We start from the raw sequence: 117,061 nt of genomic DNA on the forward strand, positions 1-117,061 counted from the left end.
ACTCACTTACTCGCGAATAAGTAGCTGGGGGTTGGTTACCCTCCGCTGAAAGACGAAGAGAGACTGCGCCCGCGGTCTCACTCTCAGGTCGGGGTTTCTGAATTGTAGAGACGGGTGCTACGCCATCTTCCATTCCTCCTCACTCCTTTCCCAGACAGAGAGCCTGGGAGGGCGCTGTGCCCGTGGGAGACCAGCCAAGGGGAAGGACTCAGACATCTTACCAATATACTTTTAGTTTTATTTCGTTTACTCTTTACTCATATGGATACTAAGTTTTGTTATTTCGCTTATTGCTTTTTCTTTTTCCTTTTTGAGATCTTTGACGTGATCTGTAACATGGACAGTGCAGCTACTGCTACTGCTACTCCTACGGTCATAATTTGATCGGAGCTTTTTCCTCCCACCCGAGGCTGGTCAGATTAAGATCACTTTTAAGATGAATGACAGGATACCGAAGGATACTCGGATTTTAATCTCCCGAGAGTTTATAATACTACTCGGCAGGACATGGGTTCTTCAGTTGTCAATATCTTAAATATATATTTTATGACTGATATAAATTTATAGCTCTCGTTTCTCAAAGCTTACACTTACACTTACAAAATGTTTAATATATATACGGTGAAGTGGAAAGAGTTTTCTTGGGTAAACATCATCATGGAAGATTCACTACGGATCCTTTAAATTATTACTTTCTCAAACTCTGTTAGCGAGTACCGACGTTCTGAAAATTTAAGTATAACGAGTGAGAATCTTAAAACTCGTTATAACAAAGAAACGTCTGCTTTAGGCCTTCGGGTGATGGTTTAATTTAATTCGAAGCATTTATTATAAATGGAATGATTAAGCTTATTAATATTTTACTGATAAATTTAATGATTCAAATAAATGACGGTTTTTTTTTTTTTTTTTTTTTTTTTTTAAGAAATTTAGTTAAACTTGTCCACTAAAAACAAAAGTTTTTTTCCACCCAGAATACAAAATATTTTTAAGTATTTTAGTCATATGATAAAATCGGTTTTGTTATTGAAATTTAGTCTCATTGCAAAGGTCTTGACTTGAATTTGTGCCTCTTCAAGGTTTCATTTTATTTTCACCGATAGTCAATTTATTATTATAAGTATTTAGGCTACATTCGAAAATATCTCTATAGAGACATAATTAGGAAATAACCTTGTATCCTGTGAAATATTGACATTTTTAAAGGTATAAGCTCATCCCGATGTTACACTCATTAAGACCTTTCATTTGAGTACCCACATGCATTTTTTCATATATTTTTCATATATACATATATATAATATATATAAATATATGAAAAATTGATGTGGGTACTTAAATGAAAGCTCTTGATGAGTGTAACATCTGGATGTGCTCATATCTTTGCTGGAGTGAAAAAAATTTTCACTAAACTTTTTTTTCAAAAAAATTTTTTTCAGTATATTTATTACAATAAAATATTATAATAATTATTATAAATTCAATATAAAAACGAGTCCTTACAATTAATAAATATTTGTTAATAATAAATATAGCTTCTTAAATGTTTACAAATTCTTCTATAGCTTAACTGGAAAAGCTCTTAGCATGTAACTAAAATATCTGGGTTCGATTCCCGGTCTAGGCCAATTATTAATTTTTAAAAATTAATAAATGAGTAATAAGTTTTATAAAATTAATAATCTATTCCATGTTTTAATTTGACTTGCCAAAAATTCCAAGGAAAAATATTAATAATAATAAATCTAATATAAATTGAATATAATAAAAAATTTTTTAAAGTTCTAAATTCTTAACCCCGTTTAAAAATTAAAAAACCCAACTCATAACAAGATTGACGCGTTAATAATAAATAAAGTTATTTAGTTGATATTTTTAAGTGAACCTCTAGGGGAGTTCTGAGTGATGGGTTCGGCGACGTGTGTACTAAGACAAAAGCTCAAGAGCTTTAAAAGAGTCTAAAGTCTAAAGATCAACGCTCGTGCTTGAGTCTTCAATACACTATTGTTTCCAGAATAAACAAAAATTTTTTCAAAGCCCTTCTAAATATTAACAATTACAACCTTTTTATCAAAACAAAGGGTAAAGCACACCAAAGCAAGACTGGTTTTCGTTATACTTATTGGCAGTTGAGCGCCTCAAATTTTTCATTTTCGTATTAAAATACAATAACGTCCGAAAAAAAAAAAAAAAAAATGAAGTTACCAAAAGAAACACAAAGGGAGCTTGGAAGTTAATAAAAACGATAACGATCCTATAATTAGATTCTGCGGTATGGAGTTTGATCGAATCGGGGGTGCAGAGAAGAGCCAATAAGCTCATAATGATAATGATTGATAATGATAATGATAACTTTGAGTGAATTGAGGAGAGAAGAGAGTAATAAGTAACAAGTAACAAGAACGAAAGCTCGAAAGTAAGCGCGTGTGAATTTTGGGGATGCTTCTGATTGGATGAATTGGATGTTGCTTGGATGGTTGTGTTCGTGTTCGAAAAAGAGACCAGTGCGTATCTGACGAGACAGATGGAGCCATAACGAACAGACAATGTGATGCAAATTGGTTGGACTGAGCTTCAGCTCGACCGGTCAATCGGTTGGTAGGTCTACGTCTACGACTGCACCAGCACACAGACCAGGAATATGTGGTTATGTTAGCGATGATATTACTAACATCGGTATTCTATTATAACATCACCAGACTCACACACATGCACACCGGTGGTGTGTGCTCCTGTGTTGTGTTGTGCTGTGTGCACGGATAGGATATATACCCATTACTCGGTTCCATGGTTCTACCTCTGCTATTGCTATTATACACTCAGCTATACGATATACGATATACTCCGTTAAATCTACTTCACACTAACTCGCTCCCTGTAGGCAACCAATCAACTAACTCGGTAACTACCTGCCACCCATATGATACGAGAGAGACAATGACGCCGAGAATTGCCTTAGGCCACTCGGTTATACAGATGAATAGATATATATCTCAGTATGTATCCTGTCAAATCATTTGCTGGGTGGTTTAATTCTATTCGAGGTAATTTATTACTTGGAAAATTACTTATTTCGAGTTACAAAATGCTATTTACAAAGCTGAGTAGTCTCGAAGACTTTGCATCAAGATTGCTTCGCGAAGAAATTTTCATTTTCTGCACAAGGGTTAATAAGTGATTCCTGATTGGTGATTAGTGAATATTTCGTCATCGGAAGTTTTTTTCGACGGTACTGCGACATCTCTTGGCAAAGTCCTCGGTAAAAAAGAATGCTAGCTTGTTGATGGTCAGCTAATTGATAATGTATATCTCTGATGGTATACTAATACGCATTTTTTATGTTTTTAATTTTCAACTAGAATTCAAATTTGCGCGCGCCTTACTATAGCGTTTGCATATATTTTCATGCTCATGATATATTCGACCAATCACGTTACGAATAGTTTGATGCCACATACATTTCATCTCAATTTTATATAAGGATCTAACACTTTTGGTTCAATAAGGCTATTAATTATACTTTAAAATGTTTTATATTTTAATGATATCTATTTAGGTAAAGAATGAGTTAAAAAAAAAAATTTAACTACTTCTTAGAGCTAAGTTAAATCTGGACGAACTTTAAGTATGTACGTTGAGCCTTTGTGAAGTTTATTAGGCAGATAATCTTGAAATGAGCTTGTTAGGAGTATGAAGGATTTAATTAGATATAATATGAATAAACTTTTCTTAATTCTTAATAAATTTTTTTCAAGAATATTTGTATGCTTGTTTATTTTATAATTTTACTTGTTCAGTTTTTCATGCTATTGGAAGAAAAAAATTTTATAAATCGATGTTTGAAAAATATACGTAAAAATCTAGACAAGAAAATATATTTTTTTTAATTTTTTAAAGTGAAAAAAATTAAAAATATACTTAGAAAATAAAATTTATTTGAACGAAGAGAAAAATTCTTGTACCAATAAAATAATTCTGAAAAGTTTCAGTGTCTTGAATAAAGATGAAAAATTATTGAATCAAGTATGCATAGAAATGATGAAAAATTTTTTCTTTCAAATTTGATCACTTTATTTGTGATTGAAAGTGATCATTTTGAATAAAAGTAAGTTTTTTAATTTTTAAAACGAGTTTTAACAAATATTGTCTCAAATAATTCTTTATTAACTTCAAAATTAGAGAAATTATTTTTTTTAAATTAAAAAAACTATTTTTCATCGTAATGAATAAAGAAATTATCACAAATTTCAAATACCAAAAAATTTTGATCAAAGTTAATTTCAAATTTGAAAAAAAAAAAAAAAACATTTTTATCATTTTTATGCATTAAAAAAAATTTTTTCGTACGCCCTTATACCTTTTCAAGGGTAGTTTTTTTTAGGATACGCCCTTATGGGATCAGTAACGCGATATCACTGATTTTAGTTATAAATAATTAAAATCCGCGTTGTTTGCATCAAAATCTGTTTTTCCATCCGCGATAAAGTCAAAACTTACCATAAAATCCGATAAATTTCTTGTGTACCCTAAGCGACAAACATGGTGACCAACTGCTTGATCCATCCAGTAGGTGTCGCAGCAGTAAAGGATTTACTGCGCATGTGCAGTGTAAAATAAGCGCCTCTTTCGGCGGGAAAAAAACGTGGGTAAAAATGTGATTTTCTGGAGTGAGAGGGGAAGCTGAGAAAAATGTAAGGAGTGAGGGTAGAGTGAACACCCCACCTCGTGGAGGCATGAATCCAGGCTACCGTCGTCCCGGTCTCTAAAATGACGCGGCAGACACTTTTAAGTGACGCCCGTGGTCACGGTAGACGGAGAACGCTAGTTAGTACGCGAACAATAGCGTAAAAAAATAAAATAAAATTAAAATAATAATTAATTATAATAAATTAATAAAAAGTAAAAATCTGATCGCAAAACTGTGCGACGTAACTCGGGATCGATCTGTGATTGTTAATCGCTGACCGCTGATTGTCGGAGCCTCGGCTGGAGGGCGTATCCATTTAAATGTTTACTTCAAACCACCCGGTGCAATTTAGGCGTAATTAGCATTTATAATAATAATAATAAAAATAAAAATAAAAATAAACAAAAAAAGATAGCGTTGAATGAACGGAAACGAGTGTGGCATAATAAACGACGCCTGCGTGTCTATGCGCGTGTGCTTTGACAGTTTGTGCTTCTCGTCGACGCAGCACAGGCTCGCCGACGAGGAAGACGCATTTCAGCTCCAGTCTAACGGCACGGCAATCGTTGTCTCGTCGAGCTCCACCACCTCGCCGTCGAGCTCCTCGACGGCTGTTCCCGTTCCGAATCTGACGGCAATCACGGCGACCACTTGCAGCGAGGGACTGGGTCAAGTTTTGGCCCGGGCCGCTACTCCTCCCAGCAACTCAACCTTGACTCCCGCGATGGAGAAGCTTAGGGAACTCCAGGAACTCCTCAGGACCAAGGACGAACGGATCTCACTGCTCGAGGCTACCCTCACCAAGAAGGACAACGAGATCCAGGACCTCAGGAGTCATCTTGATAAATTCATCAGCATCATGTCCATCAAGTCCCCTCTTACGCCCACTAAGTCCAGGCCCAGGAAACAGCGGGCCCAGGGTATTTCTGCGGAGCCGCCTCTTCATCAGCTGACTCCGCTCAAGTTTTATGACAAGAGCGACAGGTTAGTTTTCTTGTTGATACTCTGCTTGCGCAGTTTATTGCTGTTTTTATTTTTTATTCTCCATCAGTTTTATTTTTCCATTGATAATACTCTTGTTAGCCGACGTTTAAAATTTTTATTATTAATTAAAAATATTTTCAGAAAATTTTTGCAATAAAAAAATTTTTAGTTGTCGGCTAACTTTATTTTCAGTTTTTGATTTTTTAGAAATTTTAAAAGTGTTTTTTTTGCGGGAATTATTTTGTGATATGACAAAAGTATTGGAGTAGGTTTCAAAAAATTTTTTTTTATTTCAGGATAATTTTTCGAAAATATTTTTAGATATTTTTTAATTTATTTATTATAGCAAGAAAAATTTAGAGAAAAATTTCATCTTTAGATACTCGATAAAATTTTAAATGCAATTTTTTACGGCGTAAAAAATTTTGCTATTGCGATTTTGTAATTTTAAAAAACCTTTTTATAGTTTAACTATTTTACAATATTGATATAAATTTATACGACGTAGTTAAAAAATTTTATTGCAATTTTAAAAAATAATTTTTCTAACCGGTACAAAAATTTAACGATCGTGATTTAATAATTTTAACACAATTATTCTAAAAAAAAAATTTAATTTCTAATTTTTAAATTTTACAATAGTGATATTGTATTTTTAAAAAAATTAGTTTTAATTTTTTACAATAATAGTTTAACAATATTCAACTGACTAACAAAATAAAATTATTTTCAAAAGTTTATGATAATATTTTTATAAAACATTTTTTTTTTTATTTAAAAAATTTTGCAATAATAAAAAATTTTTAGTATTCTACAATAATAAATTTTAAGAAAACTTTTTGACAATTATTTAAAAAATTTAAACGTTTTAATTTTACAAAATACGGTTATTTAAAAATTTTACAATCATAAAATTTTAATTTAAAAAATAATTCAAATTCAAATTTTCCCGGGCTAAATTTAAATATTCTGAAATTTTATATAAATACAATACAATAATTTTTATAAAATGTTAAATATAATTTTCATAAATGATTAAAAAAAATTTTATTAAAAATTTTTACTAAAAAAATTTATTAAAAATTTTTACTTAAAAAATTTATTAAAAATTTTTTTTTACTTAAAAAATTGATTAAAAATTTTTACTTAAAAAATTTACTTAAAATTTATTAAAATTGTTAATTAATTTAAATAGTGATAAAATATTTTTCATCATTGAAAATTTCTTCAGACCTCAATAATGTGTTCATACAATTGAAACCTTCCAAATAAAAACTGATTGAGTATATAATAAAAATATAATAGTAAATTAAGTGGAACTAGAACCGCTTTTGTTTGTTTGGGCAACTAGTGTAATACAAACGTGATTTTCCACTCTAGGTCACTTGAATGACACGGCATTGATAAAACGTGTACGCACAAGTAAATACAAAACCCCTATACTTATATTAAACTGATATGATATGATATTGAGTTTTTAGTTTGTTATTAAAAAGTAATAATTACCACGTTGATTGATATGGCTGTAAATATAGATTAGATCCACAATCTAAGCATTCTTAAGCTAAAAGCTTGAAGTTTTCTAGAAATAATTTTTATTAGACTTGATAATAAAGCTAGCTCCGAGCTCCGATAAGGTATCAGCATGAAAATGAAAGTGGAAAAAATTTTTCTTGTAGCTAAGTTGGAAAACATCTAATCGGTTTATTATGTTGTGTACGTTAGATTACTACTTGGCTATGTAAATTGTCATTGTATGTATTGTATATTCTACATTGCAGAGTTTAAATAAGTAGATTGCTAGTGTAGGTTTTAGCTGACATGCTATCGCGCACACTAGGTATGTATTTACATTCCACGCTTTAAGTGACGGTTCATCGTTGACTTAATAATACAGACGATAGTTGCTGATGTGTGTCTGTGATTACAATACACAATTGTGCAGTCACTAGATCTTTTATTCTACTATTATATTTATATATAGAGACTTTTACAGAATATCAGATAGATATCTATGTACTTATACGCCCGACTATCTCAATAAATTGATAAACAATTGTTAAATCTTACTTTTAATGCAATCTTATGATTTTTGTTATTGTTGTTTTCAATCGACTTTTTTTTTTCAGATTTTTACGAGACAAAAAAATATTTTTTTATTTAATTTATTTTTTTTTACCTCAATTTTTATTTGTTGCATTTTACACTGAAAAAATAAAAAAAAAAAAAAAAATTAGTAATTTTGGGCAAAAATTTGGTAAATACTTACAAGTGTAAACTATTTTAATTTTCAATTTTTTGAACAAAATTTTTATTTGATTTTATTGATATATTTTTTTAACAAAAAAAAAAAAAAAAAACAGATTTTACAAATTTAAAAAAAAATTTATAAATTTTTTTGAAAATTGTGATATTCAATTTTTTTTTTTTTAATTTTTAAAAAAAAAAAAAGATGAAATAAAAATTTCATCCAAGAATATGAAAGCCAAATTTTTTTCCAACTTTTGAAGGCAAAAAAGCAATTGAAATCTTTATTTTTTTTCTTTCACGAAATTTTTCATTATAAATGCTTCGTAAAAACAAGCAACAAAAAAAAATTGGAAAATATTAATTTTTCACCTATTTATGGTGCAAAATGGAGTTGACCCCACTAATAAATAAAAATCTATTATCAATGTACAGAACTTGATTTTTAAAAAATCAACGGAAGAAATTCTGAATCCCAAACTCGTTGAAAAAATTCTGGAATAACAAAAAAAAAAAGCATCTAAAAATGTAGCGGAATCTCTGGATAAAGATAGCGAGCATCTTAGTTGTCAACAGGCGGCGGCGTCCGTCGATTGACGTCATCCTGGTTGTCGCAGAACGGCGATTGGTTTCATTAAATCACGCATGGCAGCCATATCACGTGGTCATCATCATCATTATGATCATAATATAGAATATAGAATATAGAATATAGCCAAAGTCCCAAAGCCAAAGTAAAGCTAAGAGAGTACAATATAAACTGAACTGGATGTTATTGTAAGAAGAAATCTTCCTCGTTTATTCTATTCCCTTTAATCTCGATCAAATCATTCAAATAGATCATCTTCATTGTCATTATTCTCCACTAACCGTGGAGAATCCTTCAGTAAATCGTTTACACTGGGATTCATAGACACATTGGGATGAAAGTAATATTGGGATGAGCTTATATTTTTAAAAACTTCAATATTTAAAAAATTACAGTGCAATTTAACAAGTATCTTGTGAACTATTGACATTTTTGAAGATATAAGCTCATCCTGATGTTACACTCATCGAGACCTTTCATTTGAGTACCCACATCAATTTTTCATATATTTATATATATTATATATATATGTATATATGAAAAATATAGAAAAATGCATGTGGGTACTCAAATGAAAGCTCTTGATGAGTGTAACATCGGGATGAGCTTATATATTTAAAAACGTCAATATTTAAGAAAGTACAGTGCAATTTAACAAAAGTCATTATTTAATATAGCAAAATTTTAATTTTTTATAGTTGACTAGGATTTTTTAGAATTTACTTAAAGTGTATCCCTTACACAGAAAGAAAAATTTCTTGACTAGAGAACGAAATTCTAGGCTCAAGAAAATTTTCAGGTTCCTGAAGGGAGACCGAAGTTGTGTTGGCCGAAGTAAAAATTTTTCTTGAAATTCAATTCCTGGTGGAAGTAATTTTTTTTTAATTCAAATTATCATAAATACTTGATACAATAAATTTTTATATTTGATCAAGATTTTTAGATACTTTAGGGAAGCAGCACCAGCTACTTCAGCTGAGAAAAAAATTTTCTCACCTTGAGAAAATTTTTCTCTTGAATATTTGACACCCATTTTATATTATTTTAGCGTGCAATTATACATATTCAGTAAAAAAAAAAAAAAAATGATTCAGTATTATTTAACATGTTAATCAATAAAAGTATTAATGAAAATTTATTTCTATCTTTATATTTAATTTTTTGAAGCAAGAGAGAAATTTTCTCAAGACAAGAAAATTTACTTCTATCAAGAATTAATTTTTTTTGGAGCAAGAGGCTGAATTTTCTTAAAACAACAAAATTTTCTTGAATCAAGAAACGTATTTCTTAAAGCAAGAGAATTAATTTTGTTGGAATAAGTGAAATTTCTTGTGAAAAAAAATTTTTTTTTCGCTCAAGAAAATAATTAGGAAGAAAAATATTTTCTTGGCTTTTTTTCTGTGAAAAAAATGAGTTTTCTGGTAATAATTAAAAGGACCCGTTATTTTTAAAGTAAAAGTGAAAGATTTTTTAAAGTACGTGTTGACCAAGATCGTAGCTGTTATTTTTCGAGGGTTTTAATAACTGCGGGGCGTCGAAAGGCGCCATTGACCGGTTGTGTCTCACCACGGGCCCCTCGACACTTAAAAATGGTATTTTGGTCCTTTTAAATTCCCCACATGAATATATATCAGGCGAAACCGCATTCTTCTTGTACGGTCTTGTTATTCTTTTTTTATTGTGTTTATTTGTTCGCTGAATGATGTCCGATCAGATGTGTGAATTCTAGCGTCAAGATCGGTAATATAATATAATATATAATACAGCTTCGAAGACATGGGTCACCTCCAATTCCAATCCCACTCTCAGTGACTCTCATATCAATATTATTACATACTTGATACTTATTTTTATATCTCATCTGTATATAAACACATACAGTAAGTGCAAATGGAATAGATGGTGAGTATCTGTTAAAAGTCAAGTGAAAAAGAAGAGGCAGGCGCCACCGACCGGTCTTTCCACTCGTGCGCAAGCAATATATCCCTCTTGGACTTATTTATGTCCAGTCGTTAAATCACGCCTACTTAGAGAACTACTCTTTGAGAATTTGCCACGAGCAGTTTTACTTTGCCAATTTTATTTTATTTATTTTATTCCGAGTTATCAAAACAATTGTTTTTCGGGATCCCATACTTTCAAACCAATTCAATTACATGCTACGCTGACTCTATTCCGCTTTATTTCAAATTTAAGGCTCTGGAAAGAAAGAAATTTTTTATAATACTTTAAATAACTCAAAAAAAAAAAATATTCTTATTTTAATTAAAATAAGGAATTTTAATAATTTTTCATCGGGTTTTATAGAATGTCTTTCAAAAAATTAAACACTCAATTTTAATTTATTTGCTGAAAAAATCGGCATTGAATCAGCATCATTTTATTAATATTCAACCTCCAAATTTATTTATGACTGACATTTATTAATTTATGCTCAGAATTTCTTTGAATTTCACAAGGTACATTATCACTTACTTTCTGGAAAAAAAAAAAAAAAAAAAAAAAAAAAAAAGTCATAATTAAAAATGAATAACACTTGAGTTGTAATAAATTAATAAAGTTGATTGATTCAAGAGAAATATTATTCCCAAGAAAAAAAAAAATATTTTTAATCCGGTTGTCTTGGTTGAGGAATTTCTTTCCTTGAAATCTGAGTCTTGACTCAAGAGATCTGTATCTTTTGTCGATAACTATAGCTTGATACGAGATAAATTATCTACAGTCGGTACATGGAATTTGAACTCAATAAATGTTAAATTTACACATAAAAGTGTTAAATATTTAACACAAAATTTTTTACATATTAACACAAACTTCTTTAAATATTGACTATTGTTAAATTGCACTGTATTTTCTTAATTATTGACGTTTCTAAAAATATAAGCTCATCCCGATGTTACACTCATCAAGAGCTTTCATTTGAGTACCCACATGCATTTTGATATATTTTTCATATATACATATATATAATATATATAAATATATGAAAAATTGATGTGGGTATTCAAATGAAAGGTCTTGATGAGTGTAACATCGGGATGCGCTTATATCTTTAAAAATGTCAATATTTCACAAGATACAAGGTTATTTCTTAATTATGTATCTAGAGATTTTTTGAATGCAGCCTAAATACTTATCATAATAAATTGACTATCTGTGAGAATGATATGAAACCTTGAAAAGGTATAAATTCAAGTCAATACCTTTGAAATCATACTAAATTTTACTAATAAAACCGATTTTATCATGTGACTAACCTGGAAACAAAATTTTTCTTATTCTTTTAATGATATAGATAAACCAAAAATTTAAAAAAAAAATTCTTTTTAATATATTTGAATTATAATTAAAATTTATAAAATATATACAAAAATCGACCGAAATTTTAACATTAAAATATATTTTTTTTAGTGCTATAAATTAGCCATACATTTTTTTATATATTTTTTTCAGCTTTTGGGTTAATATTGTTTTCAATTTATATAAAATATCAATTAATTAATTAAAAAAATTTTATAAAACCTTTATAAGCAATGAATACTAATCGCAAGCATTTCAATAATAGTAATTAGATAAAAAACATTTTTTAAAGATGTTTTTTTACCAAAAAAAAATTTAGAATAGTCTTTGAAATAAAAATTCTAATTACAACCTGTCACTTTCTTACTCCGTATTGGCTGCATAAAAATATTTCAGCAAACAAAATTCATATTCAAACATAAATTTTGCTTATTCTCTCAATAATATAGATAATTGACAATTCAATTAAAATAATTTCATATTTTCTGGTAAATTATAATTTTTACAGTTACAAAAAATATATTTTTTTTTAAGGCAGAAAATTTTTATTATTAAAGTGCAATATTTTTATTTTTTACCAAGTTTAATTAAAATTTTCAAAATTTAGCAAATTAGTACTTTTATAAAATAAAAAAATTCCTTTTTTTTCTTGAAGTATTTTTTCAATCTATCAATAACTTGCAAAGAGAATAGAGACAGCATCGGACAAACATTAATTCCCTAAAATTACAAAGTAATAATAACAAGTAAAGGCAATGAACGAATTGAAGAACAAAATGAACTAGCTCATAAAATCAGACTGATGATTCAGCAATTGGGCATCGGCGGTATCAGCCCGTAAATCCCTCAACGACTCTCCAGTGAAACAAGACTCAGCAGGATGAATCGTAATGGTTTAGTTTCAAATAAAGTTTCATTAATTAAATGATCCAACAAATTAGCGACAAAGCCTGAAGATCTAAGCCCGGTGGCTTGAATTCAAATAATCTATCCATCCCACACGAAAAAATTCATTGCCATGCGGAAGTACTTGATAAACAGCTAGCAATCATGATTTAATTCATTCAAATATACTTTAGTCTTGACTCTCAAGTACTGTATCTATTTTAAAAGCGGCTGACGATCTTACCAGCTTACTTAATAGCTACCTATAGATGTTGACGACCTACGCACGTCAAATTACTCCTTTTTTCCCGCTTCCGGTGTACTGTGTGCTGTAGTGGATATTTTATCAAGAGAATTAAGGATCATTTTGTGGAATCATGCAATACTCGTAATAGCCATACACATTCTCGTGGTAACTTTTGCTGATGCTGCTGTGTGCTATATAAGCGATATGTGATGATATAAATGCGCTAAGAAATACCGACACAAACACTACACCTGCTAGGTGTCTGCGACTGCTGTCTTATTTTACTCACTTGAAAGCTATGCAAACCGGTATATGTCCGTCCTTCTTACCCAAACTTGTTTCCAGCTATTTTATGGCCTCGTTACCAGTTTCTGCCACCTTTTTTAGAGTTCGACACGCTTTTCGCTGGCTCAAATTTTCCGTTTTACAACCAGGATTACACTAATTTTATTTTCATTAGAAATTTTTACCATAGTTCTATTCTTACACGGAAAAAAAGGAAAAATTAAATTATAAGTGTCCTTTCAAAATGATTTTCCTTAATTTATCAATTGTAATCAAATTAAGGAAAATCAAATCAATTATCACTAGCAGCCTTGCAGTCACTATGTGACTTCCGTGACTTGTGAAATATAAAAATTAAAATTTTGATTTATTAAATAATTACTTTTGTTGAATAGCACTGCACTTTCTTTAAATATTGACATTTTTAAAGATATAAGCTCATCATGGTGTAGCACTCATGAAGACCTTTCATTTAAGTACCCACATCAATTTTTCATATATTTTATATATTTATATACACTAGTCACAAAAAAGGGATATAAAAAAATTTTTTAATTTTTGGGTGATTTTCAACGAGCTGTAACTCCGAGAAAATCATCGTACAAAAAAATAAAAAGAAAATTGTAGCTCCAAGTGTCTAGTTTTCAGATATGACTATGAAAATTTTTTATCATGTTCGGGTCTGGAGAAATCCTAAGAAAACTACAAAAAAAAATTTCCAAATTTTTTCTCGTCTTAAAAAGGTCTACGGGCTTCAAAAAAATTTTTTCCATTGTTTTGCTGAAAAGATGTTTTTAGAAAATTTAATGCCCTTCAATTTGACGTAATCAAAAGTCCTGTACGACGATTTGCCGGAGAGTTATCGTCAGTCAAAGCAAAAAGTACTTTTTCACTTTGATAATCAATAACTCTGGAAATAATGATCGTATAGGAAATCGAAGGACGGTTTTGAAAACTACAAGATATTCTCTATAAGATACCGTGAATAGCTTTTGTCAAAAAAATTTTTTTTGAATTGAAAACTTTAATTGAAAAAACAACAAAAATTCGCATAATTAAGGATATTTGGATAACTTGGTATAACTTTGGATAAAATGGATGAACAAAGGATATCGTCGGTAATTTTTCAACCTCTAAGTGTCTCCTAAAATCCCTGAAAAATTCAAAGCGCTGCGATTTTTTTTTTTCATAGTGCCCCGAAGCTTCAAATTCTTTGTTTTTGCAAAAATCACCTTTATGAGCGATTTTTCGATTTTTATTCATTTCTTCAATGAAAAAAATTTTTTTTCTCAAAAATCTTCATTTTTTCAATCAAAGAGATTAATTTTTCTTGAAATTTGAAAAAAAAAAAAAAATTTTTTTATTTTGATTAAAAAAACTTTTTTTTTTTATTAGTGCACCTTCTCAACACAGACCAAGATCAAATTTTGATACTAGGTCAACGATCGTGAATCCTTATCACAACATTTCAAATCAGTAAATATTATTATTGAATTTTTGTGTCAATGTCAATCGATATCTGATCTCAGAACTAGTTGACATCTTGCCGTAAAGTTTAACTTAATGCTACCATCACCATCAACATTGCCATTAACATTAACGTTAACGTTTACGTTAATGATGAACCGACACTCCTAGAATCTTGTAATCCCATGACCTGTTACTTTCTAAATCAGAAACTAAAAAAACGCGACTCCCATAACATTACTGTGTACCTGAACCAGAAAAAAATAAAAATTAACTGTTTATCCATATCGCTTTCTGTTAACACATATCTTACTCTGAATTTGACGACATGTTTTATCACCGCGATAATTTATAAAATTATGTATAAATAACTCGAGATATTGTGTAATTTATCAATGGCTGGCAACTTTCACCAGGTTAGTTACTTATGGTTTATTTAAGTATCAGCGCTCATGTTTTATTAAATACATCTACTAAAAATTTAAAAGCAAAAGGTCTTTGCTGAATATTTCCACCGACTGTACACTAGCCTTGATCCCTTCTTCTCTTATTTATATCTATAAATATAAACACACACAAATAAGTATATAAATAACAATAATAATAATGATCATAATATTACAATCAGGCGTTTCTCATTACCATAAAGACTCGCGTTGTTGGGCTTAGGCTCAGTGATCTAATGAAAATCAACGGGTAATTAAATTAGTTATGCATTTGCTATTATCATTATCTATAATGCAAATTGAAATGTTTACTGTAATTATAATTTAGTAATTGGAATTAATGATAGAGCATGGGATTGATGGTTAATATGATGACTCTTGGTACTTGGAAAAAATTGCAAGATAAATATTTTTTTTTTTTTTTGTGGGAATTTATATTTTTAAAGAAGAAATTATAAAATATTTCCCAAAATAAAAATATTTTAACATTTATAAAAAATTATATCAAGTTATCCAAATATCCTTAACCATATGATTTCTTACTATTTTTTTCAGTCACAGTTGGCACTTTAAAAAAAATTTTTTTCTATCAAAAGCTAACTAATCGTCTTTTATAAAAAAATTCTTGCAGTTTTTAGAAATATATCTATTGTAGCCGGTCTCACATTGTAATTTTAAGAAAATTTTGTCATAATATGTTTCATTTCATCGAGTAATGACGAAAAATGGGCATTGGCTCAAAAGTTTATATCTCTATTTATGTATGTAAATATATATGTGATATAACGCGCCATGTCAGCAGGATTGCGTCGACAGTTCTCAACCGATCTATATGAAATTTTGTGGGCTCATTCTGTGGATCAATACCAAGATCAAGTTCGAAGATGAGCAAAATCGGCCGGTTAGTTTACAAGTTGTAGGTGTTTGAAAATTTTTTTCATTTTAAAAAAATTTTGAATTTCGTACATTTTATGAAAATAATTTTCCAGATGTAACAGACAGATAAAATCTATCAAATTTATCTTAAACTTCATCTAATTACCTTCAATTTAAACTATCATTTGTCTGGTTTTGATGATTTTTTTAATTAATTCCGTGATTTTGAAAATTTGAAAACATTTTACATTAACGTTTTTCGGCCCTTTTTCTTTAAATAATTTTTAAGCCGTAAAAGATAATTTAAATCTATCAAATTTATGTTAAAATGCACATAATTATCTTCAATTTGAGCTATTTTTCCTCGCCTTTTGATACTTTTTTCAATTTATTTCGCAGTTGGGAAAATTAAAAAAAATACAAGAACACATTGATTTTTAGTTTTTATCATCAAATGACTTTCATCTGTTACAAATTCTATTTTTTAGGTAGATGTTTCTAAATATCTATTTGTTGTAGTCGGTCTCATATCGTTATTTGCAAAAATATAATAAAAAACATTTCTTAATTTTTCTAGCTTGTAACTAAATTAGTAAAGTTTTATTCAATTTTTATTCACAAAAGTAAAATATTTTTATAAAAATTAAAAAAATTTTCTATTTGCATAAAATTTACCAACTATAAAAAAAGAAATGTTAAAGATGTAATAATAATAATAAAAATTTAAAGATTGTGAATTGTGGTGAATAAAAACGAGTTGAATGACGTCATGGATAATTAGTTATTCAATTCGTTTTATATTATCTTTTTCTAACTGCAATTTCAATGTTATTATTATAAATATAATAATAATAGTAATTATGATGATGATGATGATTATTATTATTATTATTATTATTATTATGTATTAATTTTTTGAGTTTTATTTAACAGGAATAAAAATCGTAAAGTGGGGTCTTAAGTCTTAATATTTATTTAGCTTTTTTTCTTTATCTGAGTAGAGCTTGAGGCCCAGGGATTCTCTTCACGTCTCACCGCGTCATTCTCTCGGCCTCGCTTATCTCACCGTAGTCTAAAAATAACCGTTGTCACGGCCACCGGCGACATTTAAAAAAAAACCTTACCACACTTATACGTATATATTTAGCTGCATACGTACAAAGAGAGGGAGCAAGAGAGATGAATACTTATTTACTTTTACACTTACAAGTGTGTGTACGTGTTTTATTTTTCGCTCTTCACAACAAATAATTCAATTTAAAGAGGTGGTACTGCCATCTCGCGGTGGCTTTTTTCCAACGGAATAGTAGGTCTCAACCAGTGGCGCCGCGGTGGTGAGTCTTAAGATTAAAATTGTAAACATTGCCATCGATAATGTTGTGAATAAAGTTAATTTTTTCAATTAAAGAGATTGATTTTTGGCGAAATTAAAAAAATAACTAGAACTCAAATTTGCGCGCGCAAGCGCGCGCCTGATTTTTAGGTTTGCATATATTTTCATGCTTATGATATATTTGACCAATGTCGTTACGAATATTTTGCTTACATGATATATTTTCATATTTTTCATCGAAATTATAAGAATGGATTGAAAAAATTAAACTTTTCGAAAAAAAAAATAAAAAAAATTTTTTTTTTCAAATTTTTGGAAAAATTAATCTCTTTGATTGAAAAAATGAAGATTTTTGAGAAAAAAAATTTTTTTCATTGAAAAAATGAATAAAAATCGAAAATTCGCTCATAATGGTGATTTTTGTAAAAACAAAGAATTTGAAGCTTCGGGGCACTATGAAAAAAAATCGCAGCGCTTTGAATTTTTCAGGGATTTTAGGGGAAACTTGGAGGTTGAAAAATTACCGACGATATCCTTTGTTCATCCATTTTATCCAAAGTTATACCAAGTTATCCAAATATCCTTAATTATGCGAATTTTTGTCGTTTTTTCAGTTAAAGTTTTCAATTCAAAAAAATTTTTTTGACAAAAGCTATTCACGGTATCTCATAGAGAATGTTGTGTAGTTTTTAAAACCGTTCTTCGATTTCCTATACGATCATTATTTCCAGAGTTATTGATTATCAAAGTGAAAAAGTACTTTTTGCTTTGACTGACGATAACTCCGCGGCAAATCATCGTACAGGCTTTTTGATTACGTCAAATTGAAGGGCATTAAATTTTCTAAAAACATCTTTTCAGCGAAACAATGGAAAAAATTTTTTTGAAGCCCGTAGACCTTTTTTAAGACGAGAAAAAATTTGGAAAATTTTTTTTTTGTAGTTTTCTTAGGATTTCTCCAGACCCGAACATGATAAAAAATTTTCATGGTCATATCTGAAAACTAGACACTTGGAGCTACAATTTTCTTTTTATTTTTTTGTACGATGATTTTTCTCGGAGTTACAGCTCGTTGAAAATCACCTAAAAATTTGGAATTTTTTTTATATCCCTTAATTATTAAAAAATTCAAAGAATTTTTTACCAAAAAGTATAATCATTTAGTCTTTTGCCTCGTTAATTTTTGTTTTTCTTATCAAGTCTTAGTATAATCGATTGATTCTTCAATAATCACTCTTATTTTTGTGCTAAAAATAGTAAACATCTGATAATTCTAGTGTTTATAAAAAAAATTAACATTTTAAAATATAATTTACCTTTTAAATAATTTCGTACTAATTTATAACAATTCTTTTGAGCAAAAAAAAAAAAGAAAAGCTTCTTTCGATAACTCAAAACTTAAATAAAAATTTGCATTATAATAATTATAAAATTTGCTTACAATAAATCACTCAATAAATTCCAAATAAATAATCAAAAATCAACCATGGATTCATTCGATTTCTCGATATTATGCGCAATGAATAATTCATAGCAAAACCCAACATCTAAAAAAATAATCAGCAGAATTCCGTCAGCAGACATCTAGTCCTTGATTAAAAAAAAAAAAAAAAAACCGAATTCCATCGAAAATAAAAAACGATATTTACCAAATCAATATCAGTATCATCAATTGTATAACAAATTGATTGGCTATCTTATCTTAGATAAAGACCTTGATGTGTATCAATGTGTAATTAGACCTACAGATTTAAAGCAATTAAAGAATAATAATTCTCAGTTGCTACAAAATTGAATGAAAATTTTTTTTGGTGAGCAATAAAATAAAAAATGAACACAATATAGTGCCAGTAAAAATTGCGCAACTCTTTCTAAACACAACTATTAGTTGCCCAACAGATAATTATTAAATAACAATAACAACAATAATAAAATTGAATGGATAACGATGGTGTGACTTAAATAATTCAAAACCCAAGTACGAGTCAGTAACATTAAATTGTGACGCTAAATGCCGACTTGCCATGTTGGGCCGCTAAGTGAGGCAAGGTCTCCTTCGTTTAAGAACAAAAAATCTTGTATTGTGAAATAATATTGTGTGTTGTATAAATGAGCGTCAAAAACAATACAACTAAATGAATTTCATATTGAGCAACATATGTACCATCCACTTGGGTCTCAACTGTTAATGGGATATTTTATTGCCCTCCGGCAGTGTCTAGCTTAACAATCCAGGGCATTAATTTCGAGTCCTTGTTCCTGTCTAACAATAAAAAAGTCTGAATACTGAGAATATTAAGTGGCACTTACATTACCTGGAGAACTGATCAACAGACAGTAAACACAAACTGTATAATAGTATAATAGTATATATGCCTTTGGGCTGATTGGAGAACGTGACCGAACTCTGGATATGTTCATCATCGCTCTGCGGTAATCAGAATCGGAATAATGCTCAGTCGCTTGCCATTTGTGATTCGTGAAACACGTTGCTGATAAATTTATAAATTTACAAGTTTGAATTTTAAGTTTAAGTTGTTGGAAAAATATTTTATAGTTTTTAATTTTCTGTGTATTTAATTTATTTAACATTTACTGTTTTTTAATAGAACTTTAGTCTGATTAAATAGTATACTGAGAGAAAAGTGAAATAGTTAGCTGAATTATAACGTCACAAGTATTAAAATATTTTTAAACGTTGTTTTTTGTTGTTACTCGACTTCTAACTAAAATTCTCAATCTGTAAAAAATTTTTTTTACCTTTTCTAATTTTTTAAAAATACTCCAAATTGAAATTTTTTTAAATCCAAGACAGACGCGGTAGAGAGATATATAAAGATAATTTTCACCAAATTTCAAAGGAATCGGTTGGGTTGAACTTGAGATATCATGTCAACCACTTCAAAAAAAGTAGTCTCGAAAAAATCGCGTGTTCTTTCTGATAATTGAGCTGTTCTGCCTTCTTTTAAAGAAGCAGAAGCAGCTGCGTCAAAAAATCCAGTAGATCTCCGGAAATAATTCGAATTTTGAAAAATTAATTCAAGGACATATTTTTAAGGGTCTAAACTTTAAAAATATGCAAAAAAAATTGATTTTTTTTTTATTTCTAGACCAGAATACCCCCTTAAATCATTTCAAATTAGATTTCTTAATCAGGGTATGAACTATATTTTAATAAATATTTTGCTATCGTGTTAAACAATAGATTATTAGGTTATGTCGATGTCTCAGATAGCTTAACTGGAAGAGCCCGTAGTGCGTAACCTCATGGCATTGCAGAACCAAAAGGGCGTATAAAAAATTTTTTTTTGCTCCAATCAATATAAAAATAGTAAAAACATGAAAATCTATGAAGAAAACGAAAACAAAATTTTTTTTAATATACGGCCTTATGTTTTCAAGAAAAATTTTTTTTAAAGTCATAAGGGCGTACCTATTTTTTCGATTCATTATTAATTATAGATCAGAGTAAATAATAAATGTTACGGGCGATGAAAAATATCACACCACAACTTAATTTATCTGAAAAAATATTTATTTTAGTAAAAAAGAAAAATTTTGAATTGATTTTTGATCTACTCTTAAGTTTCTTATAATTTTAATAATTCCAAAATTTATCATTAAAAATATAAATAATTCATAAATAAAAAAAATACGATTTTTTTCTTACTCTGACATATAATTGATAATAAACCGAAAAAATAGGATACTCCCTTATGACTTTAAAAAAAAACTTTCTTAAAACCATATTAAAAAAATTTTTTTTTCGTTTTTTCCATAGATTTTAATTTTTTTACTATTTTTACATCGATTGGAGCAACAAAAATTCTTTTTATACGCCCTTTCGGTTCTGCAATGCCATAAGGGCGTATATTTTGAGATACGCCCTTATGGTTTTAGTAACGTGATATGTATGATTTTTTTTTAAGTTATAAAAAAAAATCGTTCAAGTAACTATATATTGGGGTTCAATTTACTAAATAATTTTAGTTATTAAAACTTTAATTAAATAGTGATGCTATTTAACTAAATTTTTTTAATTCAGAGAACGAAGTTTTTCTCTCAGTCTACTTGAACTTGCTGTTTTGTTTTTAAACTTAAATAATAATTTCTACTTTGTTTTTTATCGAAAATTTATCAAAATAGTATTATCACTGTAAGATAAGATTTATTTAGGTGCTTGGAAAGATTTAAACGTCTAAATGATAAAAGTAGACTAAAGTTGGCCTGGATGCAATAAAAAAACAGTTTAATAAAGTATTAAAGTGTTTAAATTTTTATTCCTAAAAAATCAAATGTTTTAACAATTTTAAAAGTACTTTTGGTGATTAGTGCGTCAAAACTTGGTTGTTTGTGAAATTTTATAAATAGACCGGCGAAACTGAGAAAACGAACGGATTAACTACTTTAAAATCCATAAAATAAGTTAAGATCACGTGCTGGAGAGTTGATTCTTGATATGTAGCAAGATGCGCTAAGTGGAGACCGCACGCGATTGATTTTTCTAATAATAATTCCTTGCAATTGGGGATTTTAAGTCCGTCATTTTGTGAAGCTCAGTCTTGGAAAATCGGTTAAATGTTTTGCAGCTGTGCGCGGTTTCTTAAAAAGTTCGATGACATGGATTCGGTGCAGGACTTGAAGAGGCTGCTGTACGAGCGAGCGGAAGTGCTGAAAAAAAGAGAGGAAAAAATTGAAGCCCTGGAAAAACTTGTTGAAGAACGGGAAAATACTATCTGCTATTTGCAGAATGAAATTGACAAATTTAGGCAGATTGTCGAGCTGTCAATTAACACTGTTGCGCTTAATCCAAGGTTGAGGGCCAAAAGGCAGGCCATTTCCGCAGAACCTTCCAGTTATGATACGGAACCTTTAGTTAAGTTTACAAAACCTGGGAGGTGAGATTTAAGTTAGTTTTTATTTATTTTTTTCTAAGCTTCAGGTTTTGCAATTAGATTATTTTCTTCACTTGATTTTTTCGCGGTGTTATTGTATTGAAAGTGAAACTGGGTGCAATCATGATCATCGGGGTTCACTTTCGCTTACTGGCTGACGGTGACCTACTATTTTTAAAAAAAAATTAGTAATTGTCTGCTTAATGTATTGCGCAAGAGTTTTTTTGCCTGTCAGGAAGGTTTATTTATTATTTCTTGATTTTAAGTGACCTTGAAAGCGGAGAAACTCTGGAAAAGTTTGTGTTAGAAATTTTTAGTAGCGAAGCTGAAGAATTTTTTTTGCTATTGAATTTTTTAAGACTATTGGTTAAAATAGTATATTATGCAACACGTGCGACAAGTTGTCGATTGCCCACGGAAACTCAGTTGAATGCACGAGCGAAGCGAATCCCAGACCCTAAAAACAAATAAAAAGTTAAGGTAGAATCCTCGCAACTTCCGTATTCAAAAGTTTATGTTAGAGTGTACGGTATATATATTTGAGAGTCATTATTGACAAGCCTAAAACTTTTTGCTATTTATGTACTTATTTTAGCCAATCACCAACGAGAAACTGATCGTTTGAAAAGTCTGGCAACACTGCATGAGCGTTAAGATATTTTATAGCGGTTACACTGTAGTTTTTTGGACCAGCTGTAGACTAACCTCTGTTTTGATACATGCGTTTATTTATTTATTTACATACATTTATTCGGAAATATAATTACAATGTCTGAAAAAAAAAAATAATTGACAGTATTGTTTTGTTTTTTCAGAAAAATCAGTAATTAAATTTTTTGTGTTGATGTATTAACTGATTTTAAATTTTACTATTTTTTATTATTTCATCTGACTATTATTTTTATAACTTAGCAAAGATTAATATATATTATTATATTAAAATTGTTAACTTTTTTGAATTTTTAATAAATATAGAAAAATATTTATTTTCATAAAATAATCATTGTTATTTTTTTTTTAAATAAATAAAATTAATAACTATAATATTACATCTAACGTACATTAAACTTTTCAAATTTTTCAGCGCTAGCGCGTCTCATACTTTTTTCGCGGCTCACAAAACTTGCGTTGTTGCCATAGCTTTATTAACGTATCCCTTCCTCGGCTAAAGTCTGGTAAATTTTTCATTACTTATTAATAAATATCTCTGAAACTGTGTGGTAATTATCAATGAAATTATTTTTAAAAAATTGTTTAGTTGTTAGTTAACGTTACTCTAGTTTTTTAAAAAGTTTCTGAGATATAAAAATGTTTGTAGGTAAACTTTTGGATATCCCGTATACCGTAATGTATAAGAGCGTTCAAAACTCAAACTTTGAAATTAAATATCTCTGAAACTAGATGGTCAAAAATTTTCAAATTGCGCCAATCGATGCAGAATTATATGAACATTAATCTGCCAAAATTTAAAAAAAATCTTAAGAAAATGACTCTGGCGAGGGTACTACCTTAATCAATGCAAAGTAATAAATATTAATTAACAAGAAATAAATTTACACATTGAAACAATCAACACATAAAATTAAATTTAACTGTCACTACAATTTTTTAATTTTGTTTTACAAACAAATTTTTTCCAAAAAATTATTCATAAAAAATTGCATAAAATTCCTACATGTCAATTTAAAAAAAAAAATTATTTTATTAAATTGTTTATTAAAATTAATTAAAAAATTAATTTCATCATTTAAGGTAAAAGCCCGAATTATTGACAGGGGTCTAAATATTGATTTATTGACACCCTAAATTATTTTTAAATATATTTAATCATCTGTAATAAAAATAACTATCATATAAATTTTTATTAAATTCTAATTAATTAAAAAATTGAAAAAAATTGCTGTCAGTTCAAGATATTAAATATTAACTATTAAAAAAAAAAAAGTAGATTTCATAGAATTAAATAAATAAAATCTTTAATAATTTTAATCTTCTTCTAAAAAAAAAAAAAAAAAAAAAAAAAAAAAAAAAAAAAGGCAAAAAACTGAAAGACTATTTCCAAACTGTCGTTACACTTTAATCTGCCTTAATTTACCCAAAGTGTCTACAATAACGGCGATAATACGAAGTAACGTTTCATTAAAAATAAACTAAGTAAGTATACAGTACATGTCTTAAGTAGTAAGTGGCATTACAGGCATTGTATACTCTAAGTAAAAACTTAAACCTGTAAGTAAGTACGCATGTTGCCGGTGCTCGGCTAAAACGTGACGAGAGCCCTAAATTTACCTTACATCCGTCAGTTCTTCCTGTGCTTTCTGTCTGCAAGGACTGAGGAACCATCTTACCCATGTAATCGCCGTTCTAGTACTTTCTTTACTGTATTTAACGTAACTAATAAGTTTCCCGTGATAAAAAAAAAAATATGTTACTCGGAATAAAAAAAAAAATGTTTGAAAAAACTCGAAGGATTTGCTTTAAGGTCATCCGCATTTTAAGAAGGCGGTTGCGCAAAAAAAGGTACTTAGTTTTTCAAAAATTAAGAGGAAATTTTATAAATTATTTATTCAATTTTAAATTATTTAAATTTAATTAGAATACTTGCCAGAAAAAATGAAAAAATTGTTTAAAATAATTTGTATATTTTTATTAATTAATTTAATTTTTTTTTTTTTTTAGATCGCGGGAACTTATAAAAGCGGCTATTTTGGACAATGATTTTATGAAAAATCTGGAGTTGACCCAAATAAGAGAAATCGTTGATTGTATGTACCCAGTGAGTTTTCCTGCTGGAGCTATTATTATTCAGGAAGGCGATGTCGGGTCTACTGTTTATGTTATGGAAGGTGAGTTTTATTTTTAATATTTATTTATCTTACTATTATATCTATTGTAGAATTTTGTGCTCTGTTGGATATATTTTTAAAGTCCGGCTGAGTTTGTTTGCATTGGTCTTATGGAATTAGAATTTTTTAATTGTAATTCTTAAATTATTTATACAAAAATTTGAAAAAAATTTTACATGCAAAAATTTTAAAATTTAAGAGAGAATTATTGTAAAAATTTTTTTTTTTTTTTAATCATTTATTTGATCTAAAAAGTCTTAAAAAATGTCACAAATATAAAAGATTGATTAAAAATTTTTTATTAAAATAAAACAGAAATATTTGGAAATTTTAAATCACAAATTTGAACACAGGAAAAAATAATTAAAGTTAATTTCCGTTTCTAAACCTAGTTATAATTTTAACCGGCGTAAAATTTAATTTTGTTTTGGTGTTTTCTACCGAAAAAGTCACTAGAGAGCGTAATAATAGTTTCTATACACTTTTAATAGATAATAACTTTGAAAACACAAGTCAAGGCTTTTAAGCAGCGTTGAAAATTACATATTAGGCGTAGAAGAAATTGTAAAAGCCGGGAAAATTTCAATGTCATAATTACAAGGACAAAAAATAGTATTTTATTTAAAAAAACATTTTTCAGTTGAAAAATTTTGTATTTAAGAATTTTTTACGTACATTAAAATTCTAACACAAAATTTGTAAATTAAAAAAGAAAAATTTGAAAATTAAAATTTTTGAAAAAATTATATAATCTAAAATTCTACTGAGTATAGTTCAAATTATACGTGATATTTTTTCGGATTATATCCAGTTTAAAATTACTTGGTTAAATCGGAGATTACACTGAGTATAATACAAAAAAATATCCCGTATAATTTGAATTATACTCAGTAGAATCTTGGATTATATAATTTTTTCAAAAATTGTGATATTCAACTTTTTTCTTTTTTAATTTATAAATTTTTATGAAAATTTGTGATAATTAATTTTTTTTTTTAAATTGTTCATTTTTTTATGTATTTTTCAAAAATGCAATGCAATGCATGGATAGAAAATATTTAAACACAATTTTTCTGATAATTTGGCGTTCAAAAATTTTTGGTAAATATTTTTAAGTAGGGTCATCATTTTAATTTTTATTTTTTTGAACGAAATTTTTATTTGATTTTATTGTTATATTAAAAAAAAAAATGCACAATTAAAAAAAAAAATTACCACATTTTTTCTAAATTTTAAAAAAAATTTATAAATTAAAAAAGAAAAAAGTTGAATATCACAATTTTTGAATAAATTATATAATCCAAGATTCTACTGAGTATAATTCAAATTATACAGGATATTTTTTAGGATTATATCCAGTGTATTCTGGGGCGGTATAACCAGAAAAATTACCTGGTCAAATCGGAGATTACACTGAGTATAATACAAAAATAATTTAGTATAATCTGCATTATATTTGATATTATCTGAAATTTTTTTTCACCACAGATTACACTGAGTATAATCTGGGATGATAACCAGTGTAATTTTGTTCTTTTCGTGTAATGTTGGTAAAAAAAATAAAATAATGATAATAATAATAATAATAATAATAAATATTAACAAAAAAAAAAGTAAAATAAAATAAAACAAAGGCTTGTAATAACTTGAAACTTGAGCACCACTGCTCCTTTCTCTCACGTTTAAAGTCAAGCCTCAGTGGGGATTTGCGTGACTGTTTAACAAGTAAAGGTTCAAAGAGGGGGCCTCTGTACATACGTTTCTGTGACGGCTTTTAAGAACAGAGCCAGAGCCATGTATTATTTCCTTCCATGCCCAGTATGCTCCAAGACTTTGGTCCCGGCATCAGTCTCCTTCGCGGGTTCTCTTCAAACTATCTCTCAGTTATTGTCAATTTATTTAGAATTTCCTCGAAACCGGGCCCATGATTCCGCGAACAAAATTTCGGGCCCAGACCCGTGCAATGGGCCCGATAATTTTAGTGATTGGTTGAAGTACAATAAATAAAAAGTTTTAAGATGAAAGTGAGAAGTTATCCAGGCAGAGCGGTCCTGGAGGACTCTGAGTTGATCCTGGACCCGGAAGCGACTCGCGGCCGAGCTATGGAGCTGCTCTATGAGGCAAGTTGGCGCGAGTGTGACATTAACTGGGCCAATGGATCGAGGAACAAGTCTATAGGAACTTTGCCCGCTGCCGAGTCCAGCTCCAGAGAAATTGATCGCGTTCTCAGTCAGCTGGAGAATGTTCTTGATAGGGAACGAGATGATGATGATGATGATGATGAGGATGAGGATGAGGATGACGAGGGAGGAGTAGGAAGTGGTGAAAATGGGGAGTTTGACCGAGGGAGCAAAAGCTCTAAGTGCAGCTCCGACAGTGAACTTGACGGTGATAGGGATAAGGATAAGGATATGGATAGGGACAAAGGTTCTAGTGGAAGTTTTTTGATTCCTAGGCCCAGGCTCATTGTTCCGGTCCACACGTACGCGAGGAAGAGGAGGACCGGCGCGCCTCTACCTGGAAAGAGACAGTATAGAGGTAGATCTTTTTATCCGCCAAGGTTTATCTAGATCACTTTTTTCGTTCGCTTTCACTAACCTACTTTTCTTGAAGAGTTCACGATTCTTTTTATTTTTATGGGGGTGAACTCATCGTTGATTCTTTTTATTTTTTTTGATTATTGTTATTATCGTTGGATATTATTTTAATTTAAAGAAAGAAAGGATTTATAGGCTAAATGTATTTTATATTTTTTTTTGGAAATTATATTATTATTATTATTATTATTATTATTAATCGGCTTTTTTGAATGAAATTGAGTGTCATTGCAAAGGTCTTGAATAAATTTGCACCTTTTCAAGGTTTCATATCATTCTCACCAATAGTCAATTCATTATGATACATATTGAGGCTGCATTCAAAAATGATCTATCTCTAGATACATAATTAAGAAATAACCTTGTATCTTGTGAAATATTGACATTTTTAAAGATATAAGCTCATTTTGATGTTACACTTATCGAGACCTTTCATTTAAGTACCCACATCAATTTTTCATATATTTATATATATTATATATATATGTATATATGAAAAATATATGAAAATTCATGTGGGTACTCAAATGAAAGCTCTTGATAAGAGTAACATCAGGAAGAGCTTATATCTTTAAAAATGCCAATTATTAAGAAAATACTATCAATTTTTCATATATTTGTATACACTAGTCAAAAAAAAGGGATATAAAAAAATTTTTAATTTTTTGGTGATTTTCAACGAGCTGTAACTCCGAGAAAAATCATCGTACAAAAAAATAAAAAGAAAATTGTAGCTCCAAGTGTCTAGTTTTCAGATATGACCATGAAAATTTTTTATCATGTTCGGGCCTGGAGAAATCCTAAGAAAACTACAAAAAAAAAATTTTCCAAATTTTTTCTCGTCTTAAAAAAGGTCTACGGGCTTCAAAAAAATTTTTTCCATTGTTTCGCTGAAAAAATGTTTTTAGAAAATTTAATGCCCTTCAATTTGACGTAATCAAAAGCCTGTACGATGATTTGCCGCGGAGTTATCGTCAGTCAAAGCAAAAAGTACTTTTTCACTTTGACAATCAATAACTCTGGAAATAATGATCGTATAGGAAATCGAAGGACGGTTTTAAAAATTACACGATATTCTCTATAAGATACCGTGAATAGCTTTTGTCAAAAAAATTTTTTTGAATTGAAAACTTTAACTGAAAAAACGACAAAAATTCGCATAATTAAGGATGTTTGGATAACTTGGTATAACTTTGGATAAAATGGATGAACAAAGGATATCGTTGGTAATTTTTAACCTCAAAGTGTCCCCTAAAATCCCTGAAAATTCAAAGCGCTGGGATTTTTTTTCATAGTGCCCCTGTATAAAACTACTCGATATTCTCTATAAGATACCGTGAACTTTTTTAACTATTTAATTTCACTTAAATTTCAAATATTCTTGAAAAATATTACGCTAATAGACATATATTCCGCAAAATGAGTAACAAAAAATAACAATACCAATTGTATAGTAATTCTCAATTTAGTTCAACAAAAAAGTTATATAATTTTATAACAAAAGACTTAATTCTCATAATTATTTTTTAGACAATCGTTCGTTCTCTGTAATTAGCAAAATTTCAAAGTTTCAGTAAATATTTTTAATGACAAACCATTAAAGTAATATTATTTGGTTCTTTTAACACAATTTTAAATTTATAATTTAATTTTTAAACAACAAAAAAGACAAAAATTGTTTTATAAAATTCAAGTTGTTTTTAAAACAATTTATAAATAACATTAAAATTAATTCTTTATTTTCTTTATTTGAAAACTGATAAAATAACGAGAATATTTTCATATCTTTACATACTAATCACATATTATTATACTAAATTATCAGAATAATTTCACTTACAGATATTTTGACATTCTTTGAATTCATTTCTTTCTTTGAATATATATTTTTGATTTAATAATTAATAATAAATTCTTTATTAATAACTTGAAAATTTTCTCACGGATATCTTCTTCTTAATTTTTATAAATTCTTAATTTATTTGTCTTAAAATAAATGTATGTGCATATATGAAGAGGTCATGCAAGAATTGAACTGTTAAAACGGGTGTTTTCCGATTTACAAATAGCAAAAAGGGTAAAATAAAAAAAAAAAAGGCTTGCAAGCCTCTGGGAGAAACTGATACGATGAGAAACAATTTATTCAGTGACTGAACACTGATGCTAATCATTATTCAACGGACTAGGCTTCCGGGATTTAGTTGATTGCCTCATAAGAATCCGGAAAAATATTTTTATTTTATTTTATTTGGTTATATAAATATTCATTGTTACTGACCTAGTGGAATAGTCGAGCGGTTGTATCGAGATTCATTTTCCCTTTACTTATTTTAGCCTCACATCGTTACTTATATTATATTATGTCTGGAGTCTATAAATAAAACCATATAAATGTATATATGGCGTGTGAAAGTTTATTGTGAGGATCAGTTAAACTATTTCCATACTTTATTCTAATTGTTTGAGAAATTTTATTAATAAATATTTATTTTACCTGGAAAGTTTTTTATTAATTGCTTTTTTTGTTAAATTGCATTCAAATTAATTGAAAGAAAATTTTTTTAATTTATTAGAAGTAAAAAGAACTTTTATTAATAATTTATCAAATTTATAATTTAATTAATTTTTTTATTTATTGAAAAAAATTTTAATTAAAATTATGAAAAAAAATTAATTTTTGATATTTTATTTTTGTATCCAGAAAAAAAAAAGTTTTAATCGAAGTAAAATGTTTTTTTTTTATTCAAAATTATTTTTTTATACAAACTGGGTAGCTCAACTTGCAGAGTAGCCAACACGTCTTCAGAAGGTTCTGGGTTCGAATCCCAGTTCAAGTTGTTCAAAATTTTCTTCATAAATAATTAAAAAAAAAAAAAAGAAATCATTTTTTTTTAATTAAAAATTTAATATATTTTAATGATTAATTAAAATACATTAAGAATGTATTTTAGATAAGAAAAAAAAGACACTAGCAATCTTGCTGTTACGATGTGATTGCCCAGACTTGTAAACTATAAATATATAAAATTTTACTTTATTAAATAATGACTTTTGTTTTTAATAAAAGTCATTATTTATTAAAAATTTTTAATAATTTATTTTGGCAAATTTAAAGTCAAAATTTTTTATGTAACTTTATAAATTTATAAATTTTTGATTTTTAAAAATTCTAAAATTTTTTTTCTGGTTTAAAAATTTAAAACTAATTTTTTTTTATTTTTTTGCAATGCAAAAAAGAATTTAATGTAACATTTAAAATTAATCGTGGACCTAGAATAAAAGTTACTAGCAACCTTGCAATCACTATGTGACTGCCGTGACTTGAAAAATATAAAAAAATAAAATTTTGCTTCTTTAAATATTGATTATTGTCAAATTGCACTGTATTTTCTTAATTATTGACGTTTCTAAAAATATAAGCTCATCCCGATGTTACACTCATCAAGAGCTTTCATTTGAGTACCCACATGCATTTTGATATATTTTTCATATATACATATATATAATATATATAAATATATGAAAAATTGATGTGGGTACTCAAATGAAAGGTCTTGATAAGTGTAACATCGGGATACGCTTATATCTTTAAAAATGGCAATATTTCACAAGATACAAGGTTATTTCTTAATTATGTATCTAGAGATTTTTTGAATGCAGCCTAAATACTTATCATAATAAATTTACTATCTGTGAGAATGATATGAAACCTTGAAAAGGTATAAATTCAAGTCAAGACCTTTGAAATGACACTAAATTTTACTAATAAAACCGATTTTATCATGTGACTAACCTGGAAACAAAATTTTTCTTATTCTTTTAATGATATAGATTAACCAAAAATTAAAAAAAAATTTTTTTTAATATATTTGAATTATAATTAAAATTTATAAAATATATACAAAAATCAACCGAAATTTTAACATTAAAATATATTTTTTTTTAGTGCTATAAATTAGTCATACATTTTTTTATATATTTTTTTTCAGTTTTTGGGTTAATATTGTTTTCAATTTATGTAAAATATCAATTAATTAATTGAACAAATTATATAAAACCTTTATAAGCAATTAATACTAATCGCAAGCATTTCATTAATAGTAATTAGATAAAAAAAAATTTTTTAAAGATGTTTTTTTACCAAAAAAAAATTTAGAATATTCTTTGAAATAAAAATTGTAATTACAACCTGTCACTTCCTTACTCCGTATTGGCTGCATAAAAATATTTCAGCAAACAAAATTTATGTTCAAACAATAAATATAGAATACGCATCGTATGCGAAGCATGAATTTTCTTTGTCCTGTTATGTCGTCATGCTAAAAAAATAAATATATAACTGCAAAAGTACTTCAAGCGTGTTTAAATGTCTTGCGTTCTGTATTCTGTACAGCAATTTTTACTGAAATAACAGGCTCTTACACTTGATTTGACGTATGGGAAGTAAAAAAATTTACGACCAAATCCTGAAGATTCAAAATAAAAAAGTTTTGTTCAATAACAAAGTAGGTGGTCGCTTTGTTCTCGTTAAGAAAGAGCCAGGTGTTTGGTTTTGAGAAAAGGTAATTTGAGTATGAAGAATTTTTAGAGTAGGACACTTACACTGCAGAAAATGCGCTGTCATATATCTGGTAGCTGGAATTAAAAGTTCAGTTATAAATCATTAGAAAGGTATAAAGCAAAATAAAATTTTTTATTTAAAGAATTATTGTTGATTCATAAATTTTATAATTCATTTTCTTTTCTTCAATTTTTTTTATAATTTTTATAAAATTAAATTTTTCTTTGTCATATTCACTTTAATTTCATTGTTAGATGTATTTTTACAAAATACCCAATAGATGGCGCCAATTTTATACACTTACTAAAACATACTTGAAAATGGCGTTTTATCTGTCAAAAGCGCGCGTTTTTAAAAATAAAATTTGAATCATCAAAAAAACATGAAATTTATTTACTATTCATGTATTTCTACCATTTTTATCCTTAAATATACAATTATAATATGTTAATCATTAAATTTAATACTTTTTGATCCTCTAAATTTCGCAAAATTCATAATTATTATACAATATCACTACCACAGTAAATTATTCAAGCAAAAAGGATTTAATAATGACTAACAAATGTTCCCGGATCTATTTGGCCTATTGAAATTTTTCTGAGGAAAAACTGGAAGGTGAAACTAGTCGAGCAGAGTGATATTGCTGTTATATTTGTTGTGCAGCATTCAAACGCTGAGTTTTATCGATTATCTCTTATTGTATTGAGTAATCCGAGGTTTATTTTGTTATGTTTCATTTTATTAAGTTAAATACTGATGTACTAATACTTGTAAATCGTAATCGTGTGTGTCATGCGGTTATGAAATAAAATATCAGGTGGGAAATATGTATTGTGGTATACCGTAATCGTAAACTACAAATCATTGTCTAGGAATTTTTTAAATTTGGCTCCAGGAATTTAGATAATAAATTTTGGAATTGTAATGCGTAAATGATAACGTTAAAAATTTTTAGACTTGATATCTATTTAATTAATTAGTGTACTAAGTGTTACTCATTATTGAAGCTCATAAGATATTCTAATGAGCAATTAATTTATAAATTTTTATCGCAAATGACGAAATTAGTGGAATAAAAATAAATTAAGACGTGTTTCATCAAAAAAAAAAACGATGGAAACTAAAAATATCTTGTGATTTCACTCAGTTCTCATGATAGCATGTAATTTAACAATTTCCACATATCGTTACATTATTACAATTTCAAGTGGCTATATCAAACCCGTAGGTGTTATGTTAGTTATAAAAATAAAAGGCCGAGCCTTTCACCAAGGTTACATGTCCCAGTTACTACTGCCCGTTCTCATCTCCTGCGTATACCATATAATACAACATATAACATACAATAGTACCTTGTATCAGTAATATAATTCAATGATAACTTGACATTTTATTCACATCCAAATCATATAAAAATAAAAATTATCTTACACTGAAGAAAAATTATTGACCAACCCGCGTAAAAAAATTAACAAAACAGTTAAACATCCTTGCAATTTCCTGCTAATTCCATACTCAAGCGCTCAAAATGGTGCTTATTATGTTTTTGAGCTCTCCGAGTTCAAAAATCTGATAAAGGTTCAATAAGACACTATTTTTTTAATTTTCAAACCGCAATAACTTTTGAATTAATGAACCGATTTTTACGCAATTGGCGGTATTCGACGCAGTTTTTGAAGCCCTATGAATAACTTTAAGTTTAAATTGATCGCACGAGTAATTTTGGATTAATTCAAAAATAACACTTTTTTCGGTTTTTTTTTGACAATAATAACTCACGAACAAATCAACCGATTTAAACCGGGCTGACGGCAATCGACGTAGTTTCTTGATGGTTAGAGCTAATTAATTTTTGGAATCGATCGGTCAAGCCGTTTAAAAGTTATTCAAAAAAAACCACATTTGAAAAAAATTGTTTTTTTAGTTTTTTTGAGATTTCTCAAAATCTGTCCGTGCAAATCGGTCCAAATTGTATTCAAAATCTGAGTTTGGTCAAGCCTTTACTCAATTACTTACAATCATTTTCATAAACAATGATAATAATAAGTAAATATAAATAGAAAATCGGCCAGAAACTGTTAACAGTTAGAATTATAATAAAAAAAAATTTGATTAAAAATCTAACAAGTAGCATAATTAGAATGACCAGAAAAATAAACGTGATTGATGGTTTACTGATCCCTGACTTCTTACACGCTTATCAACTTTTGTGTTTCATCTCTCGCCTCTATCCATCTATTACCTATTATATCTTTATGTATAATATGTAAAATGCATATAAATTTTAATCAATGTAAAGGATTAGAAAACTTGTGATTAATATGTTTATTACAAACTTTCTAAGGTCAACACTGTGGTTTATTTATTGCTTATTAAAGTTTATAAGTGTCTTTATGTAATTATTAGTCATTCTATATTTTTATTCGCCGAATAACGGAACCAAGCTTTTACGAGAGCGAAAGTTTTGAGCTGACGTACAAGACTTGGGTTCGATTCCCGCTAATTCATTAATTCAAAGATTTTTTGTGAAAATTCATAAATAGTAGTTGAAAAAAAGACATTTTTTGTTGAAATTAGCCGTTGAAAAAATTCAACGCGACGGTTCCGGTTCGATTCCCAGCGTTGGAAAATTGAAACAAAATATTGAAAGCTATTTTTTTTTTTAATTTTTATTAAAAACTATGTGACTGCCGTGACTTGTGAATTATAAATAAATAAATTTTTGGTCACAAAATTTTGCTTACTCTCTTTATAATATAAATTTTCTTTAAAACAAATTTATTAAAATAAAATAAAAGGGAAAGTTAAATAAATTTTAGTAAAGGCGTGTCACATAAAAGTAGGAATTTTTATTTTTAAAAGAAAGTATTTGTCGGCGATGCGATGCAATGAATGTTAAGTACAGTAAATTAAACCAGACAAGTCGGATGTTTAATAAACCGTGAATTAATGATAATAATGATAATAAACAAGATCTAATGACCGGAGATGGACTTTATAAATATAACTTACGAGTCCTACGCACATTTACTTCTCGTGTACAATATTTATCAATATATACGAGTGAAATGGAAGACAAAGGCTTAAAAGTGTGTATTGCGAAATTTCCTGTATGTTTTTATGGCTTCGACGCGTCATCAGGAAATGTATAATAAGAATTGTTTGCTTTGGATCTGAATAAGTGGAATTTAATGCTTTAGAGGTTTATGAATTGCGATGATGATTAAGTTGAATTAAATGTGACTAATTGATTGCGGTTCTTTTGTTGCAGAGGGAAAAGTTGAGGTTTCTAGAGATGGAAAGTATCTTAGCACACTGGCTCCCGTTAAAGTGTTGGGTGAATTGGCTATTCTTTATAATTGCAAGAGGACGGCAACTATTACTGCTGCTACTGACTGTCAATTATGGGCCATTGATCGACAATGCTTCCAGACTATTATGATGAGAACTGGATTGTCGAGACAGGCTGAATATACTGATTTCTTAAAAGGTATTTTTTTTTAATTACAAAATACTTGAGATAGTAATTTTTCATATTAATAACAATTTTGTGTATTAAATTAAGCATCATAAAATTTAACATTCAATTTTTTACAAATAATTAATTAATTTTTTTTTCAGTAACTAAAAAAATGTAGAATTCGCAAAACTTAAAAAAAAAAAAAAAAATTACTATTTTAAATTAAAAAAAAATTTTTTTTTATTTTTTTTTTTTTGATAATAAATAACATCCTTGAAGCAATAATTATTAAAATAATGTTTTTTTTATTAAGAAAAAATAATTTTTTTTTCTCATTTAAAATTCATAATTTAATTAAAAATTAAAAACAAAAATTAAATTATCATAAAAATATAATTTTGATAATTAAAATGAATGATTAATAAAATAAAAAAATTTTTTTTTGTTCCAGTGTACCTATCTTCAAAAACTTACCCGAAGAAACATTAATCAAAATCTCCGACGTTCTAGAAGAGGTAAAAATTAAAACTTTCTTATAAATTTATGTATATAGTTGACTAGCTATCTTGACATTGAATTTAAAAATAAAACTATTAAGACTACTAATTAATATGAATTTCCAGACATTTTATAATAACGGTGATTACATAATACGGCAAGGAGCTCGAGGCGACACTTTCTTCATAATAAGTCGCGGTCAGGTTCGCGTGACAATAAAACAACCGGATACAACTAATGAAAAGTACATCAGAACACTTGGCAAAGGCGATTTCTTCGGAGAGAAGGCATTACAAGGGTACTTACTACAATTAATTACTAGGCATAAGATTTTTCCCGAAAATATTGGTCTTGTAAAAAAAATTTAATTTTTTACAAGAAATTAATGATTCAAATTTTTGCTAATTATAAAATTTTGTAAATAGTTTAAAAAAAAAATTAAGACATTTTTTTTATAAAATTAAATTTTGAATAACTTTTATCTAAATAATTTTTTACACGACCAATATTCCCGCCGCAATATCAAATTATTAATTGTCAAAATTAATATTAATTTATTAGCTTACAATTTAATAATTAATATAAACATAAAATTAATTACAGGGATGATTTGAGAACAGCCAACATAGTAGCTGATGATCCAGACGGTGTCAGCTGTCTCGTAATAGACCGAGAAACGTTCAATCAATTAATATCCTCGCTGGATGAAATTAGAACGCGCTACAAAGATGAATTAGTTGAGCGCAGAAGGTAAACTTCTTTTCTCTTTTTTTTTATTATAATTACAAATAATTATAATCAATAGATACAATGTTTAACATTAAAGTATAGATTAATATAATAATATAATAAACAATGAAACTATTCTTTCACGCTTACAAAAATAGAAGGTTCGGAGAGTAATTCTTCTTAAAGTAAGTCACGATCTATGTTGTAATATCAAGATAAATAGATTCAATGAAATATCATCAAGTGAATCTTCACTTTATTATTTTCTTTTTTTTTTACACTGACATTATAAGCAAGAATTGTTTCGACCTAATTTTTATCGTTTGATTAAAATGATTTTTATTAATTTTATGGCCCGTTAAAATTTTTATTTATTGATGTTTTGTCTTGTGGAATTTTTTTAGTTTAAAGCTTATTAAAATTTATTATTATTATTATTATTATTATTATTATTATTATTATTATTATTATTATTATTATTATTATTATTATTATTATTATTATTAACAAAATATAAAGCAATAATAATAATAATAATAATAATAATAATAATAATAATAATAATTTTTTATTTTATTTTTTTTAATTAAAAATCAATATTTTTTGTTTAGAATAAACGAAGAATTCCGTGATTTACGTCTGGGAGATCTCCATTCACTAGCAACCTTAGGAGTTGGTGGATTCGGTCGAGTAGAATTAGTCCAAATAAAAGGTGACGGTAGCCGTTCGTTCGCCCTAAAGCAAATGAAGAAATCACAAATTGTAGAGACTCGTCAGCAGCAGCACATAATGTCCGAAAAACGAATCATGGGTGAAGCCGATTCGGACTTTATCGTAAAACTGTTCAAGACATTTAAAGATCGCAAGTATCTGTACATGCTGATGGAAGCCTGTCTTGGTGGAGAATTGTGGACCATCTTACGTGACAAAGGTCACTTTGATGACGGTACCACCAGGTTCTACACCGGATGTGTTGTTGAAGCTTTTGATTACTTGCACTCCCGAAATATCATCTATCGCGATTTAAAGCCGGAAAACTTATTGCTAGATAGTCATGGGTAATTTTCTTTTATTTTTTTTATTTATTACAATTTAAGATATTATGATATTTTTTTTTTATAATTAATTTTAACTTTTTTTATTTTCTTGTAATAATTTTTTTTAATGAAAATTTTTTAACCTCAGCTAACGGAATTTTTATTTTTTCTTTTGCAGTTATGTTAAATTAGTAGATTTTGGTTTCGCAAAACGTCTGGACCACGGAAAAAAAACTTGGACATTCTGCGGCACGCCGGAGTACGTTGCGCCAGAAGTTATTTTAAACAGAGGTCACGATATTAGTGCCGATTATTGGTCACTGGGTGTTCTAATGTTTGAATTGTTGACTGGTACACCTCCGTTTACTGGTGCAGACCCCATGAAAACTTACAATATTATTCTCAAGGGAATTGACGCTATAGGATTTCCAAGAACTATCACCAGAAATGCTACTAATTTAATTAAAAAACTCTGCCGCGATAATCCTGCGGAACGCTTGGGATATCAAAAAGGCGGAATTAGTGAAATTCAAAAACACAAGTAAGTTTTATTAATTCTTTTTTTTTTTTTTTTTTTTTTTTTTTTTTTTTTTTTTTCATTTGATTAGCATGTCAAAAAAATTTATAATAATTTTTTTGGCAGACTTGAAGTCAAAATTTTTATGTAACTTCAATTTATAAATTTCAAAATTTTTCACTTTTAAAAATTCAAAGATTTAATTTTTTTCAAACAATCACAAGTACATTATTTTTGATATTATTGAAATTATAACAATTTTAAAAATTCTAAAATTTTTTTCTGGTTTAAAAATTTAAAACTATTTTTTTTTATTTTTTTGCAATGCAAAAAAATTTAATGTAATATTTAAAATTAATCGTGGACCTAGAATAAAAGTTACTAGCAACCTTGCAGTCACTATGTGACTGCCGTGACTTGTGAACTATAAAAAAATAAAATTTTGCTTTTTTAAATAATTACTTCTGTTAAATTGTACAGTATTTTCTTAATAATTGACATTTTTAAAGATATAAGCTCTTTCTGATGTTACTCTTATCAAGAGCTTTCATTTGAGTATCCACATGCATTTTGATATATTTTTCATATATACATATATATATATATATATATATATATATATATATATATATATATATATATATATATATATATATATATATATATATATATATATATATATATATATATATATATATAAATATATGAAAAATTGATGTGGGTACTCAAATGAAAGGTCTCGATGAGTGTAACATCGGGATGAGCTTATATCTTTAAAAATGTCAATATTTCACAAGATACAAGGTAATTTCCTAATTATATATCCAGAAATAGAGTATTTTAGATTATTTTTTGTATTCCTAAATTTAAAATAATTAATAAAAAATAATTAACTAAAAAATTATTTACTTAGATGGTTCGATGGTTTTAACTGGGAAGGTCTGAGAGCAAGGACACTGGAGCCTCCAATAATGCCCCGGGTACAAAACGCCACTGACACCGCTAACTTCGACGAATACCCTCCAGACTCAGACCCTCCACCTCCAGATGACGTCTCTGGCTGGGACAATGATTTTTAATTGTTATCGTTTTATTTTAATTAATTAATAACTAATAATTATTATCAGAGCGGCGAAAAACCAACATCAAAAATATTTTTTTCTTACATTCAAGAAATTAAAAAAAATTTTTATCAATTACATTAAAAAAATTTTTAAACAGTTGGTCTCCAGTCGCTCTATTGTTATTTTTATTATAATTATTATTATTGTCAGTAATTGCAAGTCTTCCAAATCAAAATAATTATTCCAATTGTTTTAATTGTTTTTCCTGAATTTTTTTTATTAAAATTTAATGATAATAATAATTATAAATAATAATTTGTATAGTTACCAGTAAATTTTTAAAAATTGAAAAAATTTAATAGGAAACTTAAAAAAAAACTAGATAATTATAAAATAGATAGAAAAAAAAAATAAAATAAGGGCCTGTGATAATTAAAAATGAAATTAGGCCGCTAGGGATTTATTATTGTGCATATTAAATTTTTATTAATCGATTAATTAGATGAATTTATTTAATTAATTAATAAATGAATGTCTGAGGAGTGAATGGAATAAATTTTTTTTTTTTTTTTTCAATTAAAATTTTAATTGTTTTCAATTCTGTTTAACTAATTGTGCCAGTGTGTCACGTGCCATTGTAATTAAATCAAAATCGAGTGTCAATTTTATCAAACAATTTTTGTTTCTGGTGAATAAATTCTTGCCGATAATATTTCATGAAATACACTCGCTTAAAAAAAGAAGTTATAAATTTTAAAAGCAAATATTATTTAATTTAATTAAATTTATTATATATATTTTTTTTATTATATAAAGTATATGTATTTTTCATTGATTTATTGTAAAGAATATAGTAACTTTTTAAATATTGTAAATAAATATATAAAATTGTATTTAATGAGTGTAATGCTCTGATTCTTTAATAAAAATCAATAAAATATAAAATAAGCATTGATTTTTGACTTCTATATATATTCTAAGTCCAAAAAAAGTGAAATATCTTAAAAAATACAAATAGTTAGATTTTAAGTTTTCAATTGCTTATTTTTCTACTTAGAAAAACAATATTTAGAGAGTGCAATCTATAAAGATAACATTTCAAAAAATACTACATGTTTTTATGAGTGAAATATTTTAATCTCTTACTTGGATTATAATCTTAATCCTCAAATTTATGTTTATGGTACTCTGTGCCTCTCTGATGCCAGGGCAATATTTGAACAAATATAAATACTTTCACTTTAACAACCTTTTAAAATTTCTCTCAGATTTTTTCTTCTTCTACTTGCTTACAGAGCATACTACCGTGTGAAAAAGTATAGATCCTTTTTTTTATGAACGGGAGAAACTTATTTTTTTTTTTAATGCTATTGAAATGTGGCATATACAGATCGATGAGTTAAAGTTTCTTTTTTTTCTATACAAAATTGCAAATTTATAAAAAATTTTTTACAAGAATTATAAACTTTAGAAAAACGAAAAAAAATTTTTTTTTGGGTTTAAAAATAAGCATTAATTTCTTCCAATAAAAATTTGTTTCAAATTAGAATTTATAAAGGATGAAATTCATTTTTATAAAATTCTAAAAAAATTTGTAATGTCTGTCAACTTCAGTGTCATCCATTAATTTGCCAAAATTTCAAGAAAATTTTATTAAGAAAACGACTCTAGCGAGAGTACTACTTTAATTTTTTTTTAAAAACCAAAAAAATTAAGTTAGCCGACATTTAAAAATTAAAAAATTTTTTTTTAGTGAAAAATTAACTACAAAAAAAAAAAATTGTCATTTGTTAAAAATTTTAAAAACTGTAAGTTCAATTTTTAAAAAATATTTTTTTTTGTTCTAATTTAATTGTTAAAAAAAAATCAAAAAATTAAAAACGTCGGTTAACTTCAGTATCATAAAAATTGTCAGCTGATTTCATTCATCATATCATATATTAAATTAAATTTTCATGAAACTGAAGTTAGCATGACATTAAATTTAGCTGTCACTTCACAATTGTTTTAATATTTTTTAACAAATAAATTATAGCAAAAAAAAAATATTAAAAAAATGGGCTTGTAAAAATTTTAATAAATAAAAAATGTAATTTTTTAAAAATCATTTTTTTGTTAAAGAAAATTAAAAAATTATCAAGTGACAGCTAACTTTAATGTCATGAAGTTAGCAGACGTCTAAAAATTTTTGATTTTTTTTTGTTAATTAAATTACAACTAAAAAGATATTTATAAAAAATTGTACTTACAGTTTTTCAAGTTTTTTACATGTGACATTTTTTTTTTAATTGTTTAATCAAAATTTTTTTAACAAAAAATTTCTAAAAATTTTGAAATGTCAGCTAACTTCATTTTCATAATTTTCATGAAACTGAAATTAGCAGACATCTAAAAATTTTTGATTTTTTTAATTATTTAAATTACAACTGAAAAGATATTTATAAAAAAGTGTACTTACAGTTTTTCAAGTTTTTTACACGTGACATTTTTTTTTAATTGTTTAATCAAAATTTTTTCAATAAAAGCTTTCTAAAAATTTTGAAAAATTTTTTTAAAAATCGGCTAACTTAATTTTCATTAAATTTCAAACTTAAGAAAAAATAGAAAATTGAAAACTATTACCGCACCGGAACTGCAAGGTCAAGACAATAACTCTTTTAAAAATTTTCTTTGTTTCTGCAGCAGTTACCAAACTGTCAGCCCCTCTCCTAGCACCGCGCGATTCTTAGTACTGACACCCGAAGCGCAGCATCGCAGTATCAGCCACCGGCGACAAAAACCAGCGTTCGCACGCCTGCTTGTTGTTAGGTTATTTTCTCTCTCCTCTGTTCCAGTGGCGGCATTCCACTTGTTGCCGCCGTGCATTTTGTCACTAAAAAGCCGGTAATTAATAAACAAAAATAAATAAATAAATAAATAATAATTGATAAAATATAAAATATTTATTATTTATTTCAGTATTTTTTGTACGTGATCCAGTGACAACAGTGCTAGTGCTTAAATATCCAGTCTCAGGATCCATGTAAGTTTTTTGCCTCGTGGTCTACGTGCCGATTTTCTTTTTTTTCTTCTAAGTGTGGACATTTATGTAAAGTGATCAGAAAAATATTTCATGTATTCTAGAAGCTTCACTTTAGTCTGTATTTATTAATTTTTAAATAATTATTATTTTTATTTTAATAGTGCTGTGTAATATAAGTATAAGAAAAAGAAATTTAAGACTGCGTCATTGTTGAGTTTTTAGAGATTAAGTTTCTCTAGTGGGAGAGGAAGAAAAAAATTCTTTGTTTTTTAATTTAGCATGATTTATCGCAATCTACCATTTTGTTCTTTTTAACTGGCGTTCAATTTTTAACACTAAAGTAAGCCGATGTTTTTAATTTTTTTAATTATTAAATTTGAAAAAAAAATTTTTTTTAGTGCACTTTAAGTTTTTTACAATAGAAATTTTTTTTGTAATAATTTATTGTTTAGAGAAATTCATCAAAATTTTTAAAGGTCGGCTAATTTAATTTTCATGTTCAATTTTATTTGAATTATTAAATTAGAACGAAAAAATATTTTTTTTTAATTTCACGAATTATTTTTCAAGTTTTTTACAATTGAAAATTTTTTTTTATCATTTTTTTTAGTAAAAAAAAATTATCAAAATTTTTGAATATCAGCTAATAAAATAATAAAATAAAAAATATGAAATAAAATAAAATTGCACGTATATTAAAAAGAAAAAAAGTATACAAACTTTAAACTGTTAGCTAATTTAATTTTTATGTAGATTTTTCAGAAATTAGTATACATTGTTTTTTTTTTTTTTTTTTTATTTTTAATTTAAAGTTTGAATGTTATAGTTTTTTAATTTTCTCAGATCTAAGGCAAAGTACCCAGTAGTTGAACAGGTTTCTAAGTAAAAGGTATTCAGCTTTACTTTTTATTAAATAAAAATATATTCTTAATTTCAAAGAGGTAATCCTCGTGAAAATATATTAATACGGTATGATATGGGAGGATATGTAGTGTAATTTTATTCTTTCCGGGTCGTGTTAAAAATTTAATAATTTTTTTTGGAAAAAATTTAATTCTTTTTTTTTGTAAAAAATTTCTAATTACAATTTTTAGAAAAAAAAATGGCTGATCCAGGACGTGGAAGAGGCGGAGCAGGCCGAGGAGCAGCCTTGCTGGCCTTGTTAAAAAAAGCACCCGAACCCGAAGTAGGTGAATCATCATCAACTCCTCCAGCGGCTGAACCTGAGCCTCAACCTGAGCCTCGAGCCGCAGAACCATCAAAAGGCCGAGGCCGTGCTTCTCTGATGGACATCGCGCGTCAAATGTCAACCCCTGGAGAAGCTCCATCGACTTCTCTTTCGACACCTCTCTCAGTGTCAACATCAGCGCCTCTGGCAGGTCGTGGTGCTGGTCGCGCTACTTTGCTGAGTCTGGCTCAAAAGTTGAGCCCACCTGGAGAACCCAGCAAACCTCCGCCAGCTGCTGCTCGTTCTGGACCTAGGTCAGTTGGACCTGGTGGAGATGCACAAATCGAAGCCTCTGTTGCTGGTCTTAGTTTGGATTCCAGCAGCTCTCGTGGACCTATTATCCGCCAAGGATCCGATGGAACGCCGTAAGATTTTTATTTTAAATTAAATTAAAATAAAAATTTACTTGTAGTTTCTATTTTTTTTTTTTACTTTTTATAGTATTGACATCATGTCTAATTACATCAACATTAAAATTGACCCCAGCAAGGGTATTCATCGATATGAGTGTAAATTTCAGCCAGAAACCGATTCTCCTCGTCTGCGTAATGCTATGTTGAACCAACATTTGAGCTTTTTGGGAAATACTAAAGTTTTTGATGGCGTTATTTTGTTTTTACCTCACAAGCTTCAACAAGAAGTAAGTTTATATTATCTATCTTGGCTTTTCTTTAAAAAAAAAAAAAAAAAAAAAAAAAAACATTCATTTATGATCAACCAAACCCATCAGCTGTGGCCATTAACAGGATTAATAATTTTTACAAAGTAATTATTCTTAAAATTATTTTCGTCGTGACAAAGTAACAAAAAAAAAAAAATTAAATAACTTTAAAATTAAATAAAATTAAAACTACTCGAGTAAGTAAACATCAAAAAATAAAAGTAACAAAAGAAAATGTAACAAATTTTTGAAAAGAAAAATTTAAGCAGTTGTAGACATAATTTTACGCCATTTCGCAATTAAATTAGCTAGCGATGCAGTTATATACCCAGTAGGGCAGCCTAGGAGGTCAAGGGATTATTAAAGTAAAAAACCCAGTTGTTGACACTTGGAATTTTATTTTAATTAAAAAGAATAATATAATTTTTTAATTATAAATTTTAAGATAGTTAATTTTAATTTTTTAATTAGAATAAAAGTGCAAGTGTCGAACAATTTAGATCAGTATCAATAACTGGATCTTTTACCTTATGTTTACACAGAAAAAAATAAACTGTCATAAATATTAGTCGATTTATAATAAGTAATGATCAACTGCTGAAAATTACCATTTCAAACAGTAAAATTGTGATTTTAATAATCACTATGTAATATTTATCATTTAAATGCTACAATTTATTTTTTACATGAAAGAAAATACTATTTCTAGCAGTAATTAAAATACAAACACGAATCTATTGGTAATTAAAAAAAAAAAATTTTTTTTTTCAGAGAACAGTACTGGAATCAGTTCGCAGAGACGGTACAAAAGTAACCGTGACAATAATCTACCAACGCCAGCAACGTGCAGATTGTGTAGAGAGCATCCAATTCTTCAACATCCTTCTGAACAGAATCCTGCGAATGTTGAACATGATCTGCATAAACCGTAACTACTTCAACCCCCGAGCAGCTCACAAAATCGAGCAGCATCGAATGGAGCTTTGGCCAGGATACGTGACCGCGATCGAAGAAATGGAAGGGGGATTAAAACTGAACATCGACGCATCGCACCGAGTAATGAGAACCGACACAGTCCGCGACTTCATCCAGGACATCTACAAAACGACTCAAGACCGTGGGAATTTCAAAGAAACCATCTTCAAGGAGATCTGCGGGATGACAATCCTCACGCGCTACAACAACGCAACTTACCGCATCGACGACATCCTCTGGGACAAGAACCCCACTCTGCAGTTCGACTACAAGGGAACGCCCACGACCATCGCGGACTACTTCAAGTCCCACTGGAATATTGAGATCAAGGATCTCCAGCAGCCGCTGATTCTCCATCGTGCTAAGAAGAAGGTCTCCCAGGGTGGAACTCGTGAAGAAGAGGTTCTCTTGGTTCCAGAAATTTGCTACCTCACTGGGCTGACTGACAAAGTCAGGAGCAACTTCAGGATCATGAAGGACCTGGCCCAGGTCACTCAGGTTCAGCCGACTGAACGTCGCGAAGTTATTCGCAAGTTCATCCAGACTGTCAATGACGAGCCTGCTGCCAAGCAGCTGCTTCTCGACTGGGGACTCTGTTTGTCCGATGATATCGTGAGGCTCAAGGGACGTGTCTTGCCTCCTGAGAAAATCTACTTTGGAAACTCCAAGGAGTTCACTGTCAGCGAGAAAGCCGACTGGAGCTCTATGGCCACTCGCAATCAGGTTCTCTCTCCAGCGAGTCTTCAGAAATTCTGCATTGTTTATGTCCAGAGGGATGAAAGGGTCATCAATGAATTTGCGAAGATTCTTAAAAATGTATGCGGAACCATGGCTATCAAATGCGGAGAGCCAATTAAGATTCCGCTTAGGAATGATTCTGCTCAGAGCTACATCACTGAGATTAGGAAAATGATTAATCCTTCTTTGGATATGGTTATTGCTGTCACTCCGACTAACAGGTAAGAATAATTAGTTTTTTTTTTTAGAAAAAAAAAAATTTTATTTTTTTAAATAACATTTTATTTAAATTATTTTAATTATTAGCTGAAAAAATAAAAAGATGCTTTAATTATAAATTAAAAATAATTTTAATAGAAAAAAAAGATTTTTTTTAAATAATAATTTGATTTTAGAATTTTTGAATAATTTTGTGAAGAAATCATATAAAAATTTTTTTTTTTAAAAAAAACTAAATTTTTAATCAAGTTAAATTTATTTAAATTATTAAACTTCTCATTTGAATTATTTTAATTTTCACTTTAATCAACAATATTTTTTAATAATTAAAAAAAATCAATGATCAATTCTTCAAATTTTAATTTAAATTAATATTTTTGAATTTTGATTAATTTGAATATTTTTAACAAAGCTAATATTTTAAATCAATCTTTAAAAATCTTCAATTTAATACTTTAGGATTAAAATCTCTATTTAAATTACCAATTAAAAATATTATAATTATCCTTTTAAAAATTAAATATTAATAACGAAAAATTTTTTAGAAACGATCGTTACGCTGCAATCAAGAAGCTCTGTTGCGTAGAATCTCCAGTAAAATCCCAGGTGATAGTAACCAAGACCATCTCGCAGGACAACAAAATAAAGAGTGTCACCGAGAAGATTGCTTTGCAAATGAATTGCAAATTAGGAGGCGCCTTATGGGCACTGAAGATCCCAATGAACGACATCATGGTGGTGGGAATCGATGTCTACCACCCAGCATCTGGAGCTGCTTCCAAAGCAAGTGTCGCCGGTTTCGTGGCGAGTTTGAACCAGAACTTGACTCAGTGGTACAGCAAGGCGTACTTCCAGCGCCCGGGTCAAGAATACGTCGATGTCTTACGCGCATGCTTTGTTTCCGCGCTCACTGCCTATCGAAAAGCCAGAGGAGAGTACCCGAACAGAATTGTCGTTTATCGAGATGGAGTCGGTGATGGCCAGCTCAGCACTGTCGCTGGATACGAGGTTGAGCAGTTGAGCAAGACTTTTGCTATGGTTGACGCTTCTTACTCGCCGAAATTGACGGTGGTTATCGTTCAAAAAAGAATCAACACTCGTGTTATGGCTTTGGTAATTTTTTTTTTTATTTTATATTTGTCTTAAAGTAAGGTAAAAGACTCAGTTATTGACACTTGCAATTTTATTTTAATTAATTATTTAAAAAAACTAATTATTAAAAAATTAATTATTAAAAAAATTAATTATTAAAAAATTAACTATTAAAAAATTAATTATTCAAAAAAAAAAAAGCCAACTCTAAAAAATAAGTCGTGAGTTATTAATTTTAAAATAATTAGTTGTTAAAGAAAATTTTATTTTTTTAATTGCACTGAAACAAAATTTTTTTCCAGCAATTTTTCTCTCCATTTAAGAAACTGGTATTCCTGTGTAAAGAATTCAAAAGTTTTTTTCTTACACTAAAAAGTATAGTAGTTTTTAAAAAACTCAGTTTCTTCCTCAGCAAAATAAAAAAATTTTATTTATTTATTTTATTTAAATACCAAGGCAATTAACTAACTTTACCTTCTATTAAATACTTGAATTAATTATCCTAATAAAATTTCAGAGAGGCCAAAGACTGGACAACCCACCTCCGGGTACTATCGTAGATTCAGAAGTGACCCGCCGCAACTGGTACGATTTCTTCTTGGTCCCTCAGACAGCCCGTCAAGGCACAGTGACCCCGACTCACTACGTTGTCCTCCGCGACGACGCAGAGTTCAAGACTGACTACATTCAGCGACTGACCTACAAGATGTGTCACTTGTACTATAATTGGCCAGGAACTATCAGAGTTCCTGCTCCTTGCCAGTACGCCCACAAACTGGCTAATCTTGTAGGTCAGAGTATCGGCTCTGAGCCTAGTGAGTGCTTGGCCGAATCGCTTTATTACCTGTAATTGCTCCAAAAATTCCAAAAATGGTACCAAAAAAAATTATTTAGTGCTATTTACTTGTAAGTAAATTATTTTTGGTTTAATTTAATAAGTTACAATTACAATTATTGCGTTCGGAAACATTAAAGCTCATTAAAAAAATTATTAATATAAATAAAATTTTCCGAATGTAATTAATTGTAAGATTTAAAGCTCACTTTTAAAAAATTAGAGCTTTATTTTTTCTTTTTTTAATTTTTTTATACTTAGAGATTGAACGTTAGTTTTTTTTTTTTTAAGTATTTAAATTATTTTTTATTTTAATACTACTAATTAACAATTAGTTACCAAGAAAAAAGTAGAAAAATTTTTATACTTTGAATACAAAGAACTTAACTTTTATTGTTGCGAGTGAAAACAAATCTAGTGTAATAAGTTGTTAAAAAAATTATTCGCAAAGTTAATAATGTTTCTTTTTATACAAATTATATAATTTATTGAAAGCCGTTGATTAAACGGCAGAGTATTTATTCGGTACCTATCAACTAGGTACTGATCAAGTATTACAAATATTACACAAGTTACTAAGTTAATTTGTTATATTTATTTGATAATTATAGTGCCATTGTGTAAATCAATAAATACTAAGTTCTTTTCAAAGAATATTTCTAATTATTTAAAATCAAGTTTAATTTGAAATAGAGGATTAAAAAAAATTTAATTACTGAAGATCATAGAAAAAAGTCTTTAATTTTTTTGAAAAGCTCTTTTATATTATTAATTAATAGTGTTGTAATAAATATATTTCATAAGAAATATTTAAAGAATTTTAATCACTGAAATTAAATAAATTTTATCTGATAAAACTTCTAACTGCGATTTAAATTTATGAAATTTATTTAAATATTCAAAATTTATGAATCCTCAGTAAAGGCTTAAGTTGATTAAAAAAAAATTAGGAGAATAAAAAATAATATTTTTTTTATTAATTAATAAAAAAAAAGTAGCACTTTATCGTTTTGTTGACGAGATTTAATTATTAACACATTTTTTTTTTTTTTTTTTTTTTTCTCGATTTATGATATTTCTATGGTGAATAATGATTTGATAATGGTAAATACTTTTTTTTTTAAGTTTATTAATTATTAGTAACAGTCGTACATTTTTTTGAAAGTCGAAATAAACTAAATTAAAAAAAACTTAATCTAATTTTGATTTTTTGATGTAACTGACTTCTTTGGGCGCGATTTAGACCTACTTTAAACGGTCAGATTTCGTTCAAACTGTAGATTCATCGAGGATCGATGACAATACACTATTTTGACAAAATTATTCAATTTTTTATTTTGCAAAATAAGATTTTTGTTAATTTATATATTTTTCATCAGTAGTCAATAAGGCAAGGGTTGGTGGTAATTTTCAATTTTAATCATTATCTTTCGCCGATTTCCAGTATTAGGAAATTTTTGAATACGAAGGAAAATTTTCAATTCAACAAAACAAATAAATAGTTTAAAAAAAACTAAAAACACGCATTTTATAGAAAACCGAACTAAAAAATAGAAAATAAATTTTGATAAATTTAAATTAAGGATAGTGTTAAAAATTTTGATAAATATAAATTAATTACCGTGTAAATAAGAATAAAATAAATTTTATTTAAAAAAAATCATGGGGTGCCTTTTAAGATATTATCCAAATGATAATCCTACTCATATCTGTCAATAAAATATTTATAACTATTGACACCATGCACCCCACGCTTTTATTTAAAATAAAATACATTTTTTTTTTTATTTAAACTATTATTAATTTATATTTATCAAAATTTTTAACACGATTCTTAATTAAAATTTATTTTTTATTTTTTAGTTCGATTTTCTGTAAAAAGCGTGTTTTTTAGTTTTTTTAAACTATTATTTTTTTATCTGTGTATGAATTTCACTCTGGTGTAAACAATTTTCTAACAGGATTTTTAACTGGCGTAATTTTATCAACAGCCTGTTCAATTCCAGTAAGAACCATGTTCATTTTATGATGATTTACGATCTTAGTTTTTCCCATTATCAAGTAAGTCATTTTATTTTCATGCATCGAAAAAAATTCAGTCTCCGACAGAATAACTCTGGACTTCGCAACGTCCAGTGAAGCAACGACAAAAAAATTACTAAGACTTCCTAGAACTTGAGTTTTTTCCTCGCATGAGCTAGTATTTCGTGTTTTCTCATAGAAGAACTGCATGCCTTGAAACCCATTGTTAATATCGATCTTGAACCCGTCTGATTTCCCAGAATAATCTCTCAGCTTATCTTTCTTCGCTTTGATCGTCGCAAAGCACTTTCCGTGAATAGTAATTTCCGACTTAGAGATCAAGCTTTCGCCTAGTTCGAGGTTTTTAACCCACAGAACGTTGAACCGGTTCGCGATCTCCCACCAAGATCCGTAGGTAACTTTTGTAGTTCGGGGATCCGTCACCAGTTGCTTGACGCCATTTTGATCAAAGACGATCTCAAATGGCCGACCCAGTTCGTTGTTCTCTCCCATGTCTTGAACGTACTTAGGGTTCTCCGGTTTCATGGTGCCGTCGGGAACCTCCGTGTAGGTTCTTAATTGACAATTTTTCACTGCACAAATTACGCTCGTCATCGAGGAGTTTTGGCACCTTAAAACTGTCACTACGTTCCCGTGCCCGATGGTTCTATTCTCGTACGTTCTTTCCCAGCTCTTGGTGAACTTGAACTGGTACTCGGGCATGTAGTAGGTGCTTGGGTCGTTAACTGCATACTGGGCCGCTGAAAAAAAAATAGGTTGTATAAATCGCGGGGTTTTTGTTTTTAAGGAGGTCCTTTCGCCATAAATTTTAGATATAAAAAATATTACATTGTGCATAAAATTAATTTTTATTAATTAATCTACTAGTGAAGTTGAATTTATTTTTCACCGTGGAAATTTTTGAAAAAAAAATTTCTAAAAATGTTAGTATTTTTTCCGAGTCTTACGAGAAAGTCAGACCTTAACAACTTTCTCGAATTATGGTATTAAGGTAGTAGTACCCTCGCCAGAGGCGTTTTCTTAGGAATTTTTTTAAATTTTGGCAGATTAATATTCATATAATTCTGCATCGATTGACGCAAATTGAAATTTTTTGACCATCTAGTTTCAGAGATATTTAATTTCAAAGTTCGAATTTTTAGAGGAGGTTATGCACTGTGATATACGGGATACCGAAAATTTTACTCGTATATTTTATTATAACTAAGAAACTTTTTTTAAGATTTTCATAAAAAACTAAACTACTATTAAAAAACAGCTATTATTTGTTTTTTTTCAAACTTTCATTGATTTTTACCATCTAGATTTTTAAATATTATTAAAAAATAACTGTATTATTCAAAAAATAACCATGAGTAGAAGTGAATAAGGAATAGCAAGTGAGAAAGACAAAAAATATCCTAAACTATACCCAAATTTACTCGCACTATATGTCACGAGGGTACTACCTTATCTACCGATTAGATGGAGTAAATAAAAACTCAAAATAAGGTTTTCGAAATATTCAGGTTTCATTTTTTGCAATAAAATATATATGTTGCCGTGGAATTTATCGAGAAATTAAAATTATAAAATCACAGAAAATTTTTAAGTAATCTACATTTAAATGGCGTCAGAACATTTGGCAACGTTGCGTAGCGCGCGAGCTTCAAACCATTCAATAAATTCAAACTAAACTTTAACGCACTTATGTTTTTCATTCTTACTTATTAGTTAATTTTATTGTTAACAAATTTTCATATTTCATAATTGAAAATTAAAGCAATAATTGAAAAATACTAGCATTCTTGCCATGAGACATTAAAATGTTATGGTTTTATGACTAAATATTTTTAATTTATTTATTTATTTACACTGACTGCAAAAACTTAAACGTGGTTAAAGTTCTATTGTGCAAATGAAAATGTAATTATCCGAAATATAGCGTTGCCAAATCACGGACAGGTTACTAGCAGTTAATTTACAAGAGTCGAATTAATTTTTTTTTTTAATCTTAAAAATTTCAACGATTAATGCCTCATATATTTTTTTTTTAATTTTAGGAATTTTTATGGGTTTTTTATTTTAATTTATCGAATTATTGACTACTACAGCTGTGACTCAACTGGAGCGAAAGAACCTCCTTAATATAACGGTGGTTACTTACTCAGAAGAAATGGTATCAAGTACTCCATGGTGATGCGCTCGAAGTTTTATCGCGAATGAAGTTCTTTTACACCGGTTCAATATTACTCTGGTAGTACAGGAATAATAAGTGCTTCAACAAAGCGCTTATTTATTCAATAAAGCTTGATTATCTTCAATTTCACCAATCTACTCACGGGTAGTGATAAAATCTTTTATTGCTCCGACCTTTTTCCACAATATAATTGATTAAAATAAAATAAGGTGAGGAAAAAAAATACACCATGTGGAATTTCTCTGAGTAAAAATTGAATCTTATTTTACAAATTATTTTATTTTAGTATTTTACTTTATGCTTAAAGAAACTTTATATTTAGTTGAAAAATATTTTTGAAAGGGAAAAGTAAGTCCTACCTGTTTTATGACTCCGGACACTTGGGTCACACAAAGGACTCTTTTACTTTTCAGAGTTGTACATATATTTTAGTAAAACATCTGTAATTTTATGATTCTTAAGGAGAGGCTTAGATTTCATTGTAAATGTTTCCTATTAGTTTTTAAGTTAGTACAAACCGACTCATTCAAGCGTAAGGACGCTTCTTCCTTTTTTAAAGTTTTTTTTAATTTTGAAAGATTTTTTTTAAATTACTGTTTGAAAAGATATTTTTTTCCACATAAAAAATAAATTGTACACGGAAAAAATATTATGCAATATTTATTAATTACTTTCACAACTATTCAATGCTCATAACTTTATAATTTAATAATCTACGAAGTATTAAAAATTCCATTCAATAAAAAGAAAATAAACTTTTTAATTTATGATACATTAGATAAAAAAAAACAATATTTAGATCATTAAGATGACATCACTGTTTGTTAACTAAATTTTTTTATTTTCCAGCAGATAAAAATGACAATAAACTTAATTAGTATCTTAAAAGTATAAGCAAAAGAATAAAAACAATATGAATTACTAGACTATTTACTAAGAGTGAGAAAAAAAACAGATTATGTTTATTTAACGATACATTTCGAAAAATTTCTATTTGCTTTTATTTTAATTATCAATTACTGTAATTGATGTTCACTTCTTATCAGTAGTCACCAGTAAATATAAAAGTTGTTACCAGATTGTTTGGCTAGCCGAATTTACAAGTTTATAAATTCAATTGAGGAGCTTGACTTAGTAGTAGATTGCAAAAGTATACTAAAGCAGAAGGTGAGTCTTGAATGATAAATATTTATTAAATTAATCTGACAAAAAATCTATAATACTAATTATTATTATTTTAGTTTAAAATTCAAAATGAAGATATACAAAATACTGCTGTGCATTTTTTTGGGACTTTTTCAAATAACACTGGTTCAGAGTGCTCAAGTTTGCACGAAAATAAATAGAAACGTAAGTAATTAAAATCATTAAAATTATAAATATTTCTTATATATTGTTTACAATTTATAATACACAAATGTTTATTCACCTAATCAATTTTATTAAAATTTTTTAGTGTCAAAGCAATGATGATTGCTGCCCTCACTATGCTTGTCATAATTACGCCATGAGTGTGATGACTAAAATGTGTCGTAACTGATTTTTTTTTTTTTAATTTAGGAAATATATACTTATTATGTGCATTCTATGTAATATTTATCCTAATAAATATTTGTATTATTTTTAAAATAAAATTGACAACAAAATTTGAATTTTTTTCAATACTTCCCGAGTAAAAATGAAATTATTATTTTTTACGAATACCGTTATTTGGTAGACTATCACGCCGTACGCTAAAAATTTACTCTCCCTAACATCGCCGCACCAATTCTAAATCATACCTACAATTTCACAAAAATGCCATCATAATTAATTTATTACGCAATAATTAATTAAGAAAAAACCTGACTAGAAATATTAATATAAGACCTATTGTTCAATCTCCTTTCATTCAAGTGCCTAATATTCAAACAAAAAAATTTTTTTATTAATTTAATTACCCTAAAAGAATTTTTTAAAATCAAGCTGCGATGGAATTTGAACATGGGTCGTCAGTATGAAAGTTTCGAACATTATCAACTGCGCTGCAAGCCGTAAGATTACAAACAAGTTTAGTTTAGCTATTTGAATGATCAACAAATATTTTATTTCAATATATATATATATATATATATATCACCAAACGGTGGTGGTGCAGCGGTGTTAGTCGAGAGACATTTTCTCTTTACATAAGTTCGATGGGGATCCATCGACCTAGAATAATACTAGTGAAGCTGAAAGCTTGTGGTATATGTTCGAGTTATAAAGATGTTCATTGAATGAAAGAAATGAAATAAACTAAATGAGAGCAAAGACAAACCTCGAAAAAAATATATGGGGTTGGTTACCAAGCCAGGAATCGAACCTGGATCTCCCTGATAGCATGTCAGGAGCTCTACCAGTTGAGCTACCAAGCCCCTTCCACCCTTCTATCCGCGAGAATTTTATTATTCTGTAATCTAACAGCATGTTTTTTTTTTTCTTTCTGTACGAAACATTTGAATTAGATGCTCTCCTACAAAGCAAACGATGGCAAAAAAAAGACCAACAGCCAGTAAATGAAATACAAACATAATATTCTCTATTACAATAGGTAAATGGCCCTGTATAGGAGTGATCATCTTTTCTCTATTGTCGCGATTCTCTAGGAATGAACCGAACTCGTCTATCCTGACCCAGTAGTTTGCTATCCCTGAATCATGGTACATAATGATGAGATTATTAACGCGGTGTCTTAGAGGCCAGTTGTATCGCATTGTATGCATGATATAAAAGAACATCAGGTGGTCATTAGGAGTGTGTAAGTTGTAAGTATTTTTGAAATGAAGTGTAAGTTGAAAATCAATACAAGCGGCAAATCGATCTTTAAGCATTTTGAAACACGGATTCAGTATGAATTGTGTTTTGTTCACCAACACCGGGTCAGTGATGTAAAATTGGCTTTCCGAACGTGCGTAAATTTTTGTGAAATAAGGATCCTTCAAGTCTGTAAGAGTCTGGACATTTTTTCTGTACACAGGTTTAGTCAAAAAAGCCGCGAGGTGACCGGAAAAAGTTGCATGAATTATTAGGAAGTACGTAAATATAACAAAAAAAAATATTCGCATCTTAATGGTGTCCTTCCGCGTGTATGTCGCATTGTTTATTAGTAATTTCAAGCACTCGAAGCCTGAAAATGATAATCTTGAGTTTTTTTCACCGTTTGATAGATAGATGACGATGAATACAATCGAAATGATGATAAGGGTGGCGATAATGGTTAGCCATCCGTAAAATTTGAACATTTTCTCCAATGGCGATATCAGTTCTCGTTTGTGGGTCAATATTTCATCATAGACGAACCTCGATGGGTACGACATAAAAAATTCATTATATAATTCATTAGGCCTGACTTTAACAGCCGCAAGAGTTAAATCTGTACTGTGATTTAACATCAGTAATTTTATGTCCCTGAAAGTACAGAACCAACAAAGAGAGGTTAAATTAATTGATACGTTCAAATACCTGGCTACGAAAATCGTCATATTTATTTCATATATATTCAGCACTTGAAGGTATCGATTCGGGTTCGTGTGTTTAGTAAATAATTCCTTTGGTTTTTGACGAGAAAGAATTACTTTTACAGTTCCTTTTATTATGTAATCTTCCAGGATTTTCGTGCGATCAAATAACAGATTTTCACAGAACTTGGAATCTATTGAAGAAAGATTTTTTCAGAGATAATATACTTTGTTGTAACAATTTTTGTCAAGTCTTGAGCAAGTCTGTACTAACGAGTCTTGGATCAAGATGAAAAATTCTTGAATCAAGTGTAATTTGTTTTAAGGAGATCCAAGTACCCGCTCAACGGAAAGAAAATTGAAGGAATTTTTACTATTTCACTATCGTAATTTTTATTAAATTAAATAGTAACGGTGGACTATACTTCTAGTAATTTTAGTAATTTTTACGATTTACTATTTTAAATTTTATACAGCAAACAAGGCTAGCAAGAAACTTAAAAAGTCGAATAATGTAGAGCAAATTATACAACATGTGTTTGTAAGCTTTACAATTCAACTATTGTAAAAACTGACAACCGGTTTTTTTAAAAGAAATTTTAGGAAGGAAGAGAGATAGGAGGTCCTCCTACCTGGGAATCGAACCTAGAACTCTTTGTTGGCAGCCAGAGACTCTCCCTCTACGCTTTCCGAGGTAAACTAATACTCATGTCCTTTAACATTTACATAAACTCGGGATCTTCTTAAAAATTTCTTAGTTTAAGAATTTTTTACTCAAACCAAGAATATAAAATTCTTCAAAATTATTTACTTGACTCAAATAAATTTCTTTCTGTATACGAGAACATTGAAAAATTTTCAAACTTACCATAATGAAATTTACTTTCTTCATCATATTGGGTTTTAAAGATGTTCCAAAATTGACGGTTCTCATAAATATCTACGTAATAACTTTCGACCTTGTTCCAAAAAGACGGAGCAACATTCGCAAAAGAGTTGATAGTTACTATGTCAATTCTTCCTTCCGTTGCAGTACAATAATAAACTTTTGAATTTTCGAAGTATCCTTGATACCATTGAAATATTTTGTTCATGGAATCATTGCTATATCCACCTTTGTCAAAAACAAACACTGTTTCTATCGCAATCGTCGGAGTCGCTTCGTATAAGTTTATTTTGAGCGTACTAAAAGTTGATTCGTCGAGAATTAAAACCAAAAATTTTATCCTTCGGGTATGTGATTGTAATAGCACTTTACTATCGTTTAATAATAAAACGTCAGCTTCATCGTTTGCGAGAAAAATTTTGTCATTGCCCCAAAATCCTATGGTTCCAAATTTTGATCGACAATTATTGAAAAAAAATCTCTAAATTTAAAGAAATTAGTTAATAAAAAATCCCTTTAATGTTTACTTTTTCACAAGCTTACCATCATGTTGTTGAACAAATCTAAACCGTCTTCAGATGGAACTTGAATTTGCCCAATCACAAAATTTTGAATCAATATTAAATAAATTAATTTTTTCATTTTCAAAGTTAGATTTACTACGAGCAGGTTTGAGCTTCAACTGCTTTGTTACTGTGCACAATATTGATATTCTTGCTTATATCTGTGATTTTTTAGTCACCCTAGTTTATTTTAGTGACGTATTGTAAATAAAATAACGATGACATTTAAGTATTTACTCGGTAGTGTAAAAATTCAAGTAGGAGTAATAGTATGAGACATTCAATTGATTGATTTTTAGTAATATTTAATGAATATATTCATATTATGATATGAACTTAAATATCAAATTTGATAAAATAATTTTTTGTAGGTGTGTATTTGTAAAGGGTATGTAGTGGTGTGAAAGGGATGGTTATTAAAACTTTTTACATGGATTTGTAGAAGAGAAACTATATTTAATCAAATTTGATCCGTACAAGAAGAAGAAAAAAAAATTAGGAAAATGAATACATGTTTCAACTTAAACAAAGGTTTTGATTAAAAAACTGTACAATCACTCTAATAGTCTGTAGAATTTACAAATATTTAAAAAAAAAACGTACTAAGCATCGTAACAGCAAAAATATTGATTTTTGTAGATGTCACTATCGACAAATATGTACGCAGTTTTATTTTGTTCCACGTACAAGTTTCAAATCCAATAATTCTACAATAAAACAAACAAAAGATAAGAAAAGACCGCTGGCCAGCAAAACAAATGCAAACTTCACATCATCTAATTCAATCGGTCGATGATAGTTTTCATCTATCTCTTGCATTTGTTGCGAATTATTTGGCTTTTTTCCATAAAATTCCAGCCAAGCTTTGTCCCAAAGATCTAAAATTCCAGACTGTGCCAAACGCATAACTATATTATCAACGCGGTGTCTTAGCACCCAATTGTGAGGCATTGTCAATGTTGCGTAGTCAAATTTAATAAAATTTTTAGGAGTGTGTAAATTGTAACGAGGTATCAAATCTATTAGATAATTCTTTTAACCAATGCAAGCGACTGATGGATCTTGTATATATTCTTCACAGTCACCTTCGTCAAATACAGTTTTGTGGAATATCGGGGTGTCTTTGATGTAGGCTCTATTTTTTTCGGATGCGTAAATTTTAGTGTAACGAGGATCCTCTAGATCTTCTAGAATCTCGACATTTTTTCTGTACACAGGTTTGGTTAAAAAAGCCACAAGGTTACCAGAAAATGTTGCTTGAGTGATCAGAAAGTACAAGAATATTACAGAAAAAAATATTCTCATCTTAGCTGTGTTCATCCGCGTGTAAATTGAATTGTTTATCAATATTCTTAAACACTCAAAGAACGCGAAGAAGTCTCGAATTTTTTTCACTGTTTGATAGATAAATTACGATGAATACAATCAAAAGAATGATAAGGGTAGCGATAATGATCAGCCATCCGTAGAACTCAAACATTTTTTCAAGCGGCGTTGCCAGTCCGTGATTGTGCGTCATTATTTGTTCATAGAAGAAATAAAATGGGTAGGACAGATGAAAATAATTGATAATGTCGAAGTTTTCATCATTGTCTGTCCAAGTAGTTGGTGAAAGATCTATTTCAATGTCACCTTGCAATATATTCCAGGTGCTTAGGCTGATATGCGTTGGCATTCCGAAAACAATATTGACTAATTGGCCCTAACTCTTACCGTCAAATTGCAGAACAACTTATTGTCAACTTAGCTTAAACTCTTATTTTTCCGACTCTAGACGTTAAGGGTAGGCTATGGTAAGTATATTTTCCGAATTTTTATTTTTTAATTACTGTGAGTTGAAATCTACCGTCGGTATTTAAATTAAATACAAATTAAAAAAAAAGCTTTAGTACAATTCATAAAACAAATTTTATACAAATTAACTGTAATTATTTCTACCCTAATAGCCAGCGGTTTTTTATAACTACGATTGACTTTCAGCCGCAATGGTTAACTTAACATCAAGTTGACAGTAGTTTTTTACTAAATAACAATTGTAAGCAAATTGACGAAAATCTAAGACTGCAATTTAAATATATTATATTTAATAGGCTGATTAACGCTTGCAATTTCATAGTCCAACAGAACAGTGATATTGACCTGCTTGATTACCAATCGCGTTGTAGGTCCAATGCCCTTGCATCTATTATAATTATAGTTATAACTCTAGACAAATTAACTAAAGCACAACATTATACTCCAGCACCTACATAATCACACAAATTATGTTGAATTATCTATTTTACGGTACTTTACAATTAAATAGTATAACTTGTGTCAGCGTTAAATACCCAAAACTTATAACTTATAATTTGTTAATGTTTTTCTTTTTTTTTCAATTGTTTTTACATGCAACATGCGTCAAATACTTGGCATTACTTAAACCATAAGGGCGTATTTCAAAATATACGCCCTTTTGGCATTGCAGAACCAAAAGGGCGTATAAAAAATTTTTTTTTGCTCCAATCGATGTAAAAATAGCAAAAAAATTAAAATCTATGGAAAAAACGAAAAAAAAATTTTTTTTTTCACGCCCTTATGGTTTTAAGAAAAATTTTTTTTAAAGTCATAAGGGCGTATCCTATTTTTTCGGTTTATTATCAATTATATGTCAGAATGAGAAAAAAAATCGTATTTTTTTTCATTTTTGAATTATTTATATTTTTAATGATAAATTTTGGAATTATTAAAATTATAAGAAACTTAAGAGTAGATCAAAAATCAATTCAAAATTTTTCTTTTTTACTAAAATAAATATTTTTTCAGATAAATTAAGTTGTTGTGTGATATTTTTCATCATCCCTAACATTTATTATTTACTCTGATCTATAATTAATAATAAATCGAAAAAATAGGTACGCCCTTATGACTTTAAAAAAAATTTTTCTTGAAAACATAAGGCCGTATATTAAAAAAAATTTTGTTTTCATTTTCTTCATAGATTTTCATGTTTTTACTATTTTTATATTGATTGGAGCAAAAAAAATTTTTTTATACGCCCTTTTGGTACTGCAATGCCATAAGGGTGTATATTTTAAGATACGCCCTTATGGTTTTAGTAACACGACTTTTTAATATACATCTCTTCTCTGTATCTTTTTGTAACCTTATAACTGGCCATACAGGCTGTTAGGTTTTGTTAAATAAATAAATAAATAACCCTGTTTAAAAAGAATTAAAAGTGATGAAATTCGAATTCTTTTCAATAACTTCAATTCTTTTGTTTGTATATATAGATATACAGTTTGCATGGAGTGACCGCTTCTCAATTCTTTTCAATCAATATTTTTAATCAGGGAAATATGCTTACGTCGCACTTTTATCTTCAAATTGACTCCGACTTTCAATTCTAGATTTTCCACTTACCATCGGCAGCTATCTAAAATTGATCGTCAGTTGTTCTGGGAACGACGAACAATAATACACCATACGTAAGTAAACACCAAAATTGAACAAAAAATATTTAAAATACCGACTATTACGTTACAGTTTGTTTAGTTTGTTATGCTACATATATGATTGTTCTGATGTATCAGTTTTACAATGGCCGGCATAAGAAAAGTTGTTGACACTTGTGTCTTTTAAATTAATTGTTATTTATTAAGGTAATTAGGAGTTACGATTAATTGTAATTAATAAATATAATTTATCTGGAGGTTTTATTGTGATAATGGACATACCTGATCGTTACTATAGATTTATTGTTGCGCTGATGGGTGAGTAATCAATAGATTGTTTGCAATTTGTTTGTTTTTATATTTAAATATTTTTTTTCAGCGCTGGTTTGCGGACTACTGCAAAGAAATCACGTCTCGATGCTTTTTGAAAATGATAGGCATTTTTCTCACTTGTCTGAAGTTGAGCGAGAAATGTCATTCAGGACAGAGATGGTATTTTTACAATTTATAATATCATTTTTATTAAATTAATTAATTAATCAGAAGAAAAATAAAAATTAACTATTTTTAAAATGATTAATTAAGAGAAACATTTAGTATTTTATTTTATTGCTTGAATTATTTCCGTTGGCTGATAAGCTCAATTGTTTGATAAATTATTTATGACTCGTAAAATTGTATAATTTTTTTTTCAAAATGTTAATTTCATTTTTTATGACTTGAATTATATAACAAAATTTTTAATTAATTTTTAGGGAATGTATTATTATTATTTTAAATTAATCACCGAAACGCCGACATTTTTCGAGGGCCTAAAATTGCTGTGGAATGACAGTAATTCTCAGTATCCTAGAGAAATTAATGCACAAAAAGTTTATAATTTACTTCCAGAGGTAAGTTATAAATAAAGAGAAAAATTTTTAATTTATTGCTTTATTGATGCACAAAAAGAAAAATTTTTTGACTGGAGAACAGAGTTCTTATTTCAAGAAAATTTTCGGGTGCCTAAAGGAAGATCGAAGTTGGCAAGAAAATAATTAGAAAGAAAAATATTTTCTTGGCTCAAGTGAACCTTTTTTTCTGTGTGATTTTTTCAGATTACAGCAGGTTTTTTGTACCATAAAGCAAAAGAATTGGACTTACTTGACGCTCCACAATGTTGGCCGGTAGTTAATTATTTTGTAATCATAAAAAGTTGTTTTAATTGGCAAAAAATTAATTAAAAAAAATTTTTCAGATAGAAAGAGGCGATGGACTGTCGACAGTAACAAGCTGTCAAGGTTTGGCAGTACCCTCGTATTTTTACACAGAGTTCGTCTGGTACTTCGCGGGAATGACCGGGGCGATTCTTTTTTTGTACGGCACTTACCTGAGCGACTCGGTGTATGGGGGACTGATAGCCTTCCTGTCGTTCCTGATCAACCACACAGAGTGCACGAGAGTCCAATGGACGCCGCCATTACGCGAGAGCTTCGCGTACCCCATTTTGTTGTGGCAGATGTACGTGGTTACTGTTGTCGTCGACAAATATCGGTACAAAAACGCCGATAAGAAATTCAACTGGCGGTATATTTTCAAGGATTTTCCATTCTTGGTAGGTTAAAAAACCCCAAAACTTGGAAATTTTATCAAAACTCTTATTCTTAAAATCTGACCAAAAGAACTTCCTACTTTTCAAAATTACTCATTTTCAAAGCAGGAAGTTAAAAATTAGACAGGGTATCTATATTGATTGATTGTCATTTCAGTACATCTTCATTCCAACGTCACTAAGCCTAACCTGCTGGCAATTCTCCCAGTTTGTAATGATGACGCAAGTAGTAGCGTTACTAATCCTACATTGGCTAAAAATTCTCCCCAAAATTCTAATCCTGCAACTTACGTCCGTACACTTGCTGTCCATCGTCACCAGCGGGTTCTTCGGCAACCTGAGCTCGTTCTCCGTATACGCGACCCTGGTGGTCGGAATTCTGTACACCAACGACCTGCTAGCCCGCTTGGAGAACATCCTGAGCGCCAACACTTTAGTAGTCCTCGAAATAGTGACGACCATCGGGTTCACTTACCTTCAGCAGTTCATCCTGACAGTGGCCTTCGAGGATCACAGTCACATCTTCAACATCCTGAAGGCCAAGTTCACCAATTACAAAGACTTCCATACCCTGCTGTACACCTGCTCAGCAGAGTTCGACTTCCTGCCCTACGAGAGCTACGAGGCCATTGTTCGCAGCTTCCTCTTGCCTTTTGCCATTCTGGCTGGAGTTATGGCGCTGTACTGCTGGTACCGAAACTTCAAGATCGCCGGGTGGCCAGATTGCATCGAGGCCAGTGTGGCTTACAACGCCTTGCAAACTGGAGCTTTTATCCTGATGGCTGCGATGATCATGCGACTCAAATTGTTTATGAACCCTCATCTGTGCCTGATTGCTGGACTGGTGGCCAGCAGAAGGTACTTGGATAAACTCGGATTCAGGAGCGAGATTTTCAGAGACGCTTTTGTTCTTACGGTGATTGCGGGGTTGTGCTACAATGGATTTGTTCGGATTGAGAATGAGGGTAAATCTTATGGCGAGTTTAGTAATATTGAGCAGGAGGAGCTTTTTGACTGGATCAAAGGAAATACGCCACAAGATGCGGTGTTTGCGGGGAAGATGTCGCTGATGGCGAATCTTCTACTGACCACCCGGAGGCCTGTTGTTAATAATCCCTTTTATGAAAGCAGAATCATGAGGTGAATCTTGATCCATATTTTTGAGATTTTGTCCAAGGTTGCTTACAAGAGATTCTTTATTTTAGGGATCGTACTTTGAAAGTTTATGAAATTTATGGACGGAAAGACGCTGCTGCGGTTTATGAAACTTTGAGGAAGATGCAAGTTGACTACCTGGTCATTGACGAAGGATTATGCTATGGATTAGGCAATCCGTAAGTATTTTCAGTGAAAGAATTTTATAAACGGCTTGGTATGTCTCTATATAAGTTTTTTTTTTAAATAAAATTGATAATACTAAGTCGTATGAGCCTTAATATGATCTGATATAGCCGTACGTAATTTTTTTTTATCAAAATTAGTTGTAAAAACATCCAACAGGTGGCGCATGGTCGGTAAATTTTCTCACTACCCGAGAGTTAACTTTAAAGAGTTAAGTTTTAGAATAAAAATTGCTTTTTCGACTTTTTTGAATTAGTTTTGAAAATCTCTAACAGGTGGCGCATAATCGTTAAATTTTCTCACTACTAGAGAGTTAACTTTGAGGAGTTAAGTTTTGAAGTAAAAATTAATCTTTCAACTCTTTTAAGGAATTAATTATTTATTTAATTAATAAATCGATTCTTGTCTGGTTTAACATAATAATTGACAGAATTACATGAAATTAAATTTATAATAGTAAAAAATTACTATTGAAATTTTATTGCACTAGAAAAATGATTTAATTATAACTTTTTGATTATTATTTTATAATTTAGTAAACCTGGGTGCAAAATGATAGACTTATGGGATGTAATGGACAATGGACAATCAAAAAGACTCGGCAAGCGTCCGCTGTGCCCAACTTTGTCCGAAGGAAACAGCCACCCTTTCAAAAGATTCTTTGCTAACAACCACTACGTCGTTCTTAGGTTAGACTATTCGATGTACGTCGAATTTACACCGAGTTCTCCGATGGTCCTGCAATCCGCGCGATGATTACCTGATTAACTATTTTATGTTTTTGAGTCTCGAGGTGCAGCTACTACCAAATGTTGATATGAAATTATAAATAACGTTTGTGTAAATATTTAAAGTTTAATATTAAGGTATCTTATAATTATATTTTCGCGACAAAAAATAAAATGCTATATATACTTAAATAAAAATTATTTTATTTTAATTGTAGAAAATTTTTATTCACTCCCAGGAAATCTGCTGTTTTTAAAAATTTTTTTATTAATTATTAGGCTACGTAAATTAAGTTTACAAATTTTCAGGAAGTTTAAAAAATTTGAGCAGGGGAGAAAGGGGTCAATTGAACCAAAAAAAGGTTAGTAATATTTTTAATATTCGAATTAAAACTAAATAATAATTTTTTTTTCTTGGAATGGTAGTTTATTATGTCTACTATTATTATCAATACATAAATTAGTCAATAAACAACGTGAATTTTTAAAAAATTATTAATTTATCCAAACGCGTCGAATGGTTCAATTAACCCCCGCTCGGGGGCAATTGAACCACTGCTTGAGGTCAATTGAACCACTAATATTTGAAACTCAAACCCGTACTTTTAATAAATAATATATTAATTGTTACTTTATAATATTACTGTTGCACCGTTTTAATGCACAAATATTATATTAAATAAATTAAAAATCAATTTAAAAATAATTTTCATTATAAATTCAGTTCATCAAATTGTTAGGTTATTTCCCTGAGTTTTTTCACGTAGAGTCAAGATGCGCGCGCATGTCCCATGCTTCTCCGTATGGTTCAATCGTCCTCGGGACTGCTGGTCCAATTGACCCCATATAATTTTATAACAATTAATAGTAAATAATAAATAAATAAACTATAATATCACTACAAACAAAGTTGAGGATTATAAAGTATAAGTATATACAACGACTACAATTCAAACTTTATCAATTAATTCAAAAATTGAAATATTATTAAACAATTTGTCACCAGCCGAAAAAAAGTTTACAAGCTTAAAAATAAAAAAATCTCAATTTTTTAAAATTTATTAATCACAATGATTTCAAATTTTGATCATATCCGAGTTTAACGTATTAGAATCTAATTCTAAGAGCATGAAGCGTTTTTTCAATTTTTTCGATTTTTTAATTCGAATGGTTCAATTGACCCTCTTCTTTCCTACTTCGTGTGGATCTCCTTAAAATTCCCTTCCAAGTTTTTACAGTCTAAAAGTGATTATTCTATTTATGACGCAAGACTTATTCAATTCCGATAAAAAAAATTGCTAAAAAATACCAGGGAAAATTGCGAGAAAGCGTAACCGAATATTCATCTCAGAAAGACGATATAAGGTATAACGTTAACTCTAAGAATACTTACAAAAACTCAACACATAACGCTCTCTATATCGACAGTCAATTCTCGGCTCTCAGTTTACTCCAAGAAATTTATTTCCGCGTAGAAAATGACTTTTCATCACGAAAATACATTCCTCCATACGAGTTAACTCGACTCTTACCCGCGGAATTTATATTTAGAAGCGGAATGAGGAAATTCTCACTGCGAGCCATTAACCAAATGCTTGGAATTATTAACCATTCACTATTTAATTTATTTCGATTAATTAACCCGCTCAAATTAAAATTAATCAAATTAATCTTTTGAGTTTCCTAGAATTAAATTTTTTAATTTTTAAAACAGTCAAAATTTCATTTAAATTCAAATGAATCTAAAGTCAATCAGTTCGAGTTAATTTCAATCTTAGCTCATTAATCACTCGACATTTCACGGTATCAAATGTCCATTTTATTGAGCTGAAACGTGAACCCGAATTACTTACGGCAGATCTGAAAGGTGAGAGTTAAGTTGCAATAGTGTAATGCATGCTTCAAACACTTTTATTATATGTTACACACGGTAATTCTATATGTTATTGCTCTAATAAATGAAAGTAGTTCTATTCAGTAACTAATTTAATTATTTATTATTTTAATGGACAGAAAAAAAAATATTTTGGCTCAAAAATAATATTTCTAATCGTTCAGCTAGAATTTGAAATTAAAGTTCAAAAAAATTAAAATTTTAAAATATTAATAATTAAAAATTAAAATTTCAATGGTATAAGAATTTTTGTTATAAAGTTTTTGTATCCTTAACTTGATCTGAAAGATATTTAATTAATTAAGAATTTTTATAAAAAGTTAGTTTTTGGTTTTGCCGCTAGGTGGCTATGCCCTCTCGCTATTAGAAAAATTTTACAAGAGTATATATAAGCGTAGAATTTTCTTTTATCAGTAAAATATTTTATTGAAGAATTAATGAGCCATTAAACAACAAAATATTGTATTTAAAGAAAATTTGATATGGAAGATTTTGATTTAAAAGTTTAAAATAATTCAGTAAAGCTTTATCATTCTTCAATAAATTCAAATTCCTAAATTTAATCTCCCAATTTAAAAAAAAAAAAATTAATGTATCCTTAGTCCCAATAAAATACTTTTAAAAGTAAAATTATTGCAGTAATTATGAAGTATAAAAGAATAAAAAAATTTTTTAACTTTACGTAAGTCACTATCAAAAGCAGCCTTGAATTCCCGTATCAACTCAGTAACTTAAACTAAATTAATGACTTTGTTTTCCTCAAAACGATATGGAAAAAGCTAATTGTGAACAATTAAAATAATTAGCCTGCGATCCGCCGGAACACGTCAGAGGTAAGTGCTAAGTCTTAAGTTATCTAAGAACTCACTCTGAACCATTTCAGGGAAAACCTTTGGAGAGTTACTGGGCTTCCTTCAAGGTATGATTGTCAACGCCAGGCACACCAATGCCCGAGGCGACTTTTGTACTCAAAACTGCGACGGGATAGACGAATCCAGAATCACCAATTGCTTGACTGCATATGATGGTCATTGTCACAAGAAAACTTGCAACGGGAGGATCTTTCATTGTTTGAGCATCAATAATGTTTACACTTGTGAACTGGTTAATTGATTGAAATTCTATTGCAAATTTAATGGTCTTGATTCTTAATTTTGGTTCTCAACAGGACAAAAGATCAGACCGGCGGTTTCCCTGGGCTTACAGCTACATTACGGAGAAAACATGGGGAAAGCAGGAGAATTGTGAAGGAGAGGATAAAACTCTAATAACAGAACATGGATCGATATCTATCCTATGTGTAAATTGCATGTGCATCTGTGCGGAGGAGGACGACGAAACCAAGGCCATTAGAACCTTCAGCTTGATTCCACAGTTTGCTAATATCAAGAATAATATGTGAGTTGTGAATGATATTGGTAATGTTCGTCAACATTACTGTTATCTTCATATCTTCATAAGTCATGCACAATAAGTCTTAACTCCGCTCTAAACATTCATTCTACAATGCAATTTGGGCATTACGATGAATAAGTCATTGCTACTGAGATATTGAAGAAGATTATACAGTTGAAGACGTTAATGCACATACAGACGAAAAATTACCATTGTTATATCGAAATCAAGGACTAGTCGTTCAATATCGTCACTTTCAAATGTAAAATTATGGAAGTGAAGATACTGAAAGTTTGGTTCTAGATCACAATGTAATAAAGGTAGCTTCTCCTACACTTTTCATTTCCGTGCACCATTTACCCCAAAATAGTTTTTGACGCGACAAAATGACATAAACATTGTTCTCCAAGATATTTCGAGAGGCTAGCGTTAAGGCAAATTGTAATATTTGTAATCCTGATAATTGAATTACTGTAGGGTCGTCACAGGTGTTCGGTTTCGAGAGTCGGGTAAGATGTTCCACGTCCAGATTGAAGAGTCCAAGTTGGGCGCCTTAGGGGAGATAGTTCCCGGGACCTCCAAGTGGAAGAAGTTGAATTCTTTCAACTACGAACTCAAAACAGGCACCTTTAAGATGAGAGAGAGAGAGAGACTCGTCAGCAAGCAGCTGCATGAGAACTTTGACTACAAGATCTTCAAAATGGACACCAGGTCGGTGAACTTTGATTTGCTGAGGACTCCGATAGGGAAGTCATTGTTGGAGTCTCTCTGAGATATGATCAAGACGATGATGCTGTTGAGCTCCAGATCTTGTTATGGCCGTTTGACTTTAAGACGGGAGAGTTGAAGGATCCGGTGGACTTGGCAAGCACAGATGTGGACCATGATTGGATCACCTGGAAAAATTCTCCAATGAAGCATAAAAATTACGAAAAAAAGAGGTAAATTTGGGCCCAGAGTGTAGAATCTCAAAGGTGAGTCATCATTAACTTGCAGGTTCTGGTTCCCCATTTCTGACCTTGATGAACCAACCCTGGCGCCCTCCAACCGGGTATACTCAGAACCCAACGAGAAACTCAAGATCTGGGTGACTAACGCCCAGATAGATATGTCTCAGCATACTATTCCGTACATATAAATCTTCAAGATGTCACATATCCTGATCAGAAAGCTCTTCTAGGGGGTCTGGAACTCATTTACGCTCGTGGCAAGGGTATTGGAGGCTTCCTAGGTTTCCGGCTTGAGGGCTATGACTTAACGAACACCTTCAAGGATGAAATGAACCAGGGGGATATCGATAAATACACAGAGGACTTTGATGGAGAGCTCGTTAGAGAGATTCCTGTTAAATCTTAACAATGATTTGTTTTTAATATTTAAGTGTATTATTTCGCTCAGCCAAAAAAAAAAAAAATAAAACGAGCCCAATCTCCAAAGTTTACCCCCTACTGTAGTCGTTCATGACCTTAGAAGTTTATGCAGTTTCAAATAAATAAAAAAATTAGAAAAAAGATTGATTCTGAAGGCCAGCAATCCCTGCAACTTCCTGCCAATTCTATACCTACGCTTGACATTGCACTTATGACGTTTTTGAGCTCTTCGAGCTTAAAAATACAATTTGTGTGTGTTTTTGAGCTCTCCGATCTTAAAGAAATAGCTTTTGTATAGTTTTAAACTCTTCGTGCTCAAAAGTCTGATAGAAATTTGGTAAAACACTATTTTTTAAATCTTTAAACCGCAATAACTTTTGAATGAATGAACCGATTTCGACGCAGTTCGCGACATTCGACGCAATTTTTCAAGCTCCATAAAGAATCTTTAAGTTTAAATTGATCGAACAAGAAATTTTGAAGTTATTCCAAAAAAACACTTTTTTGGGTTTTCTTTTATTCACGATATCTCTCGAAAAAATCAACCGATTTTTACCGAATTGACGGCGATCGACGTAGTTTTTCAAGGTTAAAAGTTGATTAGTTTTTGGAATCGATCGGTCAAGCCGTTCAAAAGTTATTTTAAAAAAACCATATTTGAAACAAAATTTTTTGAAGTTTTTTTGAGATTTCTCGAAATCTACCGGTTCAAATCGGTCCAAATTGTATTCAAAATCTAAGTTTGGCCAAACCCTTTCAAATGGCGCCACCCGCGATAAAATTAGTCAAACCGTTCAAAAGTTATAAGAGGCTTACATTACAAACGGGGTAAAACGAATAACCACGATTTTTAAAAATCTTTGATTTTCTTAGCGGGAACTTAAAAAACAAAAAATACCCGGAGTTTTTTTCAATAATCTAAATGAAATCCTAAAATTGAATTTAAATGAAAAATCATCCAATTTTCAGTATAAATTCAAATCTCCAAAAGCTGCAACATCTCTCTCAATATTCCTCCCGCATTTTCACACCCAAGATTAAAACCTGGTCCCAAATCTCGATAGAAGAATCAAATACCCAGACGAAGCCTTAAGAAATTTCTGCCCCGAATAGAAGCCTACCGTAATTTCCACACTCTTACAACTAATTTAATTACACACACACTCGAATTACACACAGCTTGTTAACATTCCCCCAGCTTTCTACAGGTTCGACACATTCTTCAGCGAGCACACGCTTGCATTACCACATAGTAAGCATTGGTTTTAGTAAGTACGAGCCGGGACCGTAAGAAGTACGTAGTAGTAAGTGGAGAGCAGTCCGTTGTTTTCAGTGTGGCTGTACTCTGCTGACCCAAATGAATCCTACCGCCCGTCAGTCCTCGTTCGGGCTTCTTCGTGATCGTTCCTTTCTACTTTGACGTTCATAATTCCTCAACATTGTCCATAAATAATTCATATTTTTCATTGTTTTACTAAAAATTAATTAGTGTGCAGTTTTTTTTTTTTTTTTTTTAGTTTGGTAAAATTCACCTTGATTTCCCCGAAAATGTGAACTTTTGGGTTCCCGGTAAGCTGGATGTTGAAGAACTAAAATATCGGAACATGTGTGCGGTTTAAATAAGATTAGTAGCAGCTGGGCTCGGTAGTAAGAGAAAATAAGTGCGTGACTTAAATATACTTGGATATTGTGAAGCTTTAAATATATTACACTGGTTTAATAATAATAATTATTCCAATTGTTGAGGCCGATGTGTCGAACCAAGGAATTAAAAGTGTAATTTTTGCTTCAAGTGCGAAAGCAATTTAATACACTGTTGAAAATTTTTATGGTAATTTTACAAATTTTTTAGGAACTGATAGTCAAAATTATAAAAAGCGTTTCCCGCTCTTCAAGTTTCTAATTTTTGGATTTTTTAGCTCGAAGAGCTAAAAAATCCAAAAGTTGTATCAAAAATACGATTAGTTAGAAATTTTTTGCTATAACTTCTGAACACATCGTTCGATTTTGGTTTGCTTCGGGGCAATTTTTTAAGTCCAAAAATTGTTTATAAGCTCTTGAGTCATTCGATCGAAGAATTTAAAAGTTATCTCAAAAAAACGAGTATTTAGAAATTTTTTAATGGCTATAATTTTTGAACTTGTCGTTCGATTTTGACTTGCTTGGCGGCATTCGACTTAGTCTTTTAAGTCCAAAAAAGTGTCTCCGATGTCTGGAGTTGATTAGCCAAATATTTAGAAAGTTATTTAGAAAAAACTTAAAAAAAATTGTTTTTTTGGTTTTTATTTGTTTTTCATATCTTTTTCTCGGGCAAAGTACGATTGAGTTTAAAATCAAATCAGATCGAAGTCTCAATGAACACTTTTGAACGCCGTGTCGCTCATCTCGATCGGTTGATTCGTTCTAAAGATTCCTACGACAAAATTTTATTTACATACATACACACACGCGGCCGGACGTCCAGCCGGGAAAAGTCGGAACGGCTTCCTAGGACCTCGAAACTTGGAGATCTGATAAAAAACTCTTATTCTCAAAATCTGATCAAAACAATTTCCTACTCTTTAAAATTAAACATTTTTCTTTATAAAATACTTGTAATCTTACAAAAATTTTCAACAGTGTAATAACAGTTTTTAAATACTATGTGCAAGTGCAGCTCAATGATCCGGTTGCTCAGGATACTTATCTGATAACAATTAGTCTTAATGAGAGCACGTGGGATTTTTTAACGGATACAACGCGATGTCGCTGCGCTTCACGGTGATAATTATCTACAAAAGACACTGACTTTACCAGTAAGTAATCATAATGCATAATGAGTTGTGAGTTTGTATTTTGAGGGGCTAGAAATCGGGGATCGGCGGGTCACCAGGTGTCCCACTTGCGATTTTGAACCAGTTATTTAGATTTTATGTTTCCTCCGGGCGATTATGTTTTTCGATCGACTAGAACTAATTTATTCTAGTGACATGATTTCTCTTTCGAGATAAGGCTTAAGCTTACGCTTTACTTTGTTTATTTTCAGTTAAGTAGAAAATTGGAGGGAAATTTTTATGAGTTTGAATTTTTTTTTTAAATTACAAAGATTTATTAGCGATTTTTTATAGTTTATACAAATAAGTGCGAATTTAGAAAGCATTGACCTGCTTCGATAATATTTATCATGATTTTTTAATAAAAATTATTAAACTTGATTATTTGTGAAATTTAATAATTTAGAGAATTTTTTTTTACTTTCAACTTAATTTTTTTGCATTAAAAAAATTTTTTTTCGAAAAAATGAATGAAGCAACTTTTATAAAGCTTTAAATTTTCTACAAAAAATTTCCTTCAAGCCGAAGCTCTAGAATATATAGTTGCCGAGTTATGGAGCTTGAAAGATGAACCTAAACAAAAATTGATAAAATCTTCTATTATATTGAATTAATTGATTCTAATTATAAAATTAACTTATGATGTGGATTTAAAAAAATTTTTTTTTCCCCAAAGCTACTAGAATGAATGCAGTAACTAGTAAATTTTCCTAGAGCCGAAAACTAGTATCGATATCAAGTAAACAATTAAAAAAAAAAAGAAAATTTTCTCAAGGTCATATGAGATTTTAATTTTCTATTATTTTTCTGGCAAATGATAAGTTTCATTAAAAAAATAACCTTGATAAAAATTTGGAGATATTTCTACTTTAATCATTTAAATTTTCTAGAATCAAAAAAATTTTTTTTTAACACAAAAAAATTTTTTTTTTTTTGCGTATGAAAATAGTACCTTATTATAATAAATAAAATAGTTATCCTTGAACTGGAGTAAATTGCGCGGGCGGGTTTATTAAAACGACCTCTGACCGATTGTAACATATTACACATAATGTTTAATCCAGCAATGTCGACGAATTTTTCCTGCTCTCTAACACTAAGTGGTAATTCATGCCGTGTCTCATGTAACGTGTCAGTATTCCGTATTCCGTGTCTCAATCAAGTACAATTTTATTCTAGTTTATTTCCAGATCCGTCTCCGCCACAAACGCGGTCATGAGAATTATTTGTAATTGTCCGTGTACATACAATTTATGTTTGTATTTATACTAACTTCATTCAAAAGATCTGGATTTAATTTAATATGAGCTTCAAATAATAAAATTATTAAAATTTCTTTGAAATTTTTTATTTGCTTTTTGAGGCGTGCAATTTCAAAATTTTTTTATTTTTACTTAAAATTTTTAACAGCAATAATTTATACAAAATGTTGAATTAACTAAATATATTATTGAAAAATTTTTCGGTACAGTAATAATAATTATGCTTATATGGCTCAAGGAATTCTGATTAAAGTTTTTTTTCTAGAAAATTAAAAAAATTATTTGTCTCTGTAAATAAATTATTAAAGTTCTTTGAAAAGAAGTAATTGTAGTTTAAAAAAAAAAAAAAAAAAAAAATGGGCTGAGGAATCGATCCCGGGTCTTTTGCGTGGTAGTAAAGCGTCAGACGCATATGGCTAAGTCAAAATTTTGACCTGCAGAATTTTGAAAAAAAAATCGATATTCGGGCTTATTGAGGTGTGCAATATCAAATTTTTTCATTTTCACTTAAAATTTTTAACAGCAATAATTCATATAAAATATTATCAAATATTAAATTAATCAATGATAATATTAATAAATTTTGCTGTATAATGATAATGATAATGAATAATAAATAATGAAAAGTCAGTACGGTTTTTACGGCCGGTATTTATGATACAGTTAAGTCAAGGCTCTGTGAACTATTGTAGCAAGTACGGAGAATAGTAACTAGATTTCTTTTTTATAGTGAGTTGCATTGTAATTATTAAACATGGGAATTATTTAATCGAATATATATAGAGAGAGTAATTAATGCATGCTTTTTAATTATTTTTATAGCAGTAGGGTCGAGTTTGAATAGAGCTTTGATTTATTACCGATTTTCAGGGAGAAAGTGACCAGTTAACGTTAATTGGTTATGTAAGTTAATTAATTAAGGAAATGGTCAAAGTTACTGGTAATTAAGTTTGTTTGATTTATGGAACATTCGCAGGAGTTTAGTTTCCGAGTTACTTTTTGATTTATAGAAACTAATTTATATGCGGCTGATAGTAGAGATATTCATTTTTTTGTTGTAATTTATTTTGCAAAAATTTTTTTTTTAGAAATTTGTTTTTTTTACGATAAAGAGGAGTACTGATAGATACTTTTAAGCTTGAAAAATTTTTTTGAGAAGAATTAGAATCATAATTATTGGAAAAGATACATTAATCATGAAAAATAGTGTTTTTAATAGCAGTTTTCGTGAAAAAAAAATTTTTTTTTTTCAAATTTTTGTTATTGTCCAGCATAGAGTAGCTTTAAAAGTAATTTTTCAGCTGAAAAATAAATTTTCAGAAAAATTAGAACCATAGTTATTAAAAAAGATACATTAATAATGAAAAATGTTATTTTTAATGGCAGTTTTCGTGAAAAAAATTTTTTTATTATTTTATCATTGCCCAGTATAAAGTAGCATTAAAAGTAACTTTTGAACGTAGGAAGCAATTTCTTAACAGAATTAGGACAAAAAAATTGATTTTAAAAATACCGTTTTTTTATGAAAAAAAAAAAAAAAAAAAAAAGTTTTTTTCTTCAACTAAAATAATTGATAATTTAGTATATATTAAGTAATTTAAATTTTATTTATGAATCAAAATGTGGTCGTTCATTTCACTCCAAAGATCTTAAAATATCGTGGCCGTAAAAAAAAAAACTGTTATTACCGTCTCATCCGCGATTACTTCAGAACCTTAATCTGTAATTCTCAATTTAAAAAAGCCCACGTAGATCTAAAATCACGAAAGGTCAATTACAAATACAAAAAAAAAACAAAAAAGTGATCGGTCATATCCAACAAAAAAGCCAACCATATATTTATGACACGTTTACCTACATCCAGCTCTCGCAATGTCTTTGTAGTTGGTACAAAGCGAAGGTGCAGCCTGGTCCGTAACGATACTTAGCATTTACATTATGATTATCCTATTCTACACACTAATCTACAATGTACATGCATACATATGTATATAAATGTATATGATACATAAATACTATAGCAGTGCGTTCCCACGCACGGCCCATCCTCTTTCAAGACGTTTAGTCCATTGCAGCCTCCACTTATCAAGCAACTCTACCTTGTATGTTATTATCCCGCAATAACAATAACAATAACAGTAATAGTAATAGTAAGAGCCACAGCCTAGTGCATAATAATCCTCATTGTCCACAAGCATGACAATAAAGATCGTGTCCTTTGTTCTCTGATGAAGATCTAAGTGTGCCCTATGGCGCCCAACGTGGGATCGAAAAAACGGGGATAGGTTAGATTTATTGAAAATATTTTTTTTTCATTTTGAATTTTGAAGTGTGTAATAGGTATTTGCTCGAAATAGGGAGTTCGGAAGGGGAATAGGGACTGAGGAATTCGCGGCGATAAATTTGAGCGGGTAGATGAGATGTCAGCGTGAGATAACCGGCAATACTTACGGGATATGCTTGGATAAATCCAATAACGGAGAACCAGTTGTTGTCCTGTCTTTCTACTGTACAGAGTGACCCACTTTGACCCAGGTCATTTGCCGCGAGAACGATTCGCGGGTAATGCGTAACGTGGGTTGGAATACTTTCTAGGATAATTGACCTCAGGTCGCCTTTTTTTAAGCTGCTTATATGGCTCAAGGAATTCTTATTAGAATTTTATTCTAGGAAAATAGAAAAGTTTGTTTTTTTGTAATTAAATTATTAAATTGCTTTGAAAGGAGGAAATTGTAATTTAAAAAAGAAAAAAATAGGCCGGGGATTCGATCCCGTGTTTTTTGCGTGGTAGTAAAGCTTCAGACGCATCTGGCTAAGCCAAAAATTTGACCTGCAGAATTTTGAAAAAAAAATCGATATTTGGGTTCATTGAAAGTTTCTATAACGAGTTTTTCAAGATTTTAGGTGCAAATAGGCTTTTTCACATCCCAAAAAGCGGTAAATTTTTTTAAAGCAATAATTCGGGGTTAAAAATAAATTTATTTGTTTATTTTTAGGAGAAAGTAACGAAAAACTGCGAAATTTAGAAAATAGTAGAGAAAGTTGATTGATATTGAGTGAGAAAAGATGATGTTACTTTTGATGGCCCAGATGTCTTTGTTTTCACGGGAGTGAGATAAATTAGTGAATTAATTATTGTACGCATACAAGGTCAGAAAATTTCTCGCTCACGGTTGAGCGGGATTGAAAGTTGCACAACTTGTAAATGCTACAAAGTAATACAACTCAGGCTAATGTGTATAACTAGTTAATACCTAAGGACAAACCTTTCAAAATATCGAGTCATTGATTGTGTTTACGTTTCCTGTAAAAAACTTAGAATGACTCAAAAATAAACCGGTTTTTAAATAATAATCATTTTATCTAGCATGTAATGCTTAGACACGTAATTCCAATTGTTTAAAACGGAACTCAAATCTCGAGGAGAACCGCTTGAGTCCCACAGAAAATGAGAAATGCTGTGCGTGATTACCTTGCGAGAAAGTCAGTCTTTAAAATTTCAAAATTGTGGGAAAGATGCTCATGCTATTATCATCATTGTTTACAATTAATTTTTTACAATGATATAAATTAAAAACTTTTTAAATTAAAACCACTAAATTTTTTAAAAAACTTCGTCCGGGATTCGAACCCACGCCCTCAGACTTTTAAACAACTTTTGTAACGCCGAAATCTCAGAAACTACTCGTCCGATTTTGAAACTTTTTGGATAGGTTGTATTCTTGTAGTTGCCTTTAGGTCTCTACAAACGCGCATGCAATTCTGACGACCCGGGGTAAGATGGTCACAAAAAAAAAAAAAAAAAAACAAATTTTTTTAATGAATAATTAGTGTTATTTTCAATGGTCTCACGGCTTTTCATAGATTTTCAACGAAATTATACGGCTTTCTATGCGAAAATTATGACTTGGAAAATGAAATTTAAACAGCAGTTTACATGCCGACTAGAAAGTTGCTCAACTAATAGCGAAAAGCCAGAGTTGCATCAAGGTATAAAAATATAATACAAGCCAGAAACACGATGAGAAACATTTAAATGTCTCTTATGACATTTATTGGTATATCAACTTTGCCACAACATCACCCTTCTACTTTTATCCACAAACCCGTCGTGACTAACATCAAAGTACATTCTCCAGGAAAATTTACTAACCACATACTAAAAACTGCATTGAACATCTTTTCAAGGAAAGTTTTCTAAAACTCTTCGCCTATCATGAAAAAAAAAAATTATTTTGTTTTACAGAAATGCGTAGCGAGGTGGGCGAATGGTTAGCAACTTGTGTCGGTTCTCCAATTTGCATATTGTTGTTATCCTGGTCACTGCTGATCTACCAGAACCAGCCGTCGTCCTTGAAGCGCAGGATCGACGTCCTCACAGTTGCCATCATCACACAGAGTTTGGCACATCAATTAGGGCTACTACTTTATGCCATACTAACACTTATACGTCCAGTTAATCACTTTGGAGGTAAGAGTTTCTTTAAAATTCAGGCAAGACCAAATCAAATCTAATGACCTAATCAACGTGTTACAGAAATATGTTCATCATTAGTCTGGCTGCTGAACTCCTCCAGCGTGCTGCAGCAACTGACTCTCACATCAATCGCGATCTTCGCGGCGATTTTTACCAAGGAAGACTCAAGCCTAACGAAGAACCACCTAAAGTACCACCTGGTCTCACTGACCGTGATCAGCGCTTGCATCGGATTCACTGGAATCCTCAACTTTGAGTCGGAAACTTGTGTGTTCTTGGCTCAAGAGGTTTCAGTAAAATACGGGCTCTTCGTCAATGCACTGAAGATTCTTCTGCTGTTCGGCACAATATGCGGTCTGTGCATCACGATATTCAAAGACGCTTGTCAGTCCCCGAAGTCTGAGCTTCTGCAATCGGTTTCTGACCTCTCGGACACTAGTTCGAAGAATTCTGGGTTTGATCATCAGCATCATTGGGATCCTTCTAATGGGTCTTTTACCAGTGGGTCTACTAATTCTAGAGCTTGCCTGAGGAAGAGGAAGCCCAGGGTAGACGAGAGTGGAAGCAAGTCCACTGTATTTAGCATCTTGTTCGTCTGCTATGTCTTCGATCATCTTCCTGTTTTGGTAAGTCAGAAAATATCGGCTCTAAAATAATATTCTTGCCTACAGAATTTTTTGAGACTTGCATTTCTTGATTTTTTCTGTAACTTTAATTATTTAGCCAGAATTAAAAGTAAAAATGAGATGACACTCCTAATCAAAGTGAAGACAACAGCTTTTTTGAAAAAAAAAAAAAAAATTTCTTTTGGCTTAAGGTAGTACCCTCGCCAGAGTAGTTTTCTTAGGATTTTTTTTTTAATTTTGGCAGATTAATGTTCATATAATTCTGCATCGATTGGCGCAATTTGAAAATTTTTGACCATCTAGTTTCAGAGATATTTAATTTCAAAGTTTGAGTTTTGAACGCTCTTATACATTACGGTATACGGGATATCCAAAAGTTTACCTACAAACATTTTTATATCTCAGAAAATTTTCTTAGGATATTTTTAAAAAACTAGAGTAACGTTAACTAACAACTAAACAATTTTTTAAAAATAATTTCATTGATAATTACCACACAGTTTCAGAGATATTTATTAATAAGTAATGAAAAATTTACCAGACTTTAGCCGAGGATGGGATACGTTAATAAAGCTATGGGAACAACGCAAGTTTTGTGAGCCGCGAAAAAAGTATGAAACGCGCAAGCGCTGAAAAATTTGAAAAGTTTAATGTACGTTAGGTGTAATATTATAGTTATTAATTTTATTTATTTAAAAAAAAACATAACAATGATTATTTTATGAAAATAAGTATTTTTCTATATTTATTAAAAATTTAAAAAAATTAACTATTTTAATATAATAATATATATTAATCTTTGATAAGTTATAAAAATAATAGTTAGATGAAATAATAAAAAATAGTAAAATTTAAAATCAGTTAATACATCAACACAAAAAATTTAATTACTGATTTTTCTGAAAAAACAAAACAATACTGTCAATTATTTTTTTTTCAGACATTGTAATTATATTTCCGAATAAATGTATGTAAATAAATAAATAAACGCATGTATCAAAACAGAGGTTACTCTACAGTTGGTTCAAAATACTACTGTGTAACCACTATAAAATATCTTAACGCTCATGCAGTGTTGCCAGACTTTTCAAACGATCAGTTTCTCGTTGGTGATTGGCTAAAATAAGTACATAAACAGCAAAAAGTTTTAGACTTGTCAATAATGACTCTCAAGTATATGTACCGTACACTCTAACATAAACTTTTGACTACGGAAAACGCGAGGGTTCTACCTTAATTTAAAAATAAATTCTCTAATCAAAAGTTATTTTCTTAATTCAACTTTTTTAATCCTATGTATTTAGAATAAATTTATTGAATTAAAAAAAATAATTTTTTTTCTTGATTTAAATTAATCTTTTGGGCCAATTAGGATAATATAAGCCGAATTAGCGATCAGTGGTCAGAAGTCGAGCGAGTTTTCTAAAAGGAAATCAGCGGCCTTTTCTGCGAAAAAGGATCTTTTAATGAGGGAGTTGATAAATTGCAAGACCCTTTTTATGACGGGTTTCGTCACCAGGTCTTTATATCGGGGACGAATAATAGAGAGTGAAGAAATCTTCCTAATTGGATAACACTTTTCCTTTGTACGAAAACGGGTGGATTGCCACACGAAGCACGTACGCAAAAATATAAAAGCAGTGATAATGCTAATAAAATAATTTTATTCCGACCTCGTGAACTCAAAAAGGCTAACCCAATCTACTGGTTACAGATCATGCATAACGATCAATCTGTGTCAATACTTTAACACTCCTCCTATCCGCTGGACTGAACGTGGATTGAAATTGCATACGCGGGTTATCAGTCCTTGTTTTTATTAAGGAACTGAACTCTCTTGCGAAAAGAGTCTAGTTTGATAAATTGGTTATTTCGATCGCGATGCTTGAGATTAGGTCACCGTTTCTCCAGGTTTCCAATCCTCGACGCAAACTGAATTATGATTATGCTTGATAATCACTGTTTACTTCCTATTAGTTGGATTATGTGAGGTTTTAATAAAAACTATTGGCGGAAATTTCTTATTTAATACAATTTTGCGGAGTAATAGATTTTTATTAAGATATCATTATTTATTATTATTATTATTATTATTATTATTATTATTATTATTATTTCAAATTATATTACATGAATTGAAGATCAGTGTTTTTACTTAATAAAGAGTTAGTTATTATTTTAGCCAATGTACTTGATCCAATGTGAAGACTAATCAATTTTTATTATTTTTTTTTTCACCACAACATTTCGGTATGAGATCTCATACCATAAATTTTTATTTAATTAATACCTTTTGGACCTGATTAAAACAATAATGGAAAATTTTTGATTTTAAAGACAATTTTCTAGAACTGTGTAAAGAAAGAATTTTATTCAGTGAGACTTTTTTCGGTAATAAGCGAAAAAATAATTCGGACAGTCGCGTACCCAAAAGATCCAGGTTCGAGTCCTTGTCTCGGCTGTTATTATTGTTAATATTTTTAATATTTATTTTTCTTAAAGACTGGTTTATAATACTTTATAGATTTTTTAGTTAATTGGCTATCCAGTCTAATACAACAATTTTTAACTCCCTGCTAAGAAAATCAAATATCGGGAAGTTATTGATTTTATCGCGGGTGGCGCCATTTGAAAGGGTTTGGCCAAACTTAGATTTTGAATACAATTTGGACCGATTTGAACCGGTAGATTTCGAGAAATCTCAAAAAAACTTCAAAAAATTTTGTTTCAAATATGGTTTTTTTAAAATAACTTTTGAACGGCTTGACCGATCGATTCCAAAAACTAATCAACTTTTAACCTTGAAAAACTACGTCGATCGCCGTCAGTTCGGTAAAAATCGGTTCATTTGTTCGAGAGATATCGTGAACGAAAGAAAACCGAAAAAAGTGTTTTTTCAGAATAACTCCAAAATTCCTAGTTTGATCAATTTAAACTTAAAGATTCTTTATGGGGCTTAAAAAATTGCGTCGAATGCCGTGAACTGTGTAGAAATCAGTTCATTTATTCAAAAGTTATTGCGGTTTGAAAATTTAAAAAATAGTGTTTTATCAAATTTCTATCAAATTTTTGAGCTCGGAGAGCTCAAAATAACACAAATAGTTCTTTCGAGCTCGAAGAGCTCAAAAACGTCATAATTGCAATTTTAAGCGTCTAGTGATGGAATTGGCGGGAAGTTGTAGGGATGGCCTTCAGGGTCAATCTTTTTCTTAATTTTTTTTCTCTAAATTTTATTAGAGAAATTAGAGAAAAAAAATTTTTTTATTAGACTGGATAGCCAATTAACTGTAAATTTTATAAAATTATTATTGTTATTACACTTGTAAAATTTGAATTCAAATAATACACAGAAAAAAAAATGACCAATCAAGTGAATAATTTTGAAGAATTTGATTTTCTTAATTTGAATAAAAAAATTCTTAAGCTAAGAAATTTTTCTTGATTTAAGTTAATTTTATTTGATTCAAGAATTTTTGGTCTTGAATCAAAACAATGAAACTCTTTAAAATTTTTTTCTTGATTCAAGTTAATTTTTTTTTTCAGTGTAATAATTTAAAAAATACGATTAGTTTTTTTTTTTAATATCATTATCATTATTTTTATCACCGTTATTAATACTGCTATTTTAATTATTATTATTATTATAATTTAACGCGCGTGAGTAATTAAAATAATAATTATTTTGATAGTTTCACAGAACATAAGTGAAATAAGGCGTTGTAATAAAAATATTAAAACATTGTAAATAAATACACACACATTATAAAAGATAGAACAAACATTCACTTTGCCGTAAGCTTAAACCGTGAGCTGATGGAGTATTAGCTTAACATTAATCGTTCTTGCTATGAGTGAAATTATGCCGGTTAAAATTTACCTACTTTTAAATCAAAAGATAAATAGAAAATTCATATTATATTACAATCTTGATTGTTAAAATATTTAAAAAATATTTACGCAAGCTAAATAAAAAAAAATATATTTAATTGAGTTTGACATTAAAATTGACTCTTAAAAATAAATTTAAAGAGTCAAAAAAAATTTAGAGCCGAAAATTGAATGAGTGAGCATGTAAATACTCTAATATATTTAACATGCGTTGACTTGTTAAACATTAATTATTGTTCCGACCTTATGCAATTGACTGTCGTATTTGTACCGTCAAATGAGGACAAACATAATTATAATAATAAATAATTATAATAGTAATAAAAATAACAAGAGGGAGCGCGTTATAATTAACAACGGGAATAATAACAATCGCACTTGTCACAAGATATGAATAGAAAGGTACTCGAACATGCGAGTGAAACGTTAAAAATTTCTCCTCTTATTATATTATATATATATATATATTATTTCAAAATTTTCAATTACTGCTCTAAACACATAAATAATTAACATTAACTCTTAAAACTTGAACTCTTTGTAATTTATAATTTAAAATAATAACGCTACTTAAAAATTACCATTAATATTTATAATTATTTTAAAAGATATTATTGCGACTTTCACTGGCTCGGAAATTCTGAATTTTGCTAATTATTTAATTGACTTATTTATTTACTGTTGTTACTTGCTTTAAATGAATTTTAATAGTTTCTTGGAGAAGATTTTTTTTGAAAAGCAAAAAGTATTATAATTACAAAATATTTTTAATATTTAAGTGAATTTCCGGATGTCACACCCAGAGTTCAACCAACCTAGAATCCGGCATGTGCAGTCGTTTGAAAATCCTCAATACAATTATGAACTCTATTATTAAATAACTTTTAAATTTTAATTTGTTTTATTTTGTGAATTTATTTTGACGCAATTACGAGTTTTTTTTTAAGAAGTAGAATTTTTTTCAGAGCTTTCAATTAATTTTAATTGTAATTAATCAAAGATCACAAAAATGATTATTATTTCAATTATTTTTAAAGCTAATAATAATTATTTGTTAAATAAATAAAATAAAGACCATATATTCTTTATAATGTATAAAATAAGATAACGATATACATTATAACGATACACGAACTCCTAAAAGCGCGACCGTTTGGTTTCACCGAATCACGTAAAATTGAAAGTTTTTTTACGACGTAAGACTAATATCCAACTATTTTGATGAGCAAATAAATATACATTTGTTTATTTATTTTTATAATTAACAGTTCTATTTTTATTTCAAAAGAAATAGAAACAAAAGGCTTATACTGTTTAAATTAAATGGAAAAAAATTACAATTTTATGAAAAAGTCAATGCAATCAATTTTAATGTCAAAAAATACGAAGAATAAAAATACAAATATTTTTTTCTGAATTTTCAGGTGATTTCAATAAGGCCTGAGTTACTAAACGGCTTTTGCACGCCTCAAAACATCGCAATATGGCTGCCGTTGATAAAAGACACATTACTGCCAGTATTTCTCGCGATATTTGACAAAATGTTCTGCCGATACGTCGCTAAAGTCTACACCAAGCAAGATAATATGCGTAAACTAGCACACTGTGAGTAATAAACCTAAAACTTTTATTTTAATGTTATTAGAGGTTATTTATACTGCTGTTGTTGTTGCGCGCGCAACTTCTTCGAAAAATATACATGTGACTTACATAATATCTATATGTTTGCAAAAAATGCATTTAGAAGAAATTGATTTTTTATAAAGTCAAAAAATTTCTTAGAAAAACAAAATTTACTCAAAACAAATTTCTTGACTCAAGAATTTTTCATAAATCAAGAAAAAAAAATTTTTTTTAAGATAATTTTTTTGGTACAATATTTTTACTAAAATCTTTTTTATCAAGATATAAGAAGACTTCAAAATTACAATTTATTTTTTTCAAAAAAAAATTAATGTCTAAGTTTTGGCATATTGGATCTTAGGCATATTTTTCCATGCGAGTTGCTGTAAGACCTTGTATTATTTCAGTAAGATACTGTAATATAGTGTAAAATTCTACAGTAAGTTGCGTGCACAATAAAAGTGGGGATAACCTTAACCGAATTGCGCGCGCAATAAGAGTGGGGATACCCTCAACTAGTCCCAAAAACTACCTAGAAAATATTTCATGAAATTCTGTTCTAAGGTGGCGTAGATGGTAAATTTCGTCATTTTGAACAAGACGCCGAGTACAAATTACAACTTAACCTAAACCATGGATTAAAATTTCCGCTTACCAATGGCAGCCTTTACGGCAGGCTTCATAATCATCAAAACCGAGGTACCAATCAATAATTCATTAACTTTAGAAGTTACACAGCAAGATACTAATTGAAAAAATTAATTTGCATTTTTCAGCACGAACTGGAACAATAACAATGGGCATTCAGCACTACCCGCGCGCCCAATCCCTAACAGACGACAATTACGGTTCACTGCCTGCGGAACTGACGTCGTTCACGAGTTCCACATTCGAACCTCGTCAGCACAAAGATTCGAAGACCAACTCAATTGACACCCAGTCGACGCAACGACTGATAAAAATGAACGAGAACTTTGAATTCGGAACCAAAAGGAAGATCGGCAGCACTGATGTCTTTGGACAGAATATGGAGAACCTGGTCCAGCTGGAAGACCCCAAGAGGAAGCAGTTCGCCAGGAGTCTTGATGAAATCCGCGAGGAGGTTTCTAAGAAGGACAAGGACCTTAAGATCCAGATCAGGAAGGACGAGCAGGAGTTCACTCGGAACTTGGTGAGACGCAACCAGAGTTTTGATCAATCGAAGTACTTGCGCGTGGGTCTGGATTCAAGGACTTATGACATCAAAGACCTCATTCGGAAGGACAGGCAGATGGATCTTATGAGGAAGGACTATGAAGAGGACGGGTTTGACAGTTCTGATGACGGAAGCTACGATTTTGATAACGAGAACTTTGATGACACTCTTAGTTCCTGTAAAAGTCGCAGTAGGAGCTGCTGTTCGGTTACTACTGTGGCTAATGATGACTTTGAGTTCTTTCAAAGGAAAGGGACCAAGGTAAGCTTCTAATTGGTTGATTTTTTAGCTTTTCAAGCTAAAAAATCCAAAAGTTATGTCAAAAATACGATTATTTAGAAACTTTTAGATATAACTATTTTGTTGTATATAGAATTCGGTGAAAAAGTTTAGGACTTTTTACTTGCTTTAGATGAAATGCAAGAATTTTTTTGTTGGGTCTCTTTTATAAAGATGCCCTTAAGATAGCTTAAGTTCAAATATTCATTTCTGCTATGCATCATTTTTGACGTTTTTGATGCTCTACACTCCTAATTCGATATTTATAAATAAAATGTTCTTCAAAAATGATGTCCTGATGGATTTGTTCAAGAACAATAATTTAGTTTCAATAATAATGCAAAAAGAAACGAATATTGCAATGCACCATTTTTGACGTTTTTGGTGTAGGTTAGTTCTTGATTTTCCAGACTTGAAATTTGATATTTGTGAACAAAATACTTTTCAATGATGTTTATCAAATTTGAAAAGCGGTTGACCAGTAGGCCACTGCTGAAACTTCTCGCTTTTTCCGAGAAAATCTTCCAATTGGTTGATTATTTAGCTCTTCGAGCTAGAAAATCCAAAAGTTATATCAAAAATACGATTATTTAGAAATTTTAGGCTATAACTTCTGAATACGTCGTTCGATTTTAATTTGCTTCGGGGCAATTTTTTAAGTACGAAAATTTTTTACAAGCTCTTGAATCCTTCGATCGAAGAATTCAAAAGTTATATTAAAAAACGAGTATTTAGAAATTTTTAAATGGCTATAATTTTTGAACTTGTCGTTCAATTTTGACTTGCTTGGCGGCATTCGACTTAGTCTTTCAAGTCCAAAAAAGTGTCTCTGATGTCTGGAGTTGATTAGTCAAATATTTAGAAAGTTATTTAGAAAAAACTTAAAAAAAATTGTTTTTTTGGTTTTTATTTGTTTTTCATATCTTTTCCTCGGGCAAAGTACGATTGAGTTTAAAATCAAATCAGATCGAAGTCTCAATGAACACTTTTGAACGCCGTGTCGCTCATCTCGATCGGTTGATTCGTTCTAAAGATTCCTACGACAAAATTTTATTTACATACATACATACACACACACGCGGCCGGAAGTCCAGCCGGGAAAAATCGGAACGGCTTCCTAGGACCTCAAAACTTGGAGATCTGATGAAAAACTCTTATTCTCAAAATCTGACCAAAACAATTTCCTACTTTTTAAAATTTATCTGAAAAATTAATTGATTATTTGATTTTCAGACCGAAATTTTCTCACCGAAAAAATTACCCGACAAAATTAACATGAGATCATTCACACCAAAGATCATCGACGACACCTGGATCATCGAGAACACCGTATCTGTCAACAAAGTGAATCCTGTTGCAAATAACAATAAGAACAATCATAATATTAGTAATAGTAGTAATAAAAATTCATCAAATAAAAAGAACGTAAAACTTATTGTAAACACAAAACCGAAGATCCAGTCGTACCATTTGAAGAAAATCTCCCCCGGTTATTCGATGAACGACTTGGACAAGCTCTTTCCCGAGGAAAAGTCCCAAGAAAAGCTCGGCAATGCTAGTCTCAAAGGCACCCTCAAAAGGTCCGAGATCGACCACGACAGCGTGAATGACGCTACCCTCAGACACATCGGAGGCTCCGCGCCGGATTTCAAGAAGATTTTCCTCGAATGCGTTTGATTCTTAATTGTTTTTATTATGTTAATGATAATGAATAAATTAATGATATTACTAATTAATATAGCGAGTAATTAACTTAGCGATTGTGTTCAATGATGTAATATATATTTTTTTAACTATTTTATTAACCCGTGTTTTTATTATTGAGTAATTAATTATTAAATGTATATAATTATTGTAAATTTGTATCTTATTTAATAAATTGATTAATGTTGATCTAGTGGATTTAAATTTATTGTTATTATTTAATTTTTAATAAAAAAAAAAAAATAATACTTAAATTTAATCCGTACCAGACTAGAAATTTGAAAATAAAACCCATTGGGTTCCCCTCTTGGGTCCCTAATCGGAAAATCTCCATCAAAACTCAGTCTAAATTTTGAAAGAAAAAATTAGGAAAACAGTTGACCCTGAAGGCCATCCCTGCAATTTCCCGCTAATTTCCTAATGAAGAAAAATTATATTCTTCACTAAAAAATAAAACATTTATCAATATCATCTTATGATAATTATTTAAAAAATTAAGAATATTTTAAAACTAACTTTAGATTCTCTTAATTATTACAAAGTTACATAAACGCTCTTATAAAATATTTACAAAAGTAAAAAAATATGAGACAAAATATCAGTCTGTATAAAAAATTGATTCATTATTACACAAACATTCTTTAAATTCTTCCTATCATACAAACAAGGCACTAATTATTGTTGAGAAATATTCTTAGAATTTATTTTTTCTACATCTTCAATTATCGATTAATTTTTTCTGCAATATTCGCTTCTCTCCCCCGAGTTGAAAAAATTAACTTAAATAAACATAACTGATATACTAAAACAATTGATTTAAGTTCAATTCTCTTGAACCATTAATTCTTCACTCACAATTCTTTCTAAAACGTGATAACTCCGAATATCACAGTGAAATCCCCTGATAGCCAATTTGGTCTTAAATCTTGGAAATGAAAGTTGGCGCCATCTTATTGATTAAATTGTAATTAAAAATTACGGCGTTTAAATGCAGCCATCAACTTAACGTGAAGAATTGTAAAAGCATTTAAGTTGTTCTGCAATTTGAGGTTAAGACTCAATTCTGCAAGTCCTTTCCGTAAAGTTGCAGTATAAGAATTGGCTACAAACTTGATAGTAACTTCCATTACAATTCCAGCCGTAGATTTTCATTAAAAACGTTACTAAAGTATCCCGGATAGCCAAGTTGGTCGTAACTTTCTGTCAATCTACTGCCGCAACTTGTTCACCAAGTTGTCAGCAAAAACTGCTTCTGAAACTTTTTCACATCAAGTTGACGACTAGTTTCTCAAGAAATCTAGCGACATATTATTGCCGCAACAAAATGTCGCCAACCTTCTCCCCAACTTGTCATCAAAAGTTTTAAATTCAAAATTTGACGGCAAGTAGTTGCTAAGTTGGTGGCAACTATCTGACACAAAGTTTATTGGTCTGAAACTCTGGCTATCACAGTAGGTGTTCTAGCACGAAAAGTGAGGCTATCAGGGTAACTTGTCACCAAAAATAATTCAGAAGTTGTCGGTAAGTTTAATTCCTATCTACCTAAGTTGCGGCGACATCTGTGTAGCCTTAGAGCTACTATTCCTACTATTAATAATCTCATCAATGCTCTGCTTCAATTCCTCCATTTCAAGGACATCAAGTGGAAGGGATGTCTGAGTCGCCATTTCGCGTGCAGTTCCGTGAGCATCTGATTGAATACTCCTTGTAATATCCGGGCTAAAGTCGGAATCACTTCCATGAGACTTCTTAAGTACATCTTTATCAACTTCCTTCTCTTTATGCTTCTTAGCTTCAAATTTATCCAACTCTTGGGAAAAGTGTTTGGTGGGAACTTCATTCTGAATGCAAAACTTGCTCTTTTCGGCCTCCCTGGTCTTGCCACTCTTACTGCTTCTGCTTCTTCCGCAATCCTCCTCACAATTCAGCATCTTGGTTTCTTCATCAGCTTCACTGTCTTCACTCTCGCTATCATGCTCGTCTTTGTCATCAGCATTCTTGCTCTTGCTCTCCAGAGTCTTGGATTTGTTAACACTGGAGTTGTCGCTCTCACTTTGATCCCCGAAGAAGATCGGCAGCAAGATCTGGGTGTTCTTGTTGTACAGGATCTTAGAGTTAGATATACTGTCGTCCAGATCAGCCATAGCAGAGCGTCTCTTCATATTCGGAATCTGCGAAGATCCATAAGCCGCAAGTGCGGATAAAATTTGGGCATGGTGGCTTTCTTGAGAAGTGGTGCTGCCGCGACGGAACAACGGTCCGACTCTCGAACTAGACTTAGCGAACTTCTTCTGCTTGCTCCGCTTGGTCCTTGGCACGGAAGAGCCTCTCTTTCGGCAAGCCTTGACTTCCGCAATTTGGACCGAAATTTGCGAGTCCAAAGAATTCCGGCGAGAGTGAACGGAAACTCTTTGCACGCTGTAGCTCACTTCGGAGTCTACCGAGTTCCTGCGGTAGCTAGACATGGAACCGCCATTACCGACTATCAATGCGTCTCTCCGCGTGACGAACTTCGGCAAGGCTGCGGCCCAAGTCGAGCTGAAGTCCTGTGAAGCCACTGAATTCAAGTCGAAGTTTAATCCTACGGGATCGTGAGAATTGTGGAAGCTTATTGACAAGCGCCCGGCGTTGTTGAAGGTTTTGCGCTTTGCAAACGCTTGAGCTATCACTTTGTGCTTCTTTAGCTTCACTGGCTCGTCTGGGTCGGGATTGAATCTCCTGAAAAGTAAAAAATAATAAACATTCAAATCTGAAGGAACTTATTTGTTAAAAAGAATTACTTACCGTCGGAAGAACCTCTTCCAAGTATCGACTGTCGAACTGTTCCAGACCCAAAGAGACATCAGGACACCAGCAAGGAACGGTGCCAGCAAGTGTAGCTGAAGTTTAGTAACACTAGGTCGGGATGATATCTTGCAGTTCGAGCCTTCGTCATATTTTGTTGTAATTGCGCATCTTTGAAATGATTTTTTTATTTAATAAATTGTTTCAATACGCAGATGTAGTCTTAGTTCAAGCTAAGCTTTCTACGAGTGTAATTAAATTAAAAAAAAAAAAAAAAAGAAATACTTACATGATATAGTCACGAAAACTTTGACGCCATTGATAAGAATTTTGAAATTCGTGAATATGGCAGTACATTGTGATAATTACAACGAAGAATGTTAGCAATGAAAAGAAAACCATTCTGAAGGAAATATCACGGATTTTGGCATAAGCTCGTTCTGATACAAAATTTTGGCTTTGTATTTTCAAACTGATTAGTGTTATAAGGCCTAAAAAAAAAAAAAAATTGGCTTTTTTAGTAAGAATTTTAATGGCATGTTACCAAATTTTCTGATATGCCTGCACACCTGAGTCGAAATTTAAATCGTAGATTCAACGTATTGAACGTTCAAATCGTAGGTTGAGCGGATTAGACGGTGAAAACGTAGGATCAACGTATTGAACGTTAGAATCGTCATTTGAACGTAATGGACGTTAAAAACGTATATGTTGAACGGATCCAACGTATTTTAAATTTGAATAGAACCAATAATGGGTGAAAATAAGTAATATTAAAATTACTTAAATAACTACACATCCTCGAAACCTGAATAGACAAAAAAAAATTTTTTTTCAGTTCTGTTAGGGAGATTTTACATTTTTAGCTTAAATTTACCATTTTTTTTGACCGAAATGCTTTATCGAAATTTTTTACCCTTGGAATAATTTCTAAAATTATGAAATATCATTCATACGATTTTATACCAAAAATGGCCTCATAAATCTCTACAAAAAATGATAACTTTTTATACAATTTTATAAAATTTTGTCCCACTGGATTTTTACAAAAAAAAATTTTAATTTTTGACTTCCTGCTAAGAAAATTAAAAATGTGTAGTTGATTGAGTAGTTTTAATATTACTATCTTCACCCATTATTGGTTCTCTTCACATTTATAATACGTTGGGTACGTTTAACATACGTTTTTAACGTTCATTACGTTCAAATGACGATTTTAACGTTCAATACGTTGAATTTACGATTTAAATTTCAACTCGGGCAGTAAAAAAAATTTATTTGAATCAAGTAAATAATTTTAAAGAACTTCATTTTCTCGATTTGAATAGAAAAATTCTTAAACTAAGAAATTCTTCTTGGTTTAAGTAAATTGTAATTATTTTAAAAATTTTTCGTCTTGATTCAAGACAATGAAACTCTTGAAAATTATTTTCTGTGTGTATGTAGGATATTTTAAACCATGTCATAAAATTTTCTCACGGATAATAATGTTTCTTATTGCAATTGAAACTAACCTCTGGATAAAAAGTATCCACCAATAATAATTCCGACCAAAATCGGACCCAGAACAAATATGCTTCTAGCAATGGGATTAGTGTACCCAACGAAGCAAATTCCTGTGACACTGTTGCCATCTACTTCTGCGCGAGTGATGACCGTCAGAGTGAGGAACAAAGGAACAGACCAGGCGAACATGTGGAAGTAAGTGCTTTTCTTTGTGATCTTTTCTTGGCTAGAGCCGTCCGTAGCCTTGAACCTTATATGCCAAGCGTAAGAAAATATCACGAACCACACCATTATTGCCATCGATGAGTAGTAGATCAGGACGAAGACTATCACGCACAACCAGGTGTCGCCACTAAAACGAAATTAACCAAATATGAAGAGATAAATATGTACAAGGCGTGTAAAAATTTTTTTTGATCTCAAAATTGTTGAGAACTTCAAAATCACTGTTAAAACATTTTTTTAATTACCAAAGCCAAAAAGACGTGGAGAAAAATTTATTTAAGGCTTTCTGGGTTTTCGAATTTTTTTTTTTTTTTCAATTTTTAAGCTTAGAATATTTTTGCAAAGATTGACAATAGAATTTTTACACCTTTTTGGCTTTAGATCACAAAATTTTGAAATTTCTAAAGTCCAAAAGTCAAATTTAGGACATGCCCTTTTGGCTTACGAAAAAAAATTTTTTTTTTTCAATTTTTAAGCTTGAAACAGGATAGAAGTACCATTTTTGGGAAATTTATGTCCAAATTATTGTATAAATAATTTATAAATGTAATAGTATCATAAATTATGTTTGTATGAATGTTAAAGTTCGAAAATCCGATGAAAATATTATTTTCTGCACAATTATCGAATCTCAAAGTGTCCAAAACTATCTGTTCAGCATTCATGTTATCAAAAATTGGTAAAATAATTTTTTACACTCTTTCGGGTTCATATTTCAAAATTTTGGAGTTTGTAAAGCCAAACGAGCTTCTAATTTAAAACGTACGTTCTTTTGGCTTAAAAAAAATTGTTGTTCAGTTGCACGGAAAAAAAAACTCGAAAAATTACAATATATAATATAAAATCTGTTTCAGATTTTAATTATTATAGATTTTATAAGAATTAATATTTACATTGAAAGCTCTGAAAATTAACATTAAAAGTTTGAACTTTGAAAAATGTTATTTTGAATACGACGGGACACATTACTATTTATAATGTAATTAAAAAAAAATTTTTTTTTTTCCGTGAGAACTTAGAATATGTTTTGCAAAAAAGTATTTTACGACCTTTTGGCTTGTTTTGATAATATAATACCTTGGTTCTTGAGTTCGAAGTGTTCCATCCTTCTGACAAACAATGGACTCCCTGGTGACCACAGTAAACTGGAGCATCCATCCAAAGCAGTTGACCAAAAAACAGCAATTGATGTAAAAAATAACCAAGGCTGGATACTTGTTAGCGCTTCGCCAATCGATCAAAAAAGTGCAAATGGTAAAGATGTTGGACACCATGCAAATGGTAGCACCCCATCTGATAAACGAATGGATCTGGTCATGCTCGTCAGCTGTGTAAAGCGGATCGTTGCAGGGAATTCCGCATCCTTCTATCCCCTCGAAGGTCGTCAGTGGGTTGTCCGTTGCGATTAGAGGCTTGAAGCACTTTCCTGAAATGTTGAACGGCAGGAATCTTGAAAAGTCTTTGCCTTCTTTCGGGAATAGCTTCGGGTTGTCGCATTTTATGAAGCTGGGCCAGATTGTGTGGTTGAAGAGGATTCGACACGGGCTCAGGATTTTCTTGCAAAACTCCTGCGAGGGCAGCTCTATTGTATTGTTGTTGCATTTAGGCTTGAATACCGAGCACAACAGGGGTTGGACCACTGCCCAGCATCTTGGGATGTGTCTAAGGCTCTGTAAGAGCCGAAGTCGCTCCTGAAAATATTTTTTTTAGTAAAAGTATTTTAATTTTTTTACTAAAGAAGGATTTAAAATTTTTTTTGTAGAAAAAAATTTTTTTTTAAGAATTTTTTGAAAAATTTTCAAGTGAAAAAAATTTTTTAGGGAGAGAAAATTGAAACTTTTAAGTTCTTGTTTGATTTTTTAAATTTCAAATTTTCAAAATTTTATCAAAAAAAAATTTCTTAAGCAAAAAAAATATTTATTTTTTTTTTCTTTAGAAAATTATTTTTTAAAGTAACTTTTTTCATTAAAAGAAGAAAATTTTTTAGAAATAAGAAAAAAATCAAATAAATTGAATTTTCAAATATTTAATTAATTTTTTGAAGTAAAAAAAAATTTTTTTTTAATTTTTTAATTGCAATAATTTAAGTGACTTTTTTTTTAATAAAAAAATTAAATAAATAAAATTTTTAAAAAATTGATTAAATTTATCAGGTTGTTTGAAATATTATTAAAAATAATTTTTTTTTCAAGCTTAAAAAAAATATTTAACTGTAAAATTTTTACAAAATAATTTTTTTGTCATTTAAAAAATATCGAAATAAAAAAGAATTTTTAAAAACTGGTAATAGTAACTTTTGACACTGTAACTAGCGATAATCTGACTGTACTAAGAATTCTTAAATCTATACCCCACATACAAAAACATTTTCGATAACTGGCAGGTATAAAGTTACCGGAATGTCTCCGCAGTAAAAATAGGATCTAATTTCTATTTCCTCATTTAAAAAAGCAGCCTCCAATTTTTCGAATTTAAACCTAAAAAAAAATCTGTAAAAATAATAAAAATAGTACCTCAATTAAATCTTGAGTGGTGCGTTCTGGAATGAGATCCAAGGAAGTCATGGAATACGTCAAATTGGTGCCCATACAGTTGCCGTATTTGAGTTTGACACAAGTTGCTGACCTCTCGACACCGGCAGTCGAGTAAGGGTCCCAGGGGGAGTCGACATCTTTTTCGAAGCTTCCTGGCAAGTCAGCACTCGCTTCTTGAAAGATTCCAGCGCAAGCCAGGAAAAAATAAATCCAAAATAGGATCTGAGGAGGGAAATAAATTACTATTTATTTCAGGAGTTAATTTAAGAAAATAAAAATAAAAATTTGATGGATAAATTATCACCTTGGAAGAACAAAAATCACTCCGGTGCTCCATGTTGGAGCGCAAAAATGCGAATCAGCGGTATTGAATATTAACGTTTAAATTAATAATGAAGCATCACAGTTTTAAGTTTAGATTTAGCTGTGATGCCTCAACAGACGCACACTCTCTGAATTACAAGACATTTCGTTAGTATAGGCATCGCCGGACCACACCAGACTGGCTAAGACCAAGACCCTATGACTATGACTATACTTTTTACTCTTCGGCTTTGCTCTTTGGGCCACCCACGTTGCGATTCATATTATTCCAGCTCTCCCACCATCCGCTTCAGGATGTTTTCAAATAAACGAGTTTTGGGGATACATATGTGCCGGGGATTCCGAGCGACGCCGAGCGCGAAAAGATGGCTGGTCGGTAGAATAGATTTTTGGATGATCGATTGAAGGAAATTTAACTAATTTAAAATTTTAAATTAATTAATTGATTAATTAAGGAAGTCCTTTCGCTCCAACAACTGTAGTAGTCAATATTCGATGAATTAAAATTAAAAAATCTATAAAAATTTCTAAAATAAAAAAATAAATATTATAAGGGGCATTCCATGCGAAATGGGAAAATAACTAAAATTTAAAAATTTCTTTAATTAATTCTAATTTAGTTCTAATTTATTATTAAAACTCTATATTTTACTAATTTGTAAAGAAAATTTTTCTTAATCTATAAGAAAATCGATTTTTCTCTCCCAGTAACTTTTCAGCCGTACTAACTTATATCCCGGTCAAATGTTGTTTTAATAATTTTAAGAACAAATTTATTTTATGTTTGTTATTAACTAACATATTTATTATTATAGTTTTAAGAACAAATTTTTTTATGTTCGTTATCAATTAACACCTAAGTTTATCAAGATCGTGTTGTCAGCGTGCTAAATCCTTTATTTGTGTTTTTTAATTAGTTTTTTTTTAATTATCCTAAATAATTTATAGTTAAATATGTGAACAATAATGTTTCTAAGGTTGAAATAATATAAAAGTCTTTTTAATAAACAACTTCATGTACACATTTTGTACTTGTTCCACCAGTCACAATAAAAAAAATTTTTTTAATTGTTTCTACGTAGGTAATCAGTCTAATTCTTCATAATATTGAATGTTTGTGGGATAAATTTTGTATTGAGAGGGAAGTATTTTTTAAAAGTTTAGTGGTCGAACTGAAATTGGACTTTAAGTATACCGCGGTAAGAAAGAAGGATTTTTCTTAGTTCCACCAGTCACACTCAGTCAAATGATAATTACGAGAAACTTAAAAAGTAATCGAGGTTCTTGACAAAGGAATGTTGTTAATTAGTTTTTCTTCTATATTATAAGATAAATTTTATTTTAGTATAAGTAATAGTCACATAATTATAGCTCCTTAATTCAATAATAGATTAATTTTTTTTTGTGGTTTTATAATTTTTATTGAATTTTTTTATTCATATTTTTTACAAGCTTAATTTTAATTTTTTTATTAATTTTATAATTTTCACAAAAATTTCTTACTTTACTGGCTTAGTTACGTAATATACTATTAATTTATTATAAATTTCATAATTTATACACAATTTTTTATAAATTCTACAAAAATTAAAAAATTAGAAAAAACATCATCAAATTTTTTCTGTTTTACAATTAATTAATAAATTTAATTTATTTCGTATTATTTATCAGAAAAATTGATAAATTATAATCTTTAAGAGCCTACAGTACGACTAATGACAATACCAAAGTGTTCTGCGCATTATTTTTCAAACCAAACATAACACAATTTAGGTTAAACGAACATTCTGTTAGTTTAATCCATTCTTTTATACTTTCACTATGACATTTATAAAAAAATAACAATATTATCTTCAAAAATATTTATCAATACACATAAACGATAGTTTCAATTGATCCTCAGTGTAATTTTTCCTTATTTTTCGGTTCAAAGTGCAGCAGTAATTAGTAATTAGTAAAAATGATGGCGATTAACGTAAAAATATTGAGCAAAGTGAATTTTCGGGTCAATTTTGCCAAAGAAATTCATCACAGGTAATTTTTTTTTATTTACGTCGTTATTTAGCTTTAGTACATTTTTAATAATAATTGTACAATTTAAACTAAAAAAATTTCAATTAATTACAAAAGTTTCACACTTTTCGGTTATTTATACTGTTTTTTATCTTTTTCCGACTTTGGTTTTTTTTTTAAAGGAAATAAATAAATAAGTCAACTTTTATTAAAAGAAAAAAATTACGATTTAATTTTTAATCCTTGAAATAATTTTTTTTACAAATTATTTGAAATAATTCAAAAAGAAATAATTTTTTAATCAAAAATTTTTTTTGAAGTAAATTAATTTATTAAATAAAAATCAATAAAAAATAAGCACTTCTTAATTTTTTTCCGCATGGAAATTATACAAATGGAAATAAATAGTGTTAATTTTTGTAGCTGTAAGATTCTAGTCGTCGGCGGAGGAACCGCAGGCTGTACAATGGCAGCAAAGCTCTCGAAAAACTACCCCAACCCTCAAAACCACGTAATCGTCTTAGAACCAAGCGAGGTTCATTATTATCAGCCATTGTTCACTTTAATAGGCGGCGGGTTGAGCAAATTTGACTCTTCAAAAAGATCTATGTCTGAAGTTCTGCCGAAGAACGCCCAGTGGATCAAAGACAGCGCGATGTTTTTCGATCCTGAAGCCAACAAAGTCACCACCCGCAACGGAGACACCATCGAGTATCAGTTGATGATCATCGCTATGGGTCTTCAGTTGCACTGGGAAAAAGTATGTTTGCCAAAAAATTACTTTCATTTATTATGATCACAATATTTGCCGCAATTTTAAAATAAATGTTTCTAATTTTTGATATTACAGCGAAAATATTGATTTTTTTTTAAATCACAAGAAACATGTTTTTTATGAAAATAAATTTTGAACTTTTGTTCTAGAAATTTTTTTACAGGATCAATGTTCTCGCCGTAATATCAAGAAAAGCAACATTTGGCCACACCCGACATGGATTGATAGATTTCTTTTTTAAATATTGAAAAAAACACGTTATTAAAAGGCAATAATGTAAAATTTATTTTTTATTATGTTTTTGCGAGTAACGATATGAGACCGACTACAACAAATAGATATTCAAAGACATTTACCCAATAAATAGAATTTGTAACAGATGAAAGTCATTTGATGATAAAAGCTAAAAATCAATTTATTCTTGATTTTTTTTAATTTTCCCAACTGCGAAATAAATTGAAAAAAGTATCAAAAGGTGACGAAAAATAGCTCAAATTGAAGATAATTATGTGAATTTTTACGTACATTTGATAGATTTAAGCTATCTTTTACGGCTTAAAAATTATTTAAAGAAAAAGGGCCGAAAAACGTTAATGTAAAATTTTTTCAAATTTTCAAAATCACGTAATTAATTAAAAAAATTATCAAAACCAGACAAATGATAGTTTAAATTGAAGGTAATTAGATGAAGTTTAAGATAAACTTGATAGATTTTATCTATCTGTTACATCTGGAAAATTATTTTCATAAAATGTACGAAATTCAAAATTTTTTTAAAATGAAAAAAATTTTCAAACACCCACAACTTGTAAACTAACCAGCTGATTTTGCTCATCTTCGAACTTGATCTTGGTATTGATCCACAGAATGAGCCCACAAAATTTCGTATAGATCGGTTGAGAACTGTGGGCGCAATCCTGCTGACATGGCACGTTATATCACATATATATTTACATACATAAATAGAGATATAAACTTTTGAGCTAATGCCATTTTTCGACATTACTCGATGAAATGAGACATATTATGACAAAATTTTCTTAAAATTACGACATGAGACCGGCTACAATAAATAGATTTCTAAAGAAATCTACCTAATTAGAACTGTCTAATAAAAATTGTGGCAAAAATCTTGGCGCTAATTGATAACAAAAGATCTATTGCAGATTCCTGGATTGGTCGACAGTCTCAAAAATCCAGAGTCACAAGTCTGCTCGATCTATGGCCCTGAAACGGTGACGGAAGTCTTCAGGAAGATCAAGAGGACTTCTAATGGACCTTGTGTCTTCACCTTTCCAAATTCACCGGTCAAATGTCCAGGTGCTCCACAAAAGATTGTTTACTTAGCTGAAGATTATTGGAGCAAGGTAATTTCTTTTAAAAAACTTCAAAAAATTATCTATAAGAGTCTGCGATAGTTTTTTGGAAAAAAAAAATTCTAATTATTTTTTAGCTTTTGTAAAATTTATTTTTCAAGAAAAACAAACGGAAAAACGTGGAAGTTATTTATAATACTTCACTTCCGGTGATCTTTGGCGTGAAGAAGTATGCAGACGCCTTGTGGGAAGTTTGCAAGAGCCGGAACATCATTGTGAACACCCAGATGTCGTTGGTTGAAGTCAGAGATAAAGAAGCTGTTTTTGTGGATTTGAAGAATCCTGATATTAAAGTTATCCAGAAGGTAATTTTTGATATTTTTCATCATACTAGGTTAATAACCTATCAATGGATGCACTAATGAAGATCCTGTCAAAATTTGAGCTCTTAATATTTAAATTTAAAGGTCAAAATTTACCAATTTCCATCTAAGTAACAAAAAGAAATTTCTGGATCAAAAGAAAGTCTAAGCTTAAAAAAATAATTATTTTGGATTCCAGTACTCGTTCCTCCATGTGACTCCTCCAATGGGGCCTCCAGAAACTCTGAAGAAACATCAGTCACTGACCAACGAAGCAGGATTCCTCAATGTTGATCCTAAAACTTTGCAGCATATCAAGTACAAGAACATTTTCGGGCTTGGAGACTGTACCACGACGCCTAATTCCAAAACTATGGCAGCCATTGGTAAGATTCACTCTTGGCTTAGTATTTTAAATCCTTTTTTTTATCCAACAAAAAGATTAATTAATTTTGAACAGCTTCGCAGTCGAAAGTTGTGCACAATCATGTGCTGAGCTTTTTGAACGGCAAAAAGTCCAATTTAGAGTACAATGGCTACGCTTCTTGTCCTTTGGTGACTGGACCGGGAAAGTGCATCCTTGCGGAATTTGATTACAATCTCCAGCCGCTGGAAACTTTCCCAGTTAATCAAAAAAATGAATACTGGGCGATGTTCATGATGAAGAAGTACATGTTCCCGTTTCTTTACTGGAATTTTATGCTTAAGTAAGTATAATAAATTATTATAGTTATTTGGAACCAAAAGATCCGGGTTCGAGTCCCGGTCTGGGCTATCCAAATTATTTTTTCTATATTAACTAACAAAATTACGAAAAATTAGAGAAAAAAAAAAATTAGTTTATTAGACTGCAAAATTTGTATTAAAAAAATTTATTGCTGAATTTTGAAACAAAGCTTAATGAAATTTATTAAAAAAATAATTTTTATTTCAGAGGTCAGTGGAACGGGCCTGAATTCATTAGGAAAAGTCTAGCAATATTTAAATCTAATAAATAAATTTGTAAATAGAATCTTTATTCTTGTAAATTATGTTATAAAATTGTTTCTAAAATTTTAAGTTTGTGTTAAATTATTTAATTTTAATCAAATTGAAGTTCAAAAATAAGCTCGTTAAATTTTGAGTTTTTTATGGTTCTAACTTTGATTTTAAACACTCCAAACAATTCATTAAGAATGCAATGGTCTCTGCTCTACAATTATCGATCGAGCAAATTTAATCCTATTAAAGATCAACCTCACCAGATCCCGCCACCAATACAATTTTGTCAATTCAACCTTCACTAAATTACAAACAAATAACAATAAACCTTAATCTCTCTAATTACCGATTCTCGAAGGACTGAATAAGTAAAAAAAATTCCTCGCCTAGAAAAAGTAATTGTGATGCTATCTTACAATCTAGCTTCGGCTCTTGCGTGTCTTTAATTCTCAAACACACATGCAATGAGAACTTATCTAACAATGTCAAAATTAGCAATACTTTTTTTAAATTTTTGTTTGGCCGCCGCATTAGAAGGTAAGTGCAGTATTTTGTTTTTAAATTACAAATTCTGAAATTAGAAAATTAATTATTGAATTTCTTGAATTACAGATGCGAGTTATTGGAACAGTGTTGCCTCTAACGAGCTCAAAGAATCATTATCGTACTCTTGGAACAAGAATGTTGCAAAAAATGTTATTTTGTTCATCGGAGACGGTATGAGCGTCGATACAATAACGGCCAGCAGGATTTATCATCAAGGGGAGACTAGTTATCTTGCTTGGGAAAAAATGCCCCATGTTGGTATGATTAAGGTTCGCAAAATTTATTTTTATTCCAAAATTTGATTTAAAAAAAAATTAATCATGATAAAATTTGAATTATTTTCAATAATATCAAGAATAAAGCACAAACTCACGCTATGAGGCGTGCAATTTTTTTTATAGATATACACTGAAAAAAAAAATTAACTTGAATCGAAAGAAAAATTCTTGAACCGAAACAAAAAATTTTTGAATCTAGTAAAATTTATTTAAATTTAAAAAAATTTCTTAGTTTAAGAATTTTTTTACTCAAATCAAAATGATGAAGTTTTTTAAAATAACTTATTCAATTTGATTAAAATTTTTAGAAATTGTTGAAGAAATAAAAATTTTCTTATTGAAAAAAAATTCTTTAGATTTGGAAAAAAACAATTTTAAATAGACAACTTGGGAATTTTTAATAAAAATAATTTTTTCTTAAATCTAGACTATTGCAATGGTAACCGTTGCCATAGTAATCGTTGCTACGGTAATCATTCCATAGTAAACGTTACCATGGTTACCGTTGCTATGGTAACCGTTGCCATAGTAACCGTTGCCATAGTAACCGTTGCCAAAGTGGTCACCGTAGCAACGAAAAGTGACAACAATGAAAACGTCACATTAACTTTTCAATAAAGGATTAATATTTAACTGTTGCGATGGTAATGGTTGCTATGATAGGTAACGGTTGCTATAGTAACCGTTGCTATGGCAACAGTTGCTAAAGAGGTTACCATAGCAACAAAAAGCGACAGCAACGAAAACGACACAATTTTTATACTAAAAGATCTTTCAGACTTACAACACCGACAAAATGGTGCCGGATTCCGCGTCTACAGCAACAGCGCTGTTCAGCGGCGTAAAAACTAACTACAAAGTCATAGGCGTCGATAACAATGTGGCCCTAGATGACTGCGACGGCAGTTTAAACCCCGACTTTCACACCAAGTCGATCATTGAATGGGCACAAGAATCTGGAAAAGATACTGGTTCGTTCAAAATTCTATTATTTACAATATCAACATCATCATTGATTATTAACCCTCTACAGGCTTCGTAACTACAACAAGAGTGACCCACGCTACCCCAGCGCCTCTGTACGCGCACACTCCAAACCGCAATTGGGAGTGCGAAGCGAAAATACCGGCCGCTGCGAAAGGTTGCAAGGACATAGCAAGGCAACTAATTGAAGATTCGCCAGGCAAGAACATAAAAGTGATCATGGGCGGTGGACGGCAGATGCTGAAGTCGAATGCTTCGGGCACTAAAATCGATCCTATTGACACCTGGGCGTGCTACAGTCAAGACGGCCGCCATCTCATGGAAGACTGGGCAAGTGACAAGTCTTCGAGGAAATTCAGGCACCAAATAGTCCAGAACAACGAGCAATTGAGAGCCGTAGACCCGGATGACGTTGATTTTCTGCTGGGAGTCTTCGCTAATGGACACCTCAACATGGATTGGCAGAGAGTTGATGCTCCGGAAGGACAACCTAGCTTGGAGGAGATGACTATCATGGCGATCAGGGTTCTAAGGAAGGCTGCTAAGGGGTTTCTATTGGTAGTTGAAGGCGGGCTGATTGACTTTGCTCATCATCGCGGAAAAGCTGCTCAAGCGCTCAGGGAGACTGTTAGATTGTCCGATGCTGTTAATGCTACCTTGGAAATGGTGGATTTGAAAGACACTTTGGTGATTGTTACAAGCGATCATTCGCATTCTATGGCTTTCAATGGGTATCCGAATAGAAATTCTTCAATTTTGGGTAAGTTTATGAGCAGCATCTTTTCCGCCAGCAGTATGACCTTTTTAAAATTTGGTTAACATGTTAAACTAATCTTAAAGATGTCATAGGACATTACACTACGGCTTGAATATATAAAAGATTTTTTTTTTTTAAATACTCTTTCATTGAAATATTGTCCGCTTTATCTTGATATAGCATTGATACAAAAATTGACCATATTAGAACATGTTTGAATTTATATGGCTTCATTATGAATTTTTATGCCCTTACTAGGCCTAAAATCATCACATATATCCCTGATAAATGCACATATAACTTTTCGACTGAAGTTAGTTCCGAAAAACACCAACAGGTGGCGCATGGTCGATAAATATTCTCACTACAAGAGACGAGTTTTGGAGTATATAAGGCCTGAAATAAAATTTTTTTTTTTTACTTTTCTGAAGATAGTGTCTTGGATAACTTAATTAGAAAAGCTCTTGATGAAAAATTTGCTATTAACATTACTTATTTTATCGATTTAATGAGTTCTATTTATATCAATTCAAAAACTATATTAATCTTTAATAATAAATGAATATATAAATTTTCGACAAAAATTAGTTTCGAAAAACACCAACAGGTGTCGCATGGCCAATAAATATTCTCGCTGCAAGAGACTTGAGTTTTGGAGTATACAAGGCCTGAAATAAAATTTTTTTTCGACTCTTTTGAAGATAATGTCTTGGATAACTTAATTAGAAGAGTTCTGAATGACAAATTAGATATTAAAGTCACGTATTTAACTACTTTAATGAATTTATATCAGTTAAAATACTAAAATAACCTTTATTCAAAAAATATTTTTGTAGATTCGGTTTTAAATAGTTAATATTTCTTTCCCGGATGTTTTTTTGTATAAATAGAATAATTATAATGATTTTTTTATTAAAGGAATTGCGCAAAATTCAAAATACGACGGAATTCCGTACACCACACTATCTTACAACACGGGAGGGCCCAATAATTTCGCATACGAAGTAAAAGATAACAAATCCGTGCGTATAGACCCCAGTAAGTATAACACTTTTGATTTCAACTACAGTCAACAGGCGGCGTTCATCGGTGACGAAGCCTATCATGGCGGCGGTGATGTTCCTATTTATGCTACAGGTGATTAATTTTCAAAATTCTTACTTCTTTTATTTGTAAATAAAAAATTGGAAGTATTTTTATCATTTTTTAGGACCCTACGCACATTTGTTCCACTCAACTCACGAGCAGAACTACGTCGCCCACGTGATAGGGTACGCTGCGCAAATCGGACCGTATAATAACTCTTCTGCGCAACTAGGCCGGAAGTATATTGCGATAATTTGCTCGCTTGCTTTTATCGCATTTTACTGCTCAAAAATTGTCTGACAGTATTTTTACTTATCTGTGCTCATTTGATCTTTTCTTATCGGTAATATATTCTGATAAAATTATGATCTTTTTTTTTTTTTTTTTATTATTTTTTCAGTATTTGCAGTGTTGTAAATTAATCATCGATTATGCGAGTTATGACTAGCAAAAGATTAATTAATTAAGCAAATAAAATTGCATTTTTTGATAAATCACATGTCACATAGCTGAATGTTATGTATGCAGTGATTATATTATCAGTATCTTTTTTTTTGTAAGCATATTTTATAGCGAATAAAGATTTCTTTTTGTATTTTTAATTTTTTATTCAATAACTTTTTTAAAATAGAAAATTTTTTCCTCAGTCTAAATTTTGAGAATCAAATTTTTCATTTCTTAGGTTTTAAAGTTCTCAAAAATCATTTTAAACTTTCTATAAAAACAATATTAATATTTCTTCTTATGTAAAATTGAACGCTCTACAAAAAAGGTATCTTATAATTTTTTCATGAATTCATTTTTTCAAAAGTTATCCATAATCAAAGTGGAAGCCAAAAAATTTTGAAATTTTATACGAACCTGCGCAATTTTTTTACGTTTTTTTAAAATAACTTTTAAATTTTCCCACCAATCATTCCAAAACCTTATATCAGCTTCTTCTGCTTGGAAAACTGTGTCGATTGCCGTCAAAAAGATCTAAATCGCACGACGCGTTCCAAAGGTGTCGCTGTTGAAAGAATTTCGGTGCGCTTTTGAAGCAATGAAATTTCACAATTAAAAAAAATCAGTTCGAGCTGAATAAATATAAAATATTAAAGAAATTCTCAAGTTGTATAACAAAAATATTTGCTCGATAAGCAGATCGCGTTTTAAAAATAACTTAATATTACGAAAAACACAATAACAAAACAAGCCAATAAATTAATAATTTTTATTATTTATATTTTCAGTTATCAATAATAATTATCACTTAAATATATATTTATACACTTATATCGATCGCGTATTAACAAAACAATTTCAGTCTTATGCCGTATGTAGTATAATAAATATAACAATAATCAGCCGTTATTAAGATAATTATTATTAATTCACTATATACAACTCAAACTTAAAGTTATTTCAACAACAATTTTTTTTAAGAAAATAATAATTATTTTAATTGCATTCTACAAATATAACCTAGAACTCTTAATATATAAACCTTACAACAATAATATCATGAATAGGATCACAACTCCATCTAGCGGTAGTCGTCTAAGCTATTTACTTGATCCTAAGATTTGTTCTTATAAATAATCGTCTAATTATGATAACAAATTTATAAATAATTGTAAAAAAACTTTCAGTACTTCAAAACTTTATAATTATAACGAAAAATATCGTAAAAAATGATAAATAATTAATATAAAAAATAAAAATAATTTTCTATTCAATTTTTCTCTTGCCTCGATTTACTTTCTGCGAGAGATTCGACGCGAAAAAGACTTTCATGGAAATGCAGCAAAGAAGTAACATGGCGGAGAACAAGAAAATGAACCCGGGCGTGAATTTCCCGATGAACATGATGCGAAGCAGCGTCACAAGCTGCGTAACAAGTACCACTTGCGAGAGGTAGATGGCGTAGATCAGCAAGGAGTGGGGTTTCTTCGCTGACCGGCGCACTGAGTGTTGTTCGAAGTATTCTTCGGTGAATTTGCCCGGGGATTTCTGTCTTGAAGCCTGGGGCTTGTGGGAATGAGTACGGTGGGCCCTCTGGCGGATCGACGCGTGAACACTGGCGTAAAGGAGGAAGATCTTGTCAGTGATCCGCTGGATCAGTTGAGTAAGGGTGAATTTTTCCGAGCTGGTTTTAGAACCCAAGGAGTAGAGCAAGTATGGGAAGAGGTTCAGGTTTTGGCAGCAGTGCCGCAGCTTTTGGATTGATGGGTTGTTGAAGAGCAGTGGTGTGCTTTGACTGCCATCTGTTGAGAGAAAATTCAACTGGTTAAAGAAATTCTATATATTTTGGAGATTAAAGAACAATTTAATGTAAAAAATTAATTCTAGCGGAATTTTCTAGAGAAACTTTGTGGTGTTAACACTATAACTCTCGAAGAACACAATCGATTGACCTGATTGTTTTTTTATTCGGTTGGTGAGTCAATGCCCAGAGATGTTTAGAAAATCACGGGTCAATTATTATTCGTTTTATTATAAATAAAATATTTCTATCACAATTTTTACTCATCAAGCAGCTACATGTAATGTTTTTTATAGAGTCCATACGCGCATGCGTTCCTACAATTTGTAATTAACCTGTCTTAACTTGTGAGGGCGCTTAACTCTTGAGATAACTATTTTTATTCGCGGGAAAATTTAAACAAACATAAAAAGTCTATTGTAGCCGGTCTAATGTCGTAATTATAAGAAAATTTTGTCATGATATGTTTCATTCCATCGAGTAATATCGAAAAATGGCTTTGGCTCAAAAGTTAATATCTCTATTTATGTATGTAAATATATATGTGATATAACGCGCCATGTTAGCAGGATTGCGCCCACGGTTCTTAACCGATCTATATGAAATTTTGTGGGCTCATTCTGTGGATCAATACCAAGATCAAGTTCGAAGATGAGCAAAATCGGCCGGTTAGTTTACAAGTTGTGGTTGTTTGAAAATTTTTTTTCATTTAAAAAAAATTTTGAATTTCGTACATTTTATGAAAATAATTTTCCAGATGTAACAGATAGATAAAATCTTTCAAATTTATCTTAAACTTCATCTAATTACCTTCAATTTAAAGTATCATTTGTCTGGTTTTGATGATTTTTTTAATTAATTCCGTGATTTTGAAAATTTGAAAAAATTTTACATTAACGTTTTTCGGCCCTTTTTCTTTAAATAATTTTTAAGCCGTAAAAGATAGCTTAAATCTATCAAATGTACGTTAAAATTCACATAATTATCTTCAATTTGAGCTATTTTTTGTCACCTTTTGATACTTTTTTCAATTTATTTCGCAGTTGGGAAAATTAAAAAAAATCAAGAATAAATTGATTTTTAGCTTTTATCATCAAATGACTTTCATCTGTTACAAATTCTATTTATTGGGTAAATGTCTTTGAATATCTATTTGTTGTAGTCGGTCTCACATCGTTACTTGCAAAAATATAATAAAAAATAAATTTTACATTGTTGCCTTTTAATAAAGTGTTTTTTTCAATATTTAAACAAGAAATCTACCAATCCATGTCGGGTGTGGCCAAATGGCGCTTTTTACTTATTAATTGAAGTAACATTTATATTAATTATTTAATGAATTTAAGGCTTCGAAAATCGTAAGATTATGTAAAAAAAAAATAAAAAATTCTAGGTTACCTTTTAATAAATCAGAGACGCGTCGAACTAGCGTTGGCTTGTTGGCCAACAAAGGAGCCTCCATTTTGAATACTTCTAACCTCAACAATAAAAATGATTGTCTCCGCTCTGGAGGTTAACTTACTACTGGCTGTTCTTTGACTCCGCGAAAATAACAGCTCCCTCTTTTAATCACGGAATTATCACCTGAAAAAAAAAAAAAGAAAAAATACATTTTAGCATACCAGAACAATAATTACCAATAATTAGACCGTACATACTAATGATCAAGTGAAAAAATAACGGAAGAGATTTGTTTCATAAAACCGTGATAATTTTCAAGCAAATATTCTATAAAACTATAATTAATATTATTGTTATTTCTGACCATTAGAGTTATTAAATTTAATTTTTCTTATTATATGTACTTGATGTATAGCGCTCACGCGGGCGGCACGTGATGCTTGATAACCTCTAAACCGGAGATGGAGATTAGCAAAAAATTGTTTTATTAACAATAAAAAATGTAAAAAAATGATAGTTGGTAAAAAATAGCGAGAATAAGATTATGATTGGGAAAAGATTGGCATTGACATTGACTTTATCTCGAGTAAATTAGCAATTCACTTGAATTGAGTGAGTGCCTTGCGTAATTCGATTATTATCATAATTGTGGGTAACTGAGTAGAGTAATATATATTTTTATAAGATAAAAAGTTATGTTATATTAGTTTTGTTGATATATGCACTGCTGAATCTTGAGAGCGGACTTGAGATTTTAAATTATTAAATTTAAATGGTAATTTAGGTTATCGAGAGTAATTGACACGATGGGTGATTATATGCAAATTGGATTCGAACTTTCAAGCTTGTCGTTTATTGTCTATTGGGTTAATAAATGATTTATTGGAAAATTGTGGGTGTTAGATTGTAAAAAAATTTTAAAAGTCGATTTTTGATTGATTTTATTCAAGGATTTCATTATAAATGATGGAAAAAAAAATTTACTTTTTATATTAATAAATATTTATTAATATTCCTGATTAAGGAGATCCAAGTAACCCTCCTAGTGTAAAGAATGTCTATAAAAAAATAATACGTAAAAATAATTTTGTTATGCATCTTAAAATTAATTTTTAAAGGAATTAATAACATTTTTAAGGAAATTTCCGAAAAAATTACTTACTAAAAAATTATTAACATTTAATTGACTAATAAAAAATATAGTACTCTAAATTACCGGTATACACTTGACAACACCGCAAGAGTTCCCTAACCTTAAGATTTATTTATGTTTACTGTCTAACTAAGATGACTAAAATCTGCACGGGAAGAAAATTGAAGGAATTTTTATTATTTTCCTGTCGTAATTTTTATTTCATAAAATAGTAACGGTGGACTATATTTCTCATTTAGTACTTTTTACGATCTACAAAAATTGATAGTCGGTTTTTTTAAAAGAAGTTTTAGGGAGAGAGAGAGAGAGAGAGATAGGAGGTTGGACTAATTTCTACTCTTAGAGTAACCGAAATTTTTTGTTCTACCCGGGAATCGAACCCAGAACTCTTTGTTGGCAAAGAGAAGAACCCTACTGTTTTTTTAATATTTTTACTAGAATTCAAATTTGTGCGCGCAAGCGCGCGCCTGAGTTTAGGGTTTGCATATATTTTCATACTTATGATATATTTGACCAATCACGTTACGAATAGTTTGCTTACATGACATATTTTCATATTTTTCATCTAAATTATAAAAATGGATTAATTATTAGGCTACATATATTAAATTTACAAATTTTCAGGAAATCTTAAAAATTCGACTACTTTACGTGGATCTCCTTAAGAAATCTAATTTGAAATGATTTAAAATATTTTCAAAGCATCTGATTTGAATGCAATGTAGATATACAATTAACATAAGTGCAATAATTTCAAATGATCTTTTTGAACCAGGAAGAATAATAATTTTTTTTTTTTTTTTAATTAATTATTATTTAGAGTCGGTTTTAACTGCTGTAGTCATATCGCCGACTTCAACTGTTGGGAGTGGTACGTTGAGGTCTTTTTGGGTTGTGAAAATCTTAATCTACGCGGCAAGAGTCGAATATCAATCAAGATGGTTTCTAAGACCAGCTAGGGATTCGAACCCAGGCCTGGCCGGTGAGCCAGTCCGAATGCTCTATAAGCCATGCGCCATAGACCACTCGGCTAACTTCACCGGTTATTATTTTTTTTTTTTTATTTTAGAAAAATACTAATTTTTTGTTTATTATCAAAGTTCGTAGGAAAGTGGACTTGGGATGTTAATCAAAATACTAAAATGTCAATTCATTGCGATGTTTCGATCATATATTTGACATTCATCAAGCATCGATCTAAAATTTAATAGCGTTAATTTTTTTTCTCTAAAAGTAGCATTAAATGTTATAATCATTTTTTAAGTTAAAAATTTATTATTATTATTATTATTATTATTATTATTATTATTATTACGCTCTTAAAATTAAAATCTCAATATAAATAATAATTTAGTATTATTCACAAATATTAATAACAAAATCCCAAAATTTAATTTTCATTAAATTAATAAAAATAATTATTAATGCACTGATTAAATAACATTATTGACAATTTATCAGAGTACTGAACTCAATAACTCTTTAAAGTCATTAATACGGTTTCATGTATAAATATAAAACAAAATATTACTCATCGAATATATAAGATAAAAGTAACTAAATATCTACATGTCTAATATATTTTTTTTTGTTAAATATACGACTGGATTCTTAAATTATAAACAATATTCTAATTACAAATTACAATTACAAATTAACCGTATAAAATTTTGGTATATTTTTCATACAACTCTAAGAAAAATTTCACAACTTATTGAATTTTCTGACGTAACTTTTATTAGATTTACATTTAATCTAAACCTTAATTATATTAAGTATCTCTTAAGTTAATTAATGAAAAATATCTGAAATAATTCTTAAACTACAACTACAACTATTTTTATTTATTTGTGAGTCATTGTCTTGAGAACTTTAAAGAAAAATGTTTGAATACATTTATGTACACTGTGATATATTTATATATGTATATAGTTACTGTCACTTTATCGTCAAGGTAACTAATCTTTTTTTTATTGTGGGTGTTGAATCATAAGAAACTTAGATTGTGTAGAAGAAATTAGTTAATGTGTTAAGTCTGTCTCGTTTCTTATCAAATCATCGGAATTATCCATAAAATTTTATTAAAAATAAAAAATTAAATATTGAAGATTAAGTCGAAATATATTTTTTAAAAATTGCGCTTATAAAAAAATTTATTATAAAAATTATTCAATTACAAAATTTTAAATAAAATTATTTAATCTTAAAAATTAAAATTAACATTTAATTAAATTTAAAAATAACAATTAATTTTAATTTAAAAAAATTTATTTGATACAAAAAAAAATAAATTTATATACAAATTTTGACTGGTAAATTTTTAAAATTTTTATTTTTATAAATAAAAAAAAAATAGTTAAATAATAAACTATAAAAAATTTTTTAAATAAAAAAAGACAAAAATATCGAGTTAAAAAAATTATTTAATTACTAAATTTAATTTATATAAATTTTAAATAAAATTACTTAATCTTAAAAATTAAAATTAATATTTAATTAAATTTAAAAATAACAATTTAAAAGTTAAAAATTAATTTTAATTAAAAAGAATTTATTTAATGCAAAAAAAATACATTTATATACAAATTTTGACTGGTATATTTTTAAAATTATTTTTATAAATAAAAAAAAAATAATTTAATAATAAACTATAAAAAATTTTTAAAATAGAAAAATACAAAAATTTCGAGTTAAAAAAAATTCTTCCGAGTGTTAGTCAAGAAATTTTTGTCTATTACCTTCTAAAATATCTAATTTTACTCGAACTCAAGAAAAAAATCAATTTTCTATCGTTACATCGCTATATCCTGCCACCCCTTTCGTATAATCAAAACATAAATGCATTTTTCCACAAAAAAAACTTGAAATTCAAATATTTGCGCGGAAAATTTTCAAAATTAATATCAATAATAATTCCAAAAGTGAATTTTAAAAAATTCTTACCGCTAGCCAAAAAAATCCGGCTGAAGGATAAACAAAAATGTCCACTCTAAATCCACAGGCACGTCGTAAATGTCTGAAACTTCAAATTTCCAAAGTTTTCATTCGACAAAAAACCACACAATTGAATTTTATTTTTATTGACCCGCAATTTTAAAATTAAATTCAAGTGCAGATTATTTTTTTAATATTAATATTAAGTTTTATTTTTATATAGAAGCGTAAACAGTATGCGCATAAGAATTGAGCCGAACTGAAGAAATTCATGTGAATCACAAAGATTAAAAGAGGGTGGAAGGCTCTGTGGCGGCCCCTAGAGGCGGTAGACTGTACTAATGAATGGAAGGTCTCATATATTTATATATTTATATATTTATATACATACATATTTGTTTTTACAGGTTTAATTATATTGGACGGAGCGAAAATGGAATGATGGCGCAAAAAATAATTTACAGCTTTTTTATCACTGATTCGGAGTAGTCGATTAAATTACTGCGGGTTGTAAGCATTACACTGGAAAATCGGGTTTTATATGCTCATATATGTTTTATATTTATGTTTTGTATGTTGCGAGATACAAAAGAACCTATGGCAACACGCATGTGGTTAGCCCACGATATGATCACGTGCTTAGTGCGTGATGATCATTTTTTTGGTAAGGGTTATTAAATTAAATTGAATAATTTTTTATTTTTGTAAAGATTATTTTTTTTAATTATTAATTATTAATGCTCAAAGCTGAAAATATTTATAATTTTTTTATGAAAAGTTTTTTAAAGAAAAAATATTTTTATTATAAATTGATTTTTATTTTTATTGATTATTAATTTAATTAATAGTTATAATTATTGATGCTTAGGGAGGAAAATATTTACAATCTTTATATGAAAAATCATGAAATTAAATTAAAAAAACTAGCAATCTAGTAGTGACCTATAAATAAATAAAATTTTGCTTATTAAATAATGACATGTTAAATTGCACTGTACTTTCTTAAATATTGACGTTTTTAAAGATATAAGCTCATTCCGATGTTATACTCGTCAAGAGCTTTCATTCAAGTACCCACATGCATTTTTATATATTTTTCATATATACATATATATATAAATATATAAATATATGAAAAATTGATGTAGGTATTCAAATGAAAGGTCTTGATGACTATAATGTCAGAGCGAGCTTATACCTTCAAAAATGTTAATAGTTCACAAGATACAAGGTCATTTCTTAATTATGTAACTAGAGATAGAGAATTTTCGAATGCAGCCTAAATACTTATCATAATAAATTGACTATCGATAAGAATTATATGAAACCTTGCAAAGGCACAAATTCAAGTCATGACCTTTGCAATGACACTAAATTTAATTAAAAAAACCGATTTTATCAAATGATTATCCTGGAAACAAAATTTTTCTTATTCTTTTAATAATCTAGATTAAATTTAAGAAAATTTAATTCCTCATAATTCAATTAAAAACATAAAGTTAATTATTAATTATATCGTTGAAAAATTGGATTTTTAATTACGTAAATCCCATTCGAGCAACTTTTTTCGTACTCAAGAATCCATTTTAATTATAATATAAATTTTAATGATATAAATAAACGAAAAATACAATTTTTTTTAATATTAAAAACGTATATTGGCTATAAAAAATCTTGAGAAAAATATTTTGTATTTTTGGCGGAAAAAATCTTTTTTTTTCAGTGTATTTATAATATTTCTATAAAAAGTTTTTTTAAATAAAATAAAAATGAAAATATTTTTATTTATAATTAATTATCCTTATTGTTGATTCTTAATTTAATTAATAAATTTTATTGTAATTAATAATTATAATTATTAATGCTTAGGGATAAAAATATTTACAACGCTTTCATGAAAAATCCTGAAAATAAAATAAAAAAGATAATATTGTTCACACATTTTAAACCACAACACTGAAATTTTGTAAATATTATTTTAAAATTTGCTAAATATATAAAATCCCTTGAACTCTTGGAACTTATAATAAATTATATATCGAGTAAAAGAATTATTAAGTGACGTCAACGGGTAATGGTTCCGAGGTCCGTTCTATATTTACATAAAATTTTATTGTAAATAATGTAATATAATATAATATAACATTAATTTATATTATAGACACTGTGGTACCAAAGGTCCCGAGGAAACTCGACAAATATTGTTTCAATTGTAACGTAAATAATGAAAATAAGTAAATATAGAATGAAATTTTTGAAAAAAAATTTATCTTGTAAGTATTTTTAATTTTATTATTTATTTATTTATTTTTTTTAAGGAATTTTAGTTAAAAATTTTTTTTTCAATAGAAAAACATATTTTTGTTTTAAATTTATTTATTAAAAAATAATTACTAATTTTTTTAATTAAAAAAAAAATATCTCAATTTATTTTAATTTTTTTAAACATATTTATTTTTTTTTTAAATATTGACTCAATAATTAAAATGAAAATAAAGTTAGCCGACATCTAAAAATTTTCAGAATTTTTTTTTATTGAAAAAATTATTACAAAAAAATAAAAAAAAAAATTTGCACGTGCAATTTTTTAAAAATATTTTTTTTTTTTAAATTAAATTTAAAAAAAAATTAAAAAATTGAAAACGTCGGCTAATTTTAACGACAAATAATAAAAATAAAAATAAAAAATACAAATTTTCCAATTTTATGTTTAATTAGCAATCTTTGTTCTCAGTAGCGTCACTTATCATTATTATTATTCCTGACTCAGAGAGGGAATACCCTCGAGTGTCATTTGTGGCGCGTGGCCGACATATATCTATATATATACTCACACAAATATGAAAAAATATATAGGTAGGTAAAAAAAAATCTAATTAAAGTTTTCGTCATCAGAATCCGGACTTTGGACTTATTTGTTACATTACAATAGATTATTTAATTTGACATTATTCGAACTACAATACTATCTATTTTGGTTCCTTTCCTGTTAAAACCGGCTCAGAGTTCGCGACCCATTTTGATGAGTTTATAATTTGTCAACCAAATCGGATTGATAGCAAGTTTTTCTTCTCCCTTAAAACACAATTATGCATTAAAAAAAATTCTAAAGAGATTAATTTGCTTATCTAATGTATTTACATCCATAATTGCTCGCATAATCTATGATCTATTTTTGTTTGGACCCCAGACAGTGAACTTTGTAATAATTGACAAGAACAATGAAAAAAAAGAGAAAATTTTTAAAATTTATCGTCTGCGTTTGATAAAGTTAAATGTGCAAATATTAATTGTGTTAATAAATTAATTATTGTAAGATATGTACTGGGAAAAATTCATTAATAATATTATTGCAAGTAATGAGTATGACATCGAGATGAGTTTATATTTTTGTATTTCAGTATTTAAACAAAGTATAGTGCTGTTTAACAAGAGTCATTCTTTAATAAATCAAAATTTTATTTATTTATAGTTCACAAGTTACGGCAGTCACTTAGTGACTGCAAGGCTGCTAGTTTTTAATATAAAGCAGAAAATTTGATTAAAAATATTTTGTTTTAGATTTTTTGTACCTAGCCAGGATTCGAACCCAGATCCTCCGATTACATGTTAGGCATTTAATCACTTAAGGGGCATTCCATGCGAAATGGGAAAATGACTAAAATTAAAAAATTTCTCTAATTCATTCTAATTTAGTCATAATTTATTATCAAAACTCTATATTTTACTAATTTGTAAAGAAAATTTTTCTTAATCAATAAGAAAATCGATTTTTCTCTCCTAGTAACTTTTCAGCCGTACTAACTTATATCCCGGTCAAATGTTGTTTCAATAGTTTTAAGAACAAATTCATTTTATGTTTGTTATTAACTAACATATTTATTATTATAGTTTTAAGAACAAATTTGTTTATGTTCGTTATTAATTAACACCTAAGTTTATCAAGATCGTGTTGTTGTCAGCATGCTAAATCCTTTATTTGTGTTTTTTAATTAGTTTTTTTTTAATTATCCTAAATAATTTATAGTTAAATATGTGAAAAATAATGTTTCTGAGGTTGAAATAATATAAAAGTCTTTTCAATAAACAACTTCATGTACACATTTTGTACTTGTCCCACTAGTCACAAATGCCTGTCCCACCAGTCACAATAAAAAAAATTTTTTTAATTGTTTCTATGTAGGTAATCAGTCTAATTCTTCATAATATTGAATGTTTGTAGGATAAATTTTGTATTGAGAGGGAAGTATTTTTTAAAAGTTTAGCAGTCGAACTGAAATTGGACTTTAAGTATACCGCGGTAAGAGAGAAGGATTATTCTTAGTCCCACCAGTCACACTCAGTCAAATGATAATTACGAGAAACTTAAAAAGTAATCGAGGTTTTTGACAAAGGGATGTTGTTAATTAGTTATTTTTCTATATTATAAGATAAATTTTACTATACTATAAGTTTCAGTCAGATATTTATAGCTTATAATTTATGGAATTCCAGAGTCAAATGTCCCACCAGTCACCATGGAATGCCCCTTAAGCTGCTAACTTTTTTAATAATTCTGTGCCTTTAATTTTCTACTTACGAAGCATTAAATTAATATCAGCGTTAATTGTTAAAATTAATTTTCCTAATTTATAAAAAGAAATTTCTGGAATTCAATAAAAACAAATTAATGGCAGAAAGCTCTAGAATATCACATCAAAGGGTCATTGAGGTAATAAAATTTCATCTATATAAATATCTACTACATACTACATACTATAAAAGAATATTACATTACATTAACTTTTATTGGTCAGTAGTATGTATCATACCGTGTATGAAGATATTTATTGTAGTGAAGAAGGAAGAGTGTATTTTACGGTAATGAGAGACAATAATGTACCACGCTAGCAACGCATGACAATACTCAATACATCAAATGACCTTTCATTTAATGATTAGTGACCCACGAATTTCCAATCTCATTACGAATTATTCCAATCAAATTTTTATTATCTGCAATTTTTTTAAACAGTCTTTTTTAAGAGCGCAGGAGTTCGATTTGAGACCTTTGTTGTCCAATATATTGATAAATTGTATCTTAATTCAAACAAAGTTGAGGATTTAAGTAAAAATAAGCTTCTACAAAATAAGGATGTTGTTTTAAGAATGACAATAAGATCAATGAATTGTTGCGCTATCATGCAACGTGCTTAACATAGTCATGAATATTCTATTTATTACTTAATATTTGACGTCTGGACTTAAAATAAGATGATTAGCTATTTTTATACTCAACTATTTTAATTTAATTTTTTATAAAAAAAAAAATGAAAAGGGAAGTAATGAGCTAACATTTTTCTATTAATTACTATAATTATACTCATTGATCATTTTTATCTGTACTTAACTTTTAAGTACGTAATATGTGGAGTTTATCGCTTTTTTATCTTAATGAATTTTTTCTGGTCGTCAGTAGATATTATTATTGTTATTCTTATTAATTGTAACATTACAAATGACCTTTAGACAGTCGTTTGATCTATTAGTTTGGAAAAAATTTATTAGATATTTATAAACTGATTTTGTTATAAAAATATGTCGAATAGATCTTATAAGATTGCAAGTTCATAATTTTTAATGATTTAATAAAAAAAAAAAAAAAAATAAAAATGCAATTCCTGAGTTATAATTGTAATTCTTTTAATAATTATTAGATCGTTGGAAATTTTTATTGTAATAAAATAGCAATTTTTAATAAAAATTTTCAAGTAGAAAAAGA

General features: G+C 29.5%; 10 protein-coding genes across 25 annotated transcripts; 7 read left to right on the plus strand and 3 right to left on the minus strand.

Annotated features, from left to right (window-relative positions):
• The first annotated feature begins 4,789 nt into the window (after window positions 1-4,789).
• For (cGMP-dependent protein kinase for) lies at window positions 4,790-40,508 on the plus strand. Of its 4 annotated transcripts, none has more exons than XM_074241667.1 (9): window positions 4,790-5,671; window positions 24,921-25,087; window positions 35,520-35,737; window positions 36,158-36,223; window positions 36,332-36,504; window positions 36,810-36,956; window positions 37,547-37,993; window positions 38,151-38,513; window positions 39,403-40,508. In XM_074241667.1, the coding sequence occupies exons 1-9, from the start codon at window positions 5,109-5,111 to the stop codon at window positions 39,566-39,568; spliced, it is 2,310 nt and encodes a 769-aa protein (XP_074097768.1). In that variant the 5' UTR covers window positions 4,790-5,108; the 3' UTR covers window positions 39,569-40,508. The 4 variants fall into 4 exon arrangements, with proteins under 4 accessions (XP_074097768.1, XP_074097770.1, XP_074097771.1 ...); XM_074241669.1 differs by lacking the exon at window positions 4,790-5,671 and adding an exon at window positions 21,531-22,244; XM_074241670.1 differs by lacking the exon at window positions 4,790-5,671 and adding an exon at window positions 24,560-24,761.
• Window positions 40,509-42,282: 1,774 nt separating this feature from the next.
• Window positions 42,283-54,159, plus strand: Ago3 (Argonaute 3). 9 transcript variants are annotated; one of them, XR_012479064.1, is made up of 10 exons: window positions 42,283-42,436; window positions 42,512-42,575; window positions 43,670-44,168; window positions 44,245-44,443; window positions 45,236-46,398; window positions 46,942-47,509; window positions 48,006-48,394; window positions 53,395-53,712; window positions 53,787-53,895; window positions 54,002-54,159. XR_012479064.1 is itself a non-coding variant. In XM_074241695.1 (8 exons), exons 4-8 carry the CDS (start codon window positions 43,678-43,680, stop codon window positions 48,336-48,338), a joined length of 2,754 nt encoding a protein of 917 aa, XP_074097796.1. In that variant the 5' UTR covers window positions 42,283-42,436; window positions 42,512-42,575; window positions 43,419-43,464; window positions 43,670-43,677; the 3' UTR covers window positions 48,339-48,977. The 9 variants fall into 9 exon arrangements, 5 of the variants coding, with proteins under 5 accessions (XP_074097796.1, XP_074097794.1, XP_074097797.1 ...); XR_012479062.1 differs by lacking the exons at window positions 53,395-53,712; window positions 53,787-53,895; window positions 54,002-54,159 and adding an exon at window positions 52,409-52,754; XR_012479063.1 differs by lacking the exons at window positions 53,395-53,712; window positions 53,787-53,895; window positions 54,002-54,159 and adding an exon at window positions 52,460-52,754.
• Window positions 49,433-52,615, minus strand: LOC141526645 (uncharacterized). Its single transcript, XM_074241699.1, has 2 exons — window positions 52,513-52,615; window positions 49,433-51,106 (listed from the first exon to the last, which is right to left on the minus strand). Exons 1-2 carry the CDS (start codon window positions 52,538-52,540, stop codon window positions 50,256-50,258), a joined length of 879 nt encoding a protein of 292 aa, XP_074097800.1. The 5' UTR covers window positions 52,541-52,615; the 3' UTR covers window positions 49,433-50,255.
• A 6,900-nt stretch (window positions 54,160-61,059) lies between the features above and the next one.
• On the plus strand, window positions 61,060-64,745 carry LOC141526644 (protein C-mannosyl-transferase DPY19L1). Its single transcript, XM_074241698.1, has 8 exons — window positions 61,060-61,228; window positions 61,290-61,402; window positions 61,666-61,803; window positions 62,008-62,076; window positions 62,148-62,504; window positions 62,659-63,641; window positions 63,707-63,835; window positions 64,379-64,745. The coding sequence occupies exons 1-8, from the start codon at window positions 61,183-61,185 to the stop codon at window positions 64,596-64,598; spliced, it is 2,055 nt and encodes a 684-aa protein (XP_074097799.1). The 5' UTR covers window positions 61,060-61,182; the 3' UTR covers window positions 64,599-64,745.
• Window positions 64,746-67,266: 2,521 nt separating this feature from the next.
• On the plus strand, window positions 67,267-69,370 carry LOC141526646 (uncharacterized). Of its 2 annotated transcripts, XR_012479066.1 has the most exons (4): window positions 67,267-67,568; window positions 67,633-67,862; window positions 68,337-68,800; window positions 68,856-69,370. XR_012479066.1 is itself a non-coding variant. In XM_074241700.1 (3 exons), the coding sequence occupies exons 1-3, from the start codon at window positions 67,386-67,388 to the stop codon at window positions 68,629-68,631; spliced, it is 708 nt and encodes a 235-aa protein (XP_074097801.1). In that variant the 5' UTR covers window positions 67,267-67,385; the 3' UTR covers window positions 68,632-69,370. The 2 variants fall into 2 exon arrangements, 1 of the variants encoding a protein (XP_074097801.1); XM_074241700.1 differs by having other exon boundaries at window positions 68,337-69,370.
• A 1,183-nt stretch (window positions 69,371-70,553) lies between these two features.
• On the plus strand, window positions 70,554-87,276 carry LOC141526700 (uncharacterized). Of its 4 annotated transcripts, none has more exons than XM_074241773.1 (8): window positions 70,554-71,060; window positions 71,849-72,024; window positions 77,551-77,775; window positions 77,842-78,407; window positions 83,720-83,900; window positions 84,483-84,617; window positions 84,695-85,374; window positions 86,626-87,276. In XM_074241773.1, exons 3-8 carry the CDS (start codon window positions 77,553-77,555, stop codon window positions 87,067-87,069), a joined length of 2,229 nt encoding a protein of 742 aa, XP_074097874.1. In that variant the 5' UTR covers window positions 70,554-71,060; window positions 71,849-72,024; window positions 77,551-77,552; the 3' UTR covers window positions 87,070-87,276. The 4 variants fall into 4 exon arrangements, with proteins under 4 accessions (XP_074097874.1, XP_074097873.1, XP_074097871.1 ...); XM_074241772.1 differs by having other exon boundaries at window positions 71,886-72,024; XM_074241770.1 differs by lacking the exons at window positions 70,554-71,060; window positions 71,849-72,024 and adding an exon at window positions 77,173-77,294.
• Window positions 87,277-87,426: 150 nt separating this feature from the next.
• On the minus strand, window positions 87,427-94,627 carry Smo (smoothened, frizzled class receptor). The gene is made up of 7 exons (XM_074241769.1): window positions 94,450-94,627; window positions 94,125-94,367; window positions 92,689-93,302; window positions 91,395-91,738; window positions 90,170-90,371; window positions 89,881-90,051; window positions 87,427-89,814 (listed from the first exon to the last, which is right to left on the minus strand). Exons 1-7 carry the CDS (start codon window positions 94,480-94,482, stop codon window positions 88,635-88,637), a joined length of 2,787 nt encoding a protein of 928 aa, XP_074097870.1. The 5' UTR covers window positions 94,483-94,627; the 3' UTR covers window positions 87,427-88,634.
• A 1,427-nt stretch (window positions 94,628-96,054) lies between these two features.
• On the plus strand, window positions 96,055-99,994 carry Sqor (Sulfide quinone oxidoreductase). The gene is made up of 7 exons (XM_074241743.1): window positions 96,055-96,503; window positions 96,906-97,242; window positions 98,424-98,624; window positions 98,735-98,938; window positions 99,135-99,321; window positions 99,396-99,642; window positions 99,870-99,994. Exons 1-7 carry the CDS (start codon window positions 96,430-96,432, stop codon window positions 99,931-99,933), a joined length of 1,314 nt encoding a protein of 437 aa, XP_074097844.1. The 5' UTR covers window positions 96,055-96,429; the 3' UTR covers window positions 99,934-99,994.
• A 105-nt stretch (window positions 99,995-100,099) lies between these two features.
• Window positions 100,100-103,956, plus strand: LOC141526672 (alkaline phosphatase). Its single transcript, XM_074241742.1, has 6 exons — window positions 100,100-100,453; window positions 100,529-100,731; window positions 101,519-101,711; window positions 101,774-102,484; window positions 103,400-103,618; window positions 103,692-103,956. The coding sequence occupies exons 1-6, from the start codon at window positions 100,381-100,383 to the stop codon at window positions 103,865-103,867; spliced, it is 1,575 nt and encodes a 524-aa protein (XP_074097843.1). The 5' UTR covers window positions 100,100-100,380; the 3' UTR covers window positions 103,868-103,956.
• An 810-nt stretch (window positions 103,957-104,766) lies between these two features.
• LOC141526674 (uncharacterized) lies at window positions 104,767-111,558 on the minus strand. The gene is made up of 3 exons (XM_074241744.1): window positions 111,310-111,558; window positions 107,211-107,396; window positions 104,767-105,813 (listed from the first exon to the last, which is right to left on the minus strand). Exons 2-3 carry the CDS (start codon window positions 107,272-107,274, stop codon window positions 105,278-105,280), a joined length of 600 nt encoding a protein of 199 aa, XP_074097845.1. The 5' UTR covers window positions 107,275-107,396; window positions 111,310-111,558; the 3' UTR covers window positions 104,767-105,277.
• Between the last annotated feature and the right edge of the window lie 5,503 nt (window positions 111,559-117,061).

Source organism: Cotesia typhae, unplaced genomic scaffold, assembly GCF_013202065.1.
Source record: "Cotesia typhae breed Kobodo isofemale line unplaced genomic scaffold, CoteBio_Ctyphae contig_36, whole genome shotgun sequence".
NCBI classification, from domain to species: Eukaryota; Metazoa; Arthropoda; class Insecta; order Hymenoptera; family Braconidae; genus Cotesia; species Cotesia typhae.

Excerpts from the sequence above, each read along its gene's own strand:
- For (XM_074241667.1), top strand. The coding sequence starts at position 5,109 with ATGAACGGAAACGAGTGTGGCATAATAAACGACGCCTGCGTGTCTATG. Across the intron at positions 36,957-37,546 it reads GAATTAGTTGAGCGCAGAAG|AATAAACGAAGAATTCCGTG; the intron begins GTAAACTTCTTT and ends TTTTTTGTTTAG. Across the intron at positions 38,514-39,402 it reads AGTGAAATTCAAAAACACAA|ATGGTTCGATGGTTTTAACT; the intron begins GTAAGTTTTATT and ends TTATTTACTTAG.
- Ago3 (XM_074241695.1), top strand. The coding sequence starts at position 43,678 with ATGGCTGATCCAGGACGTGGAAGAGGCGGAGCAGGCCGAGGAGCAGCC. Across the intron at positions 44,169-44,244 it reads CAAGGATCCGATGGAACGCC|TATTGACATCATGTCTAATT; the intron begins GTAAGATTTTTA and ends TACTTTTTATAG. Across the intron at positions 44,444-45,235 it reads CTCACAAGCTTCAACAAGAA|AGAACAGTACTGGAATCAGT; the intron begins GTAAGTTTATAT and ends TTTTTTTTTCAG.
- LOC141526645 (XM_074241699.1), bottom strand. The coding sequence starts at position 52,540 with ATGGAGTACTTGATACCATTTCTTCTGA. Across the intron at positions 51,107-52,512 it reads CTTGATACCATTTCTTCTGA|CGGCCCAGTATGCAGTTAAC; the intron begins GTAAGTAACCAC and ends TTTTTTTTTCAG.
- LOC141526644 (XM_074241698.1), top strand. The coding sequence starts at position 61,183 with ATGGACATACCTGATCGTTACTATAGATTTATTGTTGCGCTGATGG. Across the intron at positions 62,505-62,658 it reads TCAAGGATTTTCCATTCTTG|TACATCTTCATTCCAACGTC; the intron begins GTAGGTTAAAAA and ends TTGTCATTTCAG. Across the intron at positions 63,836-64,378 it reads TGCTATGGATTAGGCAATCC|TAAACCTGGGTGCAAAATGA; the intron begins GTAAGTATTTTC and ends TTTATAATTTAG.
- LOC141526646 (XM_074241700.1), top strand. The coding sequence starts at position 67,386 with ATGATTGTCAACGCCAGGCACACCAATGCCCGAGGCGACTTTTGTACT. Across the intron at positions 67,569-67,632 it reads ATGTTTACACTTGTGAACTG|GACAAAAGATCAGACCGGCG; the intron begins GTTAATTGATTG and ends GGTTCTCAACAG. Across the intron at positions 67,863-68,336 it reads GCTAATATCAAGAATAATAT|GGTCGTCACAGGTGTTCGGT; the intron begins GTGAGTTGTGAA and ends GAATTACTGTAG.
- LOC141526700 (XM_074241770.1), top strand. The coding sequence starts at position 77,207 with ATGACTTGGAAAATGAAATTTAAACAGCAGTTTACATGCCGACTAGAA. Across the intron at positions 77,295-77,550 it reads AAAGCCAGAGTTGCATCAAG|AAATGCGTAGCGAGGTGGGC; the intron begins GTATAAAAATAT and ends TTTGTTTTACAG. Across the intron at positions 77,776-77,841 it reads TCCAGTTAATCACTTTGGAG|AAATATGTTCATCATTAGTC; the intron begins GTAAGAGTTTCT and ends AACGTGTTACAG.
- Smo (XM_074241769.1), bottom strand. The coding sequence starts at position 94,482 with ATGGAGCACCGGAGTGATTTTTGTTCTTCCAAG. Across the intron at positions 90,372-91,394 it reads TGGATACTTTTTATCCAGAG|GCCTTATAACACTAATCAGT; the intron begins GTTAGTTTCAAT and ends TTTTTTTTTTAG. Across the intron at positions 90,052-90,169 it reads AGTTTTCGTGACTATATCAT|ATGCGCAATTACAACAAAAT; the intron begins GTAAGTATTTCT and ends ATCATTTCAAAG.
- Sqor (XM_074241743.1), top strand. The coding sequence starts at position 96,430 with ATGATGGCGATTAACGTAAAAATATTGAGCAAAGTGAATTTTCGGGTC. Across the intron at positions 96,504-96,905 it reads GCCAAAGAAATTCATCACAG|CTGTAAGATTCTAGTCGTCG; the intron begins GTAATTTTTTTT and ends TAATTTTTGTAG. Across the intron at positions 98,939-99,134 it reads ATATTAAAGTTATCCAGAAG|TACTCGTTCCTCCATGTGAC; the intron begins GTAATTTTTGAT and ends TTTGGATTCCAG.
- LOC141526672 (XM_074241742.1), top strand. The coding sequence starts at position 100,381 with ATGAGAACTTATCTAACAATGTCAAAATTAGCAATACTTTTTTTAAAT. Across the intron at positions 100,454-100,528 it reads TTTGGCCGCCGCATTAGAAG|ATGCGAGTTATTGGAACAGT; the intron begins GTAAGTGCAGTA and ends CTTGAATTACAG. Across the intron at positions 102,485-103,399 it reads TAGAAATTCTTCAATTTTGG|GAATTGCGCAAAATTCAAAA; the intron begins GTAAGTTTATGA and ends TTTTTATTAAAG.
- LOC141526674 (XM_074241744.1), bottom strand. The coding sequence starts at position 107,274 with ATGGAGGCTCCTTTGTTGGCCAACAAGCCAACGCTAGTTCGACGCGTC. Across the intron at positions 105,814-107,210 it reads CGTCTCTGATTTATTAAAAG|ATGGCAGTCAAAGCACACCA; the intron begins GTAACCTAGAAT and ends TTCTCTCAACAG.